The sequence below is a fragment of the Podarcis pityusensis genome, assembly GCF_964106645.2.
Source record: "Podarcis pityusensis genome assembly, chromosome: 13".
Lineage (NCBI taxonomy): Eukaryota > Metazoa > Chordata > Lepidosauria > Squamata > Lacertidae > Podarcis > Podarcis pityusensis.
In genome coordinates, this window is record NC_138038.1 from 22,115,821 (window position 1) to 22,237,716 (window position 121,896).

The 121,896-nt window shown below is 46.3% G+C and overlaps 1 protein-coding gene across 3 annotated transcripts; it reads right to left on the reverse strand.

Annotated features, from left to right (window-relative positions):
- Window positions 1-58,030: 58,030 nt before the first annotated feature.
- Window positions 58,031-121,676, reverse strand: TBKBP1 (TBK1 binding protein 1). Of its 3 annotated transcripts, XR_013978985.1 has the most exons (11): window positions 121,191-121,676; window positions 108,275-108,555; window positions 106,576-106,698; window positions 103,230-103,334; window positions 101,032-101,173; window positions 96,677-96,873; window positions 93,260-93,321; window positions 67,145-67,263; window positions 65,388-66,115; window positions 62,793-63,369; window positions 58,031-62,364 (listed from the first exon to the last, which is right to left on the reverse strand). XR_013978985.1 is itself a non-coding variant. In XM_080979349.1 (10 exons), the coding sequence occupies exons 2-10, from the start codon at window positions 108,494-108,496 to the stop codon at window positions 63,241-63,243; spliced, it is 1,827 nt and encodes a 608-aa protein (XP_080835475.1). In that variant the 5' UTR covers window positions 108,497-108,555; window positions 121,191-121,676; the 3' UTR covers window positions 58,031-63,240. The 3 variants fall into 3 exon arrangements, 2 of the variants coding, with proteins under 2 accessions (XP_080835475.1, XP_080835476.1); XM_080979349.1 differs by having other exon boundaries at window positions 58,031-63,369; XM_080979350.1 differs by lacking the exon at window positions 121,191-121,676 and adding an exon at window positions 110,032-110,052 and having other exon boundaries at window positions 58,031-63,369.
- Window positions 121,677-121,896: the final 220 nt, after the last annotated feature.

The window sequence follows — 121,896 nt, forward strand, 5'->3', positions numbered from 1 at the left end:
CCTGCAGCGTACTTCAGCGACAAAAAATCAAATAGAGGAACTTAGGTACAGTTTTGGTGAGCTCCTGGTCTCTGCCCTGTAATAAGAAGTGTATAACCTCTGTCTTTGGTTTCCATGTTGGAATACATGGTCTAAAAATTGTTGGCAGAAATAATCATACATTTTACATTTAAGGGCCGTGTGAGCTAGAGTTTCCACCAGATGGGCATCACATGGGCAGATCCTATCTCCTTCTGCCATACCCACAAACCTACCCCAAAGGAGGTTAGAAGGATTAGAATTGAACCTAGCTATCGAAAAAGCCCTTCTTTCTTGAGGGTTAAACAAAAATTGTAAATAATTAAGGTTAATTTCCTAAACCCAAGAAAGTTGAAAATAAAGAGGGGAACATGTTTTTTCCACAGCTGAGATTAGTTCCTGACAATCTATGTCCCACAGCCTAGTTTTTAACATGGCCTTGGAGATTGGGGTGTGCCAGATCAGTCTGGCTTATGAGATGCTTCTTTTCAAATGACCATTTTGCCCAGCTGCCTTCAGCTTCAGCAGATGTACGGTGGTGGTGAAATGGCATCCCTTTTTGGCGAAGGTGACTCAGAGCTCTGCTCGCTGAAGAGGCATGCATACCTGCTGTGGCCTGGATTGGGCCGCAGTTCTCAATTCACCTGACCACACTTGTTATTTATAAGCCAACCTTGTGCTGAAAGGTCTCTAGACATGCTCAGTTAGTACAGATCACACCCAATATTTTTGGAGTAAAAAAGGTAAGGGACCCCTGGACGGTTAAGTCCAGTCAAAGGCGACTATGGGGTTGCAGCGCTCATCTCGCTTTCAGGCCGAGGGAGCCGGCGTTTGTCCACAGACAGCTTTCCGGGTCATGTGGCCAGCATGACTAAACCACTTCTGGTGCAACAGGACACTGTGATGGAAACTAGAGCACATGGAAACGCCGTTTACCTTCCTGCCACAGCAGGTGTGCACTGGTGTGTTTTCGAACTGCTAGGTTGGCAGGAGCTGGGGCAGAGCAATGGCAGCTCACTCTGTTGCAGGGATTCAAACCGCCGACCTTCCAATCGGCAAGCCCAAGAGGCTCAGTGGTTTAGACCACAGTGCCACCCGTGTCTATTATTTTTATTTTTGTTTTATTTTTGGAGTAAGTATAACTTGCGTGATCATTTGTCCTTCCTTATGGTCCATAGGGACGCGGGTGGCGCTGTGGGTTAAACCACAGAGCCTACGACTTGCCGATCAGAAGGTTGGCGGTTTGAATCCCCGCGACGGAGTGAGCGCCTGTTGCTTGGTCCCTGCTCCTGCCAACCTAGCAGTTCGAAAACACATCAAAGTGCAAGTAGATAAATAGGTACTGCTCCAGCGGGAAGGTAAACGGCGTTTCCGTGCACTGCTCTGGTTCGCCAGAAGCGGGTTAGTCATGCTGGCCACATGACCTGAAAGCTGTACGCCGGCTCCCTCGGCCTATAAAGCGAGATGAGCGCCGCAACCCCAGAGTTGGTCACGACTGGACCTAATGGTCAGGGGTCCCTTTACCTTTACCTTTACCTATGGTCCATTACTTATCAGAGGACAGTCGTGTATTTGAAGGAGTCCTCTATTGGAAGGGCTGCCTAGTCTAAGGCCATCTTAAAGGTAAGGCCCCTTCAGAACAAGCAGGGGGCTGGAAGTGGTCAATCCTCAGTGACCACCTGGACAGCAGATTGAGCAGGACCCCTAGTTACAGTCCTCTCCACTATGGTGTGATGTCTTGTTTTTTTCTGTTGAAATTGTCACCATAATTTCTACATAGGCATATAAATTAACCCATGCTAATGATTTGCAAATAGCCCCTGCCCTTTCGTTTCTGTTGTCTCTTTTTTGGCAATGCATAAGTGGCCACCCTAAATATAACCCAGATGGGAAACCCAAATGGAACACTAAAAGGGGGGGGGGGGAGAGGAAACACTTTCCAGGAAGCGGACACTTCCAGACAGTTGCTATTTGGGGGTGGGATTCAATCACCTCCTGACAAATGTAGGTTTCACCTTCAAAGTTGATTTGGAGAACTTGTGCAACAAGCTTCACCCTCCCCAAATTGTGGCATGGTTGTTGTTGTTTTGTGCTGGGGAAATTCAGGGTTTACACCTGCCTGATGCAACTTTATCTAACCTTCCTGCAAACAAATCAGACAGAATCCTTAATAGACAGGTTGTCTGAAAGCAACCAGTGTAAGGGAATCAGGTACTTTTGTTCTCTCTGTGTGTTTGTGTGGTCATTAAATGTGAGCAAAGGAAACCTATATTTTGAATGAAGAAAGTGCTTCTAAGAATAAACAGAATGTCTTTATACCAATAGCGAATAAACCACAGGCCAAACCACCACCACCCCACTTAGAAACACAGAATTGTAAAGTTGGAAGGGACCACAAGGATCATCTAGTCCAACCCCCTGCAATACAGGAATCTTTCACCCAATGTGGGGCTTGAAACCTGAGATTAAGAGTCTCATGCTCTACTGACTGAGCTTTTGGGAGTACAGTGGTACCTCGGGTTACATACGCTTCAGGTTACAGACACTGCTAACCCAGAAATAGTACCTCGGGTTAAGAACTTTGCTTCAGGATGAGAACAGAAATCGGGCTCTGGTGGCGCAGCGGCAGCAGGAGGCCCCATTAGCTAAAGTGGTGCTTCAGGTTAAGAACAGTTTCAGGTTAAGAACAGACCTCCAGAACGAATTAAGTTCTTAACCCGAGGTACCACTCTAGAAGCAAAAGGCTGAGAGGAAGGTGTGAGCATCCCACATCAACTCTCCTTTAGAAATTAAATGCTGCTCACTTCCACCAGAGCCTTAAAAATGGACTCTCCCAAAAACATATGCTTGGAAAGTCCAAAATATAAGTCAATTTCCTTGTTCTGTGGAAGCCAGTGTGCATAAAGTGGCCATTATGCTGGTCTAAGATTGGAGGAATCTCTTGAGGTGAGGAGTATCTGAAAACATACACAACTGCTGTGGTGCCACAAAGAAAATAAATCATGGTTCTGTAATGAAAAAACCCAGCAGCTTCTGCATAGGTGTCCTTCCAATTTCTGTGTTTACTTATTTATATTGGGGGGGCACCATGTTTCTATTCCTCATTGCTTTAAGACAAATCTGAAAGGGCTCCTGAGCCTTAAATTCTAGAGGTATACTGCTGTGAAACTGTACAGAAACCCAAGGCTTTCTTCGATAAATAAGAGTTTGTTCTGTGACTGACTGTTGCAGACAGGCAGGCCTCAAAACTTTCTCCAGCCCTCCTTGCTTTGAAAGCAGAAGCTTCCTAAAGGCATTAACAGGCCCTGTTGAGCCAAGCGGGGAAGGTTTTGTTACACAGTACTGTGGTGGCTCAGAGAAGGGGGGGCGCAGCTGAATGAATATTGGCCCACATGCTGAGGGAGAAGTGAAGATCTAAGAACCTGTTCTGGGATATTAATCACTAGTTTTAGCTCCTTGTCAGCATCCTTTGGAGGGAGAGGGCTACCAGGCAAGCACTCCTTAATCTTCTGGAAGGAAGTGAGCTCCAGTTACAGGAGCACAACCTGATCCTTGCCAGTGTAAACAGAGAGGAACAGGAAGGAAAGCCATTAGCATAGCTCAGTTAATGCCATCCAAAAACAGCTTGAAATTGGAGGGAGGAGAGAGAGAGAGGCAGACAGACAGACAGACAGAGAAGATTCCCAAGGGTTAATCCCTTTCCAGTCACATCTCTTCTCCAGTGTTGGACATGAAGGGAGGACAGACAAGGTCAAATCCTACTTCAAGGGCAAGGAGGCCCCTCTATTTCTGTCTTGTTGTCATCATATGCCACTAAGAGGTATAGTGCCTTTGAATGTGGAGGCTCTATTGTGGCTCAGTTGTTGATGGACCTAACCTCCACTGATGATTTTGCCTCATCTCCCCACCCCTTTTTAAAGCTCTCAAAACTAGCAGCCCATTGCCATGTTTTGGCCTGAATAAAACACACAATTTGATTATGGGCATAATTGGCCTTTCCCAAATCAGCATATGGGCGATTTATTTACATGTATAGTGGAATTGTCCTGCAGACAATAATGAGAGTAGGGTTCGGGGGGGGGGGATGGGCAGCAGAAATGCTTCGAAAATCAAAATAATACCCAGCTTTACAATCCTGTCCAATCAGCCGTACAGTGGTACCTCAGGTTAAGTACTTAATTCGTTCCGGAGGTCCGTACTTAACCTGAAACTGTTCTTAATCTGAAGCACCACTTTAGCTAATGGGGCCTCCCACTGCTGCTGCGCCGCCGGAGCACAATTTCTGTTCTCATCCTGAAGCAAAGTTCTTAACCTGAAGCACTATTTCTGGGTTAGCAGAGTCTGTAACCTGAAGCGTATGTAACCTGAAGCATATGTAACCTGAGGTACCACTGTATTGTTTTCCCTCAGTTTCCCATGAGACATTTACAAATGAAACCAGAAGCAGTAAGTACCTTTTACGGATTTTGTGTAAAGTTTGTGAAACAGCTGTAAGAGTGATCTGCTTTCCTGACAGCTGCGCAGTAATCCAGCACTCTGGGCGGAAGGCACTCTGCAGATGCTCAGAAACATGCTGCCCCTGAGCAAAGCCCTGGCGGCTGAAACAGCCTTCAGGGCCGGCATTTGAACCTTGAAGTAAATGCCACCCAAAGTTCCCAACTCCTGGTTTTTAAAGCAAGAGATTGCAAGGGCCAGCAGCAGAGAGGTGGGGTGGAGGGAGGGAAGAAGAGCTGGAAACAAGATAGGAGAGCCCTGGGCCAGAGGGGGGCGGGGGGCTGGCAAGGAAACACTGGAGAGGGATTTGAGGGAGGCACCCGTCTTGGAACGCTTCCAGTTCCAAGAGTTATAGTATGAAGAATATGTGTGACCAATTTGCCAAGTCCTTCCAGCTCAGGAGGGGAACTGGAATGTCAGCTTCCTTGGAACCGCAGGAGAGGAATGCCGGCGGTGGGAGGCTGGGAAGCATGTATGGCTTCCAACGGAGAGATGTGATTATTATTCCACATCTGGGGAAAGGACTATTTTACCCTCCAACACCAAGAACCCAGGGCCACCCAACCAAGTGGGAGATTCAGGACAGACAAAAAGAAGTACAGTGGTACCTCGGGTTACAGATGCTTCAGGTTACAGACTCCGCTAACCCAGAAGTAGTACCTTGGGTTAAGAACTTTGCTTCAGGATGAGAACAGAAATTGTGCTCCGGCGGCAGCAGGAGGCCCCATTAGCTAAAGTGGTACCTCAGGTTTCAGGTTAAGAACGGACCTTCCGAACAAATTAAGTACTTAACCCAAGGTACCACTGTATTCATGCAGCGAAATTGGCACACCAACTTAGGCAACTGTAGAAAAAAGATGGAGTCACGTTCGTGGAGGATGAGGCGATCGATGATGGCGGAACTGCGCTGCCAGGATCACAGAGCAACAGGCCTCTGAATATTAGCCCCTGAAGAATCACCACAGGTGGCGGGGCCATTTCCCTCAGGCCCCACTGGTGAACTTCCTGTAGGCATCTGGTTGGCCACTGTGGGGAAACAGGATGTTGGATGAGATGAGGCCATTGGTGTGATCTGAATGGGTTAACCTGTTGCAGTTGGGTCTGGGCAAGGTCCAGGTGACCATATTCATAAGTCAAAGGTGGCCTTTGACTCTTCTTGTTCCTGTTGCCTACCGTGATGGGCCTTGCGCTTCGGACTCCCGCCATTTTGGACCACTCTGCTTTGTTTGGTTTTCCCTTTGCCTCACAACCCTGCTGTTGGACCCTGCTATTGGAGGAGAAGGAGGGCCTCCCCACAAATGCAGAGGATTGCCACAATATTTTGAAGTAGTATCACCTGAAGCTCGGGGAAGGGATGCTTCAGACATCCAGAATCTACATTTACCTCATCACACCACCAATCTTTCCCCTTCTTCTGTTGCCCATCTTCTTCATTCCTGGCCCAGTATTCCTCCTGCCCTCCCATCTTGCCTCTTCCCATCACTTCCCCATCCTCTACCCTGTCCCTCCATCTCGGTCTTCTTTTTATTCACCCACCCCATTCCCCCTCCTCACCCGCCCAAATTCCCTGATGCCCACATTCGAAGAAGAAGGTGCAGGCAGGGATCAGTGTCTGACAAGACCACTGACCCTTTTTTGCTTTTTCTTTCTAAGAAGTTGTAACACATGTTATATTTACCAGTTCCCGTCCCCACCCCCCCACCTCTCCCTTAGCGGTCAGTACCCATCATTTCCTCGCCTTTTAATCCTTCTGATGAAAGGAGCAGCCCCTCTGGCCATCCGCCCCAAAGACTCTGCTTTCCAGAGTTACACTAAGTCGGGCCGACAGGGTTTGGAGTAACCCCACAAGCGGTTAGAAAGGGGGGAAAGCTTGTTTTCAGACACAATCTGGTTCCCTCTGAAACAAATTGTGGTGTACAGAATCCATGCAAGAGGTTAGAGAGAGAGGTGGAAAGGATGGCAGGCCGAAGAGGCCTCTCCACATGATGAAAACACAAGCCACCGTCTTCCCCTTTTATTTTGGATTCAAATGCGTGCCTGCAATTGGGGGGGGGGCAGGGAGCGAGACACCATCCTCAAGTGGCAGGTTGTGGGTGCTATTAAAAGCAGGGAGATAGATGATAGATAGATGATAGATAGATAGATAGATAGATAGATAGATAGATAGATAGATGATAGATGGATGGATGATAGATAGATATCTGGTTTTACAGGGAGAATTGTGAGAATAGAGAATTGTGAGAAAATATTCTTGCAGCACCCCACCCCAAAATGAAGTTCAGTCCAATGAAGCCAAATTGCTACGTCCTAGGCAAAAAAGTTCAATAGCAAAATGCAGGAAAGTGTTCTCGACTTTATCATCCTCTTAATTCTAAAACTTGAGTTTGTAATTTTTGCCATTCTGTTCCCTGGGGTCTGCATAGTTCTGCTCATCTCTATTCTGCTCCAGGCCTGTTATGTACTGAGTTGAATAGGATCCAAACTGCAGCAGTCTGATTGGTCCTAGAACAATAGGATCCAAATTGCAGCAGTCTGATTGGTCCTAGAACAATAGGATTCAGAATGCAGCAGTCTGATTGGTCCTAGAACAATGCAGCAGTATGATTGGTTGGCAGGAACCACCCAATCATGCTCCAGATATAAGTGAATCCACAACCTGATTGGCTTACAGTAGAATTCCAGAATTAGCCAATCATGTGCAGCCCATTGTGTAAATAATGTATATAAAGCAGATACTTTGAGGGGACTTTCATTCATTCCTCCTCACCACTATGAGCTGAATAAAGAGCATGAAATCACTTTGCGACTCTGAGTATATTTCACTGGCGACGAAGGTGGGATCCCGCTGAGCTGACTGCCACACACAGCACCGCAGCACCGCCACCTGCCGCACCGCTGCCTCGCACCGTGTATCCAGGCTTCAGCTCCGGGACACAAGGAACTCAGAATGGCAACCGACAGCAGCTTCTCGCCGTTCAACCCAGCACCTGGAGACTGGGAAGCGTACGCCTCCCGTTACACCTTCCTCCTAGAAGCCAAAGGGGTCACCGATGAAGAAGACGCCAAGAAGAGGGCGATATTCTTCAGCATCTGCGGAGAGGAGACGTTTGAAATCGCCCGGGCTCTCCTTGCACCTGAAGACGTCGCTACTGTTCCATACAAAACAATAATGGAACAGCTGAAGGGGCATTTTCGCCGCAGCCCTCAGTGGTGGCTCATCGAAATGCCTTCTACGCAAAGTGGCAAGCCCCTGGGGAAACCATAACTGGGTTTGTGACCTCTCTCTGCCAAGCCGCCCGGTTCTGCAACTTCTCAGAGCTGGAGAACGTGCTTCAGGACCGCCTCGTCGGTGGCCTGAAGGATGAGAAGCTGCAACGACGCCTCCACGCTAAGAAGGACCTAACGTTCCAGGTCGCTCTGGAGGAGGCCCTGGCAACGGAAGCTGCCAAAAGGTCGACGGAAGAGGCACGGCCGAGCCTGCCATCCCAACCGAGGGTCCACCACGAAGACCTCACCGACGACTCAGGATCTGACAGGGAGGAGGTGCACAGAGTACAGCAGCGCACTCAAGCAGCCCACATACCACAGCTGCCTCGACGAGAAGGAGGGAACTGCTCAAGCTGCGAGGAAAGTCACGAAAGGACGACCTGCCGTTTCCGCAACGCAGAGTGCAGGCAGTGCAGAAAATCGGGACACATCGCCCGGGTGTGTCGAGCTCGGCCCACCCGACGCCAGGCATCAGATAACCAATCCAAGAGCCCCAGGTCCTGGGGCCCAATGCACCAAGGCAACCCGATGGAGCTCACGGACTTCCAGGTATACCAGTTGCCCCACCCCAACGTAGAGAAAATTTATGTAGAGGTACAGATAGAGGGGGGCCCATGCCGCATGGAGCTTGACACGGGTTCAACTCTATCCATAATCTCAGCAAGGACCTTAAGGAAACTGTGTCCTACTGGGGGTCCCAAACTCAGGCCGGCCCCATTCACCCTCCGGGACTTCCAGAAACGTAAGGTCCCCACAATGGGGGTGGGGACCTTCAGGGTGCAATACCGAGGGTGGACGCGGCAACTGGACTTGCTTGTGGTCAAGGGCCCCTACATTAGCTTACTGGGATTGGCATGGTTTGGACCACTGGGGCTAGCCATCACCGGGGTGAACCACACTACCTTACAAGTGGACGTGGACGCCATATGCAAGGAATTTCCAGGGGTTTTCGATGGGAAATTGGGACAGTATACGGGCCCCCCCATTGCTCTACAGCTTGACCCCGCAGTATGACCGGGCAGGCTCAAGGCCCGCCGGGTCCCGTTCGCCCTGAAACCCCGTATAGACGAGGACTTGGACCGGCTCGTGGAGCAAGGAGTGCTGGAGCCAGTGCCTAATGCCCCCTGGGAAACCCCAATCGTCACACCCGTCAAGCCTAATGGTTCGGTCCGCATCTGCGCACACTACAAATGTACCATAAACAAGGCCCTCACGGCCCATGCATACCCAGTGCCAGTGGTCAGCCATGTCCTTGTCACCCTGGCTGGGTCGAAAATTTTTGGCAAGCTGGACTTGGCCCAAGCATATCAACAGCTGCCAGTAGATGAGGCCACAGCAGAGGCACAGACGATTGTGACGCACAGAGGAGCGTTCAGGGTAAAGCGGCTGCAATTCGGTGTCAGTGTGGCACCAGGCATATTCCAGAATCTAATGGACTCGCTCCATAAAGGGATTCCTGGCGTCACCCCCTTCTTCGATGATGTGTTGATTGCCGGGCCCACACCAGAGGAGTTTGAGGACCGCCTCCACACCATTCTGCACCGTTTCCAGACGGTGGGTCTCAAGGTGAAGCGGGAAAAATGTCTACTAGGAGTGCCTCAGGTGGACTTTCTGGGATTTATGGTGGATGCAGAAGGGGTCCACCCGACTGGGGACAAGGTACGGGCCATTTGTGATGCCCCAGCACCCAAGAGCAAGACTAAACTTCAGGCCTTCTTGGGACTATTGAACTTTTACCATTCCTTCCTTCCCCACAAGGCAGCGGTAGCGGAGCCCCTACACAGACTCCTGGACAAGCAGGCCCCTTGGGTGTGGGGCCAGTGCCAGGAGGCTGCATTCCAGGCAGTCAAGGACTTGCTTGTCTCAAACTCGGTCTTGGCATACTTCGACGAGAGGCTGCCGGTGGTGCTAGCATGCGACGCCTCGCCCTATGGCATTGGCGCTGTCCTGGGACACCAACTCCCGGATGGAAGAGAGGTACCGGTAGCATACTTTTCCCAGACACTCAACGCAACCGAGCGGAACTACTCGCAAATAGACAAGGAGGGGCTGGCAATCGTGAAGGGAGTAAAAAAATTCCATGATTTCTTGTACGGGCGGCCCTTCACCGTGGTGACTGACCACAAGCCGTTGCTTGGCTTGTTTGCCCCCGAAAAGCAGACCCCCCAAGTGCTGTCTCCTCGCGTCCTCAGGTGGTCTATTTTCCTTGCCAGCTACTAGTATGCACTGATTCACCGCCCGGGGAAGGCGATGGGCCATGCGGACGCCCTCAGCAGGCTACCACTACCAGAAACAGGCCCCGACCCAGCACCTGCACAAGAGGTTATGAGCCTGGAGCTGCTTCCCGACTGCCCCATTCAGGCACAAGAAGTTGCACACCATTCCAAGAAAGATAGGGTCATCTCCCGGGTCCTGGACTGGGTGTGGAGGGGATGGCCCAGCAGCAGCCCTGGGCCAGAATTCGCTGGCTACACAACCCGCAAACATGAACTGTCGGCCCACAAGGGGTGCCTGTTATGGGGAAGCAGGGTCGTTGTTCCCCAGCCCCTCCGCAAAAGGGTCCTCACAGCCCTACACGAGACACACCCAGGGGTAGTAAGAATGAAGGCCCTGGCCAGGAGTTATGTGTGGTGGCCGGGGATCGACGGAGAGATAGAGGCCTGGGTCAAACACTGCCAGGCCTGCCAAGAATCCCGCCCAGATCCCCCAAGGGCCCCAGTCCAGTCCCGGGAGTCCGCCCGAGCACCATGGTCACGCCTGCATGTGGACTTCGCTGGCCCCTTTCAGGGGAAAACATTCTTCATAGTGGTGGACTCCTACACCAAATGGCTGGAAGTCGCACTGGTACCGTCCACTTCTACGTCTGCAGCCATCCGGGTACTACGAAGGCTGTTTGCAACCCACGGGCTCCCTGACACTCTCGTCTCAGACAACGGGACTGCACTTACGTCAGGAGAATTCCAAATCTTCACAGCGCAGAACGCCATCCGCCACATCCGTTCGGCGCCATTCCACCCTGCCACCAATGGCCAAGCAGAACGCATGGTGCGGACCACCAAGGACACCCTTCGCCGCATGACGCAAGGGGATTGGGAGTACCGCCTTGCCACATTCCTCCTAGCACAGCACAGCACCCCCAGCTCAACGACTGGCCGGAGCCCCGCTGAACTACTAATGGGTCGGCGCCTTGCAATCAGATTGGACCGCCTTCACCCCGATAGAGCTCAGGATGAGGTAGTGGTGGGGGAAGGCAGGAACCCCCGGACCTTCGAGGCCCAGGACCCAGTGTACGCAAAGAATTTTGGGGCAGGCCCAGCATGGGTACCCGCCACAGTCACCAGGGTCACTGGCCCCGTATCGTACGAGGTGCTAACGGATGGGGGGCAATGCTGGCGCCGCCACTGCAACCAGATACGGTGACGATTCCCGGGAGAAAACCAGGAGGAGGAAAGGTCAGAGGAGTCCCAAGGGAACAGAGGGGCAGTGAGGCCCATAGAGCAGGAGGGGCCAGCAGGAGAGGCAGAATCAGTAAATACAGAGAGGACCCGCGAGGCCGAAAGGACACCGGAACCAGAACCACAACTGAGCGAGCCGGTTGCGCCAGACCAAACAGGCCCATCACAGCCAGCATCCTTGGAACATGAGCCAGAACCTGAACCCTGGACCAGGGAACACCACAGGCCGCAACGCACACGTAGGCCGCCGGCGTACCTCGAGGACTATGAATGCGACCTCCCAGGCAGGACTGGAACTTAGAGGGGAGGGGTGTTATGTACTGAGTTGAATAGGATCCAAACTGCAGCAGTCTGATTGGTCCTAGAACAATAGGATCCAAATTGCAGCAGTCTGATTGGTCCTAGAACAATAGGATTCAGAATGCAGCAGTCTGATTGGTCCTAGAACAATGCAGCCAATCATGTGCAGCCCATTGTGTAAATAATGTATATAAAGCAGATACTTTGAGGGGACTTTCATTCCTCCTCACCACTATGAGCTGAATAAAGAGCATGAAATCACTTTGCGACTCTGACTATATTTCAAGGCCCCATCCTTTTCCTTACTTTAGTCTTGCAAATCAGATTTTAATCGGCAGGATTCTGCCACTTCTGTGGGCTTTATCCTAGATGCATTGTTGCTCTTTCAGGGAGATTGTTTTCATGTGCTTTTGTCTGATTGACTAGGGCGCTTCCTGTGATGAGGTGAGGAGCATCAGGTGTGAAATTACATTGCATTTCAAAGCTGCAGGTTGATCTTTTTGTGCATTGCTTGGAGATGTTTACTGTTAAATTACTGTTACTTAAAATGTGGAATTATTCTTATTTGGTTTTGGATGTGGGATTTATCTTGCATTATTTTTATTTTATTTTAATACTGACTCCCTTTTTCTTGGGATATACAAACCCATTTAGATTTCTGTTGAGAAATGAAGCAGTATGTAAAACATATAACTATCACCATGTATACACTTATTAAAAGACGCCTGCTTCTTGGGAGAAAAGCAATGACAAACCTAGACAGCATCTTAAAAAGCAGAGACATCACCTTGCCAACAAAGGTCCGTATATTTAAAGCTATGGTTTTCCCAGTAGTGATGTATGGAAGTGAGAGCTGGACCATAAAGAAGGCTGATCGCTGAAGAATTGATACTTTTGAATTATGGAGCTGGAGGAGACTCTTGAGAGTCCCATGGACTGCAAGAAGATCAAACCTATCCATTCTTAAGGAAATCAGCCCTGAGTGCTCACTGGAAGGACAGATCGTGAAGCTGAGGCTCCAATACTTTGTTCACCTCATGAGAAGAGAAGACTCCCTGGAAAAGACCCTGATGTTGGGAAAGATGGAGAAGGGCATGACAGAGGACAAGATGGTTGGACAGTGTTCTCGAAGCTACCAGCATGAGTTTGACCAAACTGCGGGAGGCAGTGGAAGACAGGAGTGCCTGGTGTGCTCTGGTCCTTGGGGTCACAAAGAGTCGGACACGACTAAACAACAGCAACATCACCATGTATACACTTATTAACTGCAGAAAAATTTAAACAGTAGCAGTAACTACAGTAGCATGTCTTCCCACACACACACAGGCTTCTGACAAATAACCACCCTACCTTGGTGGTTTCCTGTGACGTGATCATAGTTTCTCTCAAGTGATACTCAATAGTTTCAGATGGAAGAGGAGAGGAGAGGAGAAGAGTATCAATTACCACACAAGCTTAAAAACAAAAATGAGGTCCACCTGAATGGAAACCGAAACCCCAGCAGTAGCTGTAATATTTAGGGATCCACTACCTTCCTGACCCCAACTTGCCCTGCATATAATCAAGGAAGGAAGGATGTTGGAAGGAGAAATTATAAATAGGAACTTATCCCTTTTGAGGAAGGCAGAATAGTACTAAGTACTGTTGCCCAGGCAGATGCAATGCTCCATTGGAGAAGCGAATAAAAATCTTTCAATGTCAATTGATGAAGACAGGGAGTAAATCTGAGGGGTGTTGCATGAAATAAAAAAATTTTGTGATACCAAAGAAGTCTGTTTATTGCCTTTGCACCCCACCCCTTGGAGTGCAGATCTCTGGCCCCCTCTACTGGAAATGGTTGATCAGGTAAGGAAAGATTCATTAGCAAAGATTCCTAAGCTATGAGGGCTCCAATAGGCCGCTGCTGGTTCTCAACTGAAGAGAACCCACCAATAGGGCATTGACATTCTTCATAGTTCCCTTTCAGTCCCATGGACAGGGTGGGTAGGGGGTCGCAGTCTCCCCTTTGCCTCCAAAGGCCCTCCCACACATTGGACTTTTCAGCAGCTTCTAACTTGCCTCATTAACATTGTCTGCACTGTGCCTCTTGCTGTTTTTGCGGCATTCAGATTACTGGAAGAAGAAGAGTAGTAGTGGTAGTGGTAGTAGTAGTAGTAGTAGTAGTAGTAGTAGTAGTAGTTTGGATTTCATATCCTGCTTTATCACTACCCGAAGGAGTCTCAAAGCGGCTAACATTCTCCTTTCCCTTCCCCCCCCCCCAACAAACACTCTGTGAGGTGAGTGGGGCTGAGAGACTTCAAAGAAGTGTGACTGGCCCAAGGTCACCCAGCAGCTGCATGTGGAGGAGCGGGAACACGAACCCGGTTCACCAGATTCCAAGTCTCCCGCTCTTAACCACTACACCACACTAGATTCTCAGTCAAGGAAGTATAACCACGACGCCTATTTTATTGCGGGTGGTGGTGGTATAGCTGGGACAGGTCAGTCGGTAGCACATGAGACTCTTAACCTCAGGGTCTTGGGTCTGAGCTCCACGTTGGGCCAAAGGTTCCTGCTAGATGACCCTTGTGATCCCTTCCAATTCCACCATTTCTATGATCCTACGGTAGTTGCAGTACTTTCAGGAGCATCTTTTGGAAGTGTCCATCCCATCATGGATTCCAAGTCCCTTCCTTGAATACTCCTGGCCCCTTTTTGCTTCTTCCATTTCAAAGATTCAAAAAGCCAGTGTGCTGGGCTAGTAGTGAGAGTAGTGGACTAGGATTTGGGGAGAACCAGCCTCAGATCCCCCTGCCCAGCCCCAAAGCTCACTGGGGACCTTGGACAAGTCACTATCTCACAGCCTGGCGTACCTTGCAGGGTTTTTCTGGGGGAACAGGGGAGTAGAACCAGGAATATTGCCTGGAAGGAAAGGCACAGCATAAAGTAAGTCAACCATTCCTCACTGTTAAAGCTGGCCATGGCCAGAGGCTGCCATACCTTTATGTCATGGGCAGGCTGAATGCAGAGGAGTGGTGGAGGCACCAGCTGGGGAACCCCTAAGGGAGGACGGCTCAGAGCAAAGGAGCCAACTCCTAGGGGCCGTGGGGGCTTCGGGGGCCCCCAATAAAATATTTGAAGGGGCTGGGGCCCCACAAAGTTGATGGCCATTGCCATTCATATGGGACTCTCTCTCTCTCTCTCTCTCTCTCTCTCTCTCTCTGTGTGTGTGTGTGTACTGTGTCATGTGGTCGATTATGTGGGGCAGGGCTTACCTGGGCCCCCACAATATTTTATTCAAGTTGGCACCCCTGGCTCAGAGCCTGGAGATCCGTGGTAGTAGGATGATGGGCGGTCAAAGAGAGAAGAGGGAGCAGGTGTTGGAAGCTGAAGAGGTAACAGGGTTTAGTGAGCAGGAAGAAGCTGTGGCAGAGAGTGGTTCAGAGGAGGAGAGGAGGGGGGCCAGGAGACAGGGATGAGGTGAAGAGTTGGGAGCCATTGTGGTTAAGAGCGGTGGACTCGTAATCTGAGGAACCAGGTTCGCTTCCCCGCTCCTCCACATGCAGCTGCTGGGTGACCTTGGGTTAGTCACACTTCTCTCTGAAGTCTCTCAGCCTCACTCACCTCACATAGTGTTTGTTGTGGGGGAGAAAGGGAAAGGAGGTAGTTAGCCGCTTTGAGACTCCTTAGGGTAGTGATAAAGCGGGATATCAAATCCAAACTCTTATTCTGAAGAAGCCGGGGAGTCTCTGCTGCGACCATCTCCCCCCACCCCATCCCAGAACACAGAGAGGAATGAAGAGGGTGAAGCGAAGAGAGACAAGAATCTAGTAAAGGAAATAAGAGAGATGACTGAGAAAGTGGAAGGAAATCAAGGTCGGGGTTAACAGGGGGAAGACAATGTGACTGCAGTCAGGCTTAGGTTCAGCAGGGCAGCCTTCGCCAAATTGGTGCCCTCCAGCTGTTTGGGACGACAACCCCCGTCAGCCCAAGCCAACACAGCAAAGGCTGCAGTGGGTTTTTAGGGACTAGGAAGTTGTGCCAAATACTTCACAGAAAAGAAGGGCTTTTGGGAGGAGGCCTCGTGGACGTTTTCTGGAAAGCAGAGGGCAGGGGAGACCTGAAATCATTTGAAGAGTACAGAGGAATTTGTGTGAATCACCCTCTTTAGTATTACTTTAAGAGCATGGAATGGCCGTAGCTCAGTGGTTGCACACATAAGATCCCAGGTCCAGTCTCTGGCATCTTCAAGTAGGGCTGGGAGAGTAACTTGCCTAAAATGCTCGAGAGCTTCTGCCAGTCCGTGTAGACAATACTGAGGTAGATAGACCAATGGGTCTGACTCCGTATTAGACTCCTGTGTTCCTGAGTCCTTGGGCTGGGTGGCTTAGCTGAAGGCTAAGAAGGAATTTGGTTACATTGGTGAAGAAATCAGTACCTTGGAGAGCTCCTGTCAAGCACCAATGGAGAAATGTTAAGTTAATTTCATTGCTTCGCTCCACACATATTTCCTCCAGCTGTCACTTCTGTGTAGGAGACGACATGAGTGCTGTGGTCAGTTTTGCTCTGTGCAGAAGCAGCAAGGACACAGTGACACAGGAGCATATGTCGTGCGGCTCCTGCAAGGAAGACTGGCACAGAAAGGAGAGGAAACTAGCAAGGCGACAGTCAGGAATGGTTTCGAACAGGCAACCAGGCTTATGCAGGTCATGAAAGGCCATAGAAGCAAATTCTGTGGTGGCGGCGGCAGGGGGGCAGAATGCACAGGAATCGTTCTTCCAAGTATGAATAGAAAAACTGAAGGAAAGCAGATATGGAGACCCAGCAAGGGAGGCAGGAAGGGAACCTTTTTAAACAGAAGGTTGCATTCGTATGGGAAGGAAATAGGCTGGGTTCACATGCCACTAGTGGTGGGTGGGGCCAATGCAAAAAGTGGGTGGGGCTAAAGTAACAAAATGGGTGATGTGCCTCTCTCTCCTTCATCCATCATTCTGTTTCTGTATCTCTCTCTCTCTCTCTCTCTCTCTCTCTCTCTCTCACACACACACACACACAAAGATACATACATCTACCCACATAAACACACACAAGCAAGCACCTCCTGCTGTCTTCATTCCTGCCCCACCTCTCTCCCCAGGCCTGGAGAAGGATGCATGGAAGAAGCTGGAAGGCTGCATATGGCCCCCAGGTTGGAGGTAGATTTATTTTTATCTATTTATTTTCTTATGTTTTTTTACATCCTTCCTTTTTCCATTATGGAAGCCAAAGTGGTCCCCAGGAAGTCACCCACCTGGGCACTGACAAGACCCAGGTAATCTTCAGAAAAGGGGTGGCCTCATATGTCTTCAGAACATATCCTGGGATTAGTGAATAGAGTATCCAACTTGGGCCAGGGAGACCCAGATTTAAAATATCTGCTTGGGTCAATCATTCCTTCTAAGGCTGTGTAGACACTATACATTTGAAAGCACATTCAAAGCACATTCCCCGCCCCCCCAGGATTCTGGCCACTGTAGTTTGTCAGGGGTTGCAGAGAAGTGTCACTCTGTAAGGGGTAAACTCCAGGGCCCATGATTCTTTGAGAAGGAAAATTTGTTTTGAATGTGCATTAAAAGTACCGATTCAGCCTGTATGTAGCGATAGCCTTGTCTATCTCAGAAGAATGTGGTAGAGATAAACTGAAATGGACCTAGTGTATTGTTACATGGAGGAAGAGTAGATCAGAGATGCGATGAACAGAGGTAATCAGAAATGTCTATAACCTCTAAGACCTACTATTCATGGAGATGACGGTGATGATGATGATGATGAATTTGATTCATTACCCTTCACCCTAAGGTCCCAGGGCGGGTCACAATGATTTAAAATACAACATTAGAAAGAGATGAAAACAAAGTATACCCCCTCTGAGGAAATGTGGCCCTTAACAAAGTTTCCTTGCCCTGATCTGGCTGATGTTGCAAATCCTTCTCAAATCCCAAAGCGTATCAAAGTACAGGAACATGGCCTCTAGGAGTGATTATTTATTGCCGGGCTAAGCACCCTAAAGACGGGGTGAGCTCCCATTGTTCGGTCCCTGCTCCTGTCAACCTAGCAGTTCAAAAGCATGTCAAAGTGCAAGTAGATAAATAGGTACCACTCCGGTGGGAAGGTAAACGGCGTTTCCGTGCTCTGCTCTGGTTCACCAGAAGCGGCTTAGTCATGCTGGCCACATGACCTGGAAGCTGTACGCCGGCTCCCTCGGCCAATAAAGCGAGATGAGCACCGCAACCCCAGAGTCAGCCACAACTGGACCTAATGGTCAGGGGTCCCTTTACCTTTTAAGCACCCCAAAACTGAGATTTCCAGCATGTGCCCTTTGTGGGTGTGGTGGCATGCCAGATTTCATTGTAGAAATGCCACAATAACTTAAGGGTTGGGGTGTTTTTTTGTTTTTTTACATGTCTGGGTTTCTCTCTCTCCTCTCCTTTCCTTTTTAAAAAGAGAGTTATATAAGTCACTCTATTCTCCCAGAGATGGGTTGGTTGGAAATGAAATAAATAGACTCCGCGTTCGGTGAGTTGCCATCCAGAAATGGAAAGGATAAAAAGTGGTGGGGTGTATGGGTGTGTGGCAGTTTGATAATTTCTGTCCCCTTGTCTTCATCAACGCTGCAGCGAGATGCATCTGCAACGGTGCCGAAGAGTTTCCAGGTGACCTGGTGGACCACGTTCCCAAATCAGAACGCGACTTGGAGGCGCTGGGGAATTTCACGTCAGCGAGGAAGTTGGCGGATCAGTCCTGAGACAGTAAATTGCTCAACCAAGTCTGGGAGGGCCGTATTTTCCATATGAACGGATGTAGCAACACTGGATTAAAGAAGAAGAAGAATGATGATTAAAAATGAAAAGCACGCTTTGGCCTCGATTAATCAAAAGTGGCCTCTGCTTTTCATGTACTTAGGCAGCGGTTCTCTTTGCTTTCAATTGCTCTTCCATTTCCCATTCAATCAGAGAGCTACCTCTGGTCTCACAGCAGCCAGAATGATCTCTTGCCTTGTACTACCCAGTGACAAGTACCACCAGCCAGGGGATTCGGTTCAAAGGAAGTGAAACTGACCAATGAGAAACAGACTCATCTATTCAAATCTGATGCTAGCCCTCCAGTGCCCTTTCAGTTTCCAAGACAAGCTCCCAAGTACACATCTCTCCCAGAAACTGGCACTTAAATCAATTAAGAACTGGTGTAGGTACAGCTGCTGAAATCGCAAAGTTGCACTGGGCTGCTCCCAGGAGTGCCAAATTGAATAAAATATTGTGGGGGGGCCCAGGTAAGCCCCACCCAGCATAATCAATCACATGACATGGTGCACACACACCATTTGAATGGCAGTGCCCATCAACTTGGGGAGGGGCAAATATTTAATGGGGGGGTGAGGCCCCCTCAGCCCCTAGGACTTGGCTCCGATAGCTGCTCCTGACCTAAAAGATGTTGTGCAGAAAGTCTGCTGGCTTAAGAACATGAGAAGATCTTCGCTGGATCTGACCAAAGGCCCATCTAGTCCAACAACCTTTTCTGAGAGTGGCTAAGGCAGCAGAGGTCCATAGGAAGCTTGCGAGTGGAAGCTGGGCACTCTACGCACCTGTGATTCCTAGCTCCTGCTATTCAGAGCTCCCACAGTGGAGGGAGCACACAGCCATTTTGGATAGTAGCTGCTGCCTAGTGTCAAACACTTTGCATTTTCTCCTGGGCCTATACAGTGGCCCAGGGAAAAATGGGAAGCTACAGTGGTACCTCAAGTTACAGATGCTTCAGGTTACAGACTCCGCTAACCCAGAAATAGTACCTCGGGTTAAGAACTTTGCTTCAGGATGAGAACAGAAATCGCACGGCGGCAGCAGGAGGCCCCATTAGCTGAAGTGGTACCTCAGGTTAAGCACAGTTTCAGGGTAAGAATGGACCTCCAGAACGAATTCAGTTCTTAACCTGAGGTACCACTGTAATTCCAGGAGCATCTATGGACAGGTACACAACCAGCCCATTCCCTGACTGCTCACGGCCTTCTATCGCCTCTTTCACTTCAAACAATGGTAGGCCAGTGTGGTTTAGTGGTTAGAATGTTGGACAATCAGCTATATAGGTTGGAAATTTATTCTCCCTCAGACCAACCTTCTCTGCTTTGCACAGCTGTTGTGAGCATAACATGGGGAGATGGGAGAATCATGTACCAGTGCCTTGAAAGAAAGGTGTAAACTGAAATAGACGCCTACCTATGTCTCTCTGTGTGAGAGACACAAAAGTGGGATCATGGTTGCAATCCAACACAAACTTACTTTGTCATCGGTCCCGTTGAAGCCAATGGGCTTTACTCCTGAGTAGATACGCATCTGAGTAGATACGCGCTGCAAGGAGGCCGAAATGGCACCAAAATACAGCTGCTAAGACTGAGGCTATCTATGAACATCTACCTCAATTTAACAATGCACTTTAAATGAATGAATGAATAAATGAATGAATAACTTCGACTTCGACTTAACAATGCACTATAAATAAATGAAATGAAATAAAAGCACTTCCTTCTTGCTGTTTGTCGTGTGAGCAAGGCCACACAATGGGCAGAGGGGAAATAAATCCGGCTCTTAATTAATAGCAAGAATTAGTGGATGGGCACGCATTAATGCTATAAAAACTCAGTCCTATGCAGCTGGAGGAAGCAGTGTGGTGGAGATGGGAAGAGAAATGGATAAGCGTTTGGTGTTGTGTGAGAAAATTCAAAGTGACAAATGACGGTCCCTGTGCTTTAATTGATGTGACGCTGGGCTGACATGGCAACTTGGGGAGAAGGCGGGAGGGGGAGGGGAAGGGGATGACTAATGTTCAAGTGGTGGTGGGGAACCCAGTCCAATCCTATGTTAGAAATAGGTCAGGAGGAAGGAGATAAAAGCAGTTTTAATTTCAGCAGCTACTTCAGTAACATTTCTCTCCCTCCCACTCGTAATGGCTTCCATCTCTCCCTTCTCTCACTTGCAAAATTCTCAAAAGGCAAGTCCCACATGGCGGCAGCTGATCGGAAACACTGGCCCGGCCCTATGACAAGAGGTGAAATGGGGCAACTTACGTGGGTTATCAAATCTGGACACTCAGGTTTGTGAGATTCCCGGAGGGAAGGAGGCAGAGAGATCCATGCAATGCAGGCTGTGTGACCTTTGGCATAAGTCGTGTGAGGAGTGGGAGAGAAAATTGGTTCAGCCTAATTCACACACATTTAAAACAATACATGAATTGGAACACAGCTACCCCTGGGAAATCTGTGCTTCCCCAGTTTTTCCGATGCAATTTTTTAAAATATGAAATTTTAAAATAAAGTCCTCACAACAAAATTGTGTGCGTGGCTCTTCCTATTACACACATCTTTGTATGTGATTTCCCCTAATAGACATATTTTTTTGCAAACAACTTCCCCTAATGTAATTGCGTTTATTGTATTTTCACTTTGTTGTTGTTGTCGTGTCCGACTCTTCATGACCCCATGGACCAGAGCACGCCAGGCCCTCCTGTCTTCCACTGCCTCCTGCAGCTTGGTCAAACTCATGTTCGAAGCTTCGAGCACACTGTCCAACCATCTCGTCCTCTGTCGTCCCCTTCTCCTTGTGCCCTCCATCTTCCCCAACATCAGGGTCTTTTCCAGGGAGTCTTCTCTTCTCATGAGGTGGCCAAAGTATTGGAGCCTCAGCTTCAGGATCTGTCCTTCCAGTGAGCACTCAGGGCTGATTTCCTTAAGAATGGATAGGTTTGATCTTCTTGCAGTCCATGGGACTCTCAAGAATCTCCTCCAGCACCATAATTCAAAAGCATCAATTCTTTGGCAATCAGCCTTCTTTATGGTCCAGCTCTCACTTCCATACATCACTACTGGGAAAACCATAGCTTTAACTATACGGAACTTTGTTGGCAAGGTGATGTCTCTGCTTTTTAAGATGCTATCTAGGTTTGTCACTACTAAATGCCTTTTTCGGGACATTTTCCCCAAGATATGTCTTTCTGTACATTTGTTTAAAAAATTGGAGAACCCCATTAAAAATTCTGAAGTGTGATTTTTGAAGGATAGTTGTGTTTTGGTTCACATTAAGATGTGAATTGAACTGGATTTCTCCCCATCCTTACCTCTAACCCTCAGGTATTCTTGGCCTCCTTCAGTCATCAGCCCCAGTCAGCATAGCTAGAGGTCAGGGATAGTCATTTTTTCAGGGGGGGGGGCTGCGGGGGGACGCATACCCCTAAACATTTTGTGAATGTAAGTTTGGCCTTATTGAGAGGCAGTATTTCACTATGAGTAGGAAAATGAGAGTACCCCTATACATTTTTTTAAAGAAAAAAAGCACTTGTCAGGGATGGTGGGAATTGTAGTCCAATATCATAGGGAGAATCACAAGTCTCTCATTGCCTGCTCTCACTTTACAGGAATAATTCTGTGTGCTTTTGAGCGTTGACTCTGCTAAAAACAAGGAATAGCAATTCTATGGTTAAAGGTAAAGGTAAAGGTACCCCTGCCCGTACGGGCCAGTCTTGACAGACTCTAGGGTTGTGCGCTCATCTCACTCTAGAGGCCGGGAGCCAGCGCTGTCTGCAGACACTTCCGGGTCACATGGCCAGCGTGACAAGCTGCTCCGGCGAACCGGCACCAGAGCAGCACATGGAACGCCGTTTACCTTCCCGCTATAAAGCGGTACCTATTTATCTACTTGCACTTAAGGGTGCTTTCGAACTGCTAGGTGGGCAGGAGCTGGGACTGAACGACAGGAGCTCACCCTGCTGCGGGGATTCGAACCGCCGACCACGCGATCGGCAAGTCCTAGGCGCTGAGGTTTTACCCACAGCGCCACCCGCGTCCCTATTCTATGGTTAAACAACCCAAATCTTGCACCAAGAGAAAATGAATTCAGCAACCTGTATAAATTATGCAAATCAAGACAATTTGTAAATCTGGTGGAGCAAAAGGAGTCATTTAGTCTGGCATTCTGTTTGCAATGTTTGTCTGTAAAATGATGGTGCTTTTTAACGTTAAGGTATGGAATGAGCTTGCATACACACTTTTCTGTGGTCAACTGGACCCTGCCCATCTTTGAAAAAGGAAGAAAATGCAAAATATAACACAACACAATGTAGTGCAATTATTTATTGAAGACTATCAGAGGGAAAACTCTCACATACATTCAATACATTACCCTAGATGCATGAAATTTAGTCTTCAATTAGTACCCATAGGATATTGTGTATTATTATTAGTAGTAGGCATAAGCTTTCTTGGAAGTGGACTGTAGTCTACAAAATGCAATGCCATAATAAATGTGTTAGCTTTTGAGGTGTCAAAGGGTTCCTTCTTGTTCCAATTCATAAGGCTAGCATTACTTCAATAGTGGTGAGGAGCTTCTTGGGTTAAAAATGCACCCATTAAATCAGCATTGCTCCATCTGACACTTGTAGGAATTCCCACTGAATTGCATCCTGTGTTTATTAGTAGAAAAGGAGGGTCCATGTGGTTTTTCTACTTCATGCTCCCCAATGTGGTCATGTTTCCCATTTTAAACTGCAGTCCTATGCATGTGTGGTGTAGTGGTTAGGAGCGGTAGATTCGTAATCTGGTGAACCGGGTTTACTTCCCCGCTCCTCCACATGCAGCTGCTGGGTGACCTTGGGCTAGACACACTTCTCTGAAGTCTCTCAGCACCACTCACCTCACAAAGTGTTTGTTGTGGGGGAGGAAGGGAAAGGAGATTGTTAGCCACTTTGAGACTCCTTCAGGTAGTGATAAAGCGGGATATCAAATCCAAACTCTTCTTCTCTTCTTCTTCTACTGAGAAGTTAAGCCCCAAAGAGATGGATGGCTTCTGTGAAGTGACAACACTTGTAATAAGTTACCAGAATGAGTTGGTAATAGAGAAAAAGGCAACTTGTCCCTTCTCCTCACTGAGTCCTTCTCTTTTAGTAACTCCTCGCTGGTAAAAGCAGATCTCTTCCTCTCAGGCTTTGATTCCTTCCTTGCTTCTTCAGAATGAGTTAACATGTGCTTATCGTTAGCTTTTTGGTTCCACCTTGGTCACAAGTAAAACCGATAAGTAGAATGGCTTTTTTGCTATGAGGAAGAAACTTCAGTTTTCTTTATCCTTTCAACCAGCTATCTTACCAGGGCCATCTTTACCCAGGGTTGCAAGGGGTACAGTGCACCCAGGTGCCAAATTCCGGGGGGCGCCAAATGTATACCTGCTGTATACCGGTCCCTCTCGATTGGCGGCAGTGAAAAGCAGTGGAGCGAAATTTCCTGCCCTCCTCCTCCATCGCTCTGTTACTCCATAGTGTAAAATATTCCCAACGAGTCAGGAAACAAAAGCAGTTTTTTCTGCTGGGTCGTTATTACAGGTGAGTGAGGGCTACAACTTTGGCTTCCCCCCTCCCAAAAAAGCTCAATGAAAGTTAATTTGGGGGCAGCTAAACTAAATTTGGGGGCACTGGGCGGATCTTTGCAGCCCGGCAGCGCATATGCTAAAGACGGCCCTGTGTCTCTTATGAGACTCGTTCTTTCTGCAAACCACTACAACATATGTACCAAACGCCAATGCCATCTCCATTACTGATCTGAGGTCACGTGACATGTTCACACATGCTTTGGGAAGAAATTGTTCCGGTCCAAGGGCAATTTTTGACTGCCACTGTGCTTACGAACGTGTTGGTTTCGTTTTAAATTTCAGTTTTGTCGTCTTCTTGTTTTTAATGTTTTGCTTAAATGGCATGTTAAATGATGGTCTTCTAACAAGTCTTTTGTAAACCGTACTGGAATCCTGATCAGATAATGAAGGGCGGTTCAAAAGTCAACGCATTTGGATCAGGATTTGCTTCTAGGGAAGTGTGCATAGGATTGCAGGCAGCCTTACATGTGTGGCTGAATCTGGATGGTGTGTGTGGGTGTGGGTGTGTGTGTTTAATTCATTTATTGAGCACAGAGATCTAACCCTCCTGATTGCATTGCACTCATTTGATTGTCAGCAACCCTTCTAGCCTCAGAAGGGTCAGAAAAAGTTCAGACTAATCGAGATACCAACAGCTTATATTGACACATCTGGCTGCTGCAACCTGCCAGGCATGGACTATATTTAGAAAGTGTGTGTGTGTGTGTGTGTGTGTGTGTGTGTGTGTGTGTTCACACACACAGAGAGAGAGAGAGACAGAGAGAGAGTTATTTAAAACCATGTTTTCCATTTTTCTTTTAAGACAAACATCTTTTCAGACTAACATATTTCAGAAAACAACTAAATAACGAATGAATAGAAAGTTATGTTTAAATTAATGTAAATGGTCCCCTCCACCACTTTTATCCTTGCAACAACCCTGTGAGGTAGGTTCGGATGAAAGATGGCAGCTGGGCACGAGGTGGTAGTATTGGGGAAGCATCTCAAAATTGAAGCAGAATAAATCCACCGCTAATGCGCTATTATTGTGACAAGAACATGTTGCGGAATGCACCCACAATAAAACACCAGTCTGGACGGTCCCTTTATATCTGATGAAGATCACAACAAGGCCCTTATCACGATCTTAAATCTCCCTCCCTATTATTGGGAACTTCCACATTCTTTTTTTAACAACAACAAAAAAAAAAGCACTATTTATTTTGTTTGAACAAAACGCACAAAGGTGCTCAAATTAATGTTTTCCACAACATCAGCTTGGAAATCCACCCTACTGCCCAGCAACCAATGAGAACGATTGCTTTTCTTGTCACCAAGTCTCATCAAATCTGCTCCTTCTTACCAGATTTCCTAATCCCACCTCCAATAAGTGGGCCTTTGCCATCAGCTTTTGCCTTCAACTCATCCAGTTAGTTTTGCTCCTCCTCCTGTTTTCGCTTGAAAGCTTTGTCTTCTTCATCGGTTTCCTTTGCTTGCTTCTTGGGACGTTTCAAAGCCTTCTTCTCACAACTGTCCCGTTCCGACATTTTTCTGCTGCCTGCTTGCTTCTCCCCTCACCCCAACTTCCACATTCTTCATCAGGGCTTATTATGGCACGAGGTTCTATAATGACAGATATAATGAGGGCCACGCTAGGTGTGTCATGGTAGGATTACAAAATCAAGAACAGCTGCCGCTTCAAAACACGGTTCTGCATTTAAAAATAGACAAATCCAGCTGCTGTATTAATCCCACCACATTTGAGTGGGTGCAGTTGTTTAAGGGTTATAGGGAAACACAATTTCGGAGGTTGCATCTCTTTGGAGAGCCAGTCCTAACTTAAGCAGGGTTTTCAAACCTATTCTTTCTCAGGAGCCCCAGGTCCCCACAAGCTTGTTTCCTAAGGGCACAAGATTCTCACAGGTCAAGGAAGAGAAAATCCAGCCCAGGTGCCGATAGTAAGAGAATTAAATAGCTCCGAACACATATAGAGCTGTTGAAACATCAGGAAAGAATGTAGATCTATTCATGAATACACAGATATAACATACACTTGACTAGTAAATCATAATAATTTGGCATTTGTACAGAATTTCAAAGATTAGATTGATCTGAATGTGAATCTGCATTAAAATACCGTATATGTAGCTATCATCAGCTAAGAAAAATATTATGGCATAGGAATGATAACACAGCTGAATAACACTTTATGGGTGCAAGACTATAATGTTTAAAAGCATTCACATTAGAAGGTTTACGGCGCTTTCAAAGGAACTTAATTGGTCTGGCTAACCATATTCATATACAGTTGTACCTTGTTTTTTGAACAGCTTAGTTCTCCAACATTTTGGCTCCTGAATGCCTCAAACCTGGAAGTGAGTGTTCCGGTTTGCAAACTATTTTTGGAAGCCGAACATCTGACAGGGCTTCCACGGCTTCCGATTGGCTGCAGGAACTTCCTGCAACCAATCGGAACCCATGCTTTGGTGTTTGAACGTTTTGGAAGTCAAACAGACTTCCAGAATGGATTCCATTCGACTTCCAAGGTACGACTGTACTTCTAAAGAAAGAATGGAAACTCTGAAAAACAAAAACAAACAGCAACTTCCGGCCTAACTTGAGAGCATAAAAATGAGGGTGGATTATATTGGAAGGTGAATGTCGGCGTGGATGAATGGCCTATGTCAGGGTTTGCTATCATCAGGCAGCTACTAAGGCCACTTAATATTTGGAGGGCCGAACAGCCCTAGTTCCAGCTAGGGAGCCACAACAGCAACTACCACAGAGGAAACAAGCATCATCTACAGAGAACTTGGCCATTTTTACAGAGGGATTCACATTAAGCAAGTTTTGAGTAAAAAAAGTGACTATATACAAATATGTACACAGAGCCAATGGTATGTTTACCAATTCACAGATTCATCAAATCAAAGTACCCTCTTGGATGCTCCCCTCTGTCCATGCGACCAACACCATCAAAAGGGAGAAGGCAAAAAGTGAAGTGAAAAGGCAGCAGCTTCTCCCAGTGGCGCCATCCAAGAAAGACTTTGGAGCAGGGGTCCGGGGACAGCTACAAATATAACATTTTTAAGTGCATTATGCAAATATGACGCTAGACAGCGATGGCGAGCTTATGGCAAATTCAATATATTTTTCAAACTGTTGTTGTTGTTTTTTAAAGCATTTTCACAGTGCTTTTTATATGGGTCTAGATTCCACCCAGATTTTGAAATAAGTGAAGCAAAACACATCATCATCATCATCATCATCTAAAAAGCCCTCCTTCCCCCGGCTATTAATTCCATTAAGTTCAGAGTCTAAACTTACTTGATTGTGACACTGGTTCCCAGAATTCTTTAGGGAAGGAATGCGCTTCAGATGTGCATTTTATGTGCTTTAAATGCACGGCGTGGATCTGTCCTATGTTCCACATATTGCTGTGGTTCTCATGGGTGCATCTTGTGCAAGAAAACACCACTGTCCTCTTTCCGGTGCCCGCCCCCCCATTCGCAAGCAGCATTTTAAAGGTAAAGGTAAAGGGACCCCTGACCATTAGGTCCAGTCGTGGCCGACTCTGGGGTTGCGGTGCTCATCTCACTTTGTTGGCTGAGGGAGCCGGCGTACAGCTTCTGGGTCACGTGGCCAGCATGACTAAGCCGCTTCTGGCGAACCAGAGCAGCACACGAAAACGCTGTTTACCTTCCCGCCGGAGTGGTACCTATTTATCTACTTGCACTTTGATGTGCTTTCGAACTGCTAGGTTGGCAGGAGCAGGGACCGAGCAACGGGAACTCACCCCGTCGTGGGGATTCGAACCGCCGACCTTCTGATCAGCAACTCCTAGGCTCTGTGGTTTAACCCACAGCGCTACCCGCGCCCCTAAGCAGCGTTTTACCACCCTCTTATAGAAATCAATCTCCTTTCTGAACAGCTCTGCTGGCTCCCCAATCGTGCTAGTGCCCTGGCTGCCGATTGATATCCCCTCGACGAGCCCCACGTGTGATCTTGTCTCGGCATTTATGGCCAACAGAGACTGAGCAAATCAGACAGCAACTGCCTGGCACTCAAACACATTTCATAACCCTGGGATTTTGACACCTCTCCATTGACATGTCCTTTTTTGCCCAACTCCTCAAGTCCTTAGCCAGAGGTTTTGGATGCAGTATCTATTTCAGATTGGGAGGGTGCGCTGTGAAATGTGCTCGGATACACCGGGCTGGTTTCCGTGTGTTGGCTTTCAGAAAGCTGGAAAACGATGCTGCTCTTTTCCCATTGAACTGCTTGGTTACTAGACAGGAAAGTTTCAGTTGAGCCGGGGCTTAGTAGGGGGGGTCAGCCAGGTAGGAACCAGTTTTAATTTCCAAGGCTCAGCTATATGTGGGTTGAGGAAAGAGCGCCAATGGGCATGTGCAAAGCGCATTTGCTGCACCACTACATAATCACAACCAGCCCCTCCGTGTCTTGTCTAGGGAGAAGGACTTCCAAATTAGAGCTCATAGCTTTTCTGAGCCCAGCACCTCTTTTTCCCCCTTTCTAAATCAGTCAATCAATGGGTAAGAAACAGCTTCTGATTTTAGCCGTTTCATTTCTTGGGAAGATGAGAAGTATCTGTTTGTGTTAATTCACTTTTTAAAGATGGAACTCCCACCCTCCTGCTGTAAAGTTTCATCTCTCAACTTTTGCCTTTCGTTTTGGTCAGTTTCTCTTCGAATCCCCGTGACGGGGTGAGCTCCCATTGCTCGGTCCCTGCTCCTGCCAACCTAGCAGTTCAAAAGCACATCAAAGTGCAAGTAGATAAATAGGTACCGCTCCGGCGGGAAGGTAAACGGCGTTTCCGTGCACTGCTCTGGTTTGCCAGAAGCGGCTTAGTCATGCTGGCCACATGACCCGGAAGCTGTACGCCTGCTCCCTCGGCCAGTAAAGCGAGATGAGAGCCGGAACCCCAGAGTCGGTCACGACTGGACCTAATGGTCAGGGGTCCCTTTACCTTTACAGGGATGTTTGCATGGAAGGTGAGTCTATCAAGGGAGCCCCTGCCTCCAGACTGAAGTGATATAATCCAGAAATTCTCCTCATAAGATAAAATTGAGTAGCAAGCATGACAGGTCATATGTTGTGACTTACGGGCTGCCGTTACATTGCTTCCACTTGGAGTTAAAATAAAGACACTGGATACCTCAATGTTGCATGCAGACTTGGGTTGTGTACTGTCTCTGAATGAGTTGCCCTCCCTCTGAAGGAGCAGTTGCATGGTTTGGGGGTGCTCTTAGATCCATCACTGTAACTAGAGGCCCAAGTGGCCTTTACCAAATCCAGATGTTTCTGGACAGTGCCTGATCCAAAATGCTCCTTGACGTGGGTGACTTTGCCCCGTTGGCCTCCCCTTTCCCTGCACGCCTGCCAGCCATATGGTTGAATATGTGAAATGGGAGGCCGCCGGCAAAGCCGCGCAGCTCCCCCACTCACTGGGGTGCCCCGAGAGGCTAGCACCCTGGTGCAACGCGCCAGCAAGCCCAATAGGAAAGATGGCTCTGCCACTGGCCCATACGCTGGTAGCCTCGCAATGCGTCGTATGGGGTATTCCCTTGTGCCTGGTGCAGAAGCTGCGGCTAGTGGAAAACGCAGCTGCTAGAAGGCTTAGTGGGGTTGAAAGATCTGTGCTGGCTGCCTATTAGCTGCTGAGCCAAGTTCAAGGTTTCGTTGTTGACATTTAAAGCCCTGAGCAACTTGGGATCGGGGTGCCTACCAGATACCTCCCTGGCTAAAAAAACAAGCAGGTTGTTGTTCCACACCAAGTGGATTGTCACTTGCTGGCAGTGCAGAAGAGGGCCTTCATAGCGGCCTCATTCACACCATAAAATGAAAGCACGATGACACCAGTTTTAACACTCATGACTCCCCCCATCGAATTCTGGGATCTACCGTTTGTTAAAGGTGCTGAGAATGCTGAGATTCCCTTCACAGAGCTGCAATTCTCAGAGTTCCCTGTGGAGAGTGAAGGATGGTTAAATCTAGGGTTTGCCATATGTCCAGGAAAATCCGGACGTATGCAGGGGCAGAGCTACTTGCCACGGCACCCGGAGTAGTATGGGGAAGGGGCTAGCTGGCCGCACGGTGAGTGTCCCTAGCCGCCTGCCACCTGTGTGGCGAGGGTGGGCACCACTTGCCGCCCACGTGGTGAGCTTCCTTAGCCACTTGCCGCCAGGCGAGCTTCGGGAGGGGCACTGCTAGCCACCCACGCAATGAGCGTCAGAGGGCACCGCTAGCCGCCTGCGGCAGCATCGTCCCTAGTGGCCCGCTGCCCACGCAGCGAGCATCCGGGGGCACTGCCCACATGGCAAGTATCCCGGAGCCCCGCCCGCACAGCGAGTGGAGTGGTGGTGTGGCAATGTCACCCACCCTCACGGCCTTCACCCAGTGCGCACCACACACACACACCCCGCACCTGCCTTCCTCTGCCAGTGGACGTATGGCAACCCATGTCAGAAGTCTAGTTCCTTAAAAATAGCTCAAAATTTTGCAAAAACAGCCCAACAACTTTTGTGTCTGGATTTTCCCTTTTTGAAATATGGCAACCCTAGTTAAATCGCTCTGGGAATCTTGGCTCTGTGAGGGGAATAGGGGCCTCCTAACTGCTCTCGCCACTGTGAATGAATGGCAGCTCCCAGAATTCTTTAGGAGAAGCCGTGGTTGTTGACAGTGGGGTCATGCTGCTTTTAAATGTATGGTGCAAATGTAGCCAGCAATAGCACCTGTCCTCCGGAGTGTCCTCCATCAGAAAATTCAGGAGGTGGAGACAGTAATGATATTTAAACACCTCTTTAAAACGTACATGCTTATCCAAGCTGTCTTGCACTCTGGCTCTTTACTTTCATTTTGTTTTGCACACTGCTCAGTTGTCTTTATAATATACAGCGGTGCTTTATTTTCATATCATCTTTACTAGTTTTTAAGACATCCGTTTTCACAACATTTTAAATGTATGGTGCAGATTTCCATTTCTTAGAGCACATCCACGCATCTCTTTCCCTGGAAAAACCCGTTGTTCACTGCATACCCTCCAACATTTCTCCGATGAAAATAGGGATGTCTCATTCTATAATGACAATTTTGCTATTTATACAGGATTGCCTTCAGACGGCTTGGGGGCTGGATAACTTCATACCCTCCAACATTTCTCCAATGAAAATAGGGACATCCTAAGGAAAAGCAGGACATTCCAGGATCAAGTCAAAAACCGGGACGGCTTCTCTAAATCAGTGACGTCCCTGGAAAATAGGGACACTTGGAGGGCCTGTTACTGCTGAATTGGGAAAAAAAGTCAATCAGCTTTTCTACGAAATGATGTATGTTCTGGTTCAGTGGTAAGCAGTGGGTTTTCCGGGGAAAGCAAAGCAAAACCTCTCAGACTCGCACCTAGAAATTACGGGACAATGGGGAGAGTGGATGAGTCCATAGCGTAGGCAAATTGAGGCTAGGCAATTGCTCAAAAGGCCATAGAGCAAACCCATGGCAAAGGTATCAGAACTCGGTTCAGTCAGTGTACCTCTCCGGCTCTTGGATGGTGCTCTCTTTTCTCTTCTGAACTTTCGAGATTATATCTAAAAAAAGTAAAAATCAAATTCTATATAGGCTGTGGTGAAGGAAAACAAGATCAGCAGCTGGTGTTTCTGGGTGCCAAAGGGCACCAGCCGAGGGAGGGAGGGAGGGAGGGAAGGCTCCCTGCTGGAAAGGAGGCTGCCACAGATATTTCCATGCCACCCGCTGTTCCCAATTTCCATTTCCCATTGGCTTTGCTTCCTTTGCTTTCCTCGTCTTTCCCACCCTCCTCTCCCCCCCCCCCCCGGTCTGGTGCCAAAGGCCTTCAACCAGCAAAAGGAGATGCACATGCAAAAGAATCCCAAGGAGTCCGTTCAGACAAGCACCTCGGATTTGGCGGGGGGTGGAAGGAGGCTGGCAGCAGCTGACATGGCGAGGGGGGAGCTTGCGGGAGAGGCTGGATTGATAAACAAACACTCTTTGATGTTTGATACCGATGACCCTAAATTTAACCCCACTTACCGCTTTGGAAAATGTTACCCCCAACATAGATCAGCTCTGACAGCTGAGATCTACCCCCTTGGCTGGGTTTGATCAGGCATTGTCCATACCAGAGGAAGGGGGAGATATATATACTATACAGAGAGAGAGAGAGAAGGGGGAGTCTTGGGGGGAAGAGTCATGTATAGTAATGTCATGGGAAGTTCATTTCTGTCACCTCCTGACAGTGAGATCACTTGCCCCGCGGCCTCTCCATGCTCTCTGTGTCTTGGGTATTAACACGCATACACACAGACGATTTGAGGGGAGGGGGTCCCAGCGCTCCCCCAAAGCTGTGGCCTGTCATTTCCACCCCCCACCTTCCTCCTCAGCATCCTGTGATCCGCGAGAGACGTGCCCACATGCCAGATCCATGCCTGTCTCCGCAGTTAATTTTAGGTCATCGGCCTTTGATCTCTGGCGCACGTTGATATGTTTTCTGGGGAAGGAGCGAAATGTTGGCCACCGGGGGCCGAGGGAGCTTGGCGCTGTGAAAGGGAACTCTTCTCACATTGGTGTCAGTGGCTGGGGGGCAGGGGAATGAAAAGGCTGCTACAAATCCCCTGGCAATGGGGCACGGGGAAGAGGACTTGCTTCGCCTTTGCGACAAGCACCTCCAAACTCCTCCGCCGGTGGTTGCTCGGAAAATGAAAAGGCCAACACGACCATCTCCGCTTGACCGGGGGTTGGAAGGGAAAATCATAAAACCCTTAAAAGGACTCCGGTTTGGGCTCTATAAAAGAACAGGTTCAGTGTGGCTAAGGCCATATTCCTCAGGAACCTTGGTTTCCCTTCCATTCTCAGATGCGCACCCTGAATTCAAAATGGCAGCAGGGAATCTGAGGCTGTTTGTATATGGGCCCAGAAATCTAAGCAGGCTTATGTGGGAATCCATTACCCAGGGCCCAGGCCTACACAACACATCCGACGGAGACCAGGAATGCCGTAAAACTCATTGCAGGGCTCCCTATGTAGTCTCCAGACCTGAAATTAACATTTAATGTGTTTCTTCTTCCACGGTTATTTTTATTTTTTAAATGACACATGGTCTGGGATGGAGGCGGGAGAGGCAGGAAAATATCTCCCCCATTGGAATCTGCCATCTGATCCATCGGCCTGTGCACAGGAGAGATGTGGATCCTGATGTTGTTGGAGTATAATAATAATTTATTATTTATACCCTGCCCATCTGGCTGGGTTTCCCCAGCCACTCTGGGCAGCTCCCAATAGAATATTAAAAACACGATAACACATCAAACATTAGAAACATCTCTAAGCAGGGCTGCCTTCAGATGTCTTCTAGAAGTCAGATAATTGTTTATTTCCTTGACATCTGATGGGAGAGCATTCCACAGGGTGGGTGCCACTACCGAGAAGGCCCTCTGCCTGGTTCCCTGTAACCTCACTTTTTGCAGTGAGGGAACCGCCAGAAGGGCCTCAACGCTGAACCTCAGTGTCCGGGTTGGACAATGGGGGTGGACGTTCTGTCAGCGGCTGAAGGGATCTGAGCAACATTAGGAGAGCTACGGATTCCCCATCCTAGTGGAATGCTTTCAGCAGCTCTGACAGCAGGTGATTGATGGGTAGCAGAAGGGGCAATTATCTACCCCAGCTTTCGCCAACCTGCCCACCTTTGGTGCGCATCAGCCCCAACCAGTGCTGGCTGCATCTGATGGATAATGCTCCAACATTACTCTGATGACTATAGCGGTACATGTCTTTTGATGCGGCAGTCTCACAGGAGCCAGCTGACTCACGTGAGAGCACGGTACCACTGCAAGCCCCAGCAATGGGTCATCCCCAGGACATTCCGGGATCCAATCAGAAGCTGGGATGGTTTCTGTAATTCTGGGAATGTCCTGGGGAAATAGGGACGGTTGGAGGTTTGGTGATTGGAGTTGTAGCCCAACACAACCAAAGAGCACCCAAGCATGCTGGGCTGCCCAACCCAAATATTGTACCATAGCCCATTCATTTCAATGAGGCTTGCACAGAAGAACTTCCCAGTGGATTGTGCCTGAAGTTGGCATCTAGCTTTGCTTCCCCACTTCTCCTTGTTAGTTTGGTTTCTCCTCTTTTAAGTGGAGGGTTTTCTCTCCCCTCCCTGTCCCCCCCCCCCATCTCATTAGCCTATGCACTGTCTTCTTCCCCATCTCACATACAAAGCGAACCAATTTAGTGCTTTCTTTTGATAGATGAACCAGGCCTTTCTCCTGGTCTCCCTCTGGCCTAGTGGCGCTGGAAGGATTTTTAGCGCTACCGTTGACTATGAACCATGTGATCCATTGTGACAGGGAGGGTGAGCTCCCGCAGTGGATTTCGGCTGCGCCTCCCTCCTCCTCCTCCTCCTCTTCCGCCTCCACCCCCACCCCCCTGTCCCTGTAGGCTCATCGTCACCTAGAAGGTGATAATAGGAGAAACACGTTCCATTTTCTCACATTAAGAATGGGAAGGGTGACGGATAGGAACTGTGATCCTGTAAAAGAGAGAGAGGGAGAGATTCATATAGCTCCTCCCCCACTTTGTGCTCCGAGGTTTATAATCCCAAGGGACGCCCAAATATAGAGCTGTGCCAGGGCTTTTTTGTAGCAGAGCATTTGAGATTGAAATCTGGCCACTTCAAACCAAAAAGGCAGAAAACAAAAATCAGGAGGAAGCAACTTTGCACAGAAGATATTGCAAAAGAAGAAGAAAACATCTGAGGAACTCGTTCTTCTTACTCAGACTTCCTTGCAAAAATCCAAATTTATATCGTCCAATCAGAATTATTTTTTGCATTTCCACTTATGGATAGTGGTGGATTTAGGCGTTTTGGTATAGAAAAGAAATCAAAACTACTTTTAACACAATTACCTTAAAAGTCGTGCACAAAAGGTTGGTTTCAGACAGTGTACCTCCACACCCTCCAACATTTCTCCGATGAAAATGGGGACATCTTATCCAATAATAATAATAATAATAATAATAATAATAATAATAATAATATTATTATTTTTGTTATTTATACCCCACCCATCTGACTGGGTTGCCGCAACCATTCTGGGCAGCTTCCAACTTATATAAAAACATTAAAAAACATTAAACATAAAAAACTTCCCTAGACAGGGCTGCCTTCAGATGTCTTCCAAAGATGTATAGCTACTTATCTCCTTGGCTTGGGGGTCGGTCGCATAACTCCACACCCTCCAACATTTCTCTGAAGAAAATAGGAGACATTCCTATTGGAACTCCTAAGTTCCAAACAGTTCTAAGTTCAAAGAAGTGCAGAGTTCAAAAAAGTTTGAAGTTTTAGAGACTCTCAAGCAGTGAGATAAAATCTCAGCAGCGAAGCTGGCCTTTATAGCAGAAGCTGGTGGCATTAATGTGGAGGGAGCAACAGTCAAGGAGCATGAAAAATGAAAGGAACATTAATTTTGCTGTGTTGAAGGTAGGGTAAAAAGGTAAAGGTAAAGGGACCCCTGACCATTAGGTCCAGTCGTGGCCAACTCTGGGGTTACGGCGCTCATCTCGCTTTATTGGCCGAGGGAGCCGGCGTACAGCTTCAGGGTCATGTGGCCAGCATGACTAAGCTGCTTCTGGCAAACCAGAGCAGCGCACGGAAACGCCGTTTACCTTCCCGCCGGAGCGGTACCTATTTATCTACTTGCACTTTTGACGTGCTTTCGAACTGCTAGGTTGGCAGGAGCAGGGACCGAGCAACGGGAGCTTACCCTGTTGCGGGGATTCGAACCGCCGACCTTCCGATTGGCAAGTCCTAGGCTCTGTGGTTTAACCCACAGCACCACCCGCGTCCCTGCCGAAGGTAGGGTAGCCAGATGCAAAACTGGCTAGGGCTCCTGCACATTTAACAGTTGTGCAGAAGAGCATATTTCAGCAGAAACGACCTCTTTGACACAACAGGAGCAAGACAGCAAACTATTTTATTATTGTTATTCCATTTTGACTCCTCATGAATTTGTGGAATTGTTTGCCTTGGGTGACAAAACTACTCGGGTAGGCATTGTGCACCTGCACTTGGGGGTGCCATTTGCTATTCTGCCTCAGGTATCACAATGTGTTGGGCTGGCCCCATCCAGCCCATGCCTCAGTGAAGCCGCAATTGTGAAGGTAAAAGTACGCTTCTGAGGGTAAGGGCATCACCTCCCCAGCTTCATCAACTAATTAATCTTTGACGTCTTCTTCTTTTAAAAAGTATTTTAAAACTCTCAAACTCAACCCTTTTCCATGAAGAATTAAAAAACCACAAAAATCTCACACATGCAGACATTTGCATAATGCCTTCTAGTTTTTAAAAACGAGTAGAATTCATGCCCCTCTGCCGGTCCCCCAAACTGGTTTCTTTTTTCCCCTGCGCAACCTTTGAGACGAAAGAAAAGTTTATTCCTTTCTTCCAGTTCAAATGACACAGCAGGTTAAGAGGGTGGTTTAAGCACTGCACATTTCAGGGCTGACTCATCCCTGCCTGCGTGCGGACAGGAAGCTGTGGGAGGGAGGGAAAGCGGTTTTGACTCCCTCAACAGGTGAGTGGAGCATTGTGAGAGAGCGAGAGCGATTTCTTTGCAGAGCTTTGAATCTGGTTTCCTATAAAAAGGGAAGCTTCCCTGAAGCGAAGGCAGCAAGGTGCGTTGGTCTGGGAGTCCCGTGACATAAGCCGCAGGCTCTCCCAAGGGGGCCTGTGAAGGTGGGCGGGGGGGGGGAGAGATGCGGAGAGGAAGCCAAGGCCGAAATGTGGTTCTGCGGATGTTTGCCTCTTTCAGCAAGGCAGGCGGAAAGACAAGCCACTGAAGGATTATGGGAGTACAGGGGCCAAAAGAATCTTCCCGGGAACTTGGTTATTATCCTTTGTGAGCTCTCTTTGTTGTTGTTGTTTAGTCGTTTAGTCGTGTCCGACTCTTCGTGACCCCATGGACCAGAGCACGCCAGGCACTCCTGTCTTCTGCTGCCTCCCGCAGTTTGGTCAAACTCATGTTCGTAGCTTCAAGAACACTGTCCAACCATCTCGTCCTCTGTCGTCCCCTTCTCCTTGTGCCCTCAATCTTCCCCAACATCAGGGTCTTTTCCAGGGAGTCTTCTCTTCTCATGAGGTGGCCAAAGTATTGGAGCCTCAGCTTCAGGATCTGTCCTTCCAGTGAGCACTCAGGGCTCTCTTACATCTCCTACTACAGAAATAGTTTTCAGACTGAGGACCCTTCCTAAATTTATTATAAAAATGATTGCCTTAATAAATGTTGGAAGGTAACTTGTACTGGTGTACGCACCATGCATTTAAAGCAACCCCCCCTCCAAATAACCCTGGGAACTGTAGTCTAGCCCTCACAGAACTACAGTTCCCAAAACACTTGGCAAACTACGGTTCCCATAATTATTTGGAGGGGGCGGTTTAAGATACATGCTTTAAAAGTGTGCTATAGATGCAGCGTGAGTCAGATCGCTGTCCCGTCCATCTCAATATAGTTTATTGCTTACACCAGGAGTAGCCAATGTGGTAGCTCCCAGATGCTGTAGCACTACAGATCCCATCATCCCTGACCATTGGCTGCACTGGTCGGGGCTGATGGGATCAGGAGTCCAAGAAGATCTGGAGGGCCCCACAGTGGCAACCCTTGATCCACACAGACTGGCAGTGACTTCTCCAGGGTAGTTTAGCAGTCAATCCCTCTTCCCAGGGAACTCTGGGAACTGTATCTCTGTGAGGGTAATGGGGGGTCTCCTAACAACTTTCAGAGCCCTTAACAAACTGCAGTTCCCAGGATGCTTTGGGGGAAGCCATGACTGTTAAAGTGATATGATGATGCTTTAAACATAGGAGGCAGATGTGGCCCAAGGTAGACAAGCTAGTCTTATCCACGAAAACTGGTCCATTGGAGCAAATGGGGCACTGGCCCACTGACCTCCTTCTGCTGTCCGCCTTCTTATTTTAAACCAGCCCAGTGCATGCCCTTGGGCAGGATTCCTCAACTTCAGCCCTCCAGATGTTTTTGGCCTACAACTCCCATGATCCCTAGGCTAGCAGGACCAGCGGTCAGGGATGATGGGAACTGTAGTCTCAAAACATCTGGAGGGCCGAGGTTGAGGAAGCCTGCCCTTGGGTGTCAGCGTCTTCCTCCTTTATCAAAATAAAAAAAATTCCTTCCAGTAGCACCTTTAAGACCAACTAAGTTAGTTCTTGGTATGAGCTTTCGTGTGCAAGCACACTTCTTCAGATACACGAAGTGAGCTTGCACACGAAAAGCTCATTTCGTGTGAGCTTGCACACGAAAGCTCATACCAAGAACTAACTTAGTTGGTCTTAAAGGTGCTACTGGAAGGAATTTTTTTTATTTTGACTATGGCAGACCAACACGGCTACCTATCTGTAACTTCCTCCTTTATCTCAGGTTTGTTCTTGTAGAACTCAGCAAGGAGGTGGATAGGGGCAAAACGAGAATTAACTGGCTCTGCGTGTCTCCTTCTCCACTGGCCTCCCTGCTCTTGCAGTGCCAATGGGCACCTGCCACCACTGGGTCTTATCACCATCTCATAGAGCATAGCCTCCAACTGCCCCCAAAGTGCTGGGACTGTCACGAAAACTCTTAAAAATGGCTTCGTGTTGTGAGTTAAACCACAGAGCCTAGGACTTGCCAATCAGAAGGTTGGCGGTTCGAATCCCCGTGACGGGGTGAGCTCCCGTTGCTCAGACCCTGCTCCTGCCAACCTAGCAGTTCGAAAGCACGTCAAAGTGCAAGTAGATAAACAGGTACCGCTCCGGTGGGAAGGTAAACGGCGTTTCTGTGCCCTGCTCTGGTTCACCAGAAGCAGCTTAGTCATGCTGGCCACATGACCCAGAAGCTGTACGCCGGCTTCCTCGACCAATAAAGCGAGATGAGCGCTGCAACCCCAGAGTTGGTCACGACTGGACCTAATGGTAAGGGGTCCCTTTACCTTTACCCTTTGTCCCACAGAGTCCCGAATTTATAGTTTATAGACCGCTTACTTGATAGAAAACCACTTTGTATTTGGTATTTATTTGAAGCTTAAAGCCAGCTGCTTTGGGCACATTCCACTGTGGAAAAGCAACTTAGAACTAAGCAAAGCTAGATTAAGTTTTGCTGGAGACCGCTTCGAACCTGAAGCAGGCCTGTTTTTCAGGGAAACTTATCTGCCATCGCTGCCACTTCTCACTGAGGAACTAACACCTCTGGCTCAGCTTCAGAGAAATACCGTTTCTGAGAACACTGCTTGAAAACCTGTATACTACATCATAGTAATAATAGTAATGGCATCTGTGTTGGCAAATAAGAGGAAATGCACCAGAGGACACAGATTTGCATCTATGTGTACAAATTTAGAAACAATGACTACAATATAAATTAAATATAAATTGAAATACATCTCACCATAGCGGGGAGAACTGTGCTTCTGCGGTCTGCTCTGCACCTGCTCAGATTGCTGCCAAAGTGTGCACTGCAGATGGGCAACTTCAAGGCTCCTGAAGCAAGTCTCCCTTCTTAGGGTTCTGGATCTTTAAACTGGACTTGGACTGAGCTGCCCTTTCAGTAAGTTACTTCCTCAAATACAGGATACCTTGCAGGCATGTGGTCCCTTTCCTGAAGAGTTGTTATCCCTGGTTTCCCCCCCACCCATTCCTTGAAAGGCAGGGGAGGAAAAGAAGGCCCAGTCCCCTTACCTGGTGACTTCCTTGGGCAGACCAAGTATCCCTATTTTCCATGGACAAATGCAGATTTACAGAAGCCATCCCAGTTTCTGATTTGATCCCGGAATGTCCCACTTTTCCTTAGGATGTCCCTATTTTCATTGGAGAAATGTTGGAGGGTATGGATTTATGCAACCCCTGAGCCAAAGAGATAAGTAAATATACAAGCTTTAGGAGACATCTGAAGGCAGCTCTCTATAGGGAAGTCGCTTAATGTTTTATTCTGTTTTTTTATATATGCTGGAAGCCTCCCAGCATGGCTGGGTTAACCCAGTCAGGTGGGTGGGGTATAAATAATTGTTGTTGTTGAATTGGGCGTCTCTGTTTTCATCGGAGAAATGTTGGAAGGCATGCTTAGGAAATGTTTTTAGAATATTGGGTAGGCACACAAATAGGCTAAAATTTGGGTGAGTTAGGGGTTGTAGATTTCAGAAAGGGGCTATCTATCTCCCCCCACTCCCATCCCACAATAATTCAAGCACTGATTGTGCCCCAGAGCATATTCCAGTATGGTCTCTTCTAGATTTCTGCATCAGTTTGTGATTATTATCTTGAAATTCCTCATTAAAACTCATCCAGTTTTAGTGGAAGTTCCTCTAAATGTACACATTTTTGTATGCAATATTATCTGATTCACACATTTTTGCAGGCAATTTCCCCTTGGCATAATGCACTTTATATGTTCTTTTCACTGATATGCATATTTAAATGCACACTTTCCCCTGATTTACACATTTTTGTACACATTGTTTGGTTGGGGAGCTGCATCACAGATTTCAGAGAAGTGTGACTTTTGAATGACGGCTGTGCTTTCGGTTTGTGTATTGTTTCGGAAAGCATGAGCTGCGTAAGTTTGCATTAAAATCTTAGCCATCTTGAATTTATCCCCCTTTCCAAATGCTAGGGTGTGTGTGGGTGTGTGTGGGTGTGGGTGTGGGTGTGTGTGGATGCCCAGTCCTTATTTAACTTTGTTCTGACTTGTTTCCTGGGAGGTCGTAAGACAATGAGGATTCATCCCGATTTGCTTGCAGGATGTTTGCAGGTTGTCCCGCATTCATCTCACCCGTCGTAGCGCATTTTCCCTTCACTCTCCTAAGCACAAAAACTAAGGTTGCGGGGGGGGTTGTTTTAAAGTGGATTTGTTGTGCTAGGATTAAATGCAAGGAAAGGAGGAGCAGGGAGAAGAGAAAAGCATGGATATTTCAGGAACAGAGAAAACACCGGCCAAGGGGTTATGATGGCTCTGTTACCTTTGGGGGAGGGGGCATAGGAGACCCTTATAAATGCACACAAAGCTTCCCATATTCTCTCTGTGCCCCTTTCTTCCTTTTCTTTGCACTTCTCACCTCCACTGCTGCCACGTGGCAGGCGTTGGCCGGGCTCAATCGATACTGACACATCTGTGAACCTCGCCCACGATTGCCCACACTTGGGCTGGGCAGGCCAGAGTTCCCAGCGGTGCTCCACTAAGTGCTTCGCACTTCGCAGCCACAGATACGAGGGTATTACTTCCAGGCCTGGGTTCAGCAGGAGGGCAAGTGGTGTTCTTGAGTCTTCCGTCAAACACCTCTGACATTTTGCTTGTTCATTTGCTGGCTCATTCTCCCGCTTACCTTTCCACCTAGAAACTCTCTGGCTCCCACAGTTGCAATGCCAAAGCTGAGCACTGGAACATAACAAAAGAGGTCAGTGCATCTTACGAAAGGACTTTTCGAGATGCGGTAGTAGTGATGGTGATGAACACGAGCTGCTAATTTGCCCAGAACCTAGGAGAAACTCTGCCCTTTCTTTATAAGAGAAGTGCTGTTTCTGAGTACTCCCTGCCCTGTATTTAATTTTTTTTGGGGGGGGGGGAATTACCTGCAAAAACTGCATGTGTCTCACCTGAAGAAGAAAAAAAAGCAAAAACAAAACAACCCACATTTATGCATAGATTGCCTGATCAGGAATTCTGTGTAACTTTGCACAATCTTTTGCAGGCATTATTTGGTTGGATAACATAAAAGGTATAAAGTTTCTCATTTTTCAGGATAGAAGGAACTCTTCTTGGCTCCAGCCCTCTTGTGGTTAAGCACGGAATAAAGTTAAACCAGATCTCAGTCCTCCAACCTTTTGGAAGGAAACAAAGGCTAGATACCCATTAAACACAGCTGGGTTGTTCTTTTCCTCAATTTGGATTGAAGCAGATTGGGGGGGGGGGGGGACACACATCAAAGTGCAGTATGTCATAAGAACAGGTGTCCCTATTTTCCAGGGACAGTCCCAGATTTAAAGAAGCCGTCCCGGTTTCTGAATTGATCCTGGAATGTCCAGCTTTTCCTTAAAGGGTAAAGGGACCCCTGACCATTAGTGGCTGACTCTGGGGTTGCAGTGCTCATCTCGCTTTATTGGCCAAGGGAGCCGGCGTACAGCTTCTGGGTCATGTGGCCAGCATGACTAAGCCGCTTCCGGCGAACCAGAGCAAGCCGTTTACCTTCCTGCTGGAGCGGTACCTATTTATCTACTTGCACTTTGACGTGTTTTCGAACTGCTAGGTGGGCAGGAGCAGGGACCAAGCAACGGGAGCTCACCCCGTTGCGGGGATTCGAACCGCCGACCTTCTGATCGGCAAGTCCTAGGCTCTGTGGTTTAACCCACAGCGCCACCCGCGTCCCTCGCTTTTCCTTAGGATGTCCCTATTTTCTTTTTTCTTTCTTTCTTTTTTTTTTAGAGTTTGGATTTGATATCCTGCCTTTCACTCCCTTTAAGGAGTCTCAAAGCGGCTAACATTCTCCTTTCCCTTCCTCCCCCACAACAAACACTCTGTGAGGTGAGTGGGGCTGAGAGACTTCAAAGAAGTGTGACTGGCCCAAGGTCACCCAGCAGCTGCATGTGGAGGAGTGGAGACTCAAACCCGGTTCCCCAGATTACGAGACTACCGCTCTTAACCACTACACCACACTGGCTCTCAGGATGTCCCTATTTTCATTGGAGAAATGTTGGAGGGTATGTAAGAAACAACAGGACAGATGTGGGTTGTGGCTAGTATCATATGTGCACCACTTCCCAAACCAGAAGTGGGAGACTAAACCGGAGTGTGTACACACAGCCTAAGACTAACAAGGCAGCCGTGCTGGTTTTCATGGAATGATGCACAACACCTTTCCAATTTTCTTATTTCTTGTGAGTTAGCATATCAGAGGTGATGAACTTGTGGCCCTCCAGATGTTTGACTCCCATTAGCGACAGCCTGAATGGGCAATGATTTGACTGTGATGGGAGCTGTAATCCAGCAACATCTGGAGGGCCACAGGCTCCCCACCCCTCATGTACCTCTTTTAATCCTCTGCCTTTGTGGGCCAGAGAACACAGTGTACCGGTAATATGAATGCTGAGCACTGACCCCAAGCTGAAGTGCCTAAACCTCCCAGCATAACATCATTTAAATACTCCTTGCAGACCATTTTCAACATTCCAACCCTATCAAAAGTTAATTAGGTAACTTGACCGCATAGCTATAATTTTCTTATGCACAGAGAGGAAGTGGGGGGGAGAAAAGGCCAAATTATGTTTGGGGTACAAAAGTGGTGGTTTCTGTGGAGACGTTCCTTTTGTCCCTGCCTTGACATTGTAAAATGATCTCACAAAAGGACAGGTGAAACCTCAGCGTTCAATTGTGGTTTGGGCTAAAGATCAGTCAAAAGATGGCGGCTTTCAGTTTTAACACACAGGAAGGTTGTAAACTAAAGGGAGGGTACATGAAACTCGGGCTGCGTACATCATTTCCTCTGGCTCACAGTGATCCCACCAGTGGCTTTGGAATCCTGTACACACAAGGTCACCCATGATGCAACAGAGCTGTCCTGGAACTCATTGAGAAATACTGCTGCTTGATGCGCTTTCTCTCAAACCATGTGTACATCGCCTCATTCTCCTGATCTACTGATTTGGTTTTACCCTAGGGTTGCTGACTGCACCATACGCTTAAAGTACTCTCTCTTTTTTGCCACTTTAACAGTTGTAGCTTCCCATATGAAGAATCATGGGAGTTGCAGTTTATTCCCCACAGAGCTGCAATTCCCCACATCCATAACAAACTACAGTTCCCAGGTTTCTTGCGGGGGGGGGGATGACTACTTAAAGTGGTATGATAACTGTTTTAAGTTTATAGTATGGATGTAAACTGGGCTGGGGTGCTTTATACCTTTGTAGCTTGGACAAAGGAAAAAAGCCCTGGTGGATCAGACCAAAAGTCTACCAAGTTTAGCAAGGTTTAGGTAAAGGTAAAGGACCCCTGGACGGTTAAGTCCAGTCAAAGGCGACTATGGGGTTGTGGAACTCATCTCGCTTTCAGGCTGAGGGAGCCGGTGTCTGTCCACAGACAGCTTAATGGGTCATGTGGCCAGCAGGACTAAACCACTTCTGGAGCAGCGGGACACCGTGACAGAAACTGGAGCACACAGAAATGCCGTTTACCTTCCTGCTGCAGCGGTACCTGTTTATCTACTTGCACTGGCGTGCTTTCAAACTGCTAGGTTGGCAGGAGCTAGGATAGAGAAACGGGAGCTCACCCCATTGCATGGATTCAAACCACTGATCTTCCAATCAGCAAGCCCAAGAGTCTCAGTAGTTTACACCACAGCACCACCCGCATCCCCATCAAATTTAGCATCTCCTTCCCAACAGCTACCAGCCAGATGCCTCTGGGAGGTCCACAAGCAGTACAGCCCCATTGCGACGCAAGCACTTGGTACTCATGTGTACTTCCTCTGAACATGGAAGTTTCACATGAGCTTTTAAAGTTTTGGAGTTTGAGCTGTTAAGACCTTTTAAAAATAAATAAATGCCAAGCTGTTAGCGTAGGATAAATTCCTGCCTCCTGGGGTGTACACTGGCTGGTTTTATCCTCTTGGTTTTAATGCCCCAAACGGATATGAGTAATTGAGACTATCAGAATGGCTTCCACTGCAATTTAAGTCACTTTTAGAGTAATTTCACCTGTTATATTGTGTTTTCCAGTCATTTTTGGAAGCTGCTTTAAATGAATTTTACAGCATAAGGAAAAATGACGGGTGTGTGTGTGTGTGTGTGTATATATATATATATATATATATATATATAAAGGCATATTGTTGCACACCACACCAATCACCAAGTGCTGTGAGATTCCAGGGGTCCCAGGGTCTGTGTTTCCTTTTGGAAATGGGGTACAGCAGAGATTGTGATACATTTATGACAAATGGTTAATTTACACATACTGTATATATAACCTGAGCTTATGATGAAGGGGTTCACAGTATTAACACTCCAAAAGGGTCTAGTTTCTCCCATAGTCACAGCCTTGGCTTCCAACAGAAATCAGCCATTGTGTTCTGACCCTCTCTCCAGCTTGCTGACTTTACCATCCGGCAGCCAATTTTCCTCTAGGCTAGTGGTTCCCAATTAGCTGAATACTGAGGACCCCTTAATTTTCAAAAGGCAAACCATGGACCCCCTACTTTTGAAAACTCTGATAACTCTATGGTAGTTACCTCTGCAAAGCAAATTTTTGAACAAAATGTGGGGTAGCAAAGGATTTTAGCTATACTAAAATTTTCACCATTGTGATATACCAGCAGCTAAATGTTGCAATATTCTGATATATTGGCTGAGATTATCGTGTGATATCGGAAGTGCCTTGAAATCAAATGCCCTGCTCTCCCTTCACAATATATCGCTGCATATTGCTGGTGTTGTGGTGTGATTTCAAAACTGATTTTTGCCAACATATTGAAAAACCGTACAGCGCTAAAACAGACCGTAACATTTGTGATTTTACCATGCTAAAATGACAAAAAAAAAAAGTTGGGGGGGAGGCAAGGGTTGAGGCAGTGGACCCCCTGGGTACGTTCCACGGACTCCTAATTGGGAACCGCTGCTCTAGATCACCTCACAGTCAACTCCCAGCTCTGCTTCAAACTCTAGCTTTGCCTTCTAACTAGCTATGAGTTGAGGGACAGGGCTCTGGCATCTGGCATAGAGCCTTTGCTTTCTTCATGGCCCATTACCTTTCCTTTGTTCTCTGAATGGCCCATCTCCCAGGCATTCTCCTGAACGTGAGAAGCAGGGTCCAGAGATTAGGAGTCCTCCCTGCTGATGCACCTAGTGGCTTCATCCCCACTCATGCTCTTAGCATGCATGAGAAAGGACTGTTTTTATGTACACCACTTAGAAATTCAAATAATTAAGTGGCATATAAATGTCTTCAATAAACAACAAAAAGAGAAGGACTAACTGACACAGGTATGTGAAGCACCTCACTATGGTTTTTTTGAGGTCATGAAGGATGGTCAGTTAGATTCTGCAAGGTATACAGACCCCACCTTTTGGAAATGCTGGACCTTTTGGGTGGCATGCTGCTGAAGTGATGTCTTCAAAAGTATTTCCATGCCACAAGGACTTTTGCTGTTGTTTAGTTGTTTAGTCGTGTCTGACTCTTTGTGACCCCATGGACCAGAGCACGCCAGGCACTCCTGTCTTCCACTGCCTCCCGCAGTTTGGTCAAACTCATGCTGGTAGCTTCGAGAACACTGTCCAACCATCTCGTCCTCTGTCGTCCCCTTCTCCTTGTGCCCTCCATCTTTCCCAACACCAGGGTCTTTTCCAGGGAGTCTTCTCTTCTCATGAGGTGGCCAAAGTATTGGAATCTCGGACTAGAAACTTGTTAAAAACAAGCCAAGTGCTGAAGCTTTGGGATTCCAACTTTGTAAGTACTCTGCATAATTCCCAAGGATTAATTTGTAAAGAGTGGTGTTGCAGCTCAAGCTTGCCTGCAAAACCATGGCCTTTAACCCAAGTTTGTGCAGCAGTGAGAGAAATGCATTTTTATTATATTTTTTTGGCAGCTTCTTCTTATATCTTCCTGAGTTTAAGCCCTGATGAGCATTTGGGTAGAACCGGAGGAAAGATTGGTTCTTGGTGGGTTGTTTTGTTTATTAGCTAAAAGACTTATGCACTTTAGGTTTGAAAGGGCTACTTTCTTTACAGGTTGAAGCTGCACTTTTAAAGGTAGCCTAGAAGGAAGAATTCCAACCGGTATAGCATCCCTATTTTTCTATGCTGGGAAGAGCGGCACCAGTTGGATTTCCACGTAGCACAGACAACTGTTAAAGGCATAGAAAGCAGAGTATAGAAGGGAGAGTGGCAGCCTGAGCTCTGCATTTAAAGCCAGAGTGTACATCCATTGCTTGGGAAACTCGAGGTTTAACACCGGTTCTGAGTTTAAAATAAATGTTAGCAAATCATCAAAGGGAGGCAGGCTCCTTCCCCTCCCCGCACACTGCCTCCCTCATACTCCTCCTTGACTCATACGCTTTGCCCTCACTGGAAACCTTGCCCAAGCAAGTGAGTAATTGCAAGTCAAATCGCAACAACTGTGGTGGCTTTGAAGTATTATCATGTGATTTAGGAAAACAGAAGGGCCTTCTCATCATGAACCGGGGATGTGTTTACAAAAACCAGCTCTGCAGAGCAGGCTGGCTCAGCTCGTGACCCAAATGTAGCTCAGGCTCAGAGCCATATATTGTGGCCTGACTGGTCCTTGACAAGGTATGAGGGGGGTCTCTCTGTCAAGCACCTCTCATGGGCCTTCTCCAATGCTGGTGGGCTTACCTGATGGACCTACCTGGTGGCAGGAGTAGCCGCTTCAATTCTCTGCAACACCGCTTTGTAGCCAAAGACCCACTGAACTTTGAATGTCCATCAGATACAATAAAAAATAAAAAATGCTGCTCCTGACATGGAGGAATGATATCCAGTTCAGTCACGCTTGCCTTAGTTTCATCCAGGCTGGACTACTGCAATGCTTTCTCCATTAGGCTGCCCTTGACAACAGTCCAGAACCTTCAGGTAGTGCAGAATGTGGCTGCCAGGACATTAGTTGATGCTTTACACACACACACACACACACACACACACACACACACAGCACACACACAAACAAAAGCTCAGCAACTTTGTCCAGATTTTCAGTTTGGGGAATATGCCAACCCTATACCTGAGCCTTATGATCAGATTTGGAAGCAGGTGGAACAAATTTTTACATTTCTACAATAGGCTAGCTTCTGCACAAACTCTTTATCCTCCACCCAGGCAAGCAAGCAAGTGACATGAGCAGAGTTCAAGGACACAGTCCTAAAGCACTTGAGACATAGGAGACAATTCCTAGGGGCCAAGATTCCTTTGCCCCCCCCCCAAAAAAATATTTTTTTGGGTTGCCTACCCAAAGTTGATGGGCATTGCCATTCAAATGGTGTGTGTGTGTGTGTGGCGTTATGTGTTCTATTATGCAATGTGGGGCTGACCTGCCCCCCCATATTTTATTCAAGTTGGCACCCCTGACTTGAGGGGAGTGAGGAAGAGGGTTGGTGAGGGGGTACGGCTTGGAGAGATGGTGTGTGGCCCGGACAGAGTCCCCCACCCTGAGGTTTCTCACCCCTGGGTTATCAGACTGAGCTCTAAGTGTGCTTATTATTAAAGGACATTCTGGTGGAATCTAGACACATATAAAAAAATGTTGTGAAAATGCTTTTAAAAAAAGTTTTGAAAAAATATATATTGAATTTGCCATAGCTCACCATCGCCATCTAGTGTCACATTTATATAATGCACCTTACAACACACTTAAAACATTTTATTTGCAGCTGTATAGCTGAGTCCTCTAATACACTGTCATCATCCCATGGTGGACATCTTATTCACACACTTAATGCTGCTACGAGGCCTAAGATTGCCTCTTGTACTTTCACACACATTACCTTTTGATGTGTTAAAACCTTCTGATCTGGAAGCCCCACCTTCTACCCCAGTCCCCAGCCTCCACTGATGCAGTGCCCTCCAGATATTTAGGACTACAACTCCCATCAACCCTGGGCCAGCTGGCACTGATGGGAGCTGTAGTCCAAAACGCCCAAAGAGCACCAGCTTGGCGAAGGCTGCCCTCTCCTTGCAGCCTCATGCAAAGGAAGCTGAAAGTGCTTCTCGCTGTGGGTTCTTGTCTCTTTCTTAAAATGTAAAGATTGGGTTTTTCTGGCAAGGCTGAAAGGCTCGGTTATCTCCTTCACACCATCTGGCCAGGACTTTGTGCTGGTTTGTTGCTCTGCAAGCCACAAAAGATCTTCAGAATCAAGATGAGCAAAGAAGGTGGGGGAAATTAGAGGAGTGGGAAGTGGGACCACAAATAAGGCCGCGTACACAATAGCGGCTTAAAATGCAGCAGGGTCAACTCACATTTTTGCACTGCTGTACACACCAGAGAGTGTGTGGGCATGCCTTCACCCAATGTGGATTATCAGTTTTGCTTACCTGCACCTGCAACACACCCCAAACTCCTATTCAGTGAAGCTGTCATCTGCACATGTGCAATGACTGTCTCAAATGTACACACCGCAGCTTAACCACTATTTATGTTTGGGAGCTTCAAGTGGAAGCTGGTTTGAGGCGAAAACGCATTCAAAGAGGAATATTTCTCAAGAAATGACAAGGTAGATATTATTGAGGCTACTTGGATGCCTGCAGCTTTAGAAACGGCAAACTGCAATGTGTACAATCTTAAAGATTATGGGGAACCCTCATAAAGGCATCCCAAGGGGCAGACCACATGTCAGACACAGATGCACATAATGAAGCTCCAGTGGTGCTAATGAAAAGCAGCCTTTAGAGGCTGAGAGTTTAAACGGAGCAATGGGATGGATTGGGTGAAGGACTCCTTAACCTTCCCACCCCCCTGCTTCCACGCTCAAAATCATCCCTCCCAAGCCGGGTTTCTAAATACCTTACCCCAGTTGGGGTTGTTTCCCCTTTTTAACGCATATCTGCATATGTGTAAGTGCTTTGGGTTGCCAACTTCTTTTCTGGGAGAAGCACCTGTGCCTTTAACAGGAAGGGGTACAACAGGTGCACTGGAGTCACCGAAACTGCAAATGTGGGCGGCGGGGGGGGACTGAACTTGTGAAGCTGTTGAACTTCTGAATCATACATCACAGGAGCCTCTGTCAGGGAAAGAAGTTGGCAACCCTCACTGTCACACTGATAAGGTGCCAGCGGCCCAAGCCTGTCTGAAAGCAGCAATCTCTGGCTTAGAAGTCTTCCCTCTTCTCCTGGGTCAAAGGAAGAGGAACAGGGGGGTTGTGGAAGTTGTTCAGTGATGATGGAAAGTCACTCAGCTGCGCAAGCAACGCAAAGATAGTTTGAAAGAAGGATTGAGGCATATACACCATTCCCATTTTTCCTGCCAGAGAAGCAGTTTTGCTAGGTTGTTTTTTTTGTTTTTTGTTTTTTGTTTTTTTTTGCATTTATTCAAAAAACTGCCCAAGCTATTTAACCAGAGGTGTGTGTGTGTAAACTATAGGAAACAAAATCACTCCTAAACACTATTAACAGCCTCCAATCTCAGATATCCCAGCTGAGACTAGAAATGCTGCTTCACAAATTATATGGCCACATCGCAACCCACTGAGTTTGCCACCGAGACTCCGTTCAACAGGAAGCTGTGGCCTACCCCCCTCTTAGTTATTATAGCACCTACCTATGTGCTTCTAATTGCTCATCGCATTCAGTGTTCGGTAGTTGTTTTTTATATATATAAGGGGCGGTTCAAGACATTTTGTTGCCTGAAGTGAAAGACAAAATGGCATCCTCGCCATCCCATGTATGAAAGCTGACTGGTTTGGCAGCTGGAACTTATTTCATCACTGGCAATGAGAGGGCATCCTTTGCCACACCTGAGGGCAGTAAGCTAGATACAGGTGTGCAGGCTCTGCAACACACACACCTCAGTTCTCCAGCCAAGGGCTACAGTCAAAGCAAGGCTCCTGCCAGCCTCTGCCACCTGAGGTCATTGTGTCACTGCCTAACAATAGGGCTGGCCCTGTGAGGTGTACACATTAAAAGTTCTTAGGTACAACAGAGCCATAGTTAACAGCTCTCAAGTTTCATTGGGCCAGAGGGCTGTTTGTTTGTTTTTTTTAATGTTATACAGTGGTACCTTGGGTTACAAACACCTCGGGTTACAAACACTTTGGGTTATAGACTCCGTTAACCCAGAAGTAGTACCTCAGGTTAAGAACTTTACCTCAGGATGAGAACAGAAATTGTGCGGCAGCGGCAGGCCCCATTAGCTAAAGTGGTACCTCAGGTTAAGAACGGTTTCAGGTTAAGAACGGACCTCCGGAACGAATTAAGTTTGTAACCAGAGGTACCACTGTATATTTATTTATTGCATTTATATCCCACCTTTTCTCCAAGGTGGCATACACGCTTCTTCCCCCTCTCCATTTGATCCTTAAAGCAACCCTATGAGGTAAATTAGTACTGAAAGATGGTGACTGAACAGCTCAGAGTTCAAGGGAATGTAAAAGTGCTTAACTTTTTCTGGATCAAGCACCTTGTGTGTACACCAGAAATTTAATGTGTGAAGTTTAGCTGTTTTCCCCACGAATGAGCTACAAATGTTTCTGCAATCCCTTTTGTTAGCCACTGTTTCAGCCTCCATCATTGGCAACAGCCCTTTCTCTTTCTGAACCAATGCCGTATGTCACACGTGTTGTAAGTTTTCTCAGAGTGAGACTTGTTCCCTGGCAAACAAGCAAGCAAACATAGGCGCTTTAATTTTTCTTGCCATTAGCAAGCCCAGGTGGTGTAAAGAACAGCACTGGTTTTGAACTGTGGGGACAAACTCAGAATTCTGATTTTAGTCAAAGTATCTCCGTCTCAACTCTCTCATAACGTTTCTGTGAGGATAAAACAGGATATCACACCAGTTTTGTGTGAGCTTCACTGGTTGTCAGTCTGCTTCTGGGCTCAGTTTAAGATTTAAAGCAGAGATACTAGGGTTACCATATTCCACAAACTGAAAATCTGGACAAATCCAGATATTGAGATTTTTCTTTTTTCTTTTCTCAAACAAAGTTGTTGCACTTTTTTTGGGAACATCTCCCCCAAAATATAAAGTTTGGGGGCTTAAAAAAAAGATGTTAACCCCCCCCCTTGCCATACGTCCAGATTTTCCCAGACATTTTGCTGATTCTGCAAAAATCTCCCTGGATGCCAAAATACTGACCACTTCCTCGAAAAATCCGATGTATGGCAGCCCTAGATACCCAACATGGTACCCTTCACATCTTCCATCAAATCTAACAGCATGGCTAGAAAACAGGTCACATTTTTGTGGGCGTCCTGTCACCCAGGGCCCCCTAGACCTGGCGCCTATGTTGGGAGTTGTAGTTCTGTGAGGTTAGACAAGGGATCTCAAACTGAGAATTCTCAACATTGCACCAAGAGACAGTTCCCATTAGTCTCTGGAGGAAACAATGACAATAAAAATGATGATATAAGTTTGAAACTGGAAATGAAACTTCACAACAAGATGGTTGACGTAGATCCTCCTTGGAATGGAAAGCACGTTCAGGGGGACAAAGCTCCAACTCCAGTGGAGCCCTCTTGTAATGAATGTGAATCTGCAAGAACAACAGCAATGCTACCAGTTCTTCAGCAACACTCAATTCATTTGCTTTGCTTCAGATAACCCTGAACCCCTTCAACTCCTCCTTGAGAAGTAGTTCTCGTTTGAGTCAAATTGGGTCAGCGATGCTTAGCAACAATAAGAGAAGTCGAACAGCCGTGTCTTTGCGAAGGAGGTGTCACCGTCTTTACCCCAAAGAAGGAAGAGCTTATTAACACCTTCCCCACATTCCTAATAATGAAACAGGCCTCTGCACTGCCTGGGTTAAGGTGGTATGTTCCTCACCCACAGCGAGCATGAAGTATCAGCCACTAATTAAGTTCTAATTATCCCAGGCAAGTTGATTTCCATTAACACATCTGATTCACAAGCAGGTGTATGACGCCTTATTCTTAAAGAAGACTTCATTAGCGCTGCCCCGCACCTGTTTCCGGAAGCTTCCTGTGAGGTGGTAGGGGAAGCCATCTTGCTAATTTAACTACAGGCAGAGGCCTAAAAACCAGCCAATTGTTTTTATACACTCCCCGCCCAACTTATTTCAGACATGTGCCTTCCAACTGTTATTTTTTTCCATAAGTATTTGGAGACCTCCTTTTACTATACTGGAATTTTAGATAGTCAAATTGTAGCCTTATGAGGCTTTGCCCTCGGGTGGGAAAGATATTGCGCCCGGGAAAGGGAAGTGGGAGTCAACAGACACTCAAGGAATAGTTTCAGAGAAAAAGCTTTATTTCTACCATCCATGAACTGGTAGAAGGAGCAAGTGTGATAACTCACAAAAAGCATGCACTGGTTCACAGTCATGTGCACAGAGCATATATACCCCTTTCCAGTTCCCTCCCCCTTTCTCCTCCTTCTTCCAGAGTCCTCCCCATTAGTTCCTCTGAGCATGAACAGAAAGCTGTCTTGGGACTATTGGACTCTTGGCGCCTTTCCCAGGAAAGGGGGGTGAGAAGCCTTGCATGTCCAAGATGTTGCAACTAGAATGAGATAAGATTCAGTTCTCAGGCCTGAGTATTTTTGGCAATGACAGAGCCTATTCATTAGCCTTTAAAAGTAACGGTTTGCCCTTGCCACAGCATCTTGTGAGAAAAGCTGTTTTGGATTTTTAGAAGTCAAAGGAATTTTGGACAGTTTTGAAGCCTGGTTGGGGGGGGGGTGACTTCAGGCCTAGGTGGGGTCACCTGTCTTCACCTTCCTTCAAAATAACCTTCCGGCTGTTGGGGGACTATCCAAATACCACAACCAGCATCAAGTTTTTATTAATAGTTAAGTGCCTGGTGCTATAAGCCTAGAAGGCAAAAATCCCCCTCTGCCCAAAAAATACAGCAGAAAGATATGCTCGACCTAGCACTGACAAAGCATGTGATATTCTGCTGAAGTGCCACCTCAGATACCTAGTATAAAGTTTTTTAAACTTTCTGGAAATAGACAAAAGATACTTCACATTGGCGTGCCGTTGAGTCACAAACACCCCTTTTAAAATATGTGTTGTGTTTCTATACAGTATTGCAAACTCCTGCTCACGTTTACTTGGAAATAAGTCTTACAGTGGTCTGTGGGGGCTTACTCCCTTGTATTTATTTATTTGCTTTAACAAGCTTGCGTATCTAGGGCTTTTTTTTCAGCCTGAACTCAGTTCTGGCACCTCTCAGGTGGGCTCCATTGCCATTATGAGAGAACAAGGGAGGTGTTCCATCTTGAGTTCTGGCAACAATCCGACCAAGATAGTTTTGCAATTCAGATTATATTAGTTGTTAAAAGCAACAAGTTTATCTAGGTGGTGCAGTATAACGATGAAGAGGCTAAACACTATGAATCAGTGAGTCCCCAGTTTGAATTTGTCCTCTTCTCTGTGTCTCACTCAACTAGTGATGGCCTTTAGCCAAGTTCAGTGGTTCTCAGTTATCTAAGTACTGCAGACCCCGTTTTTCCCCAAAAGCCAAGCCATGGACCTCCCTACTTTTGATATCTCTTAGGTAGCTTTTGTTATGTGGATGGTGCCATGGACTCCGTGGGTGGGTTAAATGGACTCCCTAGTGTCTGCAGACCCCCAACTAAGAACCACTGGCCTAGATGGATTTACAGGGGGGAGAGACACATTTGTGGAAGGTACAGTTATCAAGGGCTCAGTGGTAGAGAACTGTTCTTCCTGCAGAAGGTCCAAGGTTCAATCCTTGGCATCTCCAGGTAGAAGTTAGATGGACCCCACTCTGTAACGCTATTGCCCTTCATAGAATCACAGAGTTGGAAGGGACCCCAAGAATCATCTAGTCCAACCCCCTGTGATGCAGAAATGTCCTTCTTGCTAGCTTTCCATTACTATCTGGCTGGGGGAAAGGATGCCAGACTGGACAGGCCTTTGGCCTGATCCAGCTGCAAGGCTCTTCTTACATTCTTAACCCTTTTGCTCTGGGAAGGCATTATGGGTACTGTATAGCCTTTTTGTCTGCCTTGGGGGGGGGGTGTTACGCAGCCCCATTGCAAAATGACCCAGTATTCTGACAGCAGCAATGCTTGAATCAGCTTGATCTCAGTTTTGTTTCAGATTTACTGTGGTAGTTTTCACACACTGGTATTCTTAGAACAAAACGTTCTCTCTCTCTCTCTCTCTCTCTCTCTCTCTCTCTCTCTCTGTGTGTGTGTGTGTGCACGCACATTTGGGGTGGGGTAATAAGAAATAGGACAGTCTAAAAGGGGAAGCAAAGACTTTCAGCAGAACTAGGAAATTCGGAGGGCAGACGAGATGATGTGATGCACCTCATTGACTCCGATACGCTGCATTAGTTCTGTAATGTTTATGCATGTTTTTATCATTATGAAAATAACAGATGCTATTTCAAACACAGAAGAGATTGTGAGGAATTGTCCTGTTGTGTACAGCCAGTTATCAAGATTTGCGCAAACAGATACAAATGCAGACGTGTGACTTGAGCGACTTATTAATGTTGTTTGCAATTTGGACTGTGATCAATTTATTATTGGAATTTATAAGTAATTAATTATTGCTTTATTAATCACCTTCTAAACCACCACCTGAAAACAAAGGACATGTAAGATAATTTTAAAAAGAGAAACAACAAATACATTTGGTGCAATACTAAGACCCTAACAAGTGGGCACTTGTGGTGAGCAACCACGTTTATCCAGAACAAAATGCCTCCAATTGTTTCTGGAAGGTGCAGATAGTAGGGGCACCTTGTATATCTTGTCAGGAATGCTATTCCACAGAACAGGGGCAGCCATGCTAAAAGCCCTACTCCAAGCTGCTGTAGAGTGGGCTTCTGAGATCTTTCAAACTTGCAAGAGAAACTTTCTTGCAGGCCACAACTACCTACTGGTCCTGAGCTGTATAGAGATTTACATGTTAGTACAGTGGTACCTCGGGTTAAGAACTTAATTAGTTCTGGAGGTCTGTTCTTAACCTGAAACTGTTTTTAACCTGAGGTACCACTTTAGCTAATGGGGCCTCCAGCTGCCGCCGCATGATTTCTATTCTCATCCTGAGGTAAAGTTCTTAACCTGAGGTACTACTTCCGGGTTAGCAGAGTCTGTAACCTGAAGCATCTGTAACCCGAGGTACCACTGTACTTATATCTTACAGTACCCACACCTTGAACATGGCCTGGAAGCAGATTAGCGGTTGGTTCAAATCAGGATGCTGGTGGTAGTTTGCCCCCACAAGCAACCTAGCTGCCACATTCTTCATCAGCTTTAGCTCCTAGACCAACCCCAAGAGTTAGCCGCATTTAGAGTACATTGCAGTAATCCAATCATGAGGTCTTTTAAGGAAATGCATACCCCTCTTTCGCTGAGCTCAGTTGCTTTTTTCTCCCACATTGCATATGGACCAGGGGAAAGTCACTGCAAGAGTCCCTGCTTTGCATGCAGAAAGTCCCAGGTTTCAATCCCAGCATCTCCACGTAGGTGTGGGAATGTCCCCTGCCTGAAACCCTGGAGAGCCACAATCAGTGTTACCAGTATGGAACTAGATGGGACCAATGGTCCGACTTAATATAACTGGTGGACTCCTCAGGCCCAGGAACCAAATGTGGCCTTCCAAACATATTTGGCCTGAGAGTCCCCTCAGGTCATATGCCATCTCCAGCCACTCCCACCCTTCTCAAGATACCAACAACAGCCCATTGTTCACAGCAGAACTTACTTCTGAATAGAACCATGTGTGGGATTGTGCTGTTTCTTTCACTTTTCTTTTTGCACTGTCTAAGCTAGTGACCCATCTTCCCAACAGCTTTGTACAATTGCTCTAGATCAGAGGTGGCCGCACCATGATTAAAGACCAAACGGTCAAGACCAAAATAAGGGAGAGGCGGGGAAGAGAACCTCTTCCCAAAGATGTGTCATGAAGTTACGGCATTCATGAGCACATGATGTGCTAGTGAAGTCCCTAATTTAATTATACGTTATGTGAAGATATTGTTGTTTTTGCTGGCCCTGAATTGGCTGCAAGTTGGCTATAAATTTAAGTTTTTTAAAAAATCACCTCCTCCCCATGCCATTCTTCTGATTTTCATCAAAACCTCAAGTCTTCTTTTGAACTTTTAGAAACAGTGCTTGAAACTAACAAGGGAGGTTTTGTGGGTATATGTATTATTAACTTCCTAAACCTCAGAAGCGCTGCTTATTGCTGGGGCCCCATTTTGTTATCAGAGATGGTTACCTCAGAGATCAGAAGCCAAAGAAGACACTCCCCACATATGTGTTACAAACTCATGAGGGCAGAAGTAGTACTGTCACACGTCAAGAGGATATGGCTTCCTCAAGGAGTGGACCTGCTGAGCTATTAAGGACAGCAGACTGGGAGACAAATGGGCAAAAACGACTGAGAAGGTCACCTGTGTATATAGATGGGGGAAGAAATGTAATTCTGTTAACACTTGAGGGTGAACCTGTCTGATTTGCATGTTCCAAAACAATACGCTAGCCGAAACACAGCCGTCCTTCAGAATTCACACTCTGAATTGTGCTTTCCAGCCAAATTGAGTTTTTTGCCCATCCCCACCTGTGCACAAGCCACACTGAAAGAAAAAGGAATCCAGAAGCCTTTCTCTTGCACAGATATTGTTCATTTCAATAAGACCTGTGCAGGAGAATTTCCCACAGGACTGTGACACTTATTAATGAGTGGGAGAGCGTGCCTCATGGATTTCCCATCACCAAAGCGTCTTGGGCCAGTGCTGCTCCAGATTTGATATGTATTAGGTATCCCTGAGTATAACGGCAATACTTAGAGGACTGTCTTCTTCCACAGAAGTCTGCATTCTTCACCTGAAACGCTCCCCCCCCACACTTTCTGAAGTTAGGTGGGAGACAGGAACTTGTCAATGGTGGCACCCTGGACAGGGAATGCTGTCCACAGAGAAATTTACCTGGCACAAACATTGATTTCTTTTCTACATCATGAAACTGAAACAGTAGCACCCACAAATTATGGGGGTATCACCAAGCTTGCAGGAAGGTTGTAAAAGTACAAAAGGGTTGAGGGAAAAACAAGAAGTTGTTTGGGGAGAAATGGAAAAGTGGGGGGAAAGATGGCGGAATTGGGTCTGCTGAAAAAAGTGTGTATGGGGGGGGACGGACACCTGAAACCTTGGAGACCTGCTGTTAGTGTTCTTCAGCCTTGCATCCTAGTATTGTCAGACTACAAGTCCCATCATCCCTGACTGGCTGTGGATGACAGGACTTGTAGTCCAACATCTAGGGACCCAAGGCTTAGGAACACTAGTGCAATAGACAAAACCGAGGTAGAATGACTAGTGGTTTGACTTTATGTAAGCCAGCTTCCTACATTCCACTGCCAACCCAAGAAACACTCAGCCATGAATGAAAATGTTCACCAATTGGCAACTTTTATTGGAGTTATTCTGAATCACAGAGCACAGAGTCTCTTCAGAAGGAAAAAAACACACACACACACACACACCAAAGAAAGGGATGGGAACAATACAGACAGACCAATCTCTCTCCCGAGGGTTTTCCACAGCCAAGTATCTAAGGCGGCCTTCCTTGCATCTTCACATTTGGGGCAATCAAGCTAGAGAGATGGGGGCTAGAGCAGAGATGTCTATTTTCTTACTAACAAGTGACGAAACAAATAATGCATTTCTTCTAAGGAAAAAAAATACTAAGGAGAAAGATGAGGGGGTCATAAGCGACAGCAATTGGGGAGCTTGTTCACAAGAGCACTTAACATGAATCAGTTACTCCTTAACACACTTACCCAAGTTTATATTTGTTTTGTAAGCAGCATTATAAATAGTGGCAAGCAAAGGGCTACACTTTCAAAAGGCATTTGGAGTGGAGATTCTAATCTGTATTAGCAATTGGTATCTGCGTTGAATTGATATGGAACAAAAGACATAAAACAAACAAGGAGGCTGGAAGGACACTCGCATAAACATGCACTGTGAAGTGTGTGGAATGAGTCGCCCATACTTTCACCATGCCCATGTGAGAACAAGGAAGGTACCACGATGATGATACTACATTTAGAGGTCAACACACCATGCTAAGATGAAAACCTGCCCCAAAGATCAATCTAAGCACTGCTAAGACCTCCCTAGTCCAGGATCACTTCCACATGACCCATTTCTTGAGCATTCTTCCTGATTTGTTTGCACGAAGTTTGCAGGGAGGCTATAAGCCGTCAGCTGTTTATTGACCACTCATTCTGACCTGTTTGTAGGGCAGTTATATGATAGTGCATCAAGCAACTATTATCCCACACTTCTCGACACATTTCCCCATCGCTTCACTTGAATTTGCACTAAGAAAGTGGCATCCATCTGCAAATGTCCCTTACAGGAACTTTCATTTTTGGGGTGATGGGGACCAGCAGTCCTCTCTCACTGTTTGTCCCCCAGGACGTGGTATTCGTGGTAAACCACTTCTGAAGTGATACTTCTGAGCATGGAAGTATCGCTTACCTATCATGGCCAAGTCATTGATAGATCTAACTTTCAGCTCATGCTACCAATTGTACAAACAGAACCAGGAGTTTATTTTGGTACCCTAGGGGGTATATGATGGTGGCCGTGTGAGTACCACACCTCAACTGTGCATTTACAATGGTCTGTAGGGCCAAAGACATAACTTTTATGTGGGAGATATTGTTCAACAGATTTGCAGAACGAACCATGGTGCATAATAGTAGTGCCTAATAAAGAAACAGGACTACTCTTTGTCAGCCTCATGTTTATATTCTTCTAAAACAATTCCCTGTGCATTTCTCAGAGGATCAGTAGGGTGGGGTGTTCATGGACACAATGAGAATGGATTTTCTTTGGCCTTACCTAAGGCTACTTAACGAGTCCATGGCAAAGATGAGATTTGAACTAAGGACCTTCTGGGTTGCAGTTCAGCAGCTTAGCCACCACACTATGCATGAAGGTTCTTGGTAGCGAATTACTTTTATATATTCATGGGCATTGCTGCCCCCTTTTACCATTGCTGCTTGAGTTTTTTGGTTCAGTTTTGGGGGTTTTTAAAGATTGTGAAGCTTTAGGACAAAGGAAAATATCTGGGTAATATTTGAGCCCTTAGGTTATGGCAGGCTACAGAAAAGAAGAATAAAAAAAAAACCACCTTCCCATCACCCAACAGCTCCCTCCTCCTCCTCCTCCTCCTTCTTCTTCTTTTTTTTTTTTTTGCTTGATTATCATTCCTGCTTCTCCTAAACTCTGAGGTAGATTTCACATAGAGAAATGGAAGAAAGGTTACAAGTTGGAAGAGATGCATTTTCAGTCTTGCTCCACAGAACGTGGCTCTCTTCCTACTCAGAAAATCCCCAAATAATCTGTGAAATAATGTGATTTGTGTGGATGAAGGTTTTTTCCGTGGCTAATTTTCAGGTTCTATGTTAAGGGAAGGTCCACACAACATGACTGTCAAGCAGAAGTCCCTTTAAAGACCCCCATTGAGTGAGTTGTGCCTGAGAGTACAATGGCCCACAACATTTCTCCATGCTACCCAGAGCCTTTGTGATTTGGGACCATTTGCAGAGGCATCAATAGTACTGCCTAAGCTTTGAACTGATCCATTTTGTAGCAACAACTCAGCCCAAAAAATTAAAAATGTGGGGTCTCCGTGTGGAAGCTGTGATGGGTGTAAGAGCCCTTCGTTATAAGAGTATGTGGGAGATGCATGGCTAATAATAATAATACCCCACCCATCTAACTGGGTTTCCTCAGCCACTCTGGGGGCTCCCAACAGAATATTAAAAGCACGATAAAAACATGATTAAAAACTCCCCTAAATTGCAGACAGTGTGGGCTTGCTCTGGCTGAAGCAGAGGCAGCCCACACCATGAGAACAGCGAGAGACTTGCCTCAGGTTGATTTGGGGCACCATTAAAGGGCAGCAGAGTGGGAGACTGACAGACCTGGCTTACTGGAAGTTCTCCTGTGCAGGCATCATTGTAATGAATAGGAAGTACACCCCAAACACCCCTCTGCACTGCTACTTACTAGAGGGAAGCAGAGAAGGGTTCAGCCCCTGAGACTTTGAGGAGACTGAAGGGGGGCAGACAAAGGGTGTGAAGACTGTCCATGGGGTTCAGCTTCCAATGAAACAGCTTTCACAGAATCATAGAATTGCAGAGTTGGGAGGGACCCTGAGGATCATCAGGAATACGCAGCTGTCCCATACGGGGATCAAACCTGCAACCTTGGCATCATCAGCACCACACTCTAGCCAACTGAGCTTTCCCTCTATTTGGGACAGGCAGGAAATGATGGGCTGGGAATCAGACCAAGAACTTGGCTTGCAAGCGGAAAAGGACTGATATTCATGAATCCTAGTCAACAGTTGTTCTGTCTCCCCTCGCCCGTTTTACTGCATCTCAGGGGGGCGAGGTTGGTTCCAGCTTTTGGGGGAACCCTCAATCAAGCAGCTTGACCTAGAGAGTCCCATAACTGTCCTGGGGTGGGAGGGGCAGAGGACAGTGAGGAGTGCAGGGCTGCACCGGCGTCCAAGAACACTGACTGCGTTGACAAAGGAGGTGGGTATGTTCTCGTTCAGCATGCGGCCTGACCATGTCAGAAGGCCAGTTCCAAATATGAACGAAGATGGTGTGGGTGTATGTGGCCAGGGAGAGGGGAAACAGAAGGGAAGCACAGGGCAAAAAAATGGGCTTACATCTTCTCCTGCAGCCCATCTACTTCCTCACTTGAAATCACCTGTCCACCCCACACTTGGCAGTGGCTTGGCAGCAACTCACCTTTGAAGACATGGGTCTGTTGCCACCACATCTAGTTTACCAAAGAGGAGCTCAATAAAAGGATGGATATAATGCTAAGGAGGAATTGCCAATTGTGACAGATCATAGTGTGGATGGGGAAGTGGAAGAAGAGGAAAATGGTATGTTTGTGATGGACTGAAGTCTTTGAAAAAACGAACTGGGGTGGACTGCTAATAGTTTTCTGGGAATAAGGGAGAGGGAATAAAGGAGCTATTAAAAAAAACACCTTTCTATTCTACATTTCATTTTTAAAAATTCTATTCTCTTCTTAGTTCCCACATGGATTGGACAGTGAGCCACAAAGACCCATCCCTGTCTGCCACTGCGCATTCTGAGCCCTTGGGATAAGGCAGGCTATAAATCTCAGCACATACATTGGCTAATAAAGAACGGGGTGATAGGAAGACAGTTGCCTCAAGAGAAGAATACCTTTTTGTTTTGTTTTGTCTTACCAAAGCCTGATGCATGGACAGGCTGTTCAAGGAGACACTTCTCACAATATGGAGGCACCTTATGACCGGAAGCGATAGAAGAACCAAAACATGCCAATTGTTTTAGATCAGTACAGAGAAAGATATGCTCAGTAAGGCCAGAGAGAGAGAGAGAAAGAGAAACAGTGGATGTTGGAATATGAGAAGGGTGTTTACATTTATGCAGTTGTCAAAAACAGTGTCAACATGCTGTCATTGCAGGAGAACAGTGACGCAGAATGTGGCAAGTACACTTCTTGTTATACTGGAACTAACTACCCAAAGCAAGGTGAGAAGTTGTTTCATGAGAAAGGTGGAAGAACAGTCGCCAAAAGAGAACACAGACAGTCACGTGGGGACGCTTTCTGGAGCTCGACTCAAGTCAGCAGTGCACATTTCCTCCAGTGCCAACTCACAAGAGACCAGCAAGGAGGAGGAGAGGAGCAGCTCCTTTTGTGGAAAAGACAAAGAAAGAAAAAAGCTTCCGTGTGTTTTAATGTCCAGTGCAATAACATAAGAACATCCATGCTACACCTCTGGAAGTTGGCTCTGTTTCTCAGCAGCATCGTTAAAGTGGGCTTTTAATGTAAAAGACCAAGACACTTGAACCAGCAGTTGGGAGGCCAAGGCTTTCTGTGTCTGATAATTAATGGTCAACAAGGAGTGAGACCTGAACGTCCTCCTTAGTAGCAGAAAAGGCAGGGAGACTGGACCCACTTGGGACTTTCCTGCTTGCGGGAGGGGCACAAAAACGAAACCTTCCGATTTCTTTCACCTGAGTGCCAGGCTGTCACCTCAGCAAGTCCAAGGGTTCCTCAGCCCATTTCCCCTGCCCCAACCCAAAACACACACACACAACCCCGAGAGATTTCTCCTACCCTGAGATCTTCCAGAGACACCCAAACCAGAACCATGTAGATAAAGAGTCATCCTCTGCCCTCGGTTCTGAGCGTTCAGATGGAGAGCGGCGGCGGCATGCTCTGTCTGCTAAGCCTGGCCGAAGCACATTTCTCGCCTCCTGTCCCCACAACTTCCACGACTGGTTCAAGCATTGGAGAAATATTGCAGGCCCTACTCATCAAGAGCGGGAGGAAGAGGAAACCCACTTTAGAAACCAAGGCAGAGAAGAGGGAGAGGGAGAGGCAAAACTCTTCTTCCGGTTCAGTCTACTGGAGACTTGGAGGTATTTTAGAGCGAGCCCCTGTTGCACCACCACTTTTCATGCAGCATCCAAGTTGGGTGGGTGGGAGGGGGGGCCTGGTGAGTGAGGTGGACGGGTCTCACTAAGGAAGCCGGAAGAGGAAGGGCGTGGCAGGTGTGCAGGCCTCAGATCTTACTGTTCTCCAGGTGTGAATCAATGTGTTTTATCAAAGCGTCATCTGGGTAACCGATGGGAAAGGCCACCTGGCAGAGAGGGCAGCTTCGGATGTCAGAGTCCACCGTCTCCATCAGCAACTAAAGGATACAGGTCGGGGAAGGAAGTAGATGAGAGAAGACATCATTTTAAAACAAACAAATCTAAGAAAATTAATTGCTTGTTCAAAGTAGATCTCTTAAGTGTTCTGGAGGATAAAAAGCTGGATCCTTCCTAATATGTGCCTGATCAGCAGTGGCTCTGTGGAAGGGCTTGGCTGATCATAAAGAGTGGAAGGGAAACTGTTTTGTTGCGGAAACTGATCGGCTTCTGTCACAGAAAAGGGGGGGGGCAGCGCAGCAGGGAAAGCACATGGGGATGTATCTGGGAAACTCCCACAGGGGATGTACAGCTCATTGAACAGTGATTTTTAGAATCCTCTGCACAACCCAGTGGGAGCAAAAAATAATAATATAGTAGCATCATATATTGCTTGCTATATTGACTGCAGGTATAAAATTGTAAACAACGTATTCATTTAAATGGTGCGTTTCTATATAGCAGCAACTACCTGTGAGTTCAGATCAAAAGTTTACATTTATGAATGACTTTTGAGAACCAGAGCACCTGCACTCAAGACAAGTTGGGAATAAAAATACAGAATGAAAATACGTTTGATATCTTAATGTTTCATTACTCCAGAAGACTTAGGATGCTCCAACACAAGGGCCTCTTTCGCATTCCCCCTCTGGTATTTTCCAATTTGCTGTTGTTTTTGCTTCTGTTAATTCTTAACGCAATTATCAGTGTAATATAATTTCCTTTAACCTGAAGCAACCACTTGTCCTCCACACCCACTGTTAAAATTAGGTAGTGCAAGGCGGATGGGCCTCCAGCCAATGCCTTCCCTTCAATTAAAATAAAACAAAACTGGAAGACTTGCACACAACCTAGGCATCATATCATGCTCATTCCAATTGATGAAGAAAACGATTCATTGGCTTCTCCTCCAGGAGGACCCAAAACCTCTTGATTCTTCCAGGCAACTGGATGACCTCTGCTGCCACTCCTCCTAAGTGCTGGAGAAACATCCCCAAACTCCACCCCCCTCCTACAAAATGGAATATTAAAACAAGGGGAGTGCTGTAGTAGGGGAGGGGAACTTCTGTCCAGGAGCCAAATGTGGCCCTCCAGGTTTCTCTATATGGCCCTCAGAATTCTCCCTAACCATAAACCCCCACTCCGCTGGCCACACGCCTCACTAGCCTTGCACCCAATGGCAAATGCTTTTGATTGGCTGGAACGCATCCTCTCGCGTCTCTGGATGGAGGATAGAGAGGTATCTGGGAATGTGCATGGAAACTACTCTCCTGTACAATGGCAGAATCTGCATCTGTTGCTCTGCCCACTTCTGCCTGTGGCTCCGCCCACCCCTGTCATGTGGTCTTCAGAAGGCTGTCCAGAATGGAATACTGAAAATGGCTCCTCACCCCTCTTGCTACAGAGGTGATGTGGCTATACACTCAACCACACAAGCTAATGCCGTGCTCACACACGACGTTCTTGTCATCAAAATACAATACGTTGTATTTTCCCAGTTAATCTGGATATATTATTTCTGGGGAAATTGCAGTATGTTAAAGCACACTCACCACTGCTAACATCCATTTACGATATTTCACCAACCCATTTACAGTATTAAGCCCCCTTAAAGCCGAAGAGTACCATTTTAACCCCCAGAGCAATTTAAAAACCAGTCCCTCTTCCCAGGGGACTCTGGGGACTGTAGTAGCTCTGTGAGGGGAATAGGGGTCTCCTAACAACTCTCAGTATCCTTAACAAACTACAGCTCCCAGGGTTCTCTGTGGTGAGCTTGTGACTGTTTAAAAAGGTGATATAACACTGCTTTAAATGTATGGTGCAGATGGGGACTCAAGTCTTTTGTCTGTGCCATTCAAATAGTCATTATAAAAACCCCTGAATATTTTTAAAAAAACAAAACTTAATTTATAAATAAAATAAGCAAGATAAGAATATCTGTGTGGATGATCTTCCATGAGACCGGATAGTGCATTTGAACTGGAATGATGGAATACAAACATCACTGGGTGCTGCTTACATTGATTGAAGGCCAGGACTGGGCATGCTCAGCCCTGGAGTACGAGGCATCAGTCCGGTGTGTGGAGGTGTCGGGGATAGGGAACCCTGCACAGAAGGAGGCGCAGCGGATGCCCCCCACTTCAGGGCTGGGGGGACTTGGGAGGGCCCAGTCGTCTTCGTCCGAGGACTGCTTCTCAAAGCGCAAGTGCTCCTCGAAGGCGTCTCTGGCGTAAACTTCGCCGTAGGGACGGTGCTTTGGTAAGGTGGAAGCTTCCGGCTGCAGCCAGAGGGAGCGGTTCTGCTGGTACATAGCCGCATCGCTCACCTCCGAGTAGCTCCGGCGACCCTGGAAGCTCGCCTTGATGTGGTGGCTCAAGGGTTTGGAGTAGGCCAGATCCATGATGCTCCTCTCGCCACCCGGCGACCTGTGCTGCGAGGTGATGGCGGGGGAGGAGCAATTTGGGCCCGGCGAGCAGCGCTGCGGGGCAGGAGGCTGGGCGGGCAGCGGGGCAGGTGAACGGCGCTGCGAGGCGGGGGACTGGCAAGGGGGCGGCGCTGGGGAACGGCGCTGATGCGCGGGGGACTGGCAAGGGGGCGGTGCTGGCGACCGTCTCTGCAGGCCCGGAGACTGGCATTGAGGGACAGAAGAAGATCTCCCTTGCTGCGCTGGAGATGAGCACTGAGGACCCGGAGATCGACGCTGCTGAGCGGGCGAATGGCGTTGCGAATGGGGAGAGTGCCGCTGACCTGGAACAGAGCAGGAGCAAGTCAGAGAAGGATCCTGCTTCGACACTGAGAAGCAGTAGAGGCTGCATTTCCCCACTCCCCCAAACAGCTGTCTGCAAAACCAGCCAGCAAAACACCTCCAGCACCATTTGTCTGATTTGTATCAGTAAGAAGTCACTTAAGAGCATAAGAGAGCCTGCTGCATCATGGCCAATGGTCCATCTGTTCTCACGGGGGCCAGCCTGTGGGAAATGAGGAACCAGAACAGGACAAGAGCATTCTCCCCTCCCGTGGTTTCCAGTTCCAACTGCCTTCAACTGCGGAGGTGGAGCATAGCCATCATTTGACTATGCGCTGTGCCAAGAAGTGCTTATTATAATAATAATAATATTATAATAATTTATTATTTAAACCCCGCCCATCTGGCTGGGTTTCCCCAGCCACTCTGGGCGGCTCCCAACAGAATATTAAAAACACGATAAAACATCACTCATTAAAAATGTCCCTATAGAGGGCTTCCTGCAGATGTCTTCTAAAAGTCAGGCGGTTGTTTATTTCCTTGACATCTGACGGGAGGGCGTTCCACAGGGAGGGCGTCGCTGCCACAAAAAGCCCTTTGCCTGGTTCTCTGTAACGTCATTTCTCGCAGTGAGGGAACCACCAGAAGGCCCTCTGCGCTGGACCTCAGTGCTGAACGATGGGGGTGGAGACGCTCCTTCAGGTATACAGGGCCAGAGGCCATTTAGGGCTTTAAAGGTCAGCACCAACACTTGGAATTGTGCTTGGAAATGCATCAGAAGGGTACACTCTGGCTACCTCTCAGCAAGATGGACCTTTGGTCTGATTCACCATGGCTCCTCTTATATTTTGTAATTTGGGCTGGTGGGCAGACTTGCCTTGCCTTCGGCCCCTTCCAGTTCTCATAAACACACTCACACTCCTCTGGTTTCACTTTAGAAACTGCATGTTTTCACAGCTCCTTCTGCCTCTGACCTCCGCTCCCAAACCCCGTGCCTCCCCTGGCTTTTCCCTCTCCCATGCCCCACTCACCACCATTGAGGGCCTGCTCCTGCACAAGCGTCCGGAGAATCTGGCTTTGGAGAGAACTCAGGTTCCTCAGGCGGCACAGCTCCTCAGTCAGCTCTGTGTAGGCAAGGGCCAAGTTTACCCTGACAAAAGAGGGGGAAAGCCCTGAAGGCATATAAACGGCAGCCCCTGCAATAGGAGGCACTTTCTTTGGAGGGTGAGAGATGGGCGAGATTTACACAACCGCTTTGGAGGAAACCTTTGCCATCTGTTGTGATCTTTAGTGGGTCACCACCGGCAGAAAGCGAATGCAGAATAGCCACGCTTCCTAACCTTCCTCCTGCAAGCCAAGCTTCCGGATATGAACGCCACAGTAAAACAAATCAATCTAGCAGTGATCCACTAAACTAGGAGCTGGGCCCATAGTCAGGGCCAGCACCAGTCTTCAGGGACCCCCCAGCATGGTGCTGCTGACCACCCTCTGCCAGTGCATGAATGCCCCCCCCCCCACGACCCAATGCTGCTGTTGCCATGGCAGTGGTAGCAACACCACTTACTGCACTCCTTGTCTGGCTCCTGAATGGCTGTTTCAGTGCCAGGAAGGCAGGATGAGACATTTCACTAACCTTTCCCCTCCCCCCCTTCAAATGGAGGAGCATTCAACCATGTAATTCTTTACCTACATTTTTCAGGGGCCATAGCTCAGTGGTTTCCCACCTGCTTTGCATGCAAAAGGCACTGGATTTTAATCTGCACCACCTTCAGGTAAAAGGATCTCAGGCAACAGTATAGGGAAAGGCATCTGGCCTGGAGATCTTAGAAAGCGGCTGCCGGCCAGAAGAAGACAAAATAGAGTTAAAAACTGGCTTGGGAAACCTATGGGCCTCCAGATGCTGGGAGTCATCTCCTATCAGCTGGAGCCAGGAATGATGGGAGTTGTAGTCCAGCAACTTTTGGAAGGCACAATTTCCCCACCCCATGAAATAAATGGAGCAATAGCTCGGTAGAAGTAACTTCACATGTTCAAAGGGGTATAGTTCACAAACAAGTTTAACCACTTTAGCTGCTCTTTGTGGCAACTAGGTCATTATGTAGTTGCTTCCTACATCTGGGTTTCCCAAACTTGGGTCTCCAGCTGTTTTTGGACTACAGTTCCCATCATCCCTGACCACTGGTCCTAAGAGCTAGGGATGATGGGAGCTGTAATCCAAAACCAGCCGGAGACCCAAGTTTGGGAAACCCTGTTCTACATCAACATCAGCTTACAACCTTCATGTGGAAAGGAACCAAGTATCTTGGCCCACCCACCTGGTTCCTTTCTCTATTAAACTACTGGATCAGTGCGGGAAGAAGCTGCAGGGAACGTCATGCTCACTCGAAGGAGATGGAGGAGAGCTGCCACTGCATTCAGGTGGTTTCCAATTCCCCACTCCCTGACCCGCTTGCCAGGGCATGATCTGATGGTAGGCTCACAGCATCAGTCATAGCCATAGGTGCCAACTCCCTTGAGCACACACAAAATTCCCCATGAAGGAGCCAGGCACCCACAAATTTCAGTGCCAGGGACATGCACGCTGTATGGCACCCGTGGCCCCAGGCACCCACAATCGCAGGGCCAAGTTAGCACTCCTGGTCATGGTCACAGCTTTATTCTCAATGCATGCTTTGTAATCACTGGCAAGATATCCCAAATACACTTTTGATCCAAACTACAGGGTTGCATCCGAAGAATGGTGCACACAAGGAAAACAAACCAGAGGTCTGTGCAAATTTTGCGCAGGTTCTCTAGTTGTTCATAAACATTTGCTCCTGCGAAAGGTCGCAGAAGAAGAAGAAATTAATCTGACACTAACGAAGCCATACTGGTGTGAACAGCTAAAGGGGAAAGGGCTGTGTAACACACCATGGGAAAGCCCAACTTTGCTGTGCTCCGAAACAGTAATGTGAACACACATTATTTCTCTCCCCCAACCCTCACCCCCGGTTCCTTTTCACACATCTTTATTTAGAGCACTTGTTGGCCCACCCAGTCCCCAGAGCCCTCGGAGAATTCATAGAGTACAGTTAAACACATTAAAAACCAATCTAGTAAATCTCCGGCTAATAAACCAGCACTAGCAGCATGGCAGCATTTAAACCCCTTCAGAAACACAGTTCTAAAAGGCCAAGGACAACCAAACAGAAAGGTTTCCACCTGGCACAAAAAAAAAAAAAAAAATCTTAATGAAGGTGCCAGGCATCTCATAATTAGGGTGCCACCACTGACAAAGCCATATCCTTTGCGAGCAGTCAGTGTTATTCCCAGAGAATTCTCAGTCCCCAATTCTGAACTTCAGTCTAGCCAGAAATGAGGACCCTCAGTCAAAGAATAGCTTCAGGTATGGCAGATAAGAGAAGGCTGCAAAAGTCCAGCCCTACGATCACAATACTGTCTTGAACCATGAGATGTTGTGGAAACACTTCCTCCCTTTAGGGGATGACCCACTCACTGCCCATCAACGCCCTGACAAAACCATCAAGCCTTTAGAAAAGAAGAAGAAGAAGTCAGGTCTTGCCCTGAACTTCTATGTCACCTTGAAATAACATATTGAGTACGCTTATGAGAATGGAGAACCTGTCTGATGAGGTTACCAAAGGCACGTCACCACGTGGACATCTTGCACAGAGAAAGCCATCGAGTTAAACTGAATGGCTCTGACAAGGGGGGGGCAGGACATGGGAGATGGGGTGCACTTAACTGTACCAGACAGCTATCCCCTTCCCATGGATTTGTCGCCAATTGTCTCTTCAAGGCTCCTCAAAGGGGCAGGGGGAGGAATTATTCAATTCTGCCAAAAGAAAATTCAATTGTGTTCTCTTTTCTTTCTTCTCCTGAGTGAAGAGGGACAGCGAATTCCCCTTCGAGGGGTGCGGATGTTTCCCCCGACATTTGGAAGCTTTTGTTGAGGGCTTGTGATAGGAGATGAAATGAAATGTCCCGAAAGATCTGGTTATGAATGACTGTCAGAGCCTGACAAGCAGCACGGAGCGTGCGCACAGAGGATGTATCCTATTGCCAGAGAAGGTATGTCTGCTTCTAAGATGGTGAAGTGTCCCACCTAGAATCACCTCTGTGGCTACAATCCAAGTTGTACTTTTAGAGCATCTAAAGATACCAAGATGGCCAGCTTTAAAGCTCACCACTCTTCCTTCTCCACGCAACCTGGATCTCCACGTTTTTATTTATATGCCACCTCCCACTCACACCATCGTGGGTTCATAGGAGTCCAAAATAAATTACACATTTGTGGGGCAGCAGCGTTGAAGCATTTGTTTAATGACTGTGAGAGTCATGTCCCCCCCCCCCCAACTTTTCTTTAACTGTTTTATTGGTGTGTGTGTTTTTTAAGAAAACAAACTTTACTAGATCCCATATATACATATAAATAAAAAAATCCACAATATAGCAAAATATATACTAGCAAGAAATACAGTATAATTATAATTACAGGTAGGTAGCCGTGTTGGTCTGCCATAGTCGAAACAAAATAAAAAAATTCCTTCCAGTAGCACCTTAGAGACCAGCTAAGTTAGTTATTAGTATTAGCTTTCGTGTGCATGCATACTTCTTCAAATAGGTGTATCTGAAGAAGTGTGCATGCACACAAAAGCTCATACCAATAACTAACTTAGTATAATTATATTTATACTTGGCTTTTCTGCATAGTAAAATGCTATGCATACTTACTGCTATCCATACTTACATTTATACCTCATAAACTCAATAAGGCGTTTCCATTTATCTTTAAAATTTCATCTTATTTGCCTTCTTTCTCTCTCTCTCTCTCTCTCTCTCTCTCTCTCTCTCTCTCATCAAGTCCGCAAGCTTATACCTTGAATGGTTACCTTCCAGATTTTTGTTAAACATTCTTTCACTGTGGGTGGTGACCTATTTTTCCCATTAAATCATCGTATTTTAATATTCTGCTGGAAGCCGCCCAGAGTAGCAGGGAAAACCCAGCCAGATGGGCGGGATATAAATAATAAATGATGATGATGCAACAAGCATGCAAAAAGTTGCTATTAAATTCCCCATTAACTCTTTATGTTTTATTTCTGGGTCTAAATACAATAATAAATTGTAAAAGGGACCCCTGACCATTAGGTCCAGTCATGACCGACTCTGGGGTTGCAGGGCTCATCTTGTTTTATTGGCCGAGGGAGCCGGCGTACAGCTTCTGGGTCATATGGGCAGCATGACTAAGCCGCTTCCGACGAACCAGAGCAGCACACGGAAATGCCGTTTACCTTCCCGCTGGAGCGGTACCTATTTATCTACTTGCACTTTGACGTGCTTTCGAACTGCTAGGTTAGCAGGAGCAGGGACCGAGCAACGGGAGCTCACCTCGTCGCAGGGATTCGAACTGCCGACCTTCTGATCGGCAAGTCCTAGGCTCTGTGTCCCATTAATAAATTGTAATAAAGTGCAAAATGTTATTAACAATATTATCTTTACTACCTCTCCCCGTAAGATTTTAATCAACGGACAGGTCCACCAAATATGTTCCAGATCTGCTAGGGTTGCCATATTTCAAACAGTGAAAATCTGTTCAGAAAAGTTGTTGAGCAAAAACGGTATTGCCAACATGGACTGCCACTTCCCCAGATACTGCACTGATTTCTGCCCAGACACTGATGACGACTGATATGTCCAGGAACCTCCAGATGTATGACAACCCTAATATCTGCTTTCAGATGTACAAATCTCTTAACATTTTCTACCACAGATAATGTGAATTTTCTCAATCTTTGTAGAGTCATGTACCATTCATAGAGCAGTTCGTACTGATTTTTTTGTATGTTAACAAAAAGAGTTTGTGCTGATTCCCAAGTAAAATCCCATCCCCGTTCTTGTTCAGAAATTGGTTTAAATTACATGTCCTCCAAGACTATGACACTATGACATAGTTTGAGGGTCTGAAGATGATATCCTTTTATTATAACTGCAAAAGCCTTCTTTTTATATATAAGGCATTAGTTAGCAACCAAACAGGGGCCTTGACTGGGCTGAAAAGGGTTTGGGAAAAAGATTTAGGGCAAGAAATAGATGAGACAAAATGATGGCTCTTGGCCCTGGCAAAATCCATCTCTGCATATATTAGAAAAAGTACCTTAAAAGTGGTTCACAGGTGATACTAGATGCCAATTCAGCTTGCCCATATATTGCCTATGGTCCAATCATAATACTGATGGAAACTAAGGGACTTGTTATCGCTTTTGGTTACGTTTTCAAAATTGATGGCTTGGTTGCACCCACAATAATTCAGGAGCCCATGGATTTCTCACCCCAGTTGTGATTATTGTCCCTCTTTGAAGGTCTAAATGCAGATACAAAGACTAAGGATTTATTGTTTATTCTTTAATTCTCCACTTTGTTATCTACAGCTGAAATCTGGAAGGTCTTACAAGGGCTCGTTGTACACAAATGTTTGGGGACTGGGAAAACGACTCATCACTTAAAAGTGATTTAAATAATAAAAAAAATACAGTATGGTGGCCATCTATTCCATAAACAAATGAAACTGGTCTTAAACTCCCCAAAGCACCCTTGCAGCTATGGCTATCTAGAACAGTTTGGCTTGAACTATATTCTTCCCTGGGAACAACTGACTGTGACAGATAAAAGAATTTCTGTGCTGTCCCCAGGACATTCAGTGCTGGACGTTTGGATATTTTGTATGGATCGTATGGATTTGTATGGATTGGCAAGAAGCAGTGCTGTTTTCTGGAGGGACGCATACCTCTAAACATTTTGTGAATTTAAGTTTGGCCTCATTGACGGGCAGTATTTTAATATGAGTATTGAGTAGGAAAATGAGAGTGCCCACAAACATTTTGGGGGGGAAGCACTGGCAAGAAGCATTCGGATTTTGTGATTTGTAGATTCAACATTAATCCCAGTCACATCTTCTACTGATCTGAACAGGGCCACTAAAGGTTCAATACATATTACAGAAAGTAAGGCTGATAAGAGCAACACTATCTTGTTCCTCTGCTTACCTGAAAATAATTTGAGTACTGATTGCTTTATGCATAAAACATCACGTGGATGACTGCAGATAGCTTTAACATAATCCTGAAATGGTTTACCAATATCTAATTTATACTACCATATTATTGTTGTTTACTTAAGTTTTGTTATACTTGTAAATAAATAAAAACTTACTCTGTACAATCAAATGCTTTTTCAGCATCAGTGAAAACAAAGCTGTTTCATGATGGGGACTTCCGGGTCAGCGCCATTGGTGAATGGCGGAGTTCCTCCGACCGGAGGAACGGGCTCCGTGGAAACTGGGTCTTCCCACCGCGGCGAAGGTGGGGACCTGCTAGAAATCCCAGGCAGAGGAAGCCTGGGAACGTGGGGTTCGGCAGGGCACCAGAAGCACCCCCCTACTTGCGGGGAATCCCATTTAGGGGCTCCGGAGCGAAGCGGGGTGAGAAGCGCGGTGCTGCGAACTGACTGCTACTTTCACGGAGTGAAGCCGCACAGCCATTGCCAGAGAGCGCTGACTTTTTCCTGTGGACAATTGGACTTAAAACAAGTACCCGTGAGTAGAAACGGAAAATTGGATCAAGAAATTGCTTAATTTGGTATCGAAGCGGGAAGGTGCAAACAGGAAGTCCACCTTCCGCTTTTTGTATATAGTCTAAAGCAAAAATTTTGTAAGCTAAAGCCGGGAAAGCTGTCAAAAAAGCCTAAATTTCCTTCATTCAGAATCACTGAAACCCCCCTTGGAAGCAGGAGAAAAGGGGGGGGGGCTCTGTTTAACCCTAGCAGGAGAGGGAGTGAAGAAGGATAAGTTTCCACCGTCTCTAACCTGGGAACGGGGTGTCAGAGACAGAAACTGTTGGAGTGGCTCATTGACTGTGAATGGAATACTTTGACAGATAGCTAATGAAGAGAGACAAGTTGATTCTAATGTTGCCTTTTGCATTTTAAAGAAACAAAATATCTGAAAAACATCTGAAATATCTGGAAAATGAAAATAACTTTCCTTTGCCTTTAAAAAAAAAATGGATACAGAGAGAAATTGTCTCCTCTAGAGGGAGCTTGTTAAATTGTTGCTGCAGTATACTTGAGGATCCAACATCTGTGAGATTAAGATCGTGGGAACAGTCTTTTCTGACCTTGACCAAAGATGAGCTGGGAGGAAGACTGGGTGCTTGCTTTATGCAAAACAAATGCCTTGCTGGAACAGATGCACGAGAAGATGAACTTGATGAATGAGAAAATGGATTTGACTGTTGTGGTTAATAACTGTGGACAAACAGGGAACATTGATACAGAAATCATCCAGGGACCAACCTATGATTCTCTACTGACTGGGCAAGTGCAGATGACGATGAAGGAAGATGTGGTTGCACCTCAAATAATTCAAAAGGAGAGACCCGAGGCCCTACAGGAGCATAAGCCGCTGTCATTGAAGATTGAAGCTGAAGTGGGCCAGGGGGAGTTTGGAGATGAGGAGGTTCCTAACTTTGGAGAGACCTTGAAATATGATATTAAATACTTTTTTTATTATATTGAGGACTGTGGCGAGTGGGACTGTGGGGAATGGGCGGGCTGGATGAAGGGAAATGGAGACAATTTTGGGTTGGAATCCCCCAGAGACCTACTCCTCAATGAGAAAGGAAAGAAATTAAGAAAGAGACCAACAAAAGACAAGGAAAAGGGCAAATATAAACAAGAAGAAGAAGAACTGCAGAAGGGACATGGAAGAGACTTAAGGGCCTCGGACATAAGGCTTCCAGGTTGATGGACTAGATGGAATGGATAGTAAGGACTGACACAATCCGAGACCAGGAAGAAGAGACGCTGGATGACGATTGGAAGAAAACTTATAAAGGAAACTTTTTATTTAGAATTAGCTTAATGAATATTAGGGAAAATGTTGGAATGAAACTATATGACTCTAGCAGAAATGATATCAGGAGCTATGTATATTTGAAAACTAAGATTTAAGCTTTAAGGTATTTTGGGGTAACATAAGGTTAAATAAATTAAGGTAATTTGAATAACAGAATATGGGGAAAGATGGAAAGGACTTGTTGAGTTAATTATTAGGTTAAATTGTTAAGACATATTTTTTAACAAAAATTGAGAAAGATGGAAAGAATTTGCTGAAATAATTAATTAAACTAGAATACAAAAAGGGAGGTGTGAGGAGGTCAATGAAACAAGCAAATGGAAATTATAGATATGCAGTTTGGGATTTGTGTCTTTTTTCTTCTTCTTCTTTTTATTTTTATTTTGCTGTATTGTTGTATTGGTTTTTATGTTCTGTGTTTTTCTCTTTTTTATATTGTAGTGTTGTTCTTTATTTTGTCTTTTTTTGTAATTTTGAAATTATTAATAAATATTATTTTAAAAAAGGAAAAGAAAACAAAGCTGTTTCAATTTTGTTCTGCCAACTTTCAATGATTAATTTCGACGCTCTTGTATTACCAGATAGTAAACAGCCTGTAATAAAACCTGTCCAGATGAATATATCTAGTTATAACTTTATTTAAACTCCACGTATATGCTGTAGCAAGAATTTTTATAATATTGATTTAGCAAGGACGCTGGTCTGCAAGATGAAGGTAACATTCCTTTCTTGTGACTCAATGTTGCTTTTTGTATTTTTCCAAGGCTTTGTTAAACCTTTAATTGTTCTACATTCTCCAAATAAGTTATTTAATGGTCCTATCAATATATCTGGGAGAAATTTATGACAGTCTGCAGGCAATCCAATCAGATCAGGTGTTTTATTATTTTTAAGGGAACTTACAGTGTCATATATCTACTGAGTGCGGAGATCACCCGTCCAAATTAGTTTCTCCTCTTTAGTAAATGTTGGATTTTTTATTTTTATTTTTTCCTGGGGTTGTGCTGATGGGCATAGTCTCTAAAAAAAAAAAAAAGGTTTAAAATAATTTAATTATCTCTTCAATATTTTTAGATATTCATGTTCTTTTTAAAATACATGTGGAATCAGGGCTTTTTTTTTACCTGCTCCTCTGCTAGTGTACATGCTAACAGATTATCAGCTTTCCTTCCTTTCTCAAAATACTTTTGAGTAAAATTAAAGGCTTTTTTTCCTGCTTCATGAACATTGCGCAGTTCTAACATATTTCTGTATTTCTCAAGTTCTGCATACGTACTATCTGACATCACAACCCTGTGTTGCTGTTCCGAATTTCTTATTTTCTCAAACAGCTATTTATTTAATGTGGTACGTTGTTTCTGCAAATACTGTAACTTGACATATTTATTAACAAACCTCGTGCAAAAGCTTTTGCCATATTCCAAATTATTTTCCAATTTATTTCACTAGTGACATTATGTTGGGAAAAAATTATTGCAGATTATTCTGTATTGTCTGTACAATTCTCGAATCTTGTAATAAGAATATAGTTAACCTCCAATTCTGAGGCTTAAACACGCTGTTCTTCCTTCCCAAGTTAAACATCTTGGACCATTATCAGAAATGCTTTGAATTCCCATTTCTGATAGTAGCTCATCAGCTAAATAAAGCAGATAAAAGAGAATTTTGAAAAGTAAACTTGGGTTTTTGCTTGGTCTGCTATTGAACAACGTGAATTTTTTAATTATTTTATCGGTCAGATGCAAAGTTTGGGATCTCCTTAAAGAAGCTTTGAGTATTTTCAGTGTTTCCAGTTTTAATGTCTTGTGTTCAACTTTGGGCTTATAATCCCATTAAAGTCCCCTGACCGTAACACATTTCCTTCATAAGAGACAATGGTTTCATCAAACAATTTATTACAGAGTCTTTGCTTCTCCTTTGGGGCTAGACATTAATCAAAGTTTTTTTTTTTTAATCTAACATTAATCCTTTTAAAAGTGGCTATTATTATTAAATGATAGAAGCCTGTATATATATATATATATATATATATATATATATATATATATAAAAGTTTCTAGCCCTCATGGTCACAGCGGGTGGGCAGGGGGAGAAGCTTTTAACACTAGAGGCATATTTAGGGGTTGGAAGTGATGCAGCTGTGGTTTCATAGCCCCATGTGCAACCACCAGGAATCAGCCCTGAAGATTTATATTTATCTCTCTCTCTGTGCGTGTGTGGGGGGGGGGGGTCTTAGCTACAAGCTTGGTTAAACTAAAGTTCGCCTAGAAACTGACGAAACCACAAACTCTGCATTTCAGAGCCCCGATCCAAAGAGCCCATGGGCACAGAGAGGGCTGCTTGCCCAATGTCCAAGTACTCAGCCCATTTCACAGATGTTGCTCTCAGCAAACTTTACAAACAGCTCTGTTAAGAAGGCTGGTATTATTAATCCCCATATTAAATGTTACAGGTGGGAGGAGGCGGTGGAAAGATGTGAGATAACAGCTCACTTAAGGCCACTCAGCAAGTTCGCATGTGAAATGCGAGGTGAAGCAGGGGCTTCCTGCTTATGCTTGTGCCTTTAACCTCCCGACTATTACCAGCTCTTGATAAAAGCTCTGTGCAGCTCACAAAACAACGCACATGGAAACTGCATGGAGGAAGCAAATTAGGGAATGTGTGGCTGCACACAGTGCCGGTTTTACGTATAAGCTAAACAAGCTATAGCTTAGGGCCCCACTTTCTTGGGGCCCCAAAACAAATTAAAGGGAAAAAATTGGATGTATATTTCCAAAATAAAAAAGAAGGCTGGTCGCCGAAGAATTGATGCTTTTGAATTATGGTGCTGGAGGAGACTCTTGAGAGTTCCATGGACTGCAAGAAGATCAAACCTATCCATTCTGAAGGAAATAAGCCCTGAGTGCTCACTGGAAGGACAGATCCTGAAGCTGAGGCTCCAATACTTTGGCCACCTCATGAGAAGAGAAGACTTCCTGGAAAAGAACCCGATGTTGGGAAAGATTGAGGGAACAAGGAGAAGGGGACGACAGAGGACGAGATGGTTGGATAGTGTTCTCGAAGCTACTAACATGAGTTTGACCAAACTGCGGGAGGCAGTGGAAGACAGGAGGGCCTGGCGTGCTCTGGTCCATGGGGTCACGAAGAGTTGGACACGACTAAACAACAACATTCTGCATGGACTGGTTACATGTCAACAGGTGCAAATGACTTTAGATACCTATGAGGTCCATAAATTACCATATAGCATACATTCAACAACAAAAAACAGCGACAATTTGTTGTTGACAAAGGACAGCTGGACATATAAAGGGCCCCATTATCTTCAGTGGCTTAGGGCCTCATCAAACCTAAATCCGGCCCTGCTCCCAACTATTACCAGCTGTTGATAAAAGCTCTGTGCAGCTCACAAAACACTGCACATGGAAACTGCATGGGAGAAGCGCATTAGGGAATGTGTGCTTGCATGCATGCATAAATTGTGTGGCTGCATGCTGCAGCTTCTGAACATTTGCAGTGTCTTGATCCCAGCACAGAATCTTGCTTCACAGTGCAGGTTACGTTAGCAGGATCGGTTCCCGCAAGTAGAGCTTTGTTCAAAGGCAGGCACTGTGTGTTTTTCTTCTTCAAAACAAAACATCAGCTCTGTAATATGCGAAGTGTGAAGCACACCTCTGAGCGTGCGCCAAATGCATTTTCCTCCTTTCCCCCTCCCACCTCACGAAAAGCCACAGTCTCTCCACACATTTTGGATTAAAACAGTGAGGTCTGTACGTATCATATGGGACACAAGTATACAGGAACCCCAGCACATAATAATATAAAAATTTAAGCACTGCAAACGTAATAAGAAATACTGCAGTCTCCTCTTTCTTTTTAGTTCGGTTTGTAGACTTTCAATTTTAAAGTTTCACACCAGATCCCTTCCTTCCCTCCCAGGGCTGGATTTAGGTTAGATGAGGCCCTAAGCTACTGAAGGTAATGGGGCCCTTTATATGTCCAGCTGTCTTTTGTCAACAACAAATTGTCGCTGTTTTTTGTTGTTGTATATATGCTACATGGTAATTTATGGACCTAACAGAAAGCCATTTGCACATAACAAAATATGTATTTTATCAAAGTAATTGTTGAACTGAAATACAATTAAGAAGTATATTATACTTTTTAAAAAATGCTGGCTCTTTTGGGGTTTTTTTTATTGGGTTGTTGGTTTTGTTTTGATTTTATGTACTTGCTATTTTATGTGAACCACCCCGAGACCTTCGGGTATAGGGCGGTATAGAAATTAAATAAATAAAATAATAAAATAAAATAAAATAAATAAACAAACATTTCCGGTTTATGCATTCCTCTTTCAGGGTTGCTATCAATACAATAAATGGTGCCAAAGTGTGAGAAATTCGCCAGTTTCAGCTTGATGGAACTTTTTTTTTTTTTTTTTTGTAAATCAAAACCTTCTAAACTTTAAAAACATCAGCCTTTTTTTAAAAAAAAAATAATGTTCAAGCATTCCATTTTGAGGAATGTTTTTTCAGTGGTTTTTGCTTTTTTAAAAAAACGACTATTTTGTGCATTTCACATTATTTCCATTAACCTGATCTCAACAATCGCCCACACTCTCAAGCGGAGGTAGCACATATGTAAACAACAGGACCAAAACAAGCCACCAAAAGCAACGGTACTCATGCACCACGTAACCTCAGAATCTAGTAGCATGAGAGAATCTTACTTTTCAGGGTTTTTGTTTTCCAGAAACAGTTTATAGACCATACCGCTCCACCAAGAGTCTAGGTAGGTTTATCCTAATCTGCCAAATACCTTGCCCCTTCTCATTGCTGGCAGAAGTTGGGTAACTGTGCCAAATTAATCAAATATGGATAAAGTATATTTGCTGAGGATTTATTATATACATGCAGGTCTCACAATGTGCTATTAGAAAATCATACCTATACACACACAAACACACACACTTCACCCCTGTATATGCATTTTTGCACACATTAATTTGGCTGGAGAACTACACTGCAAAATTCTGGTTAATTCCCCTGGTAGAAAAAAAAAGCCCTGCACAGAAGTGAAAAATTTCAAAGGTGTTTCAATGTGTTTGTGTATTGTATGGAAGAGTGCAAATTAAGCAAGCTTCCTTCTAGATACAAGCTGAACTGAATTTATCCCTACTGCTTGGTCTTTTATACCGAGCATGTATATATTATATCTTTAAGAAATGGTGAGCGTGTTGCACTGTATATTTCAAGGCATTCCCCCGTCTTTGCAAATGAATTGCAAGATATTCTCCCCTCCCACCACTGCTTGGCTCCTTCCTCAAGCCCCTCCATCCCACCCCACCGGCAGTGCAATGGAACACAGGGTTGTGTGTGTGGTTTCTATGTGGCTGGGGAGGGGGGAGCCTAAATCTATAGCCACTGCGGGTGGAAGGAGCGAAGAGCGAGCCTCGTAAACAGGCCCGCTGCACAACCAAATGAGAAAAAGCACGAAACCACAGCATTATCTACCATCTCGGCGTGGCTCAGTGGGCAGGAGAGCAGAGCTGTGTGGGGAGAGGAAATGGCCGGGCAGAACTAACATACCACCCCTTAAAATAAATTTTAAAACTATGCAAGAAAATGCACGGGGCTACCAGCCACAGATACTCCCACTGCTTCTTGTTTTATTTTAAAGATTGTCGGTGCTTGCTCACACACTGCATACAGTGGTACCTCGGGTTAAGTACTTAATTCGTTCCGGAGGTCTGTTCTTAACCTGAAACTGTTCTTAACCTGAAGCACCACTTTAGCTAATGGGGCCTCCTGCTGCTGCCGTGCCGCCGGAGCACGATTTCTGTTCTCATCCTGAAGCAAAGTTCTTAACCTGAAGCACTATTTCTGGGTTAGCAGAATCTGTAACCTGAAGCGTATGTAACCTGAAGCGTATGTAACCTGAGGTACCACTGTATTAACTAACGGGAGTGGGGACAGGGAAGGTGCTTTTGACCCGAAAAATAGACTAATGTGCATTTGGAAGATGAGGAGCAGCAGCAACAACACAATAAAGCCCAGATTAGGAATTTCGGCAAAGTTTAGGACTGGTGATTTAAGGTAGCCAAAATAAGCAGGTAATCTTGTTATCGGAGGTGGCTCCTCAGAACTTCTTTCCAAAGCAAGACCTCATGTTTGGGACACGTGGAGCAGAAATGAAACAATGCCTCTGAGCATGGGCAGAGGGCCTTTCCTTAGCCCCCTCACCCCACCCTAAGCAAGCACAGACTGCCTCAGTGCCAGTGGGGTGGGGTGGGGTGGGAAGACCAGCGTTCAAATCCCCACTCAGCCATGAGGCTCACAGCATGGACAGTCTCCCTCGCAGGGTCATTGTGCAGATAAAATGAAAGAGGGAGGAGGCCTGTGGATAAGACCTTCATCTCCTTGAAGGAACGGTGGGATGTAAAGTGTGAAAAACTAAATAAACAAGCCATCTCACCTTCTGTCTTGGGCACCTTGCCATCTGCCAAGCTGGCATTATGAGGAAGGCGGCTGCGGTCGTTCAGAGTGGGTGAGCGGCTACGGGAAAGTCTCTCCACGCACTCTCAAGAGCAAACTCCTGTTTTTCACATCTTCCAGGGGCTGAGCTGCTGCTGCTCTGGAAGGAAGTTCCGGTGAAGCCTCTACCGTAACAATAAGCTTGTGAAAACCTATTCTTTCCTCCGACATCAGCAGCCGGGCTCCAGGAATTCAGTCAAAGCTTCAACACCCACCTCCCCAACTGGAACGGAGGGCAGATGAGATATTGCCCAGCAGCAGTTTATGTGGCCTTGTTGTATCTCGCTTTCCACAAGAGGGCGAGGTCAGCAAAATGTGGTTGCAAAATTCAAATGTGCTTCTATGGATTGGGGGGGGGGGGGAGGAGATGAAAGCCAGAGGGGTAGGCATTTTAGTCTGCTACAGCAAGAACACACAAAAATGTCCCCCTGGCACCTTGAAGACTAACCCTTTTATTGCACTACAGGCTACTGTGGAGTACAGTCCACGTTTGGCCCCAGAATTTACCATCTCTCTATAGTCTATATACATACTCAGGGTTTCCCAGCAGCTGCTTGGAGTACAACTCCCATTATCCTGAGCTAGCAGGACCAGTGGTCAGGGATGATGGGAAGTATAGTCCGAAAACAGCTGGAGACCCAAGTTTGGGAAACCCTGGAGTCACTGAAGGGTAAAACTTCATGCATGTCGTGAATGTTTGCACCACAATAAATCTGCTAGGCTTTAAAGGTGCTGTAAGACTATTTTCTTTTGTCCTCCTATGAAACAAAGGAGGCTCTTTTCAGCTTGAAATCAGACCAATCTATAATCTATGCCGGTAGGGTGGCTCCTTACGCATTGTCAAAACAGAGGACAAAAGGAGGATACAGCTCTGCATAAAATTTGCACATGCCGATCTCGCTATATGGTATTTTTGTAAGGAAAAAAAATGTCGATGTGCTGCAGTTTGTGTCACAACGTCAAACAAGCACACATCCTTTTTAAAGCAGGGATAGAGAACCCGGGGCCCTCAAGATATTGTTGGAATCCATATCTAGCCCAACAGCGTGTTATTGAGGGCCACAGATCCCCCACCTTCAGTTTATTGTCCATGCATAGCCAACGTAGGAGGACTATGGTGGGTTTTAGCGGTTGCCCTTCAACAGTGGTCCCTAGTGCCCTTTGGACTATGAAACCCAAAAGCTCGTGGAGGAAGCGCATATGAGTCATGTTTCCTTTTCTGATAGTTCCCGGGGAATGTGTGAAGGGGGGAATTTGCGTGCCCTTCAAAGAAAGCCATCGCAGGCATCGGAAGGAGATAGATTTAGCCCCACAGGGTCTCAAACCACCGCAAAATTCACCTGCGAAAGCCCCTCTGAAATTAACAGGTGGCTCTTGCACAGTCCCCATTCATTTCAATGAGGCACCTGCGGGGGCTATTTCCCAGCATATCATGCCCCACGGTGCTCAAGGGGCTGGTGAATAAGTTGTCTGGCCTTTCAGCCACAGGAATGCACTATTTCGCACTTCCAACATCATCACTATCGCTGCTGCTTTTGTTCTTTTAGCAATCGGCAGCGGTAGGGCTGTAGCTTTTGGTGGCAGAACATCAGCCTTGAATGCTGGAGGGTTCATTGTTCAGGCCCCGCCGTGTCCAGGTAGGATGGGGAAAGGACCCTGCCTGAACCCTGAGGAACTGCTGCCAGCCAGTGTAGACTAAGGAGATTGTTAGCCGCTTTGAGACTCCTTAAAAAGGTAAAGGGACCCCTGACCATTAGGCCCAGTCGTGGCCGACTCTGGGGTTGCGGCACTCATCTCGCTTTATTGGCTGAGGGAGCCGGCGTACAGCTTCCGGGTCATGTGGCCAGCATGACTAATAGTGAACCATACCAGCGCACAGAAACGCCGTTTACCTTCCCGCCGGAGCGGTACCTATTTATCTACTTGCACTTTGACGTGCTTTCAAACTGCTAGGTTGGCAGGAGCAGGGACCGAGCAACAGGAGCTCACCCCGTCACGGGGATTCGAACCACCAACCTCCTGATCGGCAAGTCCTAGGCTTTGTTTTAACCCACAGCGCCGCCTGCGTCCCTTGAGACTCCTTAGGGTAGTGATAAAGCGGGATATCAAATCCAAACTCCTCCTCCTCCTCCTCCTCCTCCTCCTCCTCCTCCTCCTCCTCCCTCTTCTTCTTCTTCTTCTTCTTCTTCTTCTTCTTCTTCTTCTAAGCTAAATGGGCCCATGGGTCCGACTCAGCACAGGACAGCTTCCTCTGCTCCTAGTTTGGCTGCGCCTTTTAGGGTAAGTCCTCACAAGCTAGCCGACGATAAAAATGTTAAAAGCAAAGCAAGCAAGCACATGATAAAAACACAATCAGATTCCACCCCCCAGAGATGCAAAAGAGAGAGGAATTGTGACTCACTTAGGCTTCCTGGAAAAGGGCAAAGCTGCTCAAAGAATCTTCTGGCATAAGATATATTGTTTTTTTCTTATCTTTTCTGGATATGATAATCCAAGAGTTCTGGCTTTAATTTTTGTAAGGCCCTTTCTCTTTTTAAACCTACTGCTACTCACCCCAAATCCTTGGGATACTATAGATTAAAAATTGAATAAACAAACTGCTGCTCACTTTTTCGACTATGCTTAGATGCCCCTGCTGATTTCCTGCTGCAAGTCTGAGCCACCTCGTGCCAGGGTGGGAGGCCAGTTTGCCCTCACCCACCCCTTACAACTCTAGTGCATGAAAAAGCTATGTGGGCACTTTGGCAAAAGCTGGCACAGCTAGCATGACCCAAGAGTGAATTTCAGGTATGTGGGATAAGTCTCTCCCTCCCACCGTCCCTCTCCACTTGGAGCTTTCATTTTCAAATAAGAGAGAAATGAAAGGAAAGGAAGGGGGGGAGATAATGAACGAACGAGAACGTGATTAAAAACCTACAGTTCCCTCCGCCTTTCTGTGGCTAAGGTTTTGGGGAGAAGTGACTAGTTCAGGAAGTTTAAAAGACCAAAGGAAAGAAAAAAAACCTTTTAGAATTAAATTGTGCGCTCCGTATTGCCAAGCAATGGAAAAGCAGAGTTTACAAAAAACGGAACTGCATTTACAAGAAAGGCAATTACAAGAAAGCTGCAAGCGCTGGTCGCTCCTTCCTCTCAAGGACTGGCACTGCTGCCAATCTTACGATGCCTACATGGACTAAATAACGTGGCACTGTGGGGACATGCCATGCGCATTTGTCCACGTCAAATTATGGGCAAGTATCAGCTCATCTATGTGACCAAGAGTCCAGCGTTCCAGCCTCACATACCCCTTCCTTACTTTTTTCTTTACTTGTGTTGTTGTAGTTAATGCCAGGTTGAGGTGGGGGGACCCCTGAAATAACGATTCAATTGTCAGAAGTATAAATTGGATGGAGGCATGGTTATATGGATGGATGGAGATGAAAGACAAGTTTTGGAAGTACTAAGTAACTAAGTACTAAGCAGCTGCCCAACTTGCACATTTGGAAATGAAAGAAAAGACCACAACTGTGCCCCGGAGGCCATTTGTAATAGGATGAACCGAAGAAAAGTTAACCGCAGCAGCTGCATGCTTCAGGAGTTGCAGTGCCTGAACCAAGAGGCAGGCAGGTGGAAGAGACAGTAAAGTTTGCATGAAAATGGGCATTTGGAACACAGAGTTATAAATAGGAAGCCAGAATAAAGTACACAGAGGTCAAAACAGCATGTTCAGCTTGTCGATATTGGGACCTCCTTAGCAGCCTCCCTCCAGTACTGAAGGCATCATCAACTCCAGGGAGATTGATAGCAGACGTTGCCCAGGCCCGGCCCTACCATTTGGCAAAGTGGGTCGACCTCGTCAGGCGGCAGATGCTCAGGGGCAGCACTGGAATTCCCTGGCTGTTCCCCGTGGCATGGAAAACAGATTCTGGGGCCATGTTCTGTTGATCCACTGTCTCAAAAGCAACCCTCTTCCTAGTGGACTTGCTAGTGTTGGGACGTTCAAACGCAGCTCTAGACAGACCACTGGGTTCCCATTTTTTTTATACGTATACAACTGATGGATCTAGTTCTTACAGCAATACAAAATTCAGCAAGTGACCTCATTTCCCCTAAGTTGCGCATATATATATATATGAACCCCGCAGCTGTCTTCTTTGTGCAAATCTCCATTAAGTCAATGGATCTCCAAACGGATTGCTCTTTCCTTTACTGTGAAAACAGAAACAAAGGGGAACAGAACCCTCTAGCTCCTCTCTGCCATCTGCACTCCAACACTTCCACATTAGCCCCTCCACACGGTGTCATTCTCTATCTGTCCACAGCTCAGCTCTGCCTACTTGACTTCCCCCCTGCCCCCTGCCCCCCCTCCTGCTACACACAATGTGGCACATTTGATCTGGTTTTATGAAAAGCCATTGTCTTCTCTCTGTTTGCACGGCATACACAGTTGTCAAGGATCCTCTCGCACCTTGCGAGCGATCTGGACAAGGCCCAACCTGATGTGCCGGCAATCGATAAAAGCAAACAAATAAAATGAAAACCCAGACACAAAACATGAAATGCAGCTTGGCTCAAGCCAAGGCTGACAGGAAGATTCTTTTGGGTTTTTTCAGGTTCAAAGGGGGGAAGGAGGAAGAGACAACACCTATAACAATGTCAAATTCTCCCAGTACAGTGGTACCTCGGGTTACAGACGCTTCAGGTTACAGACTCCGCTAACCCAGAAATAGTACCTCAGGTTAAGAACTTTGCTTCAGGATGAGAACAAAAATCGTGCTCTGGTGGCGCGGTGGCAGCAGGAGGCCCCATTAGCTAAAGTGGTGCTTCAGGTTAAGAACAGTTTCAGGATAAGAACGGACCTCCAGAACAAATTAAGTTCTTAACCCAAGGTACCACTGTATAAGTTAGGGAATCAGCTACTGAGCTGAACTTAAAACTGGGCAAACTGAAAGCTGTCTTAAGAATGCTAAAAGTGATCCTGTGGTTCCCTCAGTGATCCAGGGGATCAGAAGCTGTGAATTCTCCTGTCATGTGGCATGTGGCAATTCCCAGGGAAAGGACTTTCACACTTATGATGCCCCCAATGTAGAAAGCCTTCCTCAGGAAGGCTCATCCAGCACCTACACTGATGTCATTTCAGCAGCAGGGAAAGCCCTGTTATTTTATCAGGCCTTTCCATCTAAACTGCTTTTATCTTTATGGAGTTGTTTTGGGTTTTTTTGTATTTATGTCTTGGAAGACGACACTTTATGTTTGGTCAATGTTTTTACATTTTTCAGTAAAGCTTGCCCCCAAAAAGTTTTCAGATCCATGTTCTTACACTGCTCTTTTAAGATCCTGCTGCTTTGATTCTGTAGTTTTTAATGTTTTTTTATTGAAATTTTAATTTAATTTTGTAAACTGCCCTGGGGATTTCTCCACCAGTCAGTGAAGGGGCAGCTGCTCACTCGAGTGCTTACTTCCCTCTTCCCTCTTCCTTCCTCATTCTTTTTCCTTTTGTATCTTGCACAGGAAGCAACTCCTAGGGGCCGAGGGGTCTTTGGGCCCCCTCAATAAAATATTTGAGGGGGCCAGACCCCACCAAAGTTGATGGGTATTGCCATTTGAATGGTGTGTGTGCAGCACATTATGCGATCAGTTATGTGGGGAGGGAGCTACCTAGCCACCCCCCCAATATTTTATTCAAGTTGGCACCTCTGGTATCTTGTATCCAGATTGTGAACGTGCAGGCAGGGACCAGCTCATCTTTTGCATTCATGTATGATGCATGGAAATTTTGAGGTGCTTTACAAGCGTTAAGCGACAACAACAATCAATTCCTGTGACAAAATTAATTGCAACTGATCTGCTGTGCGGTTTCAGGTGCTCGCCAGGGGCACAAATAAAAGAACAGGGGGAAATAATGAAGACCTCGAACAAATGTTCTGCTCAGCTTCTTCTATATTTGGATGCAACTATAGTATACACACAGGGGAAAGGGGAAGTGGGCAAGCATTGTTTGGTCTGTGCACTTGCCATGTCTCTGAGATATTTGTCGGTCAAAGCACCTCTTCCCTGAAAAGTAGAATCTTTCACGGTTCACGGTGAAATGGGGCGTATACAAATTTATCGGTATGCACTTGCTGCCTGCTGAGTTCTCCCAGTTTTCCTTCACAAGCTAAACCAAGAATTTGGAAAGAACTGAGATTTCATTCAGGTGCCTTACCAAACACCACCCAGGCTGTTACAAAACAGCATCTGTAATGGAAGAAACGACATCCTGCAACACCAGAACAACAGTTTGCAGTGAGGCAAAATTTAAGACTTCTTAAGCTGTTTTAGACTGCCTCAGGTTTAATTAGAAGGCCCCATCCTTTTTTGAAGAAGGTTGTGGTGGTTGCCTCAAAATTATTCTAGCAAAGCACCAGAACATCTGAGAATTCACTGCCTATTCTGGAGTGGTTAAAACGAATTAAGATACTGCAGAGTGGAGAGAGGGACGCGGGTGGCGCTGTGGGTAAAACCTCAGCGCCTAGGACTTGCCGATCGTATGGTCGGCAGTTCGGGGTCAACTCCCGTCGTTCGGTCTCAGCTCCTGCCCACCTAGCAGTTCGAAAGCACTCTTAAGTGCAAGTAGATAAATAGGTACCGCTTTACAGCCGGAAGGTAAACGGCGTTTCCGTGTGCTGCGCTGGTGCTGGCTCGCCAGAGTAGCTTCGTCACGCTGACCACGTGACCCGGAAGTGTCTCCGGACAGCGCTGGCCCCCGGCCTCTTAAGTGAGATGGGCGCACAACCCTAGAGTCGGACACGACTGGCCCGTACGGGCAGGGGTACCTTTACCTTTACCTAGAATGGAGAGAAACTGCAGAATGAAGCTTGTAAAAAGAGGCTGCTGGATGACCCAAACTTTTTTCATCTTGTAAATAAAGATTTCCCATCAGTTATATTAATGCTTTAGTCACTGGTGAAGTTCAACAAATAATTGGGGCTGGGGAGGGAGAAAAGAGATCAATGCAAGGGAGATGAGGTTATACCAGACACCAATGGTCTTATCAAGGCTGTTAAACATGCATGCCATGTGCTGGAAGTCCCCCGTTCAAATCTTTTTTCAACAGCGCACTGGGTGACAAATTGTTCTCTCGGCTTCATTTTGCTCCTTTTTCCTGGCGCCCTCCCCCGCAAACAGAATAAACCTAATTAAGAACATAAGAATAGCTGCTGCAGGATCAGGCCAAAGGCCCATCTAGTCCAGCATCCTATTCCTACATGGCCAACCAGACGCCTATGGGAAGGCCGCAAGCCAGGACCTCAGCACAACGGCACTCTCCTCACTTGTAATCCCTGGCAACTGGCATTCACAGGCATCCCGCCTCTGAACGTGGAGGTGGAGCATTTACCCAAAACAACCAGCTAATTATACGCACTCTTCTTACATTTATTAGATGTGGAATTTGACGCAGGCAAGGTAAGAGGGCCAGTATGAACAGAGGGCACCAGTGTCTTCCCAACAACATCCCTTTCCCTTGCCTTCCTCCTTGCCCCTCAGGTCCTTTTTCACTATGTTCCTATGGCCTTCCCAGTGCCGGATTTATGTATAAGCTAAACAAGCTATAGCTTAGGGCCCCACTCTCTTGGGGGGGCCCAAAAAAAATTAAAGGGGGGAAAAACTGGATGTACATTTCCAAAATATAAGATCAAAAACATACAGACAGCAACAGTGGCAAATGGCTTTAGATACGTATTAGGTCCATAAATTACCATATAGCATATATTCAACACAAAAAATAGTGACAATTTGTTGTTGACAAAGGACAGCTGGACATATAAAGGGCCCCATTACCTTCAGTAGGTTGGGGCAGGGGTCAGCAAACATTTTCAGCAGGGGGCCGGTCCACTGTCCCTAAGACCTTGTGGGGGGCCGGACTATTTTTTTTTGGGGGGGGGGAATGAACGAATTCCTATGCCCCACAAATAACCCAGAGATGCATTTTAAATACAAGGACACATTCAACTCATGTAAAAACATGCTGATTCCCAGACCGTCCATGGGCCGGATTTAGAAGGTGATTGGGCCGGATCCGGCCCCCAGGCCTTAGTTTGCCTACCCAAGGAGTTAGGGCCTCATCAAACCAAAATCCGGCCCTGGGCCTTCCCATCATCTCTCTCTCTCTCTCTCTCTCTCTCTCTCTCACACACACACACACACACACACACAGCCCCCCTGAGTCCTTGCCCTCTCACATCATTATAATAAGGCCACCCTCATTACCACTCTGCAACAAACAAAGCTGCCACTCTAGCTTTCTTGCCACATCTCTTTACACTCGGTTCTTTTTCTGGGGAGACGGAGAGAGAAGCAGTGCACTGAAAAAATGGACCCCCAACCTCCTCTCTCAAGGCACATCCTGTTAGCGATTTGTGGGTGGGTTTGAGGTAAAAGCTACCGGGATACGCTCTTAATCTTCTATGTTGAGAAGCTTCGTGACAGAATCACGAATTTGAAACGGCAAGCTCAAAAACAGCGTTACCAGCCCATTAATGCTCCTGATAATATGCCGGATGTCACAAACGCTAAGGCACCAAGGGAACCTTAGGAGGGAGATGAACCGCAACCTGCTGCTGCGAGACCCAGTAAAGGGAAATGACCAGAAGAGGGGAGAATAAAAAATGATTCTTAGCCACCAGACAATAGTCTTGGCTGGATTTCAGCTGAGTCAGGACGGTGAATAAGCAGTTCTTGTTTTACAGAGGAGGTGATCAGTGGAAGCAATACACTTACTGTTCATTCAGAACCATGGTCCCCTTTCTCCTTCTGTGCCTCCTTGCAGAGTTCAAACAGATCTATGGCTCAGAGGCCTCTTTTCTCACTCATCACAAATAAAGAGCGGAGGTAGGTGTCACATCGACTCCCTTTGACACATTTTAAATTCACACTTCACACCCCCTTTCTGCAACCCCTCTCCCCCTCCTCCTTCCTCAAACCTCAATTAATTAAAAAGAACATGCAAATCGAAATGCCAGATTTTTTGTTTTTTTCCAAGAAAGCAAAAGCCAAAACCCTCACATCTCCCCAAACCTCTTCCACCACCAAACGTTTGCCATGAGAGTTGCTAAAATGTATACTTAATTTAAAAAACACGGGCTCTTCTGCCCTCTCTATGGGTTTCCATTTTGCTTGGTTCTCTAGCCACAAAAGGGAGCATCTAATGTCAGGGGGGGTGTGGGGCATTATTTCCAACAATATTGCAACTTGTCCAGATTTCCAGAGGGATTGCCCTGTGTTAGTCTGTGCACACATTACCACGTGTTCTGTCTCCAGCACAATCTCACCAGTGATGCCCAGTGCCCCATTCAACAGAGAGAGAGGGATAATAATAATAATAATAATAATTTATTATTTATACCCCGCCCATCTGGCTGGGTTTCCCCAGCCACTCTGGGCAGCTCCCAACAGAATATTAAAAACACGATAAAACATCGAACATTAAAAACTTCCCTAAACAAGATTGCCTTTAGATGTCTTCTAAAAGTCAGATAGTTGTTTATTCCCTTGACATCTGAGGGAGGGCATTCCACAGGGCGGGCACCACTGAGGAGAAGGCCAGGTTCCCTGTAACCTCACTTTTCGCAGTGAGGGAACCGCCAGAAGGCCCTCAGAGCCGGACCCTCAGAGGGAAAGCCCCCAATAGGGCAGGAATGGTTTCCCATCTTTTGCATCAAGCAAAGTAAGGCACATCAGTATATAAAGAGAGCCTCCCCCTGTCAGACCATTAAATCCAGAGACTATGGCCTGGGGAGCCGTTATTTTACATCCTCATTCCCTCCCTGCCCCCCCCCCAATAACCAGCCTTCATCTGTGACCACTGCCATACACAAAAAACTTATGTATGAATTTATTCTCAGCCATCTTGGAGGCTTACTGTCAAGCAGAAAGATAGGACAAAAACTTTCTAAATATATACATGCTAGGGGTTACGCCACTGCTTGCCAACACCCTTCCTCTCCCTTTATATGTCGCCAAAACAACAACAACCCTCATACCTTGCTATACGTCCCATGTCCCACCTGGGCCACTTGCCTGTCCACACCTCCATCCTTTGGACCTCTCCCCCTCCCCTGGATGGCCCAGCAGCTTGCCAAACTATAGTTCACAGTGCCGCCTGCCTGCGGCCAAGTGAACTGCAGCATGATGACATCCTTATGATTTTATATACCGTCTTGTTGTTGGCATCCATCTGGCTTGAGAGACAATGGAGTGCATCTCTGGGGGTGAAGTCACGCCACTGTGTTAGCAGCACCAAAGTGACTGCCCCTGGGCACAAGTGCGTATGGAAGTCCTGGGCTGCCCAGACAATAAGACTCCCCTCTTGGCCTCACTGATCTGCCCCAAAGGAAAACAGAGCAATACAGTCGTGCCTCGCAAGACGAAATTAATCTGTTCCGTGAGTCTCTTCGTCTTGCGGTTTTTTCGTCTTGCGAAACACGGCTATTAGCGGCTTAGCGGCTATTAACGGCTTAGCGGCTTAGCGGCTATTAACGGCTTAGCGGCTTTAAGAAAAAGGAAACAAACTCGCAAGAACTCGCAAGACGTTTCGTCTTGCGAAGCAAGCCCATAGGGAAATTCGTCTTGCGGAATGACTCAAAAAACGCAAAACCCTTTTGTCTAGCGAGTTTTTCGTCTTGCGAGGCATTCGTCTTGCGGGGCACCACTGTACGTTTGGCACCTGCTTGGCTGCAGGAGTTGCTGGAAGGAGGCGTACAAGGCGCCATCCAACCATCTTAGGGACTCCACTCTGGATTTTTGTAGGCTTTACTTAGCCTTTTTTCCTCCCAAAGATATCCCACAAAGCAGTGGGAGGTTTAGGAACAGAGTTTTCCTTCTTCCTCGATGGGCTACCTTCCCAGTTTGATGAGCCCCATCTGCCCCTCACTTACAGCAAGTGCAGAAACCATCTTCCAGACCATTGGACCCAATATTGATCTCATCTGCTCAATATACTGGAGCCTGTCTTCGCATGCAGGGGAAGCCCCACCTCACCAAGGGCTTGAGACCCATTGGCTACCCTCACCTGGTTTAGCCAGTCAGTCAAAGCTGTTTCCTGGGTGGTTGCTGTCACATGCTGACAGCCTCTAGGAGCCACAAGGGACAGCTGAGTGCAGGGTGAGGACCAATATACAATATTTCTAATATACAATATTAGAAACATATATATTTAAGCACACAGGTGGCTCCTTATTGAAAAGCTCTTGTGGCGAGGTGCAAGTAGGGTGGTCACTTATCCATACTATCCCGGAAACAAAATATACCACCAAAAAAGATGAGACAGTTTTGCGTAAAAATTGCATGAGCTAATTTATACGCACAGAAGCGCATTTGGCAATCATTACTGCCATTTCAGTTGAAATTCAATAGTGGGAAGGACTCCATAGTGGGAAGGACCATGGCCAGCTTTGTGGCTGCTCAGTTTGCTTTCCAGGTGCTAACTGTTGATAAGCAAGTTCAAGGCAGGTTAGCCGGGTCAGGTATTGGCTCCCAAGGCCTCGCTGACCTGAATTTCCATTGGGAAAGCGTCACAGAACAACTTACAAAGCAAAACGAATTCACCACGAATGCACTATTATTGTGACTGGAGTGTGTTGCTGCAGCATACAGCTGCAACAGAATAGGCGTTTGGAGGGGCCCAAGGAATTCAACCCCACCAAACTTAAAAACCACCATTGATATGAATTGACACTTACTGGTCATCTCCAACTTTCTTCACCCATGCCATGTCCCTCTCCGACTGACTCGTTGCAAGGTCCTAGGAAACATTAAGACAAGCCCTGTTATAATAGGGTGGGAGAGTAGAAAGAAGCAAGCGCAACCTCACACTTCCATAATAATAATCCAAACAAAGGGGCCCCTTGATTGGAAGATGCGTTCTGCAACTGGAATATATTAGGCAAAGTGTATTTATTTGTTATGTCATCTTAATCTGGCCTGTTCATCATAAGGCCTCAAAAAGCGTCTCACAATAATAATGCAAAGACAAAACTAACTTAGATGGCGATTAAATAATTGCACTATAGGAAGTGTATAAAAGCAAGCAGAGCCAGAGTGTGGGTTTTCAGACTACACGAGCCAGGATGCACTGAAAAGGTTTATTGACAGTTAAATCATGCAGTAGCCCAGGGTTTCACAAAGCTGTTTTTGGACTACAACTCCCATCATCCTTAGCTTGGTGGTCAGGGCTGATGGGAATTGTAGTCCGAAAATGGCTGGAGACCCCAGTTTGGGAAATTTATATAAATCTTTATAAAGCTTTATAAATCCATTCTCAGTCTGACTCCCCTCATATTACATGCAGCGTTGGTTTCATCTCCCTTTCTCAACAATCTGCCTTGTTCTTGTCACAGCACACCACAGAAAGGTAGTTTGTGGCTCTCCAGATGTAGTTGAACTCCAACTCCCATCAACCCCAACCAGCACAGCTAAGGGTCAGGGATGCTGGGAGTTGTAGTCCAGCAACACCTGCAGTATATCATCTCCCACACCATACATTCACTTGCAGGTATCTCAGAATAGACATACTATGCATCAGTTCTTGAGAAAATAGCAAAGCCTACTAAACGGAAGCAGCTGTACTTTTACCAGTCCACTTGTCTCGAATGAGTGCTGTGCAATCGAGTCCAGAAACCATATATTATTTTAGCAACAGCAATAATTTTTATTAAGTTTAACAACATCCTGCTTTCATGTTGACACACATATTTGTGCGAGTGGCAATATAAAACTGTCACTGATCTGTATTTCTGGACTCTGTAAAATGAAAGTCTATCTCTATTCCTATATAGCTCATTGTTGTTATTGTTGTTTTGTAGTCAGGGCAACTGTTTTCATTCTTGAAACCCAAACCCTGCATTCTCAGCAATATGTACAAAATATACACCATATACTATGTTGCTGTGAACTGATCTTTATCACAAGCTAGCTGCATATTAACTGAAAGGTGTAAAGGTAAGCTTCCGATGTCACAGGTCTCGCAGCCCATGACAAAACCACACCTGTGCTATGGACTTAAACCGAGTCATCTGGTCTCTACGTTCCCACAGCACCCTGGACTCTCTGGTCCTATGAGGGCTTGAAAATTTCCCACAGAGATTTCACCCCTCACAAAGCCACCATCTCCGAGATTTTCCAGGAGCCCCAAACATCCAAGTTCAATCCAAAAGATGTTTGGAAGCTGTGTACAGATCACATACTTAAAGCACATTTCTCCCTAAAGAACCCCAGGAACTGTAGCTGATCCCTCAGAGCGACCATTGCCAGCATCCTTAACGCACTTCAGTTCCCAGGAGTCACTGAGGAGCGGAGGGAAATGTGCTTTAAACGTATGGTCTGTACACAAGCCTAGCCCTGTAGTATACATGCTCCCGAAGATGGTCTGATTTTTAAAAGCTAGGCGTGCTATCAACCTCACCTTCAGGGATTACAAGGTGTGACCAGAAAATTCGGTAATGGTCACAAAAATCGGACTACGAGAAATATTTGAACATACATGCCTTGTTGTTGTTTAGTCGTTTAGTCGTGTCCGACTCTTCGTGACCCCATGGACCAGAGCACGCCAGGCACTTCTGTCCTCCACTGCCTCCCGCAGTTTGATCAAACTCATGCTGGTAGCTTCAAGAACACCATCCAACCATCTCATTCTCCGTCGTCCCCTTCTCCTTGTGCCCTCCATCTTTCCCAACATCAGGGTCTTTTCCAGGGAGTCTTCTCTTCTCATGAGGTGGCCAAAGTATTGGAGCCTCAGCTTCAGGATCTGTCCTTCCAGTGAGCACTCAGGGCTGATTTCCTTCAGAATGGAGAGGTTTGATCTTCTTGCAGTCCATGGGACTCTCAAGAGTCTCCTCCAGCACCATAATTCAAAAGCATCAATTCTTCGGCGATCAGCCTTCTTTATGGTCCAGCTCTCACTTCCATACATCACTACTGGGAAAACCATAGCTTTTACTATACGGACCTTTGAGTAGGCCCCCTCTGATACAATGCACCATTGACAACGTTCATATAACTGTTGGAAACTTCTGGAGAAGTCCTCTTTTTGTACTGCTTTCAGTTCCCTCGTCACAGCAGCTTGGACGTGTGAAATGTTGGAAAATCTGTGCCCTTTCGGTACAGATTTCAGTTTTGGAAAAAGAAAGAAATCTGGTGGGGCCAGATCGGGAGAATATGGAGGGTGGGACAACTCAGTAACGATTTTACGCGGAATATGCAATTCTTCCGCCACCATTCAGACAGACAAACGCTGATCCCGCATCAATAACTCACGAACCCTGTCGACATTTGCCGCCGTTCTGCTCGTCGATGGTCTGCCAGACTGAGGGTCATCTTCGATGGTTTGCCGCCCTTCACAGAAACGCTTAAACCACTCGCACACTGTCTTTCGAGTTACAGCTTCATCGCCGTACACAACTGTGAGCGTTTTGTGGGTTTCCGATGGCGATTATATGTTCGACTATTTCTCGCTGTCCGATTTCCAGGACCGTTCATCAAACTTTATGGTCACACCTTGTATATATTTCAAAATACGTTTTTGTTCCTTAGTTTGCCACAGTCTCCCATGTGAATAAGCAGCTCCAGAGCCGCGGAGGCCATTCTAGAATTTGCACCCTTTATATCCACACCTAGTGATGTATGGAGGTGAGAGCTGGACCATAAAGAAGGCTGATCGCCGAAGAACTGGTGCTTTTGAATTATGGTGCTGGAGGAGATTCTTGAGAGTCCCATGGACTGCAAGAAGATCAAACCTATCCATTCTGAAGGAAATAAGCCCTGAGTGCTCACTGGGAGGACAGATCCTGAAGCTGAGGCTCCAATACTTTGGCCACCTCATGAGAAGAGAAGACTCCCTGAAAAAGACCCTGAGGTTGGGAAAGCTGGAGGGCACAACGAGAAGGGGACGACAGAGGACGAGATGGTTGGATGGTGTTCTCGAAGCTACCAGCATGAGTTTGACCAAACTGCGGGAGGCAGTAGAAGACAGGAGTGCCTGGCGTGTTCTGGTCCATGGGGTCACAAAGAGTTGGACACGACTAAATGACTAAACAACAACAACAACAACAACAACAAATATCCACACCGCATTGCATTCTCCCAACTGGCTTTAAATTTACCTGAGCCCGCGTCTCTTGCAGCTGCTTCACCTCCGCCTGCAGTCTCTCGCACTCGGCCTTCAGCTGCTCTTCCCGGTGTTGCGAATTCTGGACTTCCTGCCTCGTCTCCTCCAGCTCTACTTCCAGCCTCTGCACCTCCAGCCCCTCCACCTGTTCGAGGCCCCTGGGGCTCTGCCAGTTCATTGAGCAATCCAGCACTAGGAAACACGAGAGGCAGGCAAGGGTTGGGTGGGTGATGCGGGAGGAAATAAGTTAACAGGGAAAGTGTAGGAGAGGGGTGAGCAGGCTTCTAGGGTGAAGCTACTGCCGTTTGGAAAGTTCTCAACGCAAGTAATAAGTAAAAACCCTATTACAGTGTGTGTACCCTGCTACTCTCTCGTACCTGCCTCTTCAGAAGCCCAGCTGAGCGGCCCCATCAAATGAACAGAAGTGGGCGACTGCTTTTTTTTAGGAGTGGCACCCCAGTTATGGAGCTGTGTTCCTGGGAAGACTCTCCTAGTGCCATCTTTGTGCTCTTGCTAGGGTCAAGGGGAGACTTTTTTGTTCAGCCGGGGCTTTTAAAGAGCTTAGACCACCTGTACCGCTCCAGTATACCTGAAGGAGCGTCTCAACCCCCATTGTTCAGCCCGGACACTGAGGTCCAGCCCTATGGGAAGTGAGGTTACAGGAAACCAGGCAGAGGGCCTTCTCAGTAGTGGCACCTGCCCTGTGGAATGCTCTCCCATCAGATGTCAAGGAAATAAACAAAAATAATTGTTTTAGAAGACATCTGAAGGCAGCCCTGTTTTGATTTTTGTCGCTTTTTTATTCTTATTATTAATATTCTGTTGGGATCTGCCTAGAGTGGATGGGGAAACCCAGCCAGATGGGCAGAGTATAAATAACAAATTATTAGTAGTACTATTAGCATTAGTATTATAATTATTAAATCTGCGTTTTAACTTTAGGGAGTGCAGTGAGGTTTGTCTTTGTTATATTTACATAGCTTTTGATTGGTTCATCTTTTATTTTGTATTTAATTTGTTTTTTTCCCTGTTTTTGACTTTATTTTAGGACGCTCAGAGACATTATAGGGCAGCATACAAATAGTGCAAATGAATAAACAAACCTTAATGAAAGCCGCAGCATCACTAATTAATCTTAGTAGCAAGAAATACAGGTAAAATCATCGTGTTATCCTTGCCCAATATTGTTACAATGAGGAAAAATGAGCTCATTTCCAGTTATGAATGCCTGGCCTGTTCATTCTTTTAAAGACATTGCTCCAAATGCGTATTCTGGGATTGGGGTGGTCTTGCAAAGACTATTTTATTTGTATTTTTAAAAAATAAATAAAAAAAAATAAAGCTGTGCTATGCTGAGAAAAATGAGTCTGGCTTTGACCGTCCCTTGGGAAAAACAAATTTGGTGTTTAAACTGTTCTGCAATGGCTATAAATCTTCCCCCCCCCTTAATGCCAAGAGGTCTAAGCTTAGGTGAGTGATATTTCCACATGGCTGCAAAGTGGTCAAACGTAGCTGCCACAAGTGGCCATTTCGTTGACAATTCCTCGCAGCAGGAGTTGCAGGAAGTCTTGAGCGACATTTTTTTTTTAAAAAATTGACACATGTTAAAATGTTCTGTGGCGTCATATTCTTGAAAAACATCTCCCATAAAAAACAGGCACTTGACCATGAAGCTCACTGGGTGATGCTGGTAGCGAGTCCCTGCTTCTCAGCCTAACCTACCTCACAGGGCTGTTGTGAGAATTAACTGAGGAGGCGAAGAACCATGTCCTTTTCCCCCCTTTCTCCTCCTGTGATGGAACTCCTATTTGGGGACTTCCCTGGGTTTTTTCTGGCCCATGTAGGACCCAGTCTGGATAGTTAGCTTTGGTGAAGACTTGACGTTTTCATCCCCAAAAAAGTTTTTGATTTGAGTTTTCCATTGAAATGAAGCTGTATTTTAATGTTTTAATGTTGTATTTTAACCTTGTTGTATTTAAATCAATTTGTTTTTATATCGGGTGTTAGCCGCCCTGAGCCTGGTCTTGGCTGGGGAGGGTGGGGTATAAATAAAATCATTTATTATTATTATTATTTGACCTTGAACTCTTTGGAGAAAAAGGTGGAATATAAATGCAATAAATAATACATCATAATAATAGATACATAATAATATTCCCGGGAATTGGGATGGCTTATATCAACTTAAATGCTGATGTGCTGATGGTTATTGCATCTGCTGGAAGGTGCGTCCTCCTCCTTCATTTCTTTCTTCTTCCTGTGTTTTTATTTCTTTGCTAAATTAATTTTTCTCTCTCACACACACACACAAAAAACCACTACCTTGCAACCTTGGCCAACCGTGGGAAATTCATTTTAAAGCTCTACTTGGGGGGGGGGGGCTAAAGTTTATTCTGCAACCTTTTGAAAACGGACGCTATTTCATGTACGAAAAAAAACAAGAATCACAGTGCCATCTACTGGGCAGAAACAAAGCCTGTGTCTCAAAACAAATAAATCCCCCATTTACACAAACACACACACACAGAGAGAATCGACAAACTAGATTATGCTGGCCTGATTAATTAGGTTCTTGCCTCTGGGCGTAAATGCATTGACTGTTTTTCCAGGCCCCTGGAAATGTACCGCAGGACACTCTGGGACTAGCTACTGCAGTCTGCAATTCATCCAGCCACTTATCTCTGATTAGAAATAGTTAATCAGTGGGAATCTAGTTTTATTGTGTGTGTTTACGCCTACAAACGGACAATCCTAGCACTCTGATCCAGGAAGGGAACTGTGTGCAAAACAATCATTGGCTCACACGATTCCCCTTCCACATTCATGGTAGTCCACCTTTCTTGAATATTTATTAATATTGTCACTTAGCATTTATAAAGCACATTTTAAAGTTTTCAAAACACTTAACATATATTGTTCCAAAAGCAAAATCCTGTGTATGACTACTCAAAAGCAAGTTCAATGGGATTTACTTCCAGGTAGGCATGTACATGACTATTCTTTACAGTATAAATTGTTGTATTCTTATTAAGACTCTTAGCTAAGCCAAGGAATATAAATGAATCAATTAAACCTGTGTCAATTTGCATAGGAGTGAAAACAGTCATCATGAGACGAAAAAAGTGCACTTATGACGCGATGTGTAAGGGGCCAATGTACCGATCGTTTATTTGGACAATTTTATATCCTGCCCTACTTACAAAAGGAACCCAAGGCAGCTAACAAACCAAAAAATAAAAAGGTCACCACACTGACATAATAATAATTCACAATACCTGGGGGCAGCAGTCAAAAAATTAAAATACTTTAAAAATAAATTCAGCCAGAGGCCTTTTTAAACAACCATGCTTTTACTAGCCTCCTAAAAACATCAAAGCAACAGGGCCTAGCAAACCTCAATTAACAAGAGCATTCTGGAGGTAGATTTGGGCCTCTGTAGTTAAGGGTACCCTGTGATCAATGGAGGTCAATGGAGACATACCAGGCCACATCAAGCCCTCACATCCAAGTCAGCTCCTCAGTGTGAGCAACGCATTGGATCTGGTCTGCCCTCCATCCAGACCTTGACCACTAGCTTGGCTTCATCCATGTCAACTGTCTTTGGTTCTCTTGAACTAGACCACTCAACTGAGGCCGGCCTCCTTTTGTCTGATAGACATAGATGAGCAAAATCGTAGCAAAAACATTTCCATTCACACCGAGGGGAGAAAAGGAACCCCTCTTTTAAGATGATGCTTCCTATCTGAATGTTTTGACAAATTGTTAACTGGCTACCTGATTACTTGAGGGCACCTGTTTATTCAATTTAAACACTGCTGAACTGATGAATCAAATCGACTGGTCAATTAAACCAGGCGTAGCCAACATCACAATGTCCTTGGGACTACAACTCCCATCATCCTTGACCACTGATTATGGTGGCTGATGCCAATGGGAGTTGTACTTCTGGAGGACTCTCAGTACTTAGTAACTCTGAGACAAGCTGCAGTTGAGTGGTTCAGTTCTGACAAACGAAATTTAAAAGCCTACCCTGGAAATAAAATACTGTGACCTTAATTATGGCTGTTTATTACCCATTTTGCATATGAGCAGCTGCGGCTGAGGAACAAAATTCAGCCTAAAGCAAGCTGGTCAATTCATGGCTGAGGTGAAATCTGAATCCGAGATATCCCGAGTCCATGATTTTAGTAAGTAGACACACCACATCATCAGCTTTCCTTCAGAGTTGAAGTTGCAACCCTCCCTCCCAATTCAGGCAATATAAGACACAAATCTCCTGTCAAATTTCAGAACTGAGAAGAGTACAGAGGTGACTACAAGGGACAATAATTATTATTATTTTTAAATCACCATGGCTCCCATGAAGCGACAGATACTGGACTTCTTGATTTTGCAGCTGAGAGTTGAGATTCTGGAATGAGCCGCCATCTCTCTGCCTCAACTGCTGCTCTAAGCTTCGGATACGATTCAGATGTGTCTCAACCAGAGCTCTCTGTAGAGGAACAAGGCCAGAATGGAGAAAGAGAAAAAGAAGAAGACAAAGAGGACAAAGAAGAAGAAGGCGTCTTTAACTTTGGTGCACAGAAGTCTTGACAATGAGCTGCCACTAAGCCAACTGATGAAAAAGGAATCTTCACACCCAATTCTGCTTTGATCGCCATCAGCTTCTCCTTCCTTTTGGCACCCTGAACCAACTAACTGGCTCTCCCACAGCTTAGCTGATCAGATCAAAGGGGGGGGGAAACCCTAATTCTCTTATCTTGCTATTCTACCTGCTTGCCTCCTCTGTCTCTTTCTTCTCCATTTATGCTGTTAAACAAGATCCACTTTTTGTTTTACCCTGACTCTAGTTCTCAAACCTCATTTTCCTATTATTATTATTCTTCTTGCTCACATTTAAAAGCAAGCTTCAATTTTCAATTTCCCCTCCCTATTCTGCCCTTTTGTCTTCTTAACCTTTACTACTGTAGAGAGCCTTTTAAACTAGACACCTTCCTGGGTATTAGCCAAGAATGGCAAACATTGATTGGACTTCCTTATCCAGAGGCAGTTTGCCTTGATCAATACACGATAGGACAAATAACCCGGGGTGGCTACCTCACCTACTAGTGAGCTTCCAGAAGTTAGATGATTGTGACCCAGGAAGGGAAACTGTTATGTCCTTTGCTAGAGCACTTTCACAAATAACAAATTGCCGTGAGGCTAAGGAAATTAGCTGTTTGTTTGTTTTTTGTGCTTGGAAGCAACAATAGCCAGAAGCTCAAGCACTGCATAAGGACTTACTTGCAGAAGCTGAAAATCTGTTTCAAAAACGTACCGTATTTTTCTGTCTATAAGACGCCCCCATGTATAAGACGCCCCCTATTTTGGGGGCAAGAACCAATCACCAGTCCACCCTTGGCACTATCCGTGTATAAGATGCCCCCTAATTTTTGACATCATTTTTAGGCAAAAAACATAGTCTTATACACAGAAAAATAGGGTATATGCCTTCTTTCAGGACAAATCTACTGCATGGCCTGTAGCTCAGTGGCATCTGAACTGCATGCAGAAGGCCGCAGGTTCAGTCCCCAGCTTCTCCAAGTAGAGGTAAAAGAGACTCCTGATCTGGTACCCTGCAGCACCACTGCCAGTGTATGTAAAAGGTAAAGGACCCCTGGACGGTTAAGTCCAGTCAAAGGCGACTATGGGGTTGCAGCGCTCATCTCGCTTTCAGGTTGAAGGGGCTGGCATTTGTCCACAGGCAGCTTTCCGGGTCATGTGGCCAGCATGACGAAACCACTTCTGGTGCAATGGGACACAGTGATGGAAACCAAAGCACATGGAAACGCCGTTTACCTTCTCACCACAGCGGTACCTATTTATCTACTTGCACTGGTGTGCTTTTGAACTGCTAGGTTGGCAGGAGCTGGGATAGAGCAACGGGAGCTCACTCCGTCTCAGGGATTCAAACTGCCGACCTTCTGATCAGCAAGCCCAATAGGCTCAGTGGTTTAGTGGTAGGCAACTTATCTTCCTAAATTCCCTGATCATTCCTGTGAAAAGACCATGCCTCTCCTAGAACTTCCCAGCAAACTCTGGCTGACTGTAAGTGGAGTATAAGAGTCGAGTCCAAATGGATGATTAATGTGACCCAAAGTCAACATTTTTATTTTTTCAGTCTTCTACCACTCCATTCTTAAGAATCGTGGCAGATTGTTTTATGGGGAGAGGGAAAACACAAATTAAAAACTTATCATAAAATCAGACAAAGCAAAAGCCTTTCTTACTGCCCAAGAAACCTGCCACCTGATGCCAGAACAACTGAAATGAGAAAAAGTTCAGAAACTGAACTCCTCGGGTTGGACATCTTGCAGATTCTCCAAATCTTCGTTTCAAAACAGAAGTGTGCAGCAGCAGCAGCAGCAGCAGCAAAGCTGTGCTGCAAGCCAGAACAGCTACAAAACATGAGCCCCATCTCATTTTACAGACACGTCATGCAAACAGGTACATGCAAAGGAGGCTTACAGCATGCCTCGCATCCGGCCAGAATGCTAAATGAAACCCACCATCTGCCCCAGCTCCGACTCAAGGTCAGTCTTCTCCACACACAGCTTCTCATAGGCTTGGATCATCTCACCCAGCTGTTCTTCCCTCTCCTTGCTTTTCTGCAGCTGGTGGGCGGGGGTGGAGGGGAAGAAAAAAGGCGGAAATCATGGCTCAGCAGCAGCAGCAAGCAACATATGATCCTGGAACTGCCTGATCACTAAGGCTGGAGACAAGGCGACAGCACACTCGTTGCCTTTTTAGATATTCATTACCATCTCCTGCCCCAGATTAAGCTCACGGGCAACCTGGCTCGGATCAGATCTGCACAGACCTGGCCTGCCAGCCCTGGGAATCAATCGTGAAATGAACTTTCCAAGAGCAAGGCTAAATGCACAGAGCTGATAGGCTGGCCCTTGTGTCGATCATAAAGCCACATGCTCACACAGCCTTTCTTATAGTAGATTTAAGTTTTTTTTTAAATGGCTATGGATGGGAGGGGGTGGGTGCCAAACCAACAGCTGTGCTGATAACTGTGTAGGTAGTTGAAAACAAAACAAAGCAGGCAGCCCACCTGAAGCACGAGTCAGAGGGGCAATAAGCCACACTGAATTTAGAGCCAGGTACATGTGTCATTTGAGAAGCGTCCATCAAATATGAATGAGCGGTGTGCAGCTGCAAGCAATCCTTTTTCAGCCACGTTGCTCCGCCCTCCGTGTAAGTGGCTGAACAAGCCAGGATCCAAAAATTAACCCATTCTGTGCACCTGCAAAACGGCAGGTAATATGTAGTTTGCAAGCCATTAACCATAGTTTCTGAGTTTGCACATAATGGGAAACTATGGCTAACAGCTGGGTCCTGGTTTGCTCAGTCTCTCATGCAAAAGTGGGGAGGGAGGAAAGCTGCTGCAGAGAATCTCCATGTACGCAGCTCATGCGTATCGTGGCTTATTAAGCAGGGACCTGATCGTACAAACCAGGCCAGGCTCACCTAGTTTGAAGGTTTGCTTTGAGACATGTGAAACCCTATCTTCCTGCCTGGCCTTTGCTGCTAGGACCTGTTCTGTGCTATGGAATTTCTGGGAGTTGAAACAGTAAAGTGTGTTCTCCCCCCTTTGCCACGAAACTGCAGTGGAATTAAAGAGGTGCATTGGGAAATATGTAGTGTGAACTACTCACTTCAGCACTGGTTCACACACACACACTCCAGCAAACTCCTTGTTTGCTGCGGAAATAGCAGCACGTTTAGGAGCTGTGTGGTCAAGCTACCTGGGACCTGAAGGTTGCTGAGCACTGCCAATTTCAGTTCCCCATTTCCCCCAGTCTTAACTTCAGTTGTCCTCACCGAAAGCAAAGATAAGCCTAATAAAACCAAGTCATGTGCTGGAACAGGCTTGCTGAAAAAGAAGTGAGTTTTTAGCAAGCATCCAAAACAGTACAGTGAAGGTAGGGACATCAGCAGGCAGGAAGTTCCACATGACAGGTGCTGCCCCACTAAAATAATGATTCCTTTGGGGTTGGAAGACTTCCTGGGCCACTGATGTGGGGAGGGAGCGAGTCCCTCCACACACCAGTGCCAGGAGCTGGAGTCAAGCGTAGCACAGCAAGCAAAGGAAAATCTGGTGTCAGTGGAAACTCTTTATTCCAGAAACCAAAACAGCACAGGCCTAGTGATCCCAGAAGCTCTTCCCAGTAGGTCTTGCTCCAAGAAGGCAGTTGCGAGGACTGAAAGGTCCCTGCCTTCCCACCACACTCTAAGGCTCGTCCTCTCCGGGGTCTTTCCCAAGTAGCAGAACCTCTGCTGTGCTCTTTTCACTTCTCTGCATGTTCTGGGAGAGGGGAGCTGGTCACAGCAGGAGGGGGAGACTCCCTCAATTATTCAGCAGTCTGCCTCATTTCTGTCTCCCGGCTCCCCTCCTCTCCTGCCCCTGAGCCTGGTCTGCTCTCTGCCCCAGCTTCTTCCTGCTCACTAAACCCTGTTGCCTTCAGCTTCCAACACCTCCTCCTCCCAATACGCTCCCTCTTCTCCCTCTGACCAAGCACTGCCGTCCCACCACCAATCCCCTGGCTCTGAGCCTTCTTCCCCTGGGGGTTTCCCCAGCTGGTGTCTCCCACCACTCCTCTGCAATAGTGGAGGAAGGAAAGGGCAAGGGGGGCAGGGCACCACGGGCTGCAGGGCGCCCTCCAGCGGGCCCAGCGCTGTCCGGAAAAAACAGCACTGGGTGCACCGTGGACGTGGTGTGTGCCAGCCTGCAGGGCACGCTGGCTGTTGCATCCCTCCTGGCCCAGCGCTGCCGGAAAAAGGAGTATGGGGCGCACCGCCAGTAGGGCACCTGGAAGGGACACCCAGGAGAGGAGCGGCTGGCGTGAGCTGGCCTGCAGGTTTCCCTTCCTCGTCCTGGGCGCCCTCCGGACGGCGCATCCCACAATGCTTTTTCCAACAGCGTTGGGCTGGCGCACGCAAGCTGCTTCCCTTCTGGGAGCTATGCATTTGCTCGGGTGGCACACCCCGCCCACTTGGATGCCCCCCCTCCATGGTGTGTGGGGGGGTGCGTGCCATCAGGGGTTGCTACGTGGGCGCTCCTCTGCATCTAGCCAGGCCATGACAACCAGTGACCACACTTTGCACGACCACGTTTAAGAAAGTAAGATTATTTGGGGAGTGGTGGAGTTCCCTGGCCACTACTGCTGCTGAATGTGCAGGAGTAGCAAGCTGGCAAACACCAAAAAAGAAAAAGAAAAAACCCTGCCCAAAATTTTGGACCCTTGCATTGGAATCGAGTAACTTCTTTGGAGAGACAGCCATTCCTGAAGTCCTCCCATTTGTGAGAACTTCAGGTGTTATCATCTGGAGAAGACTTTCTCAAACAGGATGCTATCTGGAAGCCTGTCATCAGCTGCTTAGAGCATTAATAATAATAATAATAATAATAATAATAATAATGGTTTTTTTGTAAGCCTTGCTGAGATCCAAGTGTAATCATATTTGCCAGCTGCTTAGAGCATTCTTTAAAACAATTCTTGTGCTATTATGGATCTTTGTAAACCCTGTTGAAACGTACACTTGAAATAAAAAGTTGCCTCTTCTTATAAATACATCGTTGTCACTGCTGTATGCCTTTCAGTATTTTCTGCGGCTCTTAATATAGTACTGTGCCCTTGCCTGTGATTTCGTTGGGGTACCGAGCTGGCAAAAGGAATTTAATAACTAAATTTGCAGGCACATGTTCTTGAGCAACGTGCCGCAATCCACGAGGCAATCGTCCCGTAGGCCTTACCTATTACACACAATAACACAAAAACCCACGAGCCAAGATGGCTTTCGCTCTTTAAAAGCTCCTTTCCAAGCATGTCGGGAAGCCCTGCTCACCTCGCGCTGGAATTGATTTAGCTGCTGCTGGAGGTTGGCTTTCTCGCTTTTCAGTAGAGAGGCCTCCTTGGAGTCGTAGGCTGGGAAGATGCGCTCCTCTCCAAACTCGCTAATCAGTGGGAACTGCGAGCCAGGAGCACAAGGGAAAAAACACCAAGCATTTACTCTCTTAAAAAAAGAAAATGCACATTGCAGAAATATTGGGGAAAGAAGGCAAAGTGGGGAACAATAATAAAGCAGTATGAAGCATTTAAAGTCCAGTCGTACCTTGGAAGTCAAACAGAAGCCGTTCTGGAAGTCCATTCAACTTCCAAAACATTGGAAAACCAAAGCACAGCTTCTGATTGGCTGCAGGAAGCTCCTGCAGCCAATCGGAAGCCATGGAAGTCCCATCAGACGTTCAGCTTCCAAAAGAACGTTCAAAAACTTATGGATTTCAATCGTTCGGGAGCAAAAACGTTTGAGAACGAAGCTGTTTGAAAACCAAGGTACGACTGTACAGGTTTTATATAACATGGGTTAGTGTTAAAGGCAAAGTGACGTGTAGTGGCACAACATTTCATAGGCCACAGCCTAAACCTCAGGCGCAATAGCAAATTTTAAAATATAAAACCAGCAATTAATTCAATAGATATCTATATATAAACACACACAATATTATCTCATTCTCACACTCAGCTTCATGACTGAGTGGAGATTTGAACCCTGGTCTCCCTGACATACTAACCCCTACACCACACTGGTTTTCATAACAGGAGCTGTTAATTTTATTTATTTATTCTATTCCTATCCCACCTTTTCTCCAGTGAACTTGAAGCAGCATGCATGGCCTTCGTCCCCTCTAATGTTAAATTTGTTTTAATATTTTTATGCCACCTTTCTGCAATTAAATCCCCCCCCCCCAAAAAAAATGTACAACAGACCTAAACAATAAAAACAGCAACAGCATTAAAATCAACAGTAAAAACATAAGGAACAACAGCACTACTAAAATAAATGAATCAAGATACCAAATTAAAAACAACAACACCTTTTAAAAAAGCATCTTCACAACTACCCTGTGAGATAAGATTCGGCTGAGGGGATGACTGATGCAAGGTCAACTCAGAAAGTTTCGTGACCAAGGGGGTGATTTGAACCCAGATCTGTCTGACTGTAATCCAACACTCTAACCACGGTGCCGCACTGGAGCATTGAACAGAAGACTGATAAAAACAAGTTGGTGATGTACAATGACTATCAAAACCAGCCATAAAGGTGTTGCACTTTTTTTTTTGCAGCGGGAAAGCTTTACATGCCTACTCAGAAGTAAGACTTCAGTGGGACTTGCTCCCAAGTACATGTTTACTGGATTGCAGTCTCGAAGTCCTTGATCATCAATTTCAAAGAAAATGCCCATCAAACATATTTAAACATGAAGTTGAGCAAAGACCAGAGCTTCCTTTGGCAGGGTATTCTGGTGTTTGGGGGCTGCTATCCAAAAGGCCCTGCTCCCCCTTAGTTCTCCCATTTTGAGCATCAAGAGCAGCACTTCTCTGGAAAATTATAAAGGACTGGGAGCAGAGGAGGCTAATGTAATCTAATTTATTTATTTAAAATATCAGCCACTTGTGCTACCTACTGGGTTTGACCCATCGAACCATTAGCAGATCACCAGGAAACCAAACAGGAGCAAAGGCATCTACAAACCGCCACTCACCTTAATCTCATACATCTTCAGTTTCCGCTTGAGGCTAGCATTCTCCCGCTCCAGTCCTGTCAGGCGGTTCTTGATGTCATCGTAGGCTGTGATGAGAGCAAAGTGGGAGGCAGAGCACATCTCGCTGGAGAGGTCGGTATTGGGGCTGTCCAGCCAGTCGTCCTCCTGGACCAAAGCATCTTGGGTAAGGATGCTGATGTCATCTTCAAACATGGAGTCCATGGCACAATCAGGGACAGACGGGCGTTTAGCAGGAAACGCCAGTGCCTGGCAAACTCCAGCTATGGGAGATGGCAAGAAACAGGAGTGAGACACAGCACAGCATGGCTCCTTCTTCTAAGCTTTTTCCTCCCCTTTGTCTGGGAATGTTTATTTTTTCAAAAATAGTTTGGAAGCCTGTGTCTTATTTTCATTAATGCACATTGTACAGCATCTGCCAGTGGCATTGAGAGCTGGCTTTAACTGTTGTGAAGTGCTCTGGGGGGACAGTTTTCACCTGGAATACAGGAGGATAAAGACAAATTATTATGATATAATATAATATAATATAATAATATAATATAATATAATATAATATAATAATATAATATAATATAATATAATATAATATAATATAATATAATATAATAGATTTTGATCAGTTGTCTGCTATGCATTTGTACATCTCTCAAGATATCGCAACCAAATTTCGCATGTTGGTTCCTCAGAACAAGGAGCAGGCTTTTGGATACAATTGGAAGCCATTTTGAATCAAGATGGCGGACTGAACCTTTCAAAAATGCACTGATTTCAACCACAAATTTCAAAACAGCAGTGATTTGGCGGAAGGGGGCTTAGATTTCCCAAGCAACACCAGGTGCATGGCTGCCAGTAAATTACGTAAATGAAACAAAACAAGGAAGAAACAGAGCTAAGCGTCCTTGGGTTTTAAGAATGGCTTTTGCTTTCCTGGATGGAGATTGTGTGTGTGTGTAGCTCTGGATTTTGCATGGCTGGAATGTAGCCTACTACACAAAGGTAAGTCACACCCATGGCCCCACCCCTTTTTGCCTCTGGCCCCACCTACCTTAGGGATGTGGCCCCCAGAAGCTTGCCTCTGTGAAACTGTGGCCCTCAGGTTGAAAAGGATTCCCCGCCCTTCCTTTAGCAGCACCCCAACAGCTGATACTCAAGGCAGCCATTTTGCCCCATTTCATGATGCAGCTGCCTCTGTACACTTCCTTATAGAAAGACACACACATATTCCTTCACCGTCTGTTTTGAATGCCTCCCTGCTAAAGTGAAAAGGGAAATCTGTGACATAACCACTGAGTGAGACTTCTCAGCTATCAGACGCTGAGGGAGAAGGTGGATCAATCAACCCAACACACAGATGGCGAGCTCATACAACACAGAACTTAACAGTCATAGCCACAAACTGGGAAAACAAAACACCACGCAGACAGGATTTTTAAAAAAAGAGAGGAAAAAGCTCTCAACAGCAAAGAAAGGGAAATCTGGTATCAGATTTGGAAAAAGCACCAAACGCAGAAAAAAGGTGGGAGTCCAAATTGTGTTGCAGCAAATTGGACGGTGTAACAGTGTATTTAAGGTGGATGGTGTGGGTGTATTTGTTAGAAAAATGAGGCTGCAGGCACCATTCAGGAAAAAAACAGAAAAGGCTGGGGCATTTTTGCAATGAGTGAATGAATGAATCTTCTGCCACATTTACAAGAACACCCCCTCGTCTGATGAGAAACAAAATCTGGAGTAGTTACCAGCTACTGGCTCTGTACTTACTATTAGGCAGATAAGGAAGATAGAAAACTGCTGATACCAAATCAGGTCACCTAACCGTGCTACTGTTTATTTACAATGACTGACAGTTGGCTTTCAAGGATTTCAAGCAGGGGTCTTTCGCTACTAAGAAATACTGGGGGCTGAACCTGAGACGACCTGTATCACTAAAGGCCAAAACAGAAGCCTCTTTCTGTGCAGCTCTACATTCATAGAATCATAGAACTGTCGACTTGGAAGGGACCACAAGGGTCATCTAGTGCTAATCCACCCCCACCCCATGCAACGCAGGAATCTTTTTGCCCAACGTGGGGCTTGAACCCCGGGCCCTGAGATTAACAGTCTCATGTTCTACCAACTGAGCTATCCTACTACATGCATTTTGTGAAAGAGTACTTAAAAAAAAAAATCTTATTAAATTTTCTCCACAATGCAATACAGTGGTACCTCAGGTTACATACGCTCAGGTTACAGACTCCGCTAACCCAGAAATATTATCTCGGGTTAAGAACTTTGCTTCAGGATGAGAACAGAAATCGTGCTCCGGTGGCGCTGCGGCAGCAGGAGGCCCTATTAGCTAAAGTGGTGCTTCAGGTTAAGAACAGTTTCAGGTTAAGAACGGACCTCCGGAACAAATTAAGTACTTAACCCGAGGTACCGCTGTACAAGACAAGCTAACCCACACGAAGAATAACAGAAAGGAAAAAAAGAAGTCAAGAGATACGTAAAAGAATACAATATTTTATCTCACAAGAGTACCTTAACTTTTGTCCCATACAGAAAAAGATGTACCCTCCCAGCACTCACCTGGGAGCATCCCAGCCTCTCACCCTGGGAGATCTTCCCTTCCCTGTATCTCACACAGAGTCCTTCAAACTGTTCATCATCATCATTTATTACTTATACCCCACCCATCTGGCCAGGCCTCCCCAGCCACTCTGGGCGGCTCCCAACAGGATATTAAAAACCACAATAAAACAGCAAACATTAAAAACTTCCCTAAACAGGGTTGCCTTTAGATGTCTTCTAAAAGTCAGATAGTTGTTTATTTCCTTGACATCTGGTGGGAGGGCGTTCCTTACCCAAACACAGTAAGAAATAATATTAAGAGAAATAATAATAGAATACTGAGAGAGAAAGGTAGTGATAACAAAGGAGAAAGTGAAAGACATGAAAGTGAAATTGTACTTCTTCATACTGCTAAGCAAAATTCACACCCACAAGAGGCAGTGTTGGCTTCCCATCTGGTTGGCCACAGGGAGGAAAGGACGCTCGCCATTGTCTACACTGCCTGGCAATGGCTCTCTCTGGGTTCAGGCAGGAGTCTTTGCCGTTTCTACCTGGAGGTACCAGGGACTGAACCCGGAGCCTTTCTCATGTGCTTGACTCTGGAGCTACAGCCCGTCCAAAAATTAAATAAAATAGCTGAAAGAGACTCTCCCTTTCCAGAGACATTTTGACAAGGAAGCTTTTGCTTTTGACAAGGAAGCTTTTGGACCATGTATGGTGTTGAAACAACTGAAAGCGGGAGCAGCTCAGGACTCCAGCATAGGGTGGGGGGCGGTCAGAGCTGGCTAAATAGGGAGTTTAACGCAGATTTCTTGGGCAGGGCTCAGTCCACAAATGTTGGCTGTAGCAAGTGCCTCTGAGGATGTGCAGGGTTCTCATCCATCACCAGCCAATAAATGAAACCAACTCCTTTCTGAGCCAGAAGCCAGGCAGATGGGTGTCCCCTCTTGGTCTCCGACTGCTGAAGCAGTGGGGCAAGCTGAGCACCAGGCTGGGTGGGTTGGCGGAAAGAGCTGTGGGTGCAATAAGGGGCAGCAGCGAAGGCCTCAAATGCAGCACAGGGTCAAGGCCTAGCGGCTCCAGAATCACACAGCGGAGGAGCCACGTATCCTGTAGAGGAGGAGCCACATATCCTGTCATGGCAACTGTGAACACTGGGCTGCCAACTTCCCATTTATTCCTGAGCGGCCATGCTCACTTCTTGAATGGAATCTGTTCCGGAAAACCGTTCGACTTCCAAAACGTTCGGAAACCAAAGCACGGCTTCCGATTGGCTGCAGGAAGCTCCATCTGATGTTCGGCTTCCAAAAATAGTTCCCAAACCGGAACAGTCACTTCCGGGTTTGCAGCATTCAGGAGCCAAAACATCCAAATACCAAGGCATTCGACAACCAAGGTACGACTGTACTTTAGATGTTTAGCTTCTCCTGCTAAATTCCTCCATGTTGGGCTGGCACTGGAGGCAGAAGAGCAGGGCTGGTAAAAACTGGCAATCCGAAACAAGAGAGAGGAGGAGAATTTTTTAAAAAGAGAGAAATCCAAAGTCAATTCCAAAACCCACAGGATGGCTGCGTTTTGCTTTCATGTTGTTATCCTAAAGCCTAACCTCTAAGCTTTCCTAAATGGCCATGAGGGCAGTTGTCTTTTTTAACCCTCTCCCTTGAAAAGTATGTAGAGCCATAGGAGGAAGTTGGGAGAGTGTCTCTCTTTCCCACTTCCTCTTTCAGCTGTATGGGCTTTTGGAGGCTTGTACAGGTATTATTACCCCATATTTACTTGAATCTAATGTGCCATCAGTTTTCAGAACTTCGAAGCAAAAAAAAAAAAAAAAAAAAAAAAAAGAGCATTTGCTGGAGAATGTAAATGCGCCATCAAATATGTTATTTACTGAAGTTCTCACCCTGGGCCAGCAGGGGGATACTGTAGATAGTTTTCACTCAGGTCCACATATGCAAATAGGGGATTGAAAGTGATCTTCAGTGATTGGATAGTTACAGAAAGTGGTTACAGTTGCGTTGTACTGGAGCTCTATATAAGCAGGCTGGCTGAACCCTTCAGTTCAGTTCTGTTCTGGCCTGTGAATAAACAAGAGCTGTTTGAAGAATCGCTGTGTCGCCTGATATGTTCACCCACATCTTAACAGAATCTAATGCACACCTTAATTTTCGCAACGTCATTTAGCCAAAAAAAAGGTGAGCATTAGATATGGTAATTCTAGGGATCTGACCTTTACCCAGGTCTCTTGAAAAATCAGTTTCTGTGACCACCTTCTTTCTGTCTCATGGGGATGGGGAGAAATGTCACCCATGTGCTTAAAAAAGTGGGAAACTACTTGGAGTTCCAAATGAACAACATAAAAAATCAAGAAGGCTATGAGTGCTATGTTTGATTAATTCAGTCTACCACTAACTTCCCTGTAGGAAGGATTCATCTCTATCTCTCTCGTTTGCTGTGGGTTTTTATTTTATTTTATGTATTTTTGAATTGCTTGAAAACTGCCTTGGATGGGTTTGTATCACGAAAGGGGGCTTGCAAATAACTTCTTGCACCTCTTTTCAGTATTTCTAAAAGCACCTATATATAGCTATCCCTACTAGCAAAGTTATTAATCCATTAAAAGGCTGATGGTTTATCAGCCCACTGCTCTCATTATGACTGCATACACACCATACAGTTAAAGAACAAAGTTCCCACCCAAAGGATCCTGGGAACACGAGTTTAACCCCCCCCCCAGCTACAATTCCTAGCACCCTTAACAAGCTACACTACCCAGGATTATTTGGGGGAAGCCAAGCAATTTGAATGTATGGTATGTGCATGCAACTTGAGATGATTTGCTATTATGAGCATTTTACAAAGTGACAGGTAGAGGGGAGGAGAGAGACAACTAAGTCCAAGTGACTTGCTCAAAGCTGTCAAACAACTTCCTAGCAAAGATGGGACTTAGATATATTGGCTTCCCAGAGTCCTGCATGTCACATGGCCTCCTTGCTGGCATGGGCAAAATCCCATGGGTGGGTGAAGGAACTGTCAGAAGCGTTAAGCAAAACATATCTAAATTAAATCAACGGCCAGCCCAATCGCCTGCCTAACAAGCTGAGTTGATAATAAGGAGATATATTTCCCAGCCAATCCCAGGCAAAGAAAACTGAAATTCAGATAAGCAAAGAGGAATGGGGTGTGGTTTTTTTGAAGGGTTTCCCCCTATATACCATTTCTTGTTGCAGATAATTTATTTCCCTTCTACGTTCCATTTTTTTCCCTATTCTCTAACGTGCCTTTTTCTGTTTGGGCTGTGTGTGTGGAATTGTGGTTACCAAAAGAATTAGTATTTAAATGCATTCAATTAAATAAAAGCCCACGCACATATATAGAATAGAAATGCATCATTAACAACATAAAAGAGGAACGCCACCCATGCCTGGAAGACCAAACATTAAAAGGGGGAGGGACGAGAACAAGGAACAAAGCAAGGCAAGATGCTGTTCCAAGTCTTAAATTAAGAAGGAAAGAACCACAGTTCAGGGGTGCTTGAGGAATCTAATGTTTGCAAATCCTGATACAGACTGACCAGATCCACAACTATTGGACTAATGAATAGCTCTGTTCTGAGCTGCACTGTGCACTTTTCCAAATGCTTTGATGCAGTTCTCAGCTCAAAAAAAAAGTGTTTTAAAAAAATACTCATTTTGAGATAAAATCTGCATTTCTAAACATGTTTCAAGGGGAAATGTGTTTTAAAAACGCATATTAAAATGTGATTTTTTGTGTGTGCGGATTATTCCACCCCACCCACACAAATCAGGCATCAATGTAGAATCAGGGACAAAGCAAATTTATGAGTGAACACATGTAGCAGTGGCATGGGCCAGAAACAGACTAATCTGTCCATCCCCGGGGATAACAGCACCTGCTTACATGGAGAAGGCCCCAGCTTCAATCCCCAACACCTCTAGCAAAAACAATCAGGTAGCAGATGATGGAGAAGACTTTTGCTGGAAACGCTGGAAAGCCACTGCCAGAGTTTGTTAGAGTCTGCAGATACCAGGCTAAATAGATAGGCAGCCTGACGTGGGATAAGGCAGTGTTCTACTTTCATAGGTATGTGTGGCAGCGCAACATTTTAATTTATTTCATTTTATCTTGGTCCCTTTCTCAGTCTTTCTGTTTTCCTCCTGGGCCATCCAGTGTAGGCCAGCCTTCCGTAATCTGGTGCTCCCCAAACAACTACAACTCCCATCCGTCCCAGCCATGGTAGCCATGCTAACTGGGGCTGATGGGAGTTGTAATGTAAAACATCTGGAGAGTGCCAGGTTGGGGGATCAGAGGCCTGAAACCTTGGAGAGCTGCTGCCAGTCAGTGTAGGCAAACTGAGATTGATAGATAGACAAATCATCTAACCTGCTATAAGGCACCTTTCTTTGTGTGCTCTGTGTGCTCTAGCGGACCTGGGAATGTGACATATCGGCACCTATAGGCTGTGAAACCTTTTGGCGTTGTTCCCTCTCTCTCTCTCCCTAGAATCAGCTCCGCTCCTTCTGCCCAATGCTGTTTCAGCCGCGAAATGGAAAAAGAACGATGGCCAGGGAATTGAAAGCAATTAGGCAAAAATCTTCCTCGTCACAGCCAAGTAACTGGTAGAAGGAAGGAAGAAGCTCCAGTCCCATCAGAAAGGAACACAGCCAGAAGGGACACTGTTTTCCAAGAGCAGCTGGTACACAGTGTTACCTAAAATCACTGAGCTGGGAAGGATTCCATGGGGCCACGTAGACCAGCCCCTAATCCTGGCCCAGACAGGATGTCCTGTACCCAAGAATCTGGCAGGGTAAAATTCTGGACCAAGGAAAGCTGGATTCTGAAGCCTTCAATAAAAGTTCACAAAACAGAATGTCTGCATTACATTTGCACAGTTCGTCATAATTTATTCTGCTTCGACTTGTCAGGGTGGGCAGAGGAACCCAGGAAGTTGTATGATACAGAGTCAGACCAGCGGACTATGTAAACTCAGTACTATTTACCCAGACGGGTCATGGCTTTCCAGGGTTCAAGAGCGGTTACTTTTCCCAGACTGAAAGAGGTGTACTGGTCACTGAACAACAACACCCCATTCATATGTATACGCACAGTATATCTATCTATGTACTAAGTTCTCTAAGCTTTCTTCATATTCTTTCTATTGACAGTCACACAGTCACAAGATCTAGAAACTTCACATTTTCACAATGAGAGAGGAAGATGATGATGAAGAAGAAGAAGAAGAAGAAGAAGCCAACCTTCTCAGAATGCTACATTTTGCAGTCAGTATCCTGCACGATAAGGGACGCAGGTGGCACTGTGGATTAAACCACAGAGCCTAGGACTTGCCAATCAGAAGGTCGGCGGTTCGAATCCCCGCGACAGGGTGAGCTCCAATTGCTCGGTCCCTGCTCCTGCCAACCTAGCAGTTCGAAAGCACGTCAAAGTGCAAGTAGATAAATAGGTACCACTCCTGCAGGAAGGTAAACGGCGTTTCTGTGTGCTGCTCTGGTTCGCCAGAAGCGGCTTAGTCATGCTGGCCACATGACCCAGAAGCTGTACACCAGCTCCCTTGGCCAATAAAGTGAGATGAGCGCCGCAACCCCAGAGTCGGTCATGACTGGACCTAATGGTCAGGGGTCCCTTTACCTTTTTATCCTACGCGATGTGAAGGAAGAAACCACACAGACCTGTCCATGCTCGCTTTCTCTTCATGTGTTATGCACACAAAAAATGCACTTGGTGCTATACACAAAAGATATGCAAGAAATGTGCTTATACTCCACACAAGTTCACATTTCAAGGGAGTCTTGGATTGGCCAGAGCTGTCCACACACATACACAGCCCAAATATGCATTTGCTGCTGCATAACGTATGAAGTTCTATAACGGTTGGGGTAGCTGCCGAGAATTCCTCTTCCGCATGGCATTGTAGATGCACAGATGGCACAGCCCAAAGGTCGGGTTTGAAGATCAGGCCAGGCCAGAGGAGACCGCCTGGAAGCACGCAAGGCAGCTGCCTCTTTTCATGAACCAGCTCAGATGCTTAAAACTTTCCTACACGGAGGACTGCTATTCTCCTCTGCTTCATCCTGTCGCTTTTTTTTTTGATACCAAACTCCTCTTCCCCCCCCCCCCATGCCAGCCAACTGCAAGGGATCCATAATGGGGCCATTGATAAACAATAGGAAGGTTATCAAGGCCTTTGGGGGAACCACAAGCGTAGCCCAAAGAAAAATGTCCTCAAGAAGGCTACACAACAAAGAGCCTAATGAGGACTGGGAATACTCTGTGTAATCAAGAGCCATGGAATGATGAATGCCAGCTGGAAATGGAAAAACAGGACATTGAAAAGGGAAGGGGAACTGGCCTGCTTGAGTCTATTACAGCTTCGCATGCTGGAACAGAGGAGGGCAGGGCAGGGCTGGCTGGCGCCCAGGACAAGAGACACAAGCTTTTGTTGCAGATCCCACTAGTAGCCACTAAGTGGGAAGATGTTCGAGAGGATTTCATGTTAAAACCATAAATGCTCCATTTTCCCTATGTGGCCATGATCAACGAGGTGAACACAATGCGTGCAGGGGAAAGAACGCTGCACTTAGAAATTTAAAAAAAATCCAGCACAGCACTGCTGTAGAAGGTCGCCTCTTAAACATGGGAAAGAACCACTAAAGCAAACACTTTTTCACTCTTCAAAATGTGCCAGATGAACTCAGGCATATTACATTGATCCTGGTCCGACTGCACTGGCTACCAATTAGTCTCCAGGCCCAATTCAAAGTGCTGGTTTTGACCTATAAATGCTTAAATGGCTCAGGACCGCAGTAGCTCAAGACCTGGCTCTTTCCATGTGAACCTACTCAGCTATGAGTGATTGCTTAAGAAATCGACCCAGACCCTGAGACCATCTTCTGAGGCCCTTCTTCATGTGCCTCCTCCTTGAGAGGTCTGGAGGGTGGCAACATGAGAATGAGCCTTCTCTGCAGTGGCTCCCTGTCTGTGGAATTCTCTCTCCAGGGAAGTTTGCCTGGCGCCTTCATTATATACACCTTTAGGCACCAGGCAAAAACATTCCTTTTTAACCAGGCCTTTGGTTGATTTGATTGACATCCTATGCCCTTTTAAAATGTTGGGTGGTTTTTTTGGGGGGTGGGGTGTTATTGGGTTGTGGTTGTTATTTTGATTATGTATTTTGAGGTTTTCTATTTTGATTTTATTTTGTGAACCGCCCTGAGACCTCTGGGCATAGGGCGGTATATAAATTCAATAAATAATAATTAATAATAATCAGGGACAATGTGAAAATGCTCCAGAGACCTCACTAGTCGCCTCAGACCACAGCTGGGGCAGGCAATGGATGTTTAAGAATTCATTCAAATATAAGACAGAAAAAATGAAAATGTTGAAAGTTTAGGAGGCAGTTATGCCTCCCTCTAGGGACGCGGGTGGCGCTGTGGGTTAAACCACAAAGCCTAGGACTTGCCGATCAGAAGGTCGGCGGTTCGAATCCCCGCAACGGGGTGAGCTCCCATTGCTCGGTCCCAGCTCCTGCCAACCTAGCAGTTCGAAAGCATGTCAAAGTGCAAGTAGATAAATAGGTACCGCTCTGGCGGGAAGGTAAACGGCATTTCCGTGCGCTGCTCTGGTTCGCCAGAAGCGGCTTAGTCATGCTGGCCACATGACTCGGAAGCTGTACGCCGGCTCCCTCGGCCAGTAAAGCGAGATGAGCGCTGCAACCTCAGAATCGGTCATGACTGGACCTAATGGTTAGGGGTCCCTTTACCTTTTTATGCCTCCCTCTGACTGCTCATGCATGGAGGGCCTACCATGAGCCCTCTGCACATGTGCAAAGGCATTCTCATCTATTACTTTACATGTTGCACAGACCCAGCACTGAAAAGATAATCCAGAGGATTGTATTGTGTAGATCCCATTCATTTCAATGGGGGGGGGCTGCATTGGAGAAATCCCCAGCAGATTGTGCCCCGTCAGATCGCTGCTTAAGAGCAACAGAGTAGGAAACATAATTTAGCACCACTATTTATTAAATGCTACACCCTTTTATTTGTTAAATTTGCATCCTGCCTTCCCACCCAGGGAAGGATATAATTAAGGTCACCTCTTGAGATCGGGGCACTGGCATTAAACCCTGGCAAGGGACCATGGTGTGGGCGAAAGGGATCGCAGAAGTCTGATGTTTAGGGAGCTGGGTGGCGGGGAATGGGAGAACACAGGGATGAAGGATTCAGAGACAAAACACTCAGTCCTCAAGCACACCAGCTCAGTCCTCCCACCTTTCCTGTTACAAGGCAATATTACCAATGCTCAACAATACATATGATTAAGGAACAGATGCAAAACCACAGGAAAACAACAGAGGGGCCTGTTTATCGCAGACCTAGAAGGATGGATGGCTGGGGCTAAGTTCCATCACCCTCAATACATAGGGACAAGCAGTGGCTACTCACTGGTGGGGCATATGTACTCTGTATGTACTCAGAGGCATTCTTCTCTGTTATTATTGCTTCATAAATCAAATTCCAAAGGGTGAGCCCCAAACCCAGCTTTGCACAATTTGATTAGGCAGAGGTAGAGAATATGCTTAGGGTCAATCTTTTTTTAAAAAATGGAAGAACTGAAATAAGTTCCTGGGAGTGGGGTGAATCAGCAGGATAGGGAAAAATGGAAGCAACCAAACAGGATATCCATCATGCAATTGCATGGATTTTTTTTTGGGGGGGGGGTAGCATGCTCCCTGAAGTCTGATGGGACTGGAATAGTGCTACAAATCTCTGGGACAAGGAGAATAGCAAGCAATTAGATGAGAAGGGAGCAAATCTAGGGTAAGGGAAGGGAGAAGGGAGCAAGTCTAGGGTAAGGGAAGGGAGAAGGGAGCAAGTCTAGGGTAAGGGAAGGGAGAAGAGAGCAAGTCTAGGGTAAGTTTATGGGACACAGCGGGATAGTAACCAGCATACAGCATTGTTGGTGGGAGTCACTGGGAATGCAATTTGATTTGAATGGTGGGGGGAGAGGAAGAAAAAACATACCCAGGTATGGAAAGTAGGGGCAGGTGAATGGAGGAGGCCCTGATCCAAGGCGGTATGCACAGGTGAGCAGTGAAGGAAATGAAAACAGCTGTCCAGCAAATACAATGTGAATGTGGGAGCCTAATTCCTAATTCTTGGCAGGAGATTAGGGCAGCCAGGGGGGCACTGAGGCCAGAATGCAGTTAGGTTGTGGTGCAGCACAGATCCCAAGGAGCAGGAAATGCAAATGAAGTCGGGGTGGAAGGTAAGGAAGACGGGAGAGTCAGGGAAAAGGGCTGTAGCTCAGTGGGAGAGGATCTGCCTTGCATGCAGAAGGTCCCAGGTTCAATCCTGCCCGTCAGTGTAGACAATACTGACTTAGTATAAGGCAGCTTCCTATTAAAGGGAGGGGGTGCAGTTTATCAGGGGGATACTAAGCAACCGGAACAGGACTTGGCCAGGTGGGGTATACCAGCTGGGAAGAAAACCCAGAGAGGGGACAATGTGGGATTGGGCCAGGGGGCAGCATGTTTAAACTCCCTTGGGTCCCTTCTAACTTGCAAATCTATGATTCCCGGTGGAAAATGGGTGTTGAGGGAGAGCAGCGCCTGGCCTGCAGTTAGACGAGGAGAAGGGGGAAAGAATGGGCTTGATGGGGGGCGGAAAGTAGAATCCTAAGTTAAGGGGGCAGCAGGCACTTGGGGACGATGGGGCGGTTGGTCAGCAGATCTGAGGAATAGCTAAGAGTGCGGGGAGCAGAGCTGCAAGGGGGCAGCATGCAAGCGAAGCAGATAGGGAGGTGGGGGGGGGAGATCAAAAGGGGCAGATCTAGGGCACGGAGTGCTGGAGGCTCGCCATACAGTTAGATGCTGGGGGGGGGGGGGCAAGCATCGCACAAATAACTGGGATGGAGCGAGCCTTGGCTCCAGGAAGGCGATCTTGTCTGTTTAAGGAAGGAAGCGCCTCCGCCGGCCAGGCGCTGGGCCGAGGCCCCGGAGCCCCCAGCTGAGCGGGCTGTCCTGCGATGCCCCCACCCCAGAGTTAGGGGAGGAGGACCTTCTCCCCTCTCTCCCGGGAACAGCCTCGTCATCATCATCATCCTCTCCCCCAGGAGGACGCAGCGGTGGGAAAGCGCGTTGGTGGGGAGGCACCACCACCTGGCTGCCCCCACGGATGCTCTCCCCCCCCGCCCCTTATGCAACCACCTCCCCCCGCCCTCCCCCCTTCCCCCCTTCCCCCGACACCCCCCTCCCCCGGTTATTCTTGCAGGGAGGCGGCGAGGTTAAGGGTGTGGGGAGGGTTGGACTTACATCACCTCCCCGCTTGGTGGGGAAAGATCCTCCATCCTTAGCAGCTGTAGAAGTGGGTGCTTGCTGGGGGGAGGGGGGAGGCTCTCTTCAGGGGCTTCCTCCCCCCTCTTTGGTGGCTCTCTCCCTCCTCGAGATCCAGCCGATCTCTCTTTCTCTCCCCCTCCCCCAGGGCTCACGCCACGAAGTGTGCCATCATCATCAGGCTGGCAGAACCGCCACGCGTCCCACGTGGTGGCTTCACCTTCTGTGGCCTAAGGATGCTCCGCCACACCTCCCCGTTGCCCAAAGAAAACGGCGATCACATTTCTGGGAGGAGGAGGAAATGTTTTGAAATCTCATTCCTGGCTGGCCTGGTATAGCCTCTTGCCTCGCACTCGCTTCCCTTGGCTTTGCAGCTCCTGTTTCCTGCTCCCGAGAACACACACACACACACCCCAGAAGCAGGAAACAGTCACAGTGCAAAAGAGGTACCCTTTTTTTTAAATTTAAAGAGAACCTGCAATAACAATCTCCTCCTCCGCCTTCTCTCCCATCCTCCGAATCGAACTGATCTCACAGCACAAACGAAACAAACAAAGCCAAGTTTATGCAGGGAGCCGGGGTCGTTTTTTCCTATGGTGACCATTTAATTTCTGGTTTCAAATCAGTGGCTACTTTTTGCAATGAGAGGCGAGGAAGCTCAGCCTTGCCGGCAGGACCTGGTTGT

Coding starts and splice junctions, on each gene's coding strand:
- TBKBP1 (XM_080979349.1), bottom strand. CDS start 108,496: ATGGACTCCATGTTTGAAGATGACATCAGCATCCTTACCCAAGATGCT. Junction 101,174..103,229: donor AGTCGGAGCTGGGGCAGATG/GTGGGTTTCATT, acceptor GTTCCTCTACAG/AGAGCTCTGGTTGAGACACA. Junction 67,264..93,259: donor AAGAAAGTTGGAGATGACCA/GTAAGTGTCAAT, acceptor CTCTTTTGTCAG/GGTAAACTTGGCCCTTGCCT.